General features: G+C 41.5%; 2 protein-coding genes across 2 annotated transcripts; both read left to right on the top strand.

Moving 5' to 3' along the window:
• The first annotated feature begins 1,029 nt into the window (after positions 1-1,029).
• abrab (actin binding Rho activating protein b) lies at positions 1,030-3,731 on the top strand. Its single transcript, XM_083926305.1, has 2 exons — positions 1,030-1,879; positions 3,111-3,731. The coding sequence occupies exons 1-2, from the start codon at positions 1,077-1,079 to the stop codon at positions 3,592-3,594; spliced, it is 1,287 nt and encodes a 428-aa protein (XP_083782431.1). The 5' UTR covers positions 1,030-1,076; the 3' UTR covers positions 3,595-3,731.
• Positions 3,732-7,011: 3,280 nt separating this feature from the next.
• Positions 7,012-112,936, top strand: samd12 (sterile alpha motif domain containing 12). The gene is made up of 5 exons (XM_083926231.1): positions 7,012-7,112; positions 27,611-27,819; positions 37,485-37,614; positions 51,102-51,242; positions 110,144-112,936. The coding sequence occupies exons 1-5, from the start codon at positions 7,052-7,054 to the stop codon at positions 110,173-110,175; spliced, it is 573 nt and encodes a 190-aa protein (XP_083782357.1). The 5' UTR covers positions 7,012-7,051; the 3' UTR covers positions 110,176-112,936.
• Positions 112,937-117,417: the final 4,481 nt, after the last annotated feature.

Below are 117,417 nucleotides of genomic sequence, written 5' to 3'. Positions count from 1 at the left end.
GTGCTCGTGCTTGTACACGTGCGCACGCTCGTGCACATACATGTGCTTTACAAAAGCCCACCTCTCCCAAACGGGCCGTGACCGGCAACTTGCACTCACACTGGTCAAACGAACTAGACTTTAGCCATGAAACGCGCTTGGGCACGGTACGGATGGACAGTGTGAGTGCACCCTGAGTTTGTGAACAAGTCAACTTTTCACATTGGACACAAACAGCGGTCCACTGGGTGAAAGTTCTGTACTTGTTTGACCTATCCATCCACCAGACCTCCTCTCTACACCTGACTTCCTCCCTTGCTCCCCTCATTATTACTATGGTCACTAGAGGCCACCACCACATATATATGGGTCGTATAAATTGAACAAGGGTGTGTCTCTTTTGACTTCAACTTAACTTTTATAAGAGGAAGAATGTGTCATTTCTTTTTTTTTCATGATTTATATAATATCACTTTAAGCAAAGCTTCTGAGTGCCTCCCCCACCATTAGGAAAGACAGTGCTAAGCAGAATATATGGACACAAGATCATCTAATTATCTCCAAGTGCAAGGTCATCTAAATTTGTGTTAGTGTTTTAATAATGGCCATAAAAACAGAGGAGGTGAATAGCAGTCAAAATTAAGAGGTTATGTGATTCATATACATTTTGCTCAGAGGGTTTTTTCTTACATTTAGTGAAGTTAAGTAAAGTTAATAAGGGATCATATCATATCAAGTTGTATGCCTTTAATGGTATTTGGCCTTTATATCAGTGCAGTTGCTAAGTTAGATTAGCACCCTGTGGTCTACTGCCCTGTTTACCTCTAGTTACGAGCTCCACAATCTGTGATGAAACATGAGTCCGTAGGGGTTACCGGTGTCAGGGAAAGACGATCAGCCTGGGATGGCTCGAATACTTTCCACCGTCATGTTAGGGTTTGCTCTCCCCCTTTTAGAGCTGTAGCTGGGAGCGTGAGGGTAGGAAGCAGCAGAGGGAGAAAAAGTTACAGAAAAGAAAGATTTAAACAGACAGGAGATGGATATGGTCAGGCTAATCTGACAGCTGTTAAAGAGGATCACTTAGCAGGATCATAATTATGTCTGACAAACAAAATGGCCAAAGGAAGCCATCCACCAACAAGAACATCAAGAAGCTGCGCGCTATTAGCATGGTGTGCAGTCTGACGGGCAGCTGGCAGCAGTGGGTGACGGAGAACGAGAACAAGCAGGCCAGTGAACCCAGCGGCTGGGCTCCATCTTTGCCAGGAGAACCATCAGAAACACCCAAAAAGACATGGGCTCCAAAAAAGAAGCCTCCTCCCACTCAGATTCAGCCAACAGAAGCTTCTCAAAATCATGATATCAGTTCTGGAGATGCTCAAAAGACATTTACTCCTCACAAGGAGACCAAAGATGCATCCAAGACCGAGGAGGTTAAAACCTCAGCCGAGCCACCATCTCGCATCAAGGTAAAGCAAGTGGTGAAAACCGTGACCAGCGGGGTACAGGAGAAAAGCGCTGGCATCGGGCTCCTGGCCGAGAAGATCAAGAAGGAGTCTCTGCCATCAGATGATGAGATTGACAGGCTTCTGAAGAAGAAAAGCTCTCCTACATGCCGCAGAAAATGCTCCAACATGGTATCGTCTCTGACTAAAAGCTGGAAGCAGGTGGAGAAAGAGCAGAAAGAGCAGAAGCTTGGAAACGAGGCAGGAGGACCAGGAGGGGGACGGACCTGTGGTGAAGATGAAGATGACAGTGGACATCCGGAGGCAGAGAAAGAGAGACTGGACATAGAGGGTGTTCAAACACACACCACAAGCTTTTTGAAAGGAGCAGAGCAAAACGTCTTTGAAGGAGACTCAGATTCAGCGCTGAGGATTAAAAGACCCTCAGTACCAACGTGAGTTTAATCAATCAGTGTGATTCATTTTTAAGTTTTTCAGTAGAGAGGAGAAGTTGTTTTACACAAAATGGGTTTTAGAATTCTAAACCTACTGTGATCTTCCTTATGAAACAGGATATTGACACAAGACATTTGACAGCCAGGGATCAATCTTAACCGTAAATCCATGATAGTTGTGGAGAGAAAGGAAACTTGATTTGGCAGGATGGACAGGGCGTCAGGACTGTTGAAACATTTGTGATGACTTTATTAGTTGAATGTAATTATGCTCCATGAGGTCACAGATTAAGATGGGGAGTCTTCCAGGAAGTACTGGTTTCCACAAAGATCAAGTTCCTATTCCATGACAACTTTAAAACACACAGTCGAAGTGTATCTAGAGAAGTTGATCTTACAGTATTTTGGTTTCAAACCGCAGCATATTTGAAAGACAGGACACATGGTCTCATAAGAGAACAGGGAGGTTTCCTTCTTAGAATAATGAACATTTACTTTACTTGAACTACATTTACTTTTTGATTCTTGTGTTTAAGCATTAAAACTACTTTTACGATACAGTCCAATATAACAGGCTACAGAATAATACTGTACTGATGCAACACAGCACCATACAATAGGATACATTGCAATGCAATGCACTGCGACACGATACAACAAATTATGATATGATACGATACGATACGATACAATACAGCATGATATGATACGATACGGCATGATACGACACAACACATCACACCACGCCACGATACGCCTTGATACGACACGATATGATACGATACAGCGTGATAAGACACGACACAAAATGACACAACACAACACCTCATGCCGCGTCACGACACGTCATGCCACGTCATGCCACGCCACGCCACGTCACGTCACGTCACGTCACGTCACGCCACGTCACGCCACGTCACGCCACGTCACGCCACGTCACGCCACGTCACGTCACGTCACATCACTTCACATCACGCCACGTCACGCCACGTCACGCCACGCCAAGATACGACACGATACGACACGACACGATATGACAAGATGCAATACAACACGACATGACGCGGCACGAAACAATAAAATACAAAATGACCCAATACGATATACTTTACTGTCCAAGTAAGGAAATTTTTCAAATGCTGCACACACCACAGATATCATAAGCTGCCTCCACAACGCTGCTTGTGTTGTATGTTTATTCTGTTGTCATATAATCTGACATCCCTCTCAGGTACAAAAAGGAAGCTGAGGATGCCAACAAGATCAACGCCCTCTCCAAGAAATACAGCGCTGTCGGAAACCTTAAGAGCCGCTGGCACAACTGGGCCTCAGAGCACACGGTTAACCAGAAACTGAACCCCTTCAGTGAATATTTCGACCATGATTACTCTATGTCCCTTCGTCTCCAAAAGGGCGAAGAGGGTTACGGACGCCCCAAGGAGGGTACTAAAACTGCAGAGAGAGCCAAACGCGCAGAGCAACACATCCACCGTGAGATAGCCGACATGTGTTATGTGATCAGGACTATGGCCGATCCGGATGCAGACGGAAAGACCCGCATCACCTTTGGACAGCTGTTTGACAGATACGTTCGGATCTCTGATAAGGTGGTGGGGATTCTGATGAGAGCCAGGAAACACGGGAAGGTGGCGTTTGAAGGGGAGATGCTGTGGCAAGGCCAGGATGATGGAGTGATAATAACGTTGCTGGTGTGATGTTAACACCTAGGTCAAAGATGTACAAATACTCTTACAGCTTCTTGTGAAATAACCTTAGTCATTATCAAGCAGGGCTAAGAGGAGGATTTAAAATACAGTTTTACCCGGGTCTGTTCAGGGGACACCAGCAGAACAACATGAAAGGAATATGGAGACTGATAAGTCATTGTGGAATATCCAAACAAACGTTTTGCTGCTATTTTTGAAGATACTTGAAGACTCTTTCTTTCTGTGTTGTGGACATTTGAGCTGTAGCTGTCGTGGAATATGTTTTGAGAAAGTTAGTAAAAGGAAGTTCTATTCATTTAGAGTTGATTCTCATACCAACACGTCCCTTTTGCACTTTCTTTATGGCGTACGTTCATGAGATACTTTATTAGCCTGTGTGTTAATGTAACAAATCTCCAGCAGCTTTGCAGTAATAGTGTAGCACAGTACCGGTAATTCAAACACGGGTTGGGTTTCACTGTCTGAATACCTGCAGTTCAGCAGTCATTCTACTGTACCTGGCACAATGCAGAGGAAGAGCAGACCACAGCACTTTAAATCTCAGGGCCTCTTAGACCGAGCCCGTAATGATTAATGTAAAGGGTGAGCGACTTGGGAAAAGGGAAAACTTGTCTTTTCACATCAAGTTATGGAGTGTTAGAATCTATTGCACAGCGTTGACAGATGATCCCCTTTTAAGTTGATATGGTGAACTTGCTTGCAAAGAGTTGCTTATTTACACATTTGGCAGATACGGAGCAACATTATTATTCAATTGGAGTGGCTTTTGTGGCCACCTGATGAATGTCAGTACAATAGCCACTCTCTTTGAGTTCTGTTTTTGGTCTCTACCCACCCCTATATGAAATATCTGGTTCTTTAACTACCAAAGAAATCTGTGCTTTCTTTCCATCCCACGTTGATCAAAACATTCAGATTTGATCTCATATGAGCAGTGTGATATGGTGATGTGATTATCTGGGAAACAAGATCATCAAGTAAATGTGATTTCACCCACGACAACATAAACGGGCTGTGGACATACATAGCTTCATTGTAGAGCGGAACGTTTTTTGGGTTGTTTTACTTACTTCCTTGACTTTAACACAAATTGCACAGTGTAATTGTACTTATTTAACAATTGGCATTCATTCATAAAATACAAATGTCTCTATTTTTAGTAAGCCTGAACTTATGACTCACATTTCCCTCTCATTATGACCAACAGGACACACACACACTTACTTTACATGATTTTTATCATCCAGAGTCAGAGAAACCCTTCAGACAGGCTGAGCAGACCTTAAAACAAAAGAGGTAACCAGGAAGAACACAGGTGTGCATACCAACAGACACACCTTTCACTCACCACACAAAAGAAATATGCTGAAAACAACAGAGAGACTTCCTCATACTGTCCTACAGTATCTGTCTATCACTCCAGGGTAGCAGTAACGATTATGTCACAATACCATGACACAGGCAGATAGGTAGACCGGCCCCCTTGGTGACACTTGGTTTTGTTTATTAGTGTAGTACCTGCAATGCAGTGTTTCATGTCTCCCCTTGGAGATATTTTATCCTTGACTAACTTGCAGAAAGTATGTTTACAGACAGGAAGAAAAGTTTTACGTTCAGAGCAGGTGTGTCATATCAGATCAGTAAACACACCAAAGAGGATTTATGGTCTTTATTGTAGCTGTCACTTTGACCAGAGGATTATGGTATGCACATTTAGACACAGCCATTGTAAAAAAAAAAAATCTATTGTTTGAGTGAATGAACAGAATGACGTTCAGACAGGTAAGTATGACAAACTCAAACAACAACATCAAAGTTACTATGGGTGCAACTTCACTGGTCAAATAACAATAATGGCCACACATCAAACAAGATTTATTCTCTCTCTCTCTCTCTCTCTCTCTCTCTCTCTCGTCAGCAAACATTGTGAAAACTACAAGAAAATTAAAAGATAAAAAGTAACAAATGTATACCTTTCAGCCATTTTAAAATCTCTCAAGCTAGTTCATAGGTAAATAGTGGCCATTGATAACATGCCCAAACACACACACAAATACACACACACACACACAAACACACACACACACACACACACACACACACACACACACACACACACACACACACACACACACACACACACACACACACACACACACACACACACACACACACATATACAGAATACAAATCACATTCTCCATGTATAGGCACATCAACAAACATTATACCCAAATATAAAACTACTGGAAGACAATATAGGCCTACATGTGGACCTCTTGAATGCAGAATTATGTCATTTTGGGGCGTATGTCTTGCCTCTGCATCAATGCTGGTTTGAACAAATAATGCCACAGTTGTGCCATTTAACCTGCCTTAAATAAACTCTGGTCAAGTGACCACATACACTTTACATTAAGCATTTCAATCAAACATGTCTCTGGCAGTTACAGTGGCTGTTTGGGCACTAAAACAGAGTCAAATAAAAGAAAGAGGTAGAGTGGTGAATCTGGCTTTTCAATCAGATCCCAGAAAGCATTGAGCCTACACTTCCCAGGATCCTTTGAGGCGCGGCAGCAGAAGCAGCAGCAGCTGTGCGCTCTCCGGCTTGCCCGCAGCCAAAGTGATGATAACACGCCAAACAAGGTACAATGAGAGAGCGTTGAGTTTTGACATCTCTGCCTGCTCCCCTGCGAGTGATGCCCACATCTGAGGAGTAGCGTTATGGCTCTCCAAGGTAAGACGCTGCACCTTGTGCTGTCCACGACGGCACTTCCGTCTTTTGTGTCCGTCTTTCAAAGATAAGCGACAATAGTTGGAGTTCTCGTGATGAGAGGAGCTGTGTGGTGTGTGCATGGCTCCGCACGGATACAGTCGGGTCACCTGTGATTGGATGCTGTTGCAGCCTCTGTTACCTCCGCGTTACGTGCACTGTCTGCTGCTGTTATTACACTGTACATGTGAAAGGGTATACTGCTGACATTCACTTTGATGGTACATGATCCCACAGCATAAAGGCTCGTGGTAACGCGCAGCCTCTTTGTTGACTGTAGACTGTTTTCTGTGTGTGCGCGCCTGGCTGACAGCTCGATGGGAGTCAAAGCGGTTAACAGGTCCACTTATTCTGCATGATCATCCCCGGCGTGTCGTGCACTTTGTGTTCTCTGGAGGATACTTCAGGGGCTCTCTATGAGAATTTGTCTTTTTTTTTAGATCATATTCCCCGGGTTTTTTTTTCCCTGTGTTGTGGCGCAACAGAGCGCCAGTGGTCTGCCGGTGCGTCCATAACACCAGTCCGGTTGAGCGTGCTCATCTGGCAGCAGGTGGTGTGACATGTGGACCGGTGGAAGTCACCCGCCTCTCCCCGTGATTGTCGGTACATTATAGGCGTGCTCGCTCCGGACATCAGAGGTGAGAGAACAAAAGTGACTGTCAGTGACTCGAGATGCTCGGCCAGTCTCCTCACCTTATCGGGGGCATCTTGTGGATCCAGAATCCAATGAGAGGTATGTTGGAGATGGAGGGGAGAAGGGGGTGTCACATGCATGTAATGGGATTAGCTCTCTGCCTTCAAAGGCTTTTCCAGTCCTGTGTGTGTGTGTTTGTGTGTGTGTGTGGCTCCATGCAGGTATGATTGGTATGATTGGTATGAGGCACTCCTGCATACCTGCCCTAGATCAGGTTCTCTGACAGCAATTACAGGCCATTTTATACACATTGTCCACACTTAATGCTGTTTGACCTGAACCCATCTCACCTGTTCTTGTGAGATGTCTAAAAGTGGGCTGTAGACTTGTCACGTTGTGTTTGTCAGTCGTTATTTATATGTGCTGGCATTGACAGCACAGATTGAAGCTGATTGTTGTTGTCCTGCTGCAGCATGACGCCTCACGTTTTAAGGCCCTAAAAATGGAAATGTGAAACTGCTTATCTCCTGTTTTGCAGTGTTTTATTCCAGGGTCTGCTGACATTTATAGGGTATAATTTTAATCCAATGTTTGTACTATGAACAGGGTTAGGTGTGCACTTGAGGACCAGCCTCTCAACCAATCTATTTGTGCCCTTCTTGCTCTGATGTTGTTGTAGCTTCTTTATGGTGCTGACCTACAGGTGTAAAGCTTGAAATGCGTCTTTAATGATACAGTAAGCACAGCAGCTATAACACTGCCATCCTTCCAGCAGCATATCCCTCTGACTGTATAGTTTCATTCATGCATCTCTTGAGATTCATCTTTTCAAAGCAGTAAAGAGGGAGGCGGGTGCTGAAGCTGCCTGCAGATGCACACTTTGTTCCAGAGCTGAATGGTTTATCTGTCATCCAGTTTTATCCATGCCTTCATCTCTTTTTGTTTTTTGGGGGGATGGGAATAAAAACAGTGGGTTAGTATTGTAACAGTATCTGCAACTTCATGATTTTCATCAGACTATTTCACACGCAGAATAATCTCACAATAACTCAGATACCAGAGGGCACAAATGCCTTTTTAGCAATAGGATGCAATTATTATTATTATTGTTTTTTTCCTTTGTTATTGCTGCGGAAATGCAAACACTAAGCGTGAAATACAGCGTCAATACAATTTGTGACTTGAGCAGCTCAAGGAGCGATAGGACAACTCGGTGCCCTCAAATGTGATTCACTGACTTGTGTCACTGAGGGGGATGAGTTATGAGTCACATCCCTATCCCCTCAAGCCACTATAACTAATATGTCTGCCAGAATTAGGGCGAAAAACTGCACTTCTAAACACACAAGGTCAGATTTTGCTAGAGCAGCCAAAACATCCCATACAGCCCTACAGCTGAAATACAACACTTTGAAATACTTTCTCCTTGAAGACAGTGATGATAGTGCTCTGCCTCACTGAGAAAAGTAAAGTCAGATAGGATTCAATGGTGGAAAGTTACCAAGAATATTTACTTAAGTATGTAGTTTCAGGTACTTGTCTTTGATTGCTTCTGTTTTTCTGATATTTGTACTTCGTTACATTTCAGATTTCTTTCCAGCTTTAAATGTTATATTGAAAATACACAACATACTTAGAAAACACACCACATTTGCATGGTCTTGGCTTGTGGCCTTCATAAAAAAACCTGTGTCCAGTTGGAGACCTTCAGATGTATAAGTTGTAAGAAGCTTCTCCAAAGAATATTTTTGGGGCTTTCAGAAGATCGGTGGTTCGATCCGTGGCTCATCCGCTCCACATTTCCAAGTGTCCTTGGGCAAGACACTCAACTGCAGATTGCTCCCTGTGCTGTGCATGGGTGTGTGTATGTGGTTTGAATGATTAGGTCAGAAGACTAGAAAGGTGCTATGTATGTAAAAATCCCTTTGCCATTTACAATTTACCAAAATTTCCCATCTAAACTTCTGAGATGGTTTCAGTTAGTTTGTAGCCTGAGAGGTCCAAATGTCCAATATTTCTAATTTCCTGCCTCATTCATCATCTCATGACCACTACAATTTATTCTGGGATACTGTGAGGAGGTCAGGAACATGTTGGCTTATTAACAGCCTGCTAATATAATGTTTCATTTTTGAATTGTTTAATTTCTGAATTCATTATTTGTATTTTGCTCTGCTCTGAACCCAGTAGTTCATTGATGGGGAATTCATATTTGGACAATCAGCTTCCTTTCATCAAGTAAAATCACATTTTTTGGTTACAGCTTGTAGATGCGTCACATTGCAGACATTTTAAATCATAGTTAACGTCATACATTGAATACCTGAGGGGTTAATAACAAGGCTATATTTTTACATTTTTCATTGATATATGTTAGAGATTGAATGGTTACTTGATTCGTCAAATAGATTAAGTGTAAATGGAAGTTACATCTCTGTCTCCTAGCATCTATGCCGTAGATTCTATGAGCATGTTAAGCATCATCCTGTTTTGTTCTGTTTCTCTCCTTCCCGCTGAGATAATAATACCTTTAGCGAAGATGACAATAACCGATTGGTTTGCACACTGATGATGGAAATTGTCCACAGTTAGATAAACAAGTCCTGCCTTCTTAGCTTGGCTCTGATTAAAACTGGTTGTCTTTATTTCTCTGCGATACAAGCAAAGCTCTCCCTGTGGATGGGAAACAGCTCCCTGCTGCACCATCACCTTTAAATTAAGAAGTGACGTTTGAGAGAAATCACAACAACTCTGCCGTGTCACTGTTTTCTGTTCCAGTGCTCCACCAACCCCTCTAAGACAAAAGAATATTCGTCAGGTATTTAATAATTTACAACACATGAGAAGACAATAAGCTATTTTAGGCAGTAGCACTTTGGAAAGTGCCTTTCACCATTTGAGCGTTACTTTTGGGGCACTGAGCTTCACTTCACTTAGCCGTTTGGAAAAATCAGTCCTGTCCTGTGCAAGATGACACAAAACTCCACAAATATTTCCTGATAATATTAAGTGCTTTCACGTGGTTTGATTTACACACCAGAGAATGCTTTAATCAGCTTCCTTTAGTTCAGACTCTACAACATGAATTGTGTATTGCTTTATTGTGCGAGCATCTTTTTCTGTATTTTAAATTGAATACCTCGTTGCATGTTCTTTTAAAGCCTTGCGTGGACATTAAATGCTTGAAGAATATGTTGTGCTGGTGGTGTGTCACTAAATGTGTGGCTCTGCCTGACACATTTATTATAATTGCAAGAGGTGTGAGTCAAGATTCCTCTTAAACATTCATGTGCACGTGCAGCTGCTTCGAAAACTCTTCTAATCACAGAGACAGATTCATTCACCTGACTCGACAGATGGTTTGTTTCACAGAACCATCTGAGAGGCCGTCATTTGAAACTGCTTGAAAAAAGGGAGGCCCTTTCAAAACATGCCTAGCAGGTGAGTGGATGGACCATTTGTCTATCATCGGCTGCTGGTCACTCAGAAGAAGAGGGGAAACATATTTTTCATCGAGAAAAGCATTCAGTGGCGTTCTTTGTTCTTCTTTCAATGAAAAAAAATACTCTTTAGTCCTGATACAACTGATGCTATTTCATCATCTATGCTAACCTCTTTAGGGGCCGCCATTGTTGAACGAACAGTCATCGTCATGTGTGATCTTGCATGATCGCGAAAATACCGAATGATATTGCTTTTAATTGTGCTAATTAGGCACAGCAGTTGCACTACATACTGACAGGCCTCAGCTCAGTTGGAGACATAGTGTCAAGTACTGTTGCCTCATAACAGCTAATATGGATGATTTAATGACTGATACTATCTTTAGCCTAAACCATATTGACTGAGGGCAGGGTTATACTAGAAAAGAACTGCTTTGTACAAAGTCAAGAGGGTTGAGTGAAAAGCCAGCCATTGTCATAGGGAACATTTTAAGACAGTCTATCCTGGAAGGCATTCGTAGTGTTGTACTCAAGTGACAAAAGTGACAAAATAAAAAATAAAAGAAAGCTAGAGAGACAAGTTAAAACGCCGGCTCTTTTCTCACCGGCACGCAGCGGGCTAATAACGGAGTGAAGTGGTTGTAAACGTCAGATTCCTTGTTTGTTTTGGAAAGTTACAGAAGTGGCCCTTCTGTCACACCCTCCTGTATTCCGACGTTGGAAATGTGTGAGGTAGGTTCAGATAGATGACGCTGATACTGTACTGGCACCTTAAGGCTGCGTTCAGACCAACAATAGCATTGTGTCAAAGAAGAAGTGGTGTCGTTAATTCTGATGAGACCACCACGTTTGCATAGAAGGGGTAACGGGGGAAGCGCGTGACCTTTTACGGCTGGATGATGTCCAAAATCTTCTACCCTGATATGTCATTTCATATACTTGTAATTCTATGTTTTGCTCCAGCTTTGCTCCCGTGTGCAAGGATCAAAATGCAAAGGTCCACTTGATGTAGACATGTTGTTGTACCGCAGTTCGGTCGCTGGTTTTCGACAAGAAATAAGGTAGACATTTGAATATCTTTTGGATGATTTATAACATCATATCGCCCTAGCCCTACCTTGTAGCATGAAATGTGTGGCATTATGTTAATTCTAGTGCTTACTTTGACAATGTCAGGACAGAGGAGAAAAATATTGCTGCTGTGATGTTGAACTTTCCAGGGTTGCCTCAAAGGCGTATCATTTTTTTCCCAGCTTCACCTGTAGCGGCCCCATTTTCATCACACGGTGCTAGCTGAGGTAATCCTTTTTGGATTTATTGGACACTTGGCTGCATAGAGACAAACAGGACAGAAAGAGGGGTATGATGACATGCAACAAAGGCCTCTTGTGGAATTAGACCATTAATATTGTGGTTTTATGGTGTGCATCTTAACCACACAGTCACCATTATTTTCAGTCTGAATGCATGCTGATGTCATATAAGGCTGGCTATAAAAAGGCTGCGTGACCTTAGGGCAGTAATGAAAAGCTAGTTTTATATTGGCATTCATAAGCCTGTGACAAAAGGATGTGTGTACTGTATGCATGCACAAACATAAAAAAGAGCCCATTTCCAACCACAGCAGTGTTTATGCCCTGTGGCAGAGGTTGTTCATTTCACTCCTTCTCTCTTGCCTCCATGCTTCCTTGATATGTCCTGCCCCCGCTCTGCCTGCCTGTGCACCCATTCATAAAACTCCTCTCAAATAAATCCTCAGAATCTGGCCCAGGAATGGAATTAGTTGGAGTAAACATGTTTATTCAAGTCGGTGGAATAGGATTACATTTTAGTCAGGCTAATCAGGAGTTGCTACGCTGAGGGAGCATCTTACCCAACCTTACTCAGCAGGAACGTTGTTAAGATGACAGAAGATGTAGCAAATGTCATCAGAGGGTGGTGTTGTATAATCGTCCCTTGGGTGGACCTACAACCATCTCTGATGCACCACACTAAAGTGCTGTTGCCTGGAAGTTAGTATGAGAGCTCAGCAGAATATAAAAATAGAAAATAAGAATAGAAAAAAAAAGTATGAGTGGGCACTCAGTTGTCCTGCAGCAATGTCAGCTTTCACATGTTAGACCTTCATCAACAGACTTCCAGACAGAGAGAGTTACATATCCTATCTTGTACCTGGAGAGAATCTGTCTGACAAATGTCAGGGGTTTACTCATTACAATTCTATCGGATTTGTCTCAGGCCTGAGTGCTTCGGCTGGCTCAGCCTGTATCCCTGTCTGTCCGCTGGAGCGAAAACAAGAGAAGGTTAAGCCAATTGAGTCTTGTGCTCTGGTGGATAAACCTGACAGACTCTTTGTTTTCAAGCAACTCTAGTTTATTTTCACTCAGTTAAACCAGAATATGTGGGAATGGACACGAGTAAAATACCAATAAGCTGACATCAAGGCAACAAATACAAACCTTAGAGGAAAGGGCTGTTAAATCTCAGGTTGAGCATATAACATGGGTAAACTTGTGTCACTAATGTTCTCTGTGTGTGTGTTTTCTTGTTTACCATGGTGAGGTATCAAAGACATAGCTGTCTACGAATTACTGTTGTTTTTTACCAGTGCTTTTCCTACTGTGACATGCAAAAACATCCTCTGTGAAAGAGGCATATCAGTTGATCAAATGTTTATTTAATTTACAGAAAGTTAATGGGGGACAAAAGTTTTTGTCAAAAATGCAAAAAAACTCTCTGGTTTTAGCTTTTCATGTGTCAATATTTGCTGGTTTTCCACTTCTTCTTGATCCTAAACTGAATATCTTTTGGTTTTGATCGGTTGGTGGGAAAAAGCAAAGTCATTTGAGGACATTACATTGGGCTCTGGGAAATTATAATAGACATTTTATTGCATTTCACCCATTAGATTGCACTTCATATCCTGTGCACCACCGTAGTTACAAACTGACTTATTTGAGCCCCCCCCCCCCCCAACTATGCTTTTTAACTGTCTTTCTGAGATGAGAAGAGGCTTAGCGTAGCGTGAAGACTGGAAACAGGGAAACTGCTAGCCCCCTCAAAACATGTTGTTTTTACACTTAAATACTTACGGATTAAACAAACCAGATATAAGATATTATGTCATCTATAGAGGTGCTCTAAGGTGGATTTTGATACCTTCAGACAAACAAGGCCAGCTGTTTCCTAGTTTCTAGTCTTTATGCTAAGCTACGCTAACTGGCTGCTGGCTTTAGAAGTTAACGTTAAATTAAATTTGAAAAATAAACGTCCCAAAATACCAGCTCCAAAACTATTCTCCATTCTTCAACAGAACAGTAGCGCTGATACTGCACCATAACTTAATCCAAGTAAGTTTGATATAACTGGTACTAGTTCTGGAAAAACTAACTCTTTTACTTTAGAGCAGAACGACATTCCTAAGATTTAAATAATTTTAGCTTAAATAACCACAGCCCAGAATACTGAATACAGCCAACTGGAAACGGTTTCTTTGACTTAAAAGCACCAGTGTTATTTTCATATTCATGTCACACCTGCACTAAGACTTCTCATTCATTTTGTCACATAGCCTCAGGATGCTTTGTGCTACAGCTCAATCAACTTGAGTTATAAGCCAATTTCCATATCAGCGCTTGACATACTTGAACATACCGAGGCAACTTCACAGTGATTAAAAAGGGGAAAGTGGCAGATTTTTGACATTTAGATCTGATGAATATGCAGGTGAGTGAAGACAAAATGATGAGAGTTGTGTAAGTTTGTTTTGTCTTTCTTTAATTCATATCCTCTACAGCGTCCGACCTCTATTTAGGACTTTTTTTTCAAAGCACTGTAACATTAACTTGATTGACAGTGTGGGTCCTTATGTGTCACCAAACAGAACAGAACCAAATCTTCTGTACACGGTATCTTTATTGACCTTCATGACGTAGAGCCATAGGCAAATTCAACTTGGGAGTAGATACATTTTACTGAAATTTGCAGTCGTTCGATCACTTCACCATGGTAAAGCACTTCCAGTCCTTTTGTACGCCTCTCTTCTCTCTCACAAACGTCGACCTTTGTGCTTTTTGTGAAATATTCGGCATCATTTGGCACCCTGTTGTTCCGAGGGCAGAAACTTGGCGGTGTGTCAGCTCCAGTCCCTGATGACCGTGAGTTTCTCGAGGCTCTTTTCTTGCTGACTGATTGAAGCTGCAGATCTGAGGCGGTTTGTGTGTCACTGAGCGGGCACAGATGGAGGGAGTCAATGTCAGGTGAAGACAGTCATTATGTGGCATGGTGTAGCAGGGCTGCAGCGTTGATTCCACTGACTTCTTTTAAGGTGGAACATTTTCTATGTAGTTTTAGACAACCATGCTGCTTATACATGGGGCTGCAACACAAAATATTGATTCATTAATCAGTTAGTTGTTGTTTGGTCTATAAAATGGTGAAAAATGTTGATCAGTGTTTCTCAAAGCCCAAGATGACGTCCTCAAATGTCTTGTTTTGTCCACAGCTCAAAGATAGGATAAGATAAGATACTGTACGATAAGATATTAGTCCCACAACGGGGAAATTTCTTTTTTACCACAGCAATGTGGGAAGCAAACATTGAAGACGCATTAATAAGAAACAATAACTTGTAGAAATATAAAAAAATCAGAGAATTTGGATTTTTTTTCTTTAAAAATTACTAAAAAGGATTATCAGATTATCAGAATAGTTGCTGTTTCATTTAATAGTTAAAAACTTGTCAATTAATCATCAAGCTCCACTTATATTAGCTACATGAGGAAATGTTTGCATATGCTTGAGAGCTGTGAAGAAAGTCCATTAAAGTCAGACATTCTCTGGTTGTGTTATTCTCAGAAGTACTATGGCAAGTTGGGATGCAACAATCTGAAATCACGGTCGTGAAACAGCTGGATGGCTTTCTGAAAGTGCAGACCAAAACAGCTATATGTAATGTTCCCATGCAGCAGAGCTAATTACAACACTACGAAACGACTACTACTTAAATCAGGCACTTAAAGAAAACCATTGTGAAGGGGGTATGACTCGTTCTGAGCAGCTCACGTGAAATCTGCAGCAAAACAGCAGGAGATGTTTAGTTTTCCTACAAAAAAAACGAAACTGTCAGATTTGCGCTTTGAGCAGTGGTTATGTTCACAGATGGAGGTGGGCGCAGTAATCACTAGTGTCTGCATGCTAGCCATATATTGAGTATATTATCTGAGGTACTGAGAACACAGATACATAACTCAGAAGCCAAGATTTACGGCAAATGCAGAGTTGACTTTGTTGATGGTCCAAACAAAAACATGGTACAGCAGCAGTCAGGCAGCCAGAACAGAAAGGGCAAAGGCAGGCTGGAACGATTTCCATAAAAAAAAAAACATAAGGTCACGACAAGTCAGGCAGGAAGACGAGTGCTGGACTGTTGAGCATAACAGACGACCTGGCAGATAAATAGAGTCTGAATTTGAATTTCTGAACTTCACCTCACTTGCAGACTCGCCGATTGAATGGATATGCAAAAATTCAGTAATCAACAACAATGTACCATATTAAGTTTTGAAGAAATGCCTTTTTCTTTATTATTTGTAACTTTATTTATAAAGTGAGGTTTGATGATGAGAGTGCACATGCAGGATAAGCATTTGTGGGTAATCTGGATTTCCCTGTTATAATGCAAAGCTTCAGTCGAGAGGCAAAAGTTGCTTTTCATCCATGTACGATGTGAAAATAGGACCAATATAAGCATTGTTTAGCAACTTATGTAAAGTGAAATCTCTCTATTAACTACATGCTAATATCAACCTATTATTCAGAATAGAAAATGCCGATAGACTAAAAACCATCACACTGACATAAAGAATTGTTATCCCCTGGTAATTTTCAGATGGGAACATAAAGGAACATAGACATTTACCTGTATTTGTCCTGTTCCTTAATGCTGATACGGCAGTTATTTTTCGTCATACAGTGCTTACATTGAGATACTTTGGTCTGATCACATGTACTGAAAAATCGGGTGACATCTAAGCGAGCTAATAAAGACCATGCAATTGTTAAAAATAGGTATGTAGTTGTTGTTGCAGTTAAAGTTGTCAATGCAAACTTTGCAGCAGGTTCAAAGTATCCTCAACTTTCCCCTTCATCTACAGTAGTTTCCGCTGTGATTGCCAAACAGAGGAAGTTTGTGTCTCTTATCAAATATTAATAGATGTTTCTCGGCTCTAAATTAAGACAATCTATTTCTGTTATCCCTTTTACTGTCTGCCTTTCGAAGCAGAGCATGTTAAAAGCTTTATGCCTGGGAAACATGCTTCACAGTGTTCAGCAGTTATATTTAGCTTGTGTGTTTGAGCTGCAAAGTGGGTCATTTCTCTCACTGACTCATTTTTGTCCGTCTTTCTCATTCTCATTCTCTATCCCTCCCTACAACTTTTTCCTTCCATCCCCGCTCACTTCATCTCTCCTTCCTCACTCTCCGCAGCTGAGAAATGTTCAAAGCTGAGTACATCCATGTCTGCTTGACACAGGACCAACCAATCATGGCCGATCGAGCCCCGGGGTTGGAGAGGGCAGGCTGTGGAAGTTTCAGCACAGTTAACTTTTGATAGGATGTCAGGGTGAATTAAGAGCCCCACAGAGAGTCGAGCTGGCTTCACTTTGATAGTTAGCCATGCAGTCAATCCTCTTTGTCTCAACCGCAGACATATGAACATATAAGCTAAACTAATGAGCACATCAGAGGAGAAACTGACTACAAGACAATGCCAAAAGGACTTGTAAGTGAACACTGGCACTAGTGTGTTTTACTGTGTTGTAGTTTTGCAGGTTTTCCTGAATTCTCAGTCAGTTCAGGTAGTGGGATTATTCTGTAGGCTTTGTGTGCATTAATGAATGCACTCAAGCCAGAAATCCTTTAAAAGACTTTGACAAGAATTCCTCCAGATGTCATGTCTTGTTAGTAATGGCTCATTACATATCCATTACCAGGCTGTGCTTCTACAACAGTCTTTAATTTAACCCTTGTTGGACTGACTCAAGGCAATCATTAAAATATACATTGGGGGGACGCATCCAACTCTGAGGTTCAGAGCCTCGTCAGACGGTGTGATCATCACATGCTGGTGGATTATGTGTAAATGCAAGTTCCAAATATGGCATGGAAGCACATGAAGTCTGAATATTGCGATGAAGGCATACACTGAAAATGGTTGAAAATGTTAAATAGCAGTTAAATAAAAACTCCGAAAATGATCTTAAGCCCAATAAGTGGCATTTCACTTGGGCCTGTTTGAACTTTTCGCCCACTAACGAAGGATTTAGTGTGAACAAATTAATTCAAATTTTCTGCTTTTCAACCCAGCGACGACACAGTTGACCCACTTGATTCACTGCTTCGTTTGGCGAATATTACCTGAGATCACCTGTGCCTCTTGAATCAGACTGCAGAGCCGGCTCATGAATTTTAAGAGTCATAGACAGCGGGTCTATTACTCTCAGATCCGTCAGTGTATCTGACTGAAGCCCTACTTATTTCACCGTTTGAACTAGAGACACCTAAACATTGTAAGGCTTCAAGTGGAATACCAACTAGGCTTACATAACTATGCACTCTCGTTCCTTTTGAAAGCAGCGACACCCAGTCTGGAAACCCTTCATTTTTACATAGCCCTTTTCTCTAAACTGGGCATGAAATTACTTTTAATTCTCTTTTTGTGTCTGCAGCTCCACAATGGCATTTCTCCAGCGTAGAATTTTGCTGCAGGTGCCATTGAGCAGCACAATTAACTCTTTATTGCTCCAATGAAGCCGCTCATTAGCTGATACAAGAAGGGTGTAAATGGCAGTTTAAGGTGTGAATAAACAAAACTGCTTTTAATGCAGTGATGAAAAAGCAAACGGCACTAATAAGACCAGCATCTGCTCATTAAATCATGTATCTCTAATTGGCATTTGTGGCACAAAAAATGAATGAATCATGAGCCCGGTGGTGTGGTGGTTAGCACTGAGGGTTGCTGATTGCTGGGGCCCTTCTTTGTGGAGTTTGCATGTTCTCCGTGTGTCTGCGTGGGTTCTCTCCGCTTCCTCCCACAGTCCAAAGACATGCACGTGTTAGGTTAATTGATGACTCTAAATTTAGCCTGTAGGTGTGAATGTGAGTGTGAATGGTTGTCTGTCTCTGTTTGACTCTATGTGTCCTGCGATTGACTGGCATCCTGTCCAGAGTGTACCCCGCCTCACGCCTGATGTCAGCTAGGATTGGCCTCAGCCCCACGCGACCCCGATAGGGACAAGTGGTTGAAGATGGATGGATGGATGGATGGATGGATGGATGGATAAACATAAGCCAAACCCAAGCAGCCTTAGGGAACTGTGTATTACAAGGTTTTGATACTCATTGCTATGCACATACTGTGAGAAAATATCAAGATGATACCCAGCCTTAATGATGCGAGTGTTCTGCTGTCAATGGTCATCACCAAAGGGTGTGCTCTTTAGTGAATTAATCATTAGACTCAAACTAAGAGCCCAAGAGAGATAGAAAGAAGAGATCGTCTATTTACATCTTTCTCCTGAGTTTAATCTTAAACTCTTCCTACAGTCCAAACTGTTTACTGCAGGCGCTTCCCTCTTTGTCTCTTTCTACCCTTCAAAGATATCAAAATTAGTACTTTAGTATGTGTGTAACAAGGATCTGACTGTGTCTTCTGTCTCCCACTGATGACGACTCTTTCCAAGGTCTTCTCGCACGTTCACACACTCTTCTCACATTGTGTTTCTAATTTGGAGAGCAGGGGACAGACTCGATTGACACCTCATGTAGATTTGTTAGGTTTGCTTACTTTCTCAGAGCAGCCTGGATGAGAATCAACAACTCATGCAGTGTTAGGAAGGCCTTTTATACATGACTGTGTCTGAGTATACGCATGCATTGTTTTTTGCAAGTTTCATCGTAGATGCATGCATGGGTGTGTGTGTGAGCTGATTAGAGAGAGATGACAGATGGAGAAAACCGACCAGCTCAGTGAAAGAAAAAAAAGTGCCAATCTACACATTAGGTACTTTCAGTGTTGGGACTGATATCTGATTCAGCTCCAAGCCTCTGTGAACATATAAAAAGAGTAGCAGCTGCACAGATGACTGAAATGTCATTTTGCTGAGATCCTGCCAGTCTTGGTGCCAGACCACCTCGTCAAATTCAAAAAGAGCGTCTGTTGGCACAGTTTGGCTTTGGGAATGAATGTGCCCTTTTCCTTCCTGTGTAGGAAGTGTGCACATGCCCATTAACAGATTCAGCTTCACCTTTTTGCTGAACGTTCTGGAAGCGGGCAAAAGAGCATTAATCTCATGGCTGCAGTGCGGAGTTTGTACGGTAGCCACAGTCGTCTGGCCTGGCTTACCCTGCCTGCTTTCTCCAGGCTTTGTTGCTGGGTCATACAGTTGATTCTATTCACAAACAATTCATTCTGCTCCACTTTGAGAGTCAGCCAAAGAGAAAGAGATCACTATAAGCCTGAGCGCCCACACAGAGCAAACTTCACTTTTGATTATGGCCTGACTACTGGTTTCACTTTGAACCAGCTCGGGCTGTGAAACACAGGCTCTAAGCACAGGAAAAAAAGTGTTTCGCTTCTCACATTGCTCTGCTTTTTCATTTTCTTACTCTCTCTGCAGTTTAATGCGGAGGTAGGGAGATGTATCAGCCCAAATAATTGCATATATACAACCCCCCCCCCCCCCCCCCACCACCCCCCAATCTGTTAACTCTATTAAGGGTTCAGTTATGAGAATTAACTTGGCCCATTAGTCATCTCACTCACTGCAACTTCACAGTTGATAAGTAACAGAGCAAGCATAAATGTCAGGCTGCAACTGAGTTACACAACTGATGGATCTTCATGGTTGGTGGCACTTATTTTCTTTGGATAGAAGCATCAGCTAAATGACTCTAATGCATGTGTATATATACACTACTATTCAAAAGTTTTAGGCTACTGAGGTTAGGTTGTGGAAGACAGTTTCATGTCACAGGTCATACACCATGGCAAGACTGAGCACAGCAACAAGAGACAAGGTAGCTATACTGCATCAGCAAAGTCTCTCCAAACACAGATTTCAAAGCAGACTGGGGTTTCAAGATGTGCTGCTCAAACTTTTTTGAAGAAAAACAAAGAAACGGGCATCACTGAGGATCGTAGTCGCAGTGATCGGCCAAGGAAACTTACCGCAGCAGATGAAAGACACATCAAGCTTAATTCCCTTCAAAATTGGAAGATGTCCAGCAGAGCCATCAGCTCAGAAGTGGCAGAGAGAGGTGGGACCCAGGTACACCCATCTACTGACCTGAAGAGTCTGGACAGATGTGGTCTTCATGGAAGAGTTGTGGCCAAAAAGCCACCCCCTACGTGCAAACAAGGCCAAGTGACAATGCACGAAAACATAGGAATTGGGGCACAGAAAAATGGCTGCAGAGCGGTACTAAAATGAGTGTCTGCAGGAAACATCAAGAGTATGGTTGAGGTTACTTGCAAGTCTGGGGCTGCATTTCTGCAAATGGTGTGGGGGGTGTCCTCAGTGCTGAGAAATACAGGGAGATACTTATCCATCATGCAACACCATCAGGGAGGCGTGTGATTTGCCCCAAATGTATTCTGCAGCAAGACAACGACCCCAAACATACAGTCAATGTCATTAAGAACTATCTTCAGCATAAAGAAGAACAATACGTTCTGGAAGGGATGGTCTGGCCCCACAGAGCCCTGATCTTAACATCATCCAGTCTGTCTGGGATTACATGTAAAGACAGAAGGATTTGAGGAAGCTTGCATCCACAGAAGATCTGTGGTTTGTTCTCCAAGATGCTTGGAACAACCTACAAGCCGAGTTCCTTCAAAAACTGTGTGCAAGTGTACCTAGAAGAACTGATGCTGTTTTCAAGGCAAAGGGTGGTCACACCAAATCTTGATCTGATTTAGGTTTCTCTTCTGTTCAGTCACTGCATGTTGATAAATGATGAAAATAAGCTATTAACACTTCCATTCTTGAAAGCATTCTTTGTATGCAGCATTGTTTCACGCCTGCCTAAAACTTTTACAACAGTAGTGTATGTATCTCAATACAAAATAAACAAATAAAATGGATTAAAATAGCTCAATGCAAGACTCTTTTCATGTGAAATACTGTATAAATATGTATTTAAAGAATACACAATATAACAATAGATTAGAATACACTATGAATATAAAACTAACATTACTTAAATATAAAAAATTAGCACGACTTACTTAAATTCTCAGTGTAATCACATTAAACCAGTACTTAAATCATCATTACTCCAGTACTGTACTTAAGTACGCGACCCGACCCCGGATAAGCGGTTGAAGATGAGATGAGATGTACTTTTGTACAATTGTGAGGCACTTGAGTATTTTGTTAGTTTGAACAGGACTTTTCTCAAATATAGACTTACATATATTTTTTTTTAATTAGAAAGCCCTCAAGTATCAAAATACTCAATTCAAAGAGAAATGCACACAGCCCTTAATCAAAAACTGCCTTTTTAAATGAACCGTCAGGACTTTTGTACAGTTGTGATGTCACAACTATACTATTAGAGGCAGAAAGTGCTGCTATAGTGTACTGTAAGAGTCATTCCCCAGCTGCAGTAATGGTGCAGAGATGCCGAAAAATAGATGCAAAAGACTGGAAACGTTGACGAATCAGAGGAGACTGAGCTTTTTTGGGAGGGCTTAAAAAAAAGCGTAAATACATTTATATTCAGATAGACGGATGAGATTATGAGAAAAATAATGTGTTTTTTGAATATTAAAGCACGTAAACATGTTCTAGTAGAAACCCAAAATACGAGTATGAAATTGAAAATTTGCACAATCTGGAACCTTTAACACCCCCTCAGAGCTAAACACAGGTTAAAACATCATCTCCATAGACAGTACTCCTATAGTTGAGAGCTGACGTAGCACAGACTGTCCTGATAGCTGGTTGAGCCGCACTCGTCTGCCCCTGAAACCCCAGTGTAATATTGCAAGATTAAAATGATTAAGCAGTATATCCTGATTACATGCTCCTCTTACACGGACACACCGATGTTCTCGTCAGCTGGTATTTTACAAATTTGACTGGTCGGTAATGGCTCCGTGTTCAAAACCATGTACAGTAATTGTGAGATTAATCCAATTCTTCATTAATCTTCTGCTCAGTAATGAGACTGCATTTGGCCGTGCGGAGATGGCGCTATTTTTTAACACGGCCATTCATTTTCTCCCCTCATTTCCCTCCTGTTTTACTGAATCTCATTGAGAGAAAAAAAGGGAGGCAGACATCCTCCCTCATCTATCTCTCTTCCCTCGCGATGCTTGCTTGCGCATGTCATGGAGGAGAGAGGGAAGAATGTAATGGTGCTATTTATAGTAACTGTTGCTGTTTGAAAATGAAAAGGCACTTCTGTATCCCATAGCCCCCTATACACCCACCCCTCCGCACTTTAAAGGATTGAGAGAAACGTCCTTCCTTCCCTTAAATCGTAAAATCATCTTGTCATCAATCTATCAATCTATCCCTTTAGTTTCCCGGTGTCATTGTTTAGACGCTCTCGGCAGAGGATGTATAATTCATTTCTCCTTCAGAGTTGCTTCACACCAGTCATGAATCGAGTCAGGGCGAGGAGGAGAGGCGGAAAGAGCGAGCTGAGAGAAAGGAGGAATAAAGAGGCAGTGCAAGGGAGCAGCGCTTCGTGCTACGCATCTCAAGTTGGCTTTGTTTAAAACATGGTCCGCTCATGTAGATTCTCTCTATGGCTTCAATATGGGCATCTCAAGGCCTCGGTTTCTCTTCAGGGATCAGGGCAGAGCAGCAATCTGATCTGCAGCTATGTCATGTTTGTGTTATTGCTTATAATAGTACGATGTGATCCACAATTAAACCTGTTAGTGAGTGTTAACCTGCTGCATAATATTTAACGCAGAGCAAACGAACGCCGGTGTGCCGTGCTGTATATTCTTTCCACCGCAGAGAAAAGTGCACAAGTAATAATGTTTTTGTACAGTGAGTGTTCAGATCTTGTACTTGAGTAAAAGTACAGCTACAAGTAGAAATCCTTTAAAACCTTACTGAAGTAAAAATGTAATCTCAGCAAAATGTGTTCAATGTATAGTCAAAGTACTCATTGTACATAAACATAATCCATTACATTGTTAGATTGTTAATGTTAATGGAAGCCGGTTGAGGTGGAGCTAGTTTTACGGTAACTACTTTATGTACAGTTTGGTAAATGGGTCCTTTAGGCCAGTGGTTCCCAACCTAAGGGTCGAGTCCCCTTCAATAGGTCAGAAAAGGTTCCCCCAAAAATCTCTGTATCATATATAAGATTATCATGTCTTTTAAGTCGAACCTCAATCTGAAAAGTATCATGTAACGAATATCTGTCAGATAAAGTGCACGACATTTATTTTAAAAAGTATGAGAGAAGTATGATGCAACTCGACCCACTTTCCAAAATTGTTCTTGTACTTCTGGTAATATTTCTATTTTCTGGCATCCTCACAGTGTTTGACTTCAGAGGCATCACTTCCATCCTTTCCGAGTAAACCCCGCAACAGAAACCTGGCGGGGCTCAGTGCTCTCTGACAGGATGTTTAACAAACACTCGTGTCTCCAGAATAATCACTGAAAAATGGAGAGAAGTGAAACATTTTCGATAGGACTGTGTGATTCAAGGTCATCATGTGCTGGGACGTTTCTCAGAGGTTTTGCTTTGCATAAATGTGGCTTGCAGCGCTTTATTCATTCATTTTCAACCGCTTATCCCGGGTTCGGGGTCCGGGGGGGGCTGGAGGCGATCCCAGCTGACATCGGGCGTGAGGCGGGGTACACCCTGGACAGGACGCCAGTCTATCGCAGGGCACATAGAGACGAACAGAGACAGACAACCGTTCACACCTAAGGGCAATTTTAGAGTCATCAATTCACCTAACACGTGCATGTCTTTGGATGGTGGGAGGAAACCGGAGAACCCGGAGAAAACCAAACGCAGGCATGGGGAGAACATGCAAACTCCACTCAGAAGGGCCCCGGCCGGGATGCAAACCTGGAACCTTCTCACTGTGAGGCGACAGTGCTAACCACTACACCACCGTGCAGCCTTGCAGTGCGTTAGTTCACTGAAAACCATAGAGGAGGATGGGACCGAGTACTCCTACTGCTCCTGTTAGATAGGATGACAGCACTGAGGTAGTGGCTGTTGTTGTCCTTGTCTTCTTCCAATCATTCTGAACTGCATCAGAATTGTCGTAATTGCTCAGTGACGGTGCCCTGACAGAAATCCCTAATTGTCTGTTCTCCTGGAACAGACAGAATTGACTTGTTTGTCCTATAAATACCTTTCATCTTTATAATCCCACCCACTGCCAATTTGTCCATTAGGTACTTATAAAACATTTGTAGACATGTATACAATTGAATGGGCCTTTAACTTCACTTGCTACGGACCTTTAATGTCTTTCCGTGTGTCTTTATCGGTGTTTGCATTGATGCATTTTAATTGTAGATCTTCACTTATGTTTTCAACTTTATTCCTACTCTCTTTGGACCATTTAGAGAAGCAGGATCCTTTAAAAATCTTTGCTCTGACCTTTAGTCTGCAGCTGCAGCAGAAGCCGCAGCATCCTTCAGGGGTGATGAAAAAGGGGTCACTCTCATTCCACGTGAATGTGCCGTCTGTGCTTTTAGAGCAGGAGGGCAGATTGCATGATGACAAACGGCCTATTTCAGTGACACCTCACAACTCACTCAGCTAGCTGTTGCTCCTGCGTCTGCATCAATGGCTGATAAGACTAAAATAGTGCCAGAGCCTGATGCTTCCTATGAAAAACAAAAGCTAGGAATAATCACTTTCATGGAGTAAATCGTAAAGTAGTGCGATACGAGTTTATATGAGGGAATTGAAGCCGTCCGCTGAGATGTCACTTTTGTCTTTCAACTCCTGAAAGCTCGCGTAATAGACAGCCTCCACTGAAACACAAACACCCTCACTTGGATAGGAACTGATTCTGCAGATTTAAAGCCTGTCCTTATTTTTAAGTCGTCTGCCTGAGATTTGAACCTGAATCCCAATTTGTCGAAACAAGTAGCTTAAGCGTTTTACATGGATTTAGAGCTGTAAACGGTTGATCCCTCACCAAGGCCCAGTTTTTTTCTTTTCTGCTGCATTTTTTTTAATTCTAAGGAGACATAACAGCAATCACTTACAGGGGGGGGAGTGGGTCGTCCTCCATTTGAGAGATCGGCGGTTTGATCCCCAGCTCCCCCGGTCCACATGTCGAAGTGTCCTTGGGCAAGACACTGAACCCCGAATTGCTCCCTGTACTGTGAATGTGGTGTGAATGGTTAGATTAGATGGTATGAAGATGTCCACCGCCATCAGTGTGAATGTCAGTGTGAATGGGTGAATGTGACAAGTATTGTTAAAGTGCCTTGAGTAGTCAGAGACTAGAAAGGCACTATATAAGTACACAAGTCCATTCCCATTCCACTGCTTCTTTCATGTATGTGTCATGTAACATAAAGATGTGTCCCAATTCCATACTGCATGCTAAGGTTGTCACAACAGCAGAAAGTTGGATATAATACTCGTATAAAACAATGACGACACGTCTTTCAATACCATGGCAGTAATAAAAACTTGGACTTGCCGTAGCTAAGTCTGTCTGCTTCTTGAATAACAGTGACAGGACTCATGCTGGCTGTTCTGACAACCTCTCCTGTAGTTCTGCATAATTGTGCCTCTGCAAACAGCCATGGGTTGAGAGCCGTTTGATTTTTTTTTTGTCAGCTTTTTTTTTATAGCTTTGGTACGTTTGATATTGTCGAATGTATAATTAATCGTGGGATTTTTTTTCTAACCGCGTGGTATCAAAACTGCATGCTAATTCTGGATTTTGAGCAAATATGATACGTGACAAATGACTCAAAGAGGATAGTATGGACACTATTGTCTCACATTGCAATGCATACAGTTAGGTCTGATGTTCCCGCTTTTCCCAAAAAAGGTTCTATGTTCTCCGCTTTCTTTCTGACAAGGGAAAAGCAGACTTCTTTTTAAAAAAAGGGTATGATGTTCCCCACTTTTCACAGAAAGGGTCCTATGTTCCCCAGTCTGTTATTTTTTCCCACAATACGTGCCGAATTCCATGGCAAATGGGCCTATGTAGACCCTAACACTACCCCCTGACCCTAACCGTAACCTCTAGCCCTAAGAAAATGCTGACTTAAATCTGTGAAGGAGGCTTATGCGACCGGGGAACATTGGGCCCGGGTAGCTTTTGCTAAAGAGTAGCAATTTTGGCCACAGGTCATGATGGCAGTATAGTGATAATTGGTAAAATGAGGCTTCATAGCAGCACATGTAGGAGAGTCATGAAGCCAGCAGACTGACTCATTAATGATACATCTATCTCAAGTTTGCTAACAATAGCTAGCATTAGCCACCGACAACTACAGCCGGGTGTATTGAACCAAGGGTACTTTTATTTTTTAATTGTTCAAGAATTCAACTTTTCACATGTAACAGCAAGAATGTCAAACACACATTTTGTTTAAGTATTTGAAATTGACATTCTGTTTCCAAAAGTCCCATTTTTAATGAGTTCATCTGTTTTTGTTATTTTTAACTGGCATCATTTGACGGTAATATACAGTGAGTTCTTGTATATTATCTGCAAAGACAGTATACTGTATCACAGGCTGTAAGGGGTGTAGTATTGAATTTGGCTTCAAAGGCTACTCATCCACCATATATCATTATCTGCCACCATCTAGTGGAGTGTTAGCGATATAGCATCCAGTGTGGGAGGACCTGGAACATGCTTACAGATGGAAATATCATCAGTAGATATAGTAACATGAAATTATAAAGCAGCTGGAAATCATCTTAAATAAGAAATCCTCTTACACTTTATTTTGGGTGCTATTAAACCGGTTATACAGTGTTATTTTGGTAAAGTACTGACAAACATTTATATTTAAGCACCTTTGCAGTAAAGTATAATGCAATTTTAGCACAATAATTCTGGATACATTAAGGTTTTTCCACCCTCCTCCATCGCTCATTCAGTCATTTATGTGCCCACACAGCTGTTCACTGCAACCTGAGCCAAAATGGCATCGACCACCAGATGTGCCCGGAGGACATGACGTCCCAGCTGGAGGAAGAGGAGGAGTCGGTGGACGCGGGCGCTGTGCTGCTGGACGACGACAGCCCGAGCTACCAGGACGTCAGCCCCCCCATGTACCAGCGCCGCTTGCCGCCACACCGCTCCGTCTCTGAATCTGAGCTGTCGCGGGTAAGAGATGTTCCGAGAGCACCGCACGTGTTGGTGTCAGTTTTAGTTTAATCCAGAGAGCTTTACGCTAGTGCAGTCCAGTCCAGACTCATCACAACAGCACATCATTAAATACCTTTTAGATTGCCAGTGTAGTCTGCTCAACTCAAAATAATTGTAAATAATCAGCACTTTCCTTAACTTTGGGGAAATTGCCATCTAAGACCATGCAATGTCAAATTTTATTTTATCATAGCATCTTTCAGATCATGTTGATTTCAGTGTTAGTGAAAAACACCCTAGTGTGCCTCTGCAATAGTGTCTTTTGTGATGCAGATTAAACAACCCAGCAGTCTGCCTACTATCTTGCACAGCAGCTGAATTCACGAGATCACATGAGATCATGCGAGAATCAGGTTGACGTGTCACACAGAGAACCCCCTTGTCAGGCTCCAAGTCATGCTTTTGTGCTTTGGCCTGAAGTCCGCTGACCTATCATCGTCATGTGATGAACTACTGGCAGTTGAGGGGGGGGGGGGGGGGTCTGAACCTCCTATCCTCAAGAGGTTTGCTTCGAGGTTAGCTTAGATGCTGCAATAGCATCTGTTTTATCAGTTTTAATGGCGCTGAAGGCTTTTCTTGATGGAAAAGATGCTTTCTCTCTTCTCCTGATTGACAAAAGTTTGATAGACAGATGGTTCATCCAATCAGCCGCCAGATATGTTTTGACGGTGCCTGCCGTTTCCCAGTCAGTTTCTAATAACGTCCTCTCAGATGGTTCTGTGAAACAAACCATCTGTCGAAATCCACCTCTACCAGCTGCAACATTAATGTGATGTACACATTGATGCATCAACAAGTAAAATCCAATTATATATCTAATCCTGTATGCAATTATATATGTATTTACTGTGCACTGCAGTGGTTTCATTGCGTTTATAACACATTTACTTGGTACTAAATTGAGAATATCATCAAAATGTCTCCTCCAAGAGGGTCTGGCTGCAGACGCACGTAATAATGTTCTGCGCATCTACCTCTTCAGTACAAACAAATAATTAACAGGGAAACGACAAGGAAAGACACGCTGTTTAAGCTCTTCTGCTGTGTTTCTGATAATAGATCAAAGAGTCCATCAGCGGTCCACAATACATTCCTTACTTCATCTCCAGAAATAAACTGTGTGGTGTTGATGATCGCTCCCACACACACACACACACACACACACACACACACACACACACACACACACAAACACTCTCACTGTCTCTCATATTCTGTGTAAAATCTGTGGTAATCAGCTGTCAATCAAAACAAGTGCAAGAACTTTGAGCCACATTTCGTCTGTGTAAACCTTGAATATCAGACAGACAGTCTGGCCTTGGTTCAATTAATGCAAGCACGCGCGCACAAACACACACACACACACACTTGGAGAGAGTGGAGATGCTCTGTATTGTGCTGTAAGTTAATATGTGGTGATTCTGCGGTAACAAACGCAGTATCTATGACATACTAACTCTGCGGTGTGTGGTTTTTTGCAGGTATCATCTTGTAATTGAATATCACTGCATCTTTCCGTTTGGAGCTGAATTGCATTAGAGACCTGGAGGAAGTGCTGCATTAGCTGAAATAACTCCACTGACTAAGCTTTCAGTCCCAGTGTCTCTGGATTGCAGTTAAGAATGAGTTTTTCTCGTTGCGGGAAATTCAATAGATCAAGTGCATAAAGACTATAATTACGTAGAATGACAATCTATTCTACTGTATTATGCAACACAGCCAAGGGCCAGATAGTATTTAATACTTATAGGGTTAGAGCTTAATTAAGAGCTAGATGGGAGGTTTGCAGCACTGGACATTAACTTCACTGTTAATAATTAAAGTCGCAGCATACAATGTCTACAGCTTCCGTAAAGTGTAGTTCTTCGAATGAAAAGGAATATGTGGGCGGTTATTATTCTCAAATCCTAACACACAACGTAATGTTCATATGACTTACTATAGACTATCTTATGTAAGGCCAATCCTGTCACAGTTGATTGGATACATTTATGTATAGGCTACTGAAGAATCAAGATGAATCTTCAGTAGAGAGGAATTGCATGTACCAAGAGCAACAATTAACACAGATACACATATTTTCTGTTTTCTAAAATCTTGTTACTATGTCAAAGGGTTGTTTTGTTATTGAGAAATCAAAGATGTTAAACCTCATTTGTCTGGGTTTCACGTAGAGCAAGTATCCATGATACCTCAGTTACACTTCCTACCTTGGATCAACTTTATTATCCCACACCGGGAAATTCATTTGCTCCAGTCGTGCAGACACCAATCCACGGTAAATAACAACCACAAAAGACAACAACATAGACATAATAAAACACATCTGATCTCAGATAAAGCAATAAAGTCAATAAGACGGTTAACAAGAGAACTACTTTTGGCTTCATTGTTTTCTGTCAACATTCAGGCCACTAACAACCGTTCAATATGGGATGAAATCAACTCTGAACCACTTTAAAACAGTACAACAAGACAAAACAACCAAACAAACGAGGCGTGCGCAGGTGCCTCCGTTGTGTAGCTCTGCATAAATCTAAAGGTGTAATAACTCCAGAGCTTTATATCTGTAGAAAAGCAAACTAATAGGTCATTTCAGTTCATCACATCGGCACTGTTAACGTTTAAATATTCGATTAAAGCTGAATCTTGCACCCAGCTGGATTTGTAATCGAGCCAAGGCTCAGCCATAGATTAAACATGAGGCATAAAACAGCTATTTAGACTCCGTGGATGGCTGTAACATCCATAGCAAATCATCTCGTCTCAGTCCTAATCGATATCAAGCCCAAGGTGAATATATCTTGTTTGGTGTTAACGCACCCTGCAATGTTTTATGGACCCTGCCGAATCCCAAGGTCGGGGACTGTGATGGGGTCTTGTGCACTTTCTTTGATGTGTGTTATGAAGGCTTCTTAATTTATCGAGCATTGTGTACTATACTTTCAGCCATTCACAGCACTCTAGACCCACACACACTGTCGTGTCTAATTTTCATCCCTATTCCTGTATGTATGTATGTAACAGATTAATTAATACAGGGAATTTTTAAATCTCCAGCCAGCTCTGGATGAGAGAAATAGAGCGAGGCAGGGAGAGAAGTAAGTGAGAGAGGGCATGCCAGAGCTGTTAATTAGCTGTGCAGTGGAGATAGGGCAGACGACACTGGGCTCCATGTCTCAAACAGCCATTCACTCAGTCAACATGACACTAATGGCAGTGGCCCCTTCTCTCAGCGCATTTTCTGTCCAGTCACACTCAAAAAAGAGGACTGCAGGGTTTCGTTTAGACACTAGAGGGTAGTGTGTAACAGTGAATGTTACTGGCGTTATGTAAGAAAGTTTGCTAAGGAAAGGATCAAAGGCTAATGCGACCTCACAGTGTCTCTGGTATTCTTTAAAAATATTTAAATAAATGTAAAAGTGTAAACAGAATCAGAATATAATTAATATGCAATACATGTACATACTGACCAGTCAGAGCAAAATGTAATAAAGCAAACAGTGATAAAACCATATTCTTGCATTTATCCACAGCACATAAACATTTTATATATATATATATATATATATATATATATATATATATATATATATATATATATATACATATATATATAAGACCATGATGCATTTGTTTATTCATTGTTTTTAATTGTTTATTAATGTAGCTGTCAACAACTTTAACTTTATCTTATGTTCTGTGACACATTCATAACAAGTTTGAGTTTATAATCAGATGATAAATGACAAAATAACAATTAAATAAAATATATCTTCATAGTAGCAAATAAAATGTGTGTTCCTTTATATACGTTAAAATGTAAGAACAATGTATTGCATCTTTATAAATGGGTTTAAAGTAAACTCCTCTGCATGCTACATGCTTCATTACATATCTGTCTATATGACTTACTGAATCACAGTGATATGCTTTATGTTTAAAGCTGTAGAGTTACATTTTGTGTGTATGTATATATATATATTCTCTCTGTATCACAAGCAGAACTACATTTCCAGTTTAACTCTGTTTTGATGCAGACTTTTACAACCGTTTATTGTTCAGGAAGCATTCCCCCTCCCAGCATGTATTTAAAATAAAAACTTCTTATTGGTAGAGGTTGTAAGAATACAGTTATCACGGTTGGAAATGAGCAACAGCCACCAGCCAAATGCTGGTAAAATATGCAAGTGGCCGCTTGATTTGTTTCACTCGCCAGCCAAAAAAACAACTGTGATCTATTGAGATTTTGGAATCCACCAGCCACAGTGTTTCCAGCCGTGTTAGTTCAGCTTCATACATTTAATGAATGTATTGTCCCTGCTATTTCCCAATGCAATGAATAAAGAAAATGTCTGTCGAATGACTAAAATGACCTCATCACTTTTTAACATTGCCTCATAAAAGATACATTGCAGCTGTATAAACTGAGCTAACTTTGTTCTTACAGAAACTCATGTTGTCCTCCTGTCCTGATGCACTCGAGCAGCATGACGTCTCATGTTTTTGAAAACATGACCTGATTGGACAATGAACTGGGATTGTGTTGTTTTTAACACAGCCACGTTTCTTTCATCAAACAATATCTCTCCTAATGAATGCTGCTGGGCAGCTGTAATGGTTGTGAACAACAGTGACCGCTCTTGTGCTGTCATACAACTATTGAGTATTTGTTCTCGCCTCGTATGCGTTTGTTCAATAAATGAAACGCTGCCCCTTCTTTTGTCTGGGGAAATATCCAGGGTTGAGGTACAGTGGTAGTTATTTCAGGGGAGTAAACAACACTATGAAATCTGTGTAACATTAGAAATTCTTTGTGGCCGGTCTGAAACTAAAAAAACTGTCAATTTCCGACAAAACAATGGCATTGTGTGTGCTAATTGCTGCTGTAGTTAACATTTTTAATTGCGTGTGAAGCCATTTGACCCTGTAATCCAAAATGAAGGGGCACTGCTGTTCTTCTTAGAAACTGTCAGTGTGTTCAACACAACTGTCAAATTCACTCTGTCAAGTCAAGTCAAAGTTTATTTTAGCCCAGTATACCAAAGCAGGCCCCCGTGGGCTAAACATAATAATAAAAACAACACTGAGCGACACACCAAAACAAACAGGAAGTGAGATAAACTACACACATTCCAAACAGAATATTTGATGCATGCAATACTAAAAGGGAACTTGAATTACTGTATATTTCTAAAACGACTAAAATGATAGAATATTGATGTGATTTGCTGAAGCCTTATCATCTCATGTGCATTTGATTTTTACTCATAAATTGGAAATATTTCACAAGTATTTATGAAAACCAGAAACACTTACATTACTGTACATGTACAAATAACAATGGACTGAAAAAAAGTTGTTACAAAAAAAACACTCACAAGGAAGACATTTTAATTGAGTTAAATTTCCATCAATCATCCACCATTTTCAACAGCTTGTCCCTGACAGGGTCACGGGGGGGGGGCTGCTGGAGCCGATCACAGCTGACATTAGGCGTGAGGCGGGGTCCTGTCCGGCAACAGGATGCCAGTCTGTCGTAGGGCACATAGAGACAAACAGAGACAGGACCAGGCACCCTCTTGCTGTGAGGCGACAGTGCTAACCACCACACCATTGTGCCGCTGCGTTAGATTTGCATTTAGAAAAACAAGTTGCAAAGAGATAGCTATGAACCCACAGCCACACACAGTGGAAAAGTCATGCCACTGCATTGTTACTTATGCCCGTGAAAAACAATTTGTGTATCTGCCTTGTGATTCAAATGTAGTTCTTCCTTGGCTGATGCTACACCCTTCCACCAAGTTTTTCGATAATCAGCCAGTAGTTTTTCCATAATCCTCCTGACTGGCTGCCAAATAGACAAACTGGGCCGAAATCATGACCTCCTTGGTGTAGATTTTTTAAAAAAAGAAAGAAAAACCAAACCTTAATGAGCAACATTAACAAAATGTACCGAAGTGAGACAGCCCATATATGAAATCGTGCATGGAAGGATTATGATTGTGAAGAAGAGGGGCTCTGTAAGAGAAGGCCCTAGCATTTAATAATATTCATTAGTAAGGAGACTGGCATTTTGAGATCGTAGCAACCCAGCAGGTATGAGGAGTGACTTGTGGTAATAATTAGGATGGTGCAAGTCCGTGTAATATTTTGTAACTTTAAAAGTAGAATCTTCTAGAAGTCAGATCCAGCATGAAGAGGGAACCACTGTAATGAAATATGAACAGATCACACTTTCTATGGGCTTTTTCACATGGTGTTTGTCGCTGGAGTGCTCTTCTGAGCTTTTAATTCCCAGCTCTTTGTGTATTCCAACACTGTCTCCACAAAGGGGCCATGTGATTGCCTCTTGATTAATTTAGCTGAGTTCATTCATATTGGATCTTTAAATGCTTATCAGTGTTAGCACAATTACATGCTTCATTATGTAAGTAATAGTTTTCCACTGTGGTGGTTAATGTGTGGATGTTTATTCCAGACTCTGGTTCATGTTTGGGTTTGTGCGTTTTTTCCCCCAAAGGCTGAATTCCTCGTCTTTAATTTCTGAGGTTGTCCTTGCTCTGTTGCTAAGGTAACGTGAAGAATACTGGGGAGCTGTACTGGGCTTTCAGTTATCAATTAAAGCCAAGGACAGCGACACACTGAATGCATGTTGGCAAACACATGGCAATTGAATGAATACGTGTGTGTACCTTGCATTCATGTATTTCACTTTCTGTGCCTGGGCATGCACATGTGGATAAATGTATGTGTGTCTGTTCCCAGACGTATCCCACTTAGAAATAAAGCAGGCTTCTCCTCTCACCCCTGTGCTGTCACTCAAATCTCTAATTGGCTCGGAGTCTCTTGAACACAGCTCTTTGAGCATCATTGTGCGCCTGTTTTCTTCTCTCTGCTGTTTTCTCTCCGCCCTTTGGCTCTGTTGGCTGGCAGGCAGGAAAGCTCAGCCTTACCTATTGTACCCGGCCCCAGGACCACAGCTATGGGCTTAATCAGTGCAGAATGTAAAACATAGATGGCCGTTGACTCACAAATGGGTTGACGGAAAATGAGTCTCCTGTGTCAAATTCTGCCGCAGCCCTTCTAGAGCACTTTTTTTTCTGCTCTCCCTCTTTCTGTCAGTCCAGCCATCCTCAACACCTCCAGCATCCCCTCCTTTCCACTATGCTACATCTACTCTCCCAAACTCTCCTTTCCTCATGCTTTCAACACACCTCCTCACACTTCTTCACCCAGGCCTACCTCTCTCTGCTGCCGCCTCAGGCCCTAGTCAGGGTTAATTAGATTTGAGGTGAGATGTGTTTAATGGTTAATGATGTTTCTTCTTGCGTTACCACCCCCACCCCGTCAAGTCACCTATCAATGCACGCTACCAAGCAATCGTGTTGAGAGCGATGGCCTCAACTACCTGCTTAGCGGCTTGCTTTGATCGTATGTTGCTTCGCCGACCAGTAGGGGATTTAGACCACATGCCAAAACCAGCATGTACATCTCCCCCAATTTTAAGGGATGCTGGATATAGAGTGAGTGGGAAGGAGCTGTGGAGAGACACAGAGGAGAAAGAGAGGAAGATAATAAGAACAGGTGAGAGAGAGGGAGACGGGCGAGATGAGAGCTACAGTATGTGGGGAGAGGACGTGAGAAAGACAATGTGATACATCTGACAGGGACTGAGCGAGATCGAATACGGGGGGAGAGATGAGAGGTGGGAGCGAGGAGCAGAGGAAATGCTGCCAGTACCTGTTATTCTGCTGTCTTCTGGGTGGAGAAGAGCAGGGCTTCCATTGCTATGCCACACCACACGGCAGCCAGAGAGCAGGCTGAAGTGGAAGGGAGTGGATGTGAAATTTTAATGGCCTCTCTCTGTTTGTAATTTTAGTAGCCCCTCAATCAAAATCAAAAGCATTGCCAACACTTTCAAGAGCGATCCTTTGGCAGGCTAGTGGCTACTACGCCGCCTACTATTGAAGTATATAAACTAGACTTTTATAACCAGTGGGCAGTACAGACATGTGCTTCTACATATGTGTATGGTTATAAAAATACATACTTTTGTGCAGAGTGGATTAAAGCTACACTTTCTGTCCACTGTGGTGACCACTACATGAGTGGAGGTTTTACCACTAGGGGGTGCATTTGTCTGATGTACAGCTGCAGAAATTTGGTGCCATTTTTTCGATCTTTAATCGATTTAGGAAAAAAAAATCTGGTTCTAGCTTCTTCAATGTGAGGACTTAGAGCTTTTCTCTGTTTTATATCATTTTAAACTAAATCTTGTTGTTTTTCTTTTTACTGTTGGTCAGACAAAACCTTGACATTTGAAGGTGTCACGTAAGGCTCTGGAAAACTGTGATGCATGTTTCACCATTTTGTGTTTTAATTATTTAAAAAAAATAAAGCAAGCATCTACTGCCTCTATAGGCAGAGCTCTGGTCTTGTCTTAGTATCAGCCACGACAGTGACACTGAAGTTGTTTTTGCCTTGTGAGTTTGTGTGTGTATGTCATCATGGCAAAATGTGGTCCTGGAAACACCTACTATAGCTGGAACTACAACAGAGGTGGTTTTGAGTGTGTTGCCAGGTGTTTAAATGTTGCTACCATGCAAGATGCAGTCACAAAACATGGTCTAGTTGCCATCAAAAAAGGCACAGTTCGAAGATGAGTGTGGTCTGAGCAAGGACAGCTGAAGTTGGGGTGTAGAAAGTAACAAGGGGGCCATTGGCCATTTACGCCCCTGGCCCCGATTGGCTGTCATGGCTGGTGTAATCCCATGGCAAGATGTTCTCTGATGTTGTTTTGTTATGCAGTCAGTTTAGAAAAAAATACATGTTGGTGGTAACTGGTTGTGTGAGGATGCAATCTGTCAATAAAAGCTGCTATGCTTGGCCTATAGGCCTATAGGTTACAATGCAATTTGGGGAGAAGGACTAAATGTAAACAGAAACATTAATTTATAAACAAGACTTCCAAGGGTACTTAAATTCTGGGCAAACGCTGTTTGGATTACACCCCTTATTAACCCCCGACAAACTGTTTAATCGAGCCAAACAGACAAGCCATATATACATGTTGCCATGTCCATATTCTTCTTTTGTCCTCCTCGCTTTAAATTTCTCAGTTGACATAGTTTTGACAGAAAAGGTGACTCATTGTTTTTGTGTGAATTAACACAGCATACACGATTGATATAACCGCACAGTGTCTGTCCAGGGCGAGATTGAGTTGTGTCTCTTCTTTTTTACTTTCAAAGTTATCGATCTCTGAGGGAAAATGTCACACAGCAGCCAGTAAATATTATATGACTAAGTCAGTCAGCTGGAAGGTGTCACATGACTGCTCTGTGACCCATCAGTGGAAAACAACGACAGTGAACTAGTATTTTATGAGACAGTTAGTGCAGTTCTGACATCTCTACTCTCACCAAAATGTGAAGGTGGCGGTCCAGCAACGGCGCTTCGCCCAGGCTTTAATAATACATGAGGGAAACAAGAACAGCGGAGCCACAGTTCGGCAAGCTTGTAAAAAAATTGGACTGCACGTGTGACGATTCTTAAATCAAAATAAGAGAAGTATAACAGATCATGAAAAGCTTCTTAATTATTCTTTTTTCTAATCTCAGCCAGGATATGTGAAGCTGTCCAAGCCAGTGGCCCTGTGGACCCAACAGGACGTGTGCAAATGGCTGAAGAAGCACTGTCCCAATCAGCACCAGATCTACAGCGACTCCTTCAAACAGCACGACATCACAGGTACCATTTCACAATTGCACTGACCCGTACAGTGGAAGATTGTCTTCCACCATCCATTTAAACTGCAGGGTTTTTTTTCAGGCATTCAAAAACAACCTTGTAGCTGTTGCTAGGTGATAAGTGGTGCTTGCATATACGTTGTTGGACCTGATCCAAACACTTCAATCCACAACCATTTCCGATTACTTTCTTTTTATCAGGTGTTGTTCGCTCAGTCATTGTAGGAGAGTTCATATCTAAGACATCGGTACAGACACATCGGCAACTTGAAAACGGTAAAACCGAAGCATTTCAGGAGACAACAATATTTTCAAAATAAGTTTATACTGAAAACTTGCTCGTTTCTGTCGTAGAACTCTGCTGTTATGGATTGATATTGATTTCTCATCTGGATGAAGCCAGATCTCGTCCATAACATCCCAGGTGTGCTCTGCAGCACTCACTGTCTGCCACCTGCAGCTCTGCCACCCGGCCTACCCGTCTGTCCATCCCTGCTTAGTCACTGTTGGCGTCGCCGCTGACAACAGTCGCCACGTCAATCATTTCCCTAACGAGGCTCCTCAAGGTCACCCCGGCACTAACGACACTCCGGTCCGCATAGTAACAGACGACTGTTAATTGCCATGCACTCTACCACCTCTCAGAGCACGACTGATCACATTAATATGTTTATTTGTTGCTTTCAAGGACCTCCTCGACTCCGTGAACCGGCTGGTGGGATAAATTGCTTGACGGTCATAATGACTCACTCTCCCATTTTTGCTCTTTGATGCATTTTGACTTTAAAACCTTTGCATGGAGGGTTTTGAGATTCAGCATCCTCTTGTTAATGGTCTGAAAATATGAATCCTGCTGCTTTTCAAGTTGCACATATATCTCATCAGTAGCACGGAGGTCCAGCAGATAACCCACAGTTCATTACATGCTTGCTGAGCCGCTGCTTCATTTTCGATCCATCTTCAAGTGGAAACATTTTGGCAAATTCTTATTTGTCTTCTTTCGCCTCAAGGTATAGTGGAAGTGTAGCCGTGATGAACATAATCGCTTGTGACAGACACGTTTTTTTTCACTGTTGATTTATTAATTTGGGTCTGGTGCAAAAGGAATTATTGCAGTAATAATTCAGATTAAATACCAGGCACATACGCGGAGACTTACACAAGCTACCACTGAAAACACTCCTCTTATCACATCTGTTCAGTGTTTGTTGCATGAAAGAGAAATCATGTCAAGTGCAGTCATCCAGTCATTCTGTTGGTAGAAAATTTCTCAAGAGGTCCATATCTAAAGGAAAATTAATCGAACTTTAAGATTAAATGCCGCAGTGTTCCTGACGAGCCTAATAAATTCCGTCATCATCGGTAAATAAATTAGATTTTCTCGTGTTAGTCTTTCAGTGATTAAAACATTAGAACTCAGCCTCTTAATGACGCATTAACTTAATGACCTGTGTTTGTTATTAAGGTGTTATGGTTTTTTACAGGAGAAGAAAGGGTTAACCAAATATGCATGCAGATACAGTACAGACACACACACACACACACACACACACACACACACACACACACACACACACACACACACACACTTTCCTACTGGCACAATTAGGAGATAATGACATGCACAAAACCTGCAAGTAATTCAGTTTGTCTTCACATCTAGCATTAATTAACAGAACCCAATTAAAACAGGCCAAGCCACACCAATTGGGCTCACAAGGCAATTTGCATCCCAATCAATCTTTGAAATATTATGCTGATATTCTGTTCCTACACACTATTAGAATAAACAAGGGGAAACAAATGATAAATGGAATATTGTTGTGGAAAACAATCATGCGTAGTCAAACAAACAGTGAGTATGAATACATTTATGAGGGCATGCAGTCGTGCATCGGAGAGTATCCATTTGTTCAGTGCGCCTGTCACACACTAGCTGTAACCCTTAAACCCTAGAATTCTGATTGCATACGTGTTAGTGTGTGTCGCTGCATGCATAGGCCTGATTTGGGGTTTTGCAGAACATTAGATAATCCAGATCATCTTTACTGTATTTAATGTATCTAACCACAGAATACTCAACCCCCCTTTCAGCTGCCAGCGGTACTCAAATCTCACTTGTCTTGGCAAAGTAGTCACCCCTTCATAAAGTACTAAATCAATAAACCGTCTCAATTCCAGATCATAATTCAAACAGGCATTTGTGTCCTCCCTCCTTTGACATAAAACAGCGGCGAGGGAAATGCATTTTACTGCGCATCAGGTCTGGGGCAACATTTTAATGTCAAATGACTTCAGTATGCAGCAGCTGCCTCCCTGCTGGGCTCCTGTAACCTCAGCCAAGGAAATCAATGTTTCCCATCCTCCCTCCAGCCTATACTGCCAAGAAACCTTTTCTTTCCCTCTCTCAATCTTCACCTCCCAGCCCCAACGGAGACGGCGGCGAATTTGACTTTAACACCCAGCTGTCATTAAAAATGCATTAAAGCATATTAAGGCATAATTAGATATTAGTCCCTAATCCGTTGTAATTACAAGGACGAAGCTCTTTTGGAGAGTGGCTTGGCATGAAAAATTAGTTAAACACACAATTTCCAATACCTTAGATGTAATCAGTGCAAAAGGTGTGATGACATAGGTATTCAAAAGCAAGAGGATGGAAGAGGGAAACAAGGGTCAGGCACTATTATGTTATATTTTCTTTCAGAGAAGACCATGGCATGATATAGTGGTCATTCAGAGCCTCTCTACAGGCATAAAAAGACACAATTAGATGCAGCCGTAGGGAGGTGGTGGGTGGGGGGCACTTTTGTAAAATGAGTACAAATGTGTTGGGGCTCACATTTAAAGCATTGGCAATAAACTATACATTGTTAATAATTGCATTGTACATTCATTATTCAGTGTAATAAATGAATGCCCAATTAACAACTTTACATTTTTTAATGTGAAACAAGTAAACCGCTGCTTTTTGTTTCTCAAAATAGCTCACAGCCATAGATAGAGTATGACGGGTCCCTGGAGGCACTAGAACCCTGCACGCACCAACAACTATAGCCATAGCTCAGCCCCAGCCTGTGGTGTTCAGGCCCTAGCCTGGCCCCAGCCCGACAAAGTATAAAAATTTTCACCCAATCCTAAAGAAAAAAAACCCTATTTACTGGTGGTTAACAGCAAATGTGGTTTAATACTAGTCCCAGAATACTGGGGGCAGCAAAACAAACTATTGTTGTTTCAATAAGGAAGCCAGACCTGATTTTATGCTGCACGTGGCATAAAATGCAAAATGCAAAAGTGACAAAATATGGTGACAGACAGACTGACTGACAGGCGGACTGACAGATCTGTTGATGCCTGGCAAAGTACTCAAAACCCACGGCTGGGTTGTAGTAGGACTACAGTAGTGTTCCCCAGGACCACATTTGGCTATGATGACACACACACTGACACACACACACACACACACACACACACACACACACACACACACACACACACACACACACACACACACACACACAGAATCACAAGGATCACAAGGATAACACAATACTAATGTTGCTCTTGCAGCTGCTAATTTGAATTGAATACTGTATATAGGCCCCATTGTCACGGATACCTGATCCAGCTCTTTGAGTCAGTATTGCCCGATTTCAGTGTCTGTATCATTGCATCCCTCTTACAAACAACCCAGAGCATTTCTCCCCTATCCCAGAACGATAAGCAGGTGTAGTCAGACCATACTCCAACACTCACACACACACACACACACACTCACAAAATAGGTCTGGCTATGTGTGGCTACTCTTCCTCCAAAGGTTCAAAGGCTGCTCCTTCTTGATCCATTACTCCCATTACAATATTACAAATGATCCAGTGTCAAAAATGTAGGAAATGTCCATTTTTGTCTACGCATTTTTTATGAACGATAGCCGTCCGTGTCAAGCTCACTGATGAACACATTGCATTTCCTGTGCAGACCCCGGTCCAGGTCAGGTCCTTGCAGACCTCTTCCCCCACACCCCTCCTTACATTGGAGCAAGACAGCTTGACTGAAAGAGACACATAACATTTTGAAATTCTGTAGCTTTGATAAAAACAGAGACAGCAGTGCAGTGTGAATTGGGAATACTCCTTCTACTATCCTTTGGTAAAACAGTTTTTCCTCAGACTGGAACACTCAGATAAATGAATAACCAGCTTCATAATACTCCTTGTTGTAATATGTCTTGACTTTGAATAATTAATAGCCTGTAATATCAATGGTTTAATGAACAGTGGGCTGCATTCAGCAGCTCACACTATACCACTTTAGCTCTTCTAAAGGTCTCTGTTCAATCTTCTCTGGTTGGCGGATCCCTCATCGTCTACTTTGAAGAAAAAACAGCTGTGTGGCTCTGACCGTGAGCTGCCCATCCACTGTAAGGTCTCACGCTGGGTACAAAATGTATATTTGATGAGCTGCGGAACAAGATGAAAGGTAAAAAAAACAATATTTAAAAGAAAGAATAACAGGATGAGGACAACCAGCAACAAAGGCCTAAGCAGCTCTTGAGTGATGACACAATGAACGGCAGGCGCCACAGACTGCTGTCATAAAAGCGCTGCTGTGTAATAGAGGAAGAGGCATATAGTAAGTGAGTGAAAGGGACTAAAATGGCTGCATATCAGCTGAAGAGCCACAAAACAGCTCCACTGGTGGCCATTGTTTTCCAAAAGGGAAATTTGAACAGCTCGCTGCTGATGAGCTGTTTGGGGGACAATTTGATTCGCAGACAGAAGGAATCGTGGTTAATGATGCCATTGGCAAGGCGATTATGTAGCAATGTGTAATATAAAATTAATTACCGCTCTGCCAGTTGCATGTTTTTAAATTTCGTCCCTGCTTTTCCATATGGATAGCTTGGAAATTGATCTTCAGAGACTGTGAATGACATATAGTAGAGCAGTTTCATAAACAAAGTGTAGTTAGGCTCATTATTTAGAACACTTTCACTGCTACACTGATACTGCTGGTGAACAAAAACACACAAAAGATACTGCAATACATTTTTGTCTTTATAACTGTTTCCCAACCACATGCCATAAAGAAATAAGATAAACCTTGGCCTGCAGAGAAGAATGGACTCCTGACATTCAAGTTATTACAGCTCACTAGTGTATTGCCTGTTAAAAATGTACCTGTTCAGAACGGGCTGATTGCTTGGCCTCCAGTACTGCGCTTCCTTTGGTCCTGAGCAAAATACACCTGCCGTAACATAACAACTTGCAAGGTTATTTTCTAAAGTTTCACAGATGCTTGAAATATTTGAGTTTGCCGCAATGTCACATTTACGGTCTCTCTCTCATCATCTGTGATGAAGAGTGAGCTGTAACAGTTAATAAGGGTCCCCTCTCAATAAATACCGTGTACTAAACACACTACTAATAAATACAGCATGACCTGTAGATGTCAAGCTCACTCCTGACTCTGCAATACACCCGACTCATTCCATTTAAGTTAAATTATCTCATGACTTTTCGTGTCTGCAAAAAGGTCTTATTTAAGTGAGTTATGTTTGATCGATAGGTATTTTGCGGCAAGTATGGTCTAACAAAATATGTTACTAGTTTTCTGGAGCTTGAAGGGACTAAAAGTTGATCATCATCATTTATCTTCATCTGCTTGTCCCTGTCGGGGTCGCGGGGGGCTGGAGCCGATCCCAGCTGACATCGGGCGTGAGGCGGGGTCCACCCTGGACAGGACGCCAGTTTATCGCAGGGCACATAGAGACAAACAGAGACAGACAACCATTCACACCTACGGGCAATTTAGAGTCATCAATTGTGGGAGGAAACCGGAGAACCCGGTGAAAACCCATGCAGACAAAGTCTAAAGTCTAAAATATTTCATTGACTTTAACCGTTGTCATTTGAAAGAAGTTCAATTTAGAAGTCTTCCTGGTTTCCGGCCGGGTCCGGCTGGGTCCGGGTCCCAACTTCCCAATAGAAGAAGGGGCCTGTTTGGTTCCGGGTAGTACATTTCCTGTTCCTTTGGGGTTTGAAGTGCAATAGGTCATCTTTGCAGGGTCCTTTTTTAATAAGGATATTTTCCAATATTAACATGTATGTCTTATGATATGGCTAATGTGTGCAAAATCATAAATACTCAAATGATGTTGTGTTCCACTGTTATCTCATCTTTTACATGAGACCAATCCTCATGTACACACAAACACTTTGAGAGCTTATTTCTCAGTTCTCAATAACAATGTCCTTGGAAATATATTAGGCCAAGAATGTATTAGAATTTAAAAACACTATAAAATGGAAATAGATTCAATTAAAATAGAATAAAAAGAGAAATGGGTAAAATTGCAGTCAGTAATGAGAAGCCCCTGTTTCAATATAGGAAATAAAGTGCAGTACAGAGAAACCCATCAATCAAAGAAGTTTAACGATAACATGAACGATAACACAATTATAATTATGCTGACAGTTGATTAAAGATGATCTTGAGTTATCTTTCAGCCATACTTATTTCAAAAGTGAGGGCCATGTTATGCGACGTGTCAGACGACGGCAGACACAGTTGAAGATGACAGGATCACGACATGCTGCTCCAATCACCCGGGTCCTCAGAATGTTTGCGGTACACAACAAGTATATATGAATTGTGCTTTGACAGGGCGTTAGTGCTGTGAAATCACAGCCAGCAGTCCTTCCATAATGACCTCGGAAATTCAAGATGGTGTGTTTAACGCAGGACATCTAGTTGGCTCCGCAGTAAGCCTTACAGTGATTTCAGTAATATATACCGACTCCACGGCGATAGAGTCCCAGCGAGCTGCAGGCTATTAGCTAACCAACAGAGGTGCAGACGCTATAATGATCCCCAAACTGAAATGGATCAGTAGTGGTGAAATCAGCATGAGGCTACTGCTGCTGTGACAAGTGGAGGACTGAGGTGCCTTATTATCTGTGTGCAGATGTGTATTTGTGTCTCTTTCTCTCCCTTTTCTGAATGGCTGGACTAGTTTCATTACTTATAACTTACCCTCTCCTCTCTAGAATCATAACTGGCCTCCTCTACCACAGTCAGGAATAGGATTAGCATTGGATCACAGGTGCTCAGTGGCTGCAGTAGCTCTTTAGCTGCAGGGCTAAAAGCGACTCTGTGACTGAGACAGTCAGTCACCATTTACTTTAAAGACTGCAAGCTGCTCCATATCAAAGTGAATACCAGTTAAGAATCTGCCCAGTGTTGCCACAGTCTGTTTTTTCTTTAATGTCAATGTCAGTTTGTGCAATCCAAACTTATATTTATTTAGAAAGAAGAAAGAAGAAATGTACATATATACAGTGCTCACTCCACTTGTTATTCTGTGCTTGACAAAGTGTAGTGCAGGTAAGAGTGCAGTTTGCCATATGCTGCCCGGTGACATTCATCCCTGGAGGACACACATATGGGCACACAGCTGCGCGGTAGATTTGAGAAATAAGTGTGACTGGTGTGGAAAATTTACCTGAGAAAAAGTAGTCATAAAATACATTTTTTGCACGGTATCACTGGCTCCAAAACATGTCAGGGCTGAAGAGTGATTTTTGAAAGCTAGAGGGAGAGGAGGGTTCATTTTCTGCCTTTATATCCCTCTCCTGACCCTGGGCAGCCCCCACACACAACTTTAAAGTATATGTATGTGTATATGTATGTGTATGTGTATGTGTATGTGTATGTATATGTGTCTGTACAGATGCACTTAAAGCTCCCATTCATCAAAGCTGTGGCTGAATGTGCCAGGCTATAGCTGTAGATTAATCTGCTTCAGCCCAACACTGCGGCTTACCCACCACTCATTAATCTAACTCCCAGGACAATGTGTTTGCGTGTGTACTCACATCAGTGTGATTCTGTAAAGTATGTGTATGTACATGTGTGCCCATATTTGGTTTGGGTGTGAAAATACACTGAGTACAATACAATACTGAAGATGAATTGTTTCATAGTGTTACAGTTTAGCTTCTTGGATATGAATCGGAGGGATGTGCTACAGGTAAGCGCCAGGATCTAGGAAATGGGCGGAGGAGAGACATTTTTTAGAGTTCAGTCAGTGAAAGCAGTAGCAGCTCAGCTTTTTGTTTGGATAGAACAACCCCCTTGTACTGTAGAAAGAGGGGAAGAATAGATTTACCTCATTCCAGGGGGAGCAGAAAAATATAGTAGTCAAGATGGTAACTGAATAGGTAAGTGACAGTGAGGAAGACGGAAGTTGGGAAGGCTTGAGAAAAGGAAGGAGGATGGCGAGGAACACTATTTTGTTATGTGTATGTATGTTAGTTTGTGCGTAGGACAGTAGTTTTCCAAGCACCTGTTTTTATGCACATTTTCAATTCAAGATGTTATGAATTCAAACACATTTTCCTTATACACCATGACATTGTGAGATTCTTCTACTGTTGGAAAATGTGCAGCTCGTTCTGTTACATGGCACCAGAAAGCCCCCAAAATACAGCATGCATTGTTTTTGCAATATTCTCAGTAGGGTTGGGTGATAAGGCCAACATCCTCTATTCAGATATAGTTCATATCTCTGCAACAATAACACAATATAGAATGTTTCCTGGAAACTTCATAAATAAATAATCCATTTGAAATAACACATATTGTGTGTACTCTTGTGTGAATTAAATACTTGACAAATAAAAAGCACTGGGTATTTTCTTTCTATTTTCATTTTAATCAAGAACTTTAAAGCAAAATGACGGTTTCAAGTGATATTATAGGAAAAAAATGTATTTCTAGCTATACAATGACTTTGTTTATATACATGCACACAAATAGTGTTGTGTAAAAATAAAACTGCAGTCTTCAAATGATATTCTCTCAAAATATGTCACCTAAGATCTGAGAAATATGAGTTAGTATATGATTTTTATTATCAATTTAGAAAATGTGATGAGTGTCACAATATCTCAATACATGATTTCATCACAGTACGATTCCATTGATATATGATAAATTATCATATTGAATTATCAGCTCTAATCCCCACTTTGAGTCCAGATGGAGAGGGTCTCCATCTGGACTCAAAGTAGGTATACAAGTAGGTATACAAGGTATACAATGGACAGGAGCTTTGAATTAAATCATTTTAGCAGCAATGAAATACCATGATGTATCAGAGCTACTGGTGCTCAGTTAACAAGAAAAGTTCAAAGTAAAGCTTTAATGTCCCTACAGCCAAATTGGAGTACAGATGGTAGTCTACATGTGGGGGACACCCTGTTGCCTCAACATCTGTGAATGGGCCAATTGTTTTCTAATGGAAAGAAAGACCTCATATATCTGTTTGGGCCACATCTGGTAAACCTCTGACGTGGTGGAAGCAAATTAAACGCTGAAATTAAAGCGGGAACAGTGGCCCTCATTTATCAAACGAAGTAAGGCAGAAAAACGTGCGTACGACCATTTCCACGCAAACTCCGGCATTTATCAATTTGGACGTGAGCGGGATCTACGATCAAATCTCACGTCAGGTCTGAGATCGTGTACGCAAAATTGAGCCTGTGCATTTGCGGTGCAGCAAAACCTGGCTGAAAAAAATGAACAAACCTCAGCTGTCGTTAAGCATAACCAGTCAAATATTAAGAACAGATCAAAACGGATTCTTAAAACGAATTTAAAAAAAAATTATGGTTGGAGCAATTGATTGTACTCATGTGTGTCTGAAGGCACCATCCATGAATGATTACACATTCATCAATCGCCAAAACTACCACTCGATAAATGTACAGGTGATTTGTGATGCCAAGCTATCGCTTTTAAACGGGGTGGCCAGGTGACCGGGGGGAGGGGACAGACGCGGACAGACGCGATTCTATTATATTCTTATATATGTAGCAGCAAAGATAAAGACTGTGAGAAAAGTATACAATTTCCCCCACAATTTTACTTTTCGGACTCAGTTTAACCCTGAACCCCTGAATAAAATCAGTTGGGTCCACAATAAGCCTGTGGATGTTCTCATTTGTCCAGGTCACCGTTATCCCCAAAGCAATTTCAGTCAAAAGCAACTGGACTTGGTTATTTGTCTAGGAAGTGTACGCAACTGAAGTGTAAAGGAAGTGTACACAAATGACCAGGCTGGGACAGAGCCTCTTGGATGAGAGGTGAAACGTCTTCCTAGACAAATAACCAAGTCCAGTTGCTTTGGACTGAAATTGCTTTGGGGATTGGGTCCACAATGGGTCCCAATATTCATTCTGTTAGACTGCAGTCACAGGATCCCCTTCAATCATGGTAGAAGAAAGATGTAATCTTGGTTTGCCCAAATTTCTGCAGAGCATTTCAATGGAAACAGTGCGAGAGAAGGCGAGATAAGAGATTCTGTCTGAATCCTATCAATACTAAACCTAGCTGTAGTGAAAAGTCCACAGAGGAAGTGGAGGAAGTTAAAAAAAAAAAAAGTCAAGTGCACAGTGCAGTGATTAAACACATGTTCAGATCTAGAGGCCTGCCTTAACTTCCCTGCTGTTAAGTGAGGAGTGGACGACAGTGTCACAGTGTCAGCGTAAAATATATGCTTTGGGTCAAGAGTTAATGATTTTCTGCCATATCTTCTTTTCGCCATCGTCTTTTTTTGTGTTGACCTGCCAAATGAACTGAGGCCCACGCTCTATCACGGAGCTGTAGTCCCGTAGAATTAACCATGCAGCAAGCTGACATGATCATGGTCCTTTTCCGATGCCTTTTACAGCTGATTCACTATTTTTCTATTACTACCAGACATTTAACTTCAAGAATCTCTTCCTCTCTTACCCCATTAATTTCCTCTTGACCAATTTCCCCCTCTGTCCTCGTCTCCTCCATTCTCCTCATGGCCATGCTACACTGCTCAGTGTATTAATTGCGGTTTGAAAAATTCCCAGCTGATGCTTGGCGGGATGTCGAAGCCAATGGCTCAGAACTGCAGGGCAAAGAGAGTGAAAGCTTGGACTTCTTACAGAAGCTGTTCCACCCTGCTGACACCGCCTCGCCGACTGGAGGGAGCTGCGCATTGGCACCCACCGCCCTGGACCCGCAGTTTGTACGCCATCATCTTCGAGTTTCTCATATTCCAGTCATCCGCTGTACTCCACCTGCCCACATCAATACACTTCTTGTTTTAAGCTTTTAGGGGATATTGGGCCTGAAGTATTAAAACCTCTACAAGAAAACCTATTTAGTGAATAAAACGTGCAAAATGCTTTTAATAACCAATTCTGAGTCATAACTGGAGGGTTTCATTAGCCCTAATATTCTGTTTGGGTCTCCCGGAGGTCCAGGTCCTGTCTAATGACTCCAAAAAAGAACTTGACAGTGTTGAGTGACTTCTGTACAAAATGGATTTAAATCGTCCCTCAACTGTTGCCATGATGCAGAAGTCCGCTACATAAAATATCTGAAAACTTAGCTTAGCATACAGGCTGTTAACAGAGGTACAAATTGACAATTTGCATGAGATCATGTACCAGACTATTTCCTGAGGTCTCTGGTGGTTGCCTGGTAACTGCTCCTGTTTAATAGTGAAGTTTAGAGGAGCTGATAGATCTTTGGTAGTGCCAGACTTGTCTTCAGTATGTTCAAGTTCTGGTATAGGGGAATATATGTTCTGGGTTGTTTGTATTTTCTTTAAACCAATCACAATCAAATGTCTTTGGCTGCGCTAAGCAGCGATGGCATCCTTGCAAAACAGATAGCGTAATACGGTAAGCCAGACTACCTTTGGATAGAGCCAGGCTAGCTGTTTCCCCCTGTGAACAATCTTTATGCTAAGCTAAGGTAGCTTCGTATTGAATGGACAAGGTCAATCTTCTCGATTAAGTTTCTAATTGACTGCAAACATGAGTAACACCCCCGTGGAGTAAAACATACCTGCACCTTTCTTTTTCTGTGAATGACTTTTTGCAATCACATAATTATTTTTACACAAAGGGCACCAATGAAGTAAAGCCAATGGCAACAAAACATAGGGTGATAAGGAACACTGTTTCAATATCAACATGTGTTTGAATGCTTGTGCTTCAATAAACAATCCCAAGAGCTTTTCTTTCGTCTTATGTTTTGCTTATACAAGTATTAGCAAAGATGATGTGTGAACCATGAACCATTCTATCTCTTGTATCTGCTGTTATTTAAGACATGACTAAAGCAAAGCAAAAGTGAACCTCTGTTGCCATGCCGATCTATCTTTGGTTACAGGAGGAGGTGGTTGGTCAATATTTATAGACTCATAATACAATGTACATGTCAATTTGCACATCTCCCTCTTCTCCCCAACTTCATTAGATTCATCAGTCCTCTTTCCACCTCACTAATCTTTTTCGTAGCATCTCCATTTAATGCTACGAAGGAACTCTCACTTCTGAGCCCTTATGACTACTTTGCTCCCTAGTGTTTATGTAATAGGTACTTTCAGCGACATTTTGCATTGACGCCTCTTAACTGTGTTTGACATTTTACCCCCATTTGGCCGCAGCGCTGAAGAGCGAAGAGCTGCTTTTGTTAAGGCATAAAATTGGCCCAACACAGTCAACGCTATACCGCTAACACTTAAGGGTACCTAGCTTTCCCAACTACTCCCCTCTGTGATGTGGTTGCATAGTGGCAGCGCTGGGCTCACCACGTCCTAACGATTTAAAAAAGATTGTCTAAACAAGTCAAGACACATGAAAGTCTGCCTTTTCTCTCTGCTGTTGTTTTTTTTGTTTTTTTTAAAAGGGGAACTGGATAAGAGCAATAATTTAAAACTGTCAATCTCGCATTAATTGAAAAAATGAAGCTTAATATTTGTTAACTTGTAAAGAGGAGGATAAGAAGGACAGACTACCATGAGCTTATCGGAACTGAGGTTTCCCCTCGGCTTCCAACCAATCAAAGCCAGCTTCTTGCCCGGGGAGTCATCAGGGTGAAGGACCAACCTAACGTCTAGTAATTACCCTGAATTATCATCCTATCTGCTAACTATCACACTGCTTACAAAGAGACTCGTAACAAGCGTTAATAATTCCGACATACTCGACTTGTGTTTTACCAGCAGCCCAAATCCCCCTCATTGGCACTGATTGGATGATTAAATCATGGATTTTAAACAAGGTTTTGTAATTAAGGAAGGAGCTGTGAGGGATTCTTGCTCATGGGACATATAGCACTGATATTTGTGTAAAGCCTGTGCTACGTTTTTTAAGGAATGTGCTTAACATTTAGCTGTGCATAAGAGACAAAAATTTGTTTTTAAAGTCAGAAACGTGTTGCAACCTTGAAAATCTCCCTTGTCATCGCACAATGAACAATTAGTGCGGCTGTAATCTTCTGACCATATTTGTTTGTGTGTGTGTTTCCTCCATGGACATTAATGCTTTATTTATGCATCCTTTTGGAGTGTCTCCAGCTGTGCTTATTAAATCCCCACTGGCGTCCCACTCCTTCTGTCCCTGAACCATTGTGTATTTTTTCCTTTTTCTTCTTAGGGCGGGCTCTGATGAGATTGACAGACAGAAAGCTGGAAAGAATGGGCATCATGCAGGAAGCCCAAAGGCAGCACATCCTGCAGCAGGTCTTGCAGCTGCGTGTCCGGGAGGAAGTCAGGACCCTTCAACTTCTCACACAAGGTAGTACTTTTCAGCGTCCGTTTGAAACTTTAGTCCACCATCAAATATACAAAACTCTGCACACATTTCACCAGGACACGATTCGTCTCATCCGGCCTAATATTTTGCACACACAAGCTTCAAAACACTACAAGAGCACATACTGTATCGGTGTCTCTCCTTAGTAACGATTATTCACAGGGACACTGACTTCTCACATTCTGATAAATATTCAAATCATTTACTGTGCAGTATTTATGTGGATGCCATCTGTAGTCATGGTAATCATTGCATCTTTTAAAGCTAGCAGGAAGTGATGAATCAGAAATGATTATGCAACTTACAGAGTCATGCAGAGATATGCTCCTTCGGAATCTTTTGGTGTAAAGTGATCACAGATGGGTTATTATATATGCTGACTTCTCGATGCAAAAGTCTGTAGTTATGTCTTGCGTTCATTTAGAGCTATCCTGATACTTATATACCTGGTGCACTCTAAAGATCGAGACACACCAGGATTTAAAACTCATTATGCATCTCTTAGTGTTATATGATTATGCATCATTGGTTCATTCATCATTATTATAATGCATTAACATATAAGCAATATTTAAATGCTATTTTAACTTCTTTCTACTCCAGTAGTCTGTGTTTATCTTTAACCATGCATCAGACTTAAGAAATTTCTTATATGTTTTATTTTTTAACTCTTTGTAAAGTAATATCCATTCCTGTTAACGGCGGCATGCACAGGTAAACACTGGGTGGTGCTATAGCACCTGCTCTTTGCCCTCGGGCCAAGCAAGTGCCCTTTTGAAAGTTCGTTTTTTTTTGGGGGGGGGGGGCGGGGTTAAACAGTGTATGTGGCCTTTGCTGACATGATCATCTATAAATGCTCGACGAAAAGCGTGTGATAATAATGCCCCAATTTATATGCCCCCCCCCCCCCCCCCCCCCCTTCCTCCTCCTCCTCTGCACACACCTCTCTTCCTTTGTCAACGTGAACGCGCAGAGCGGACACAAGCGGGGGCGCGTTGCAGCAGCAGTGCACAGCTGCAGCCCACACACACCTCCTCCCCTGTCCCACCAGCCACGCAACACATAGATGAATTGAGTTGAGTGTATGGTTTGCCTCCCAAGCCTCAGTCGTCAAGCTATAACTTGCATTTTTTTTGTCTCTGTTGTTAAGTAGCCTGTCTCATACAGCGCCACCCAGATGAGGATAAATTAGCCCACTGCCCACCTTCTTAACAAGCTAGACGCTGGCCCATATCATTAATAGATATGATGTGATGAACACCACACAACTAATGTCGGTAGAGTTTGTAATTGATAGAGCATATAAATCTATCAAGTTAACATTAGGCTACTTAATTGAAACTTGCAGTATTTTATTTGCTAAATGACAAACAGGCTATTCCCAATACACTACAGAAAAAGTAGCCTTGTGCCTTGTTGTAATATGACCAAGCAGACTTATTTGTACTGTTGGTCTCTTTTTATTTGCAGCATAATGCCTAGAAAGGAGAGGATAGAAAAGGGAAAAGAAAGGGAGCTACAGCAGGCAGCACAGGGGGGAGCAGCTCTATGCTCTCCTGGATAAAAACATCCACCAGCAACAAGGAGGAAGAGGAAGACTAAGATGAAAGGTCAGAGTCAAGTCCAGAGTCATGCTAACTGTTTAGGGCCTTTAAAAGATCCGATTTTAAAGTTGAACTGTTCCTCTAATCTTACTGAAGTACTTTGCAACCAGTACACTGGTCGATCATTTACAGAGAATGATTCATCAATGCCATAGTCTAATTAAAAGATCAAGTAATTTTATTAAGATATTGACAAATAAATATGCTATTACATTCAACATGTGTCCGTAATGTTTTTTTTTTTTTTTCTTTTTAAATCTTTCACTGCTATGATAAGGCAGCCAGCAGTTCCACATGGTGCACAAAGTGCCCTCCTTTTTCACTGAGCACCTGTCCCTCAAAATGTCTGTGCACGGCACTGCCTATTAAATAAATGAAGTAGAGGAAGAAGTACAATATTTCCCTATAAAATGTAGTGGAGTAGAAGAAAATATGGTATAAAATGGAAACATCCAAGTACCTCAAACTTTACTGAAGTGTTGTACGTGAGTAAATCTAGCCTGTGAATATTCTCATTCATCCAGGTCGTCGTTATCCTCAAAGCATTTTCAGTCTACAGCAACTGGACTTGGTTATTTGTCTAGGAAGACGTTTCACCTCTCATCCAAGAGGCTTCATCAGTTCATGTACACATCTGACCAGGACCAGTCCAAGCCTGGTAACTTGGATTATTTTGATGCTTTCCACCGCTTTCAAGAAGTAAACATCCATACAAGACATTTTTCTTTATATTCACACAATTACCATATACTCATCAAACTGATTAACATAAGTACCTCTGTTGAATTTGACCTTTATCAAAAGACACATGTAATGGGCTCCAACATCATTAACATTTCCTCTATTAACTTTGCGGTATATCATTTACATCATTTGCATCAACACATTTGTTGTTTGTTGCACAAAGGATCACCATCACCCTTCCTTTATCATATTTTCCTATATGCACAGTATAACCCTGCAGTTTATCACTTTAACCTCATGCTATTGATGTATACTCAACACAATTGTCACTTTGCACAATGCATCCTCTGTAGCATGTTTCATAACAACTGCCATGCCGCTGTTGTTTTCCATCCTCTCCACGCTCTCTCCATTTCACCCTGTGATTCTCAGCTTCCCATGTCTCTTCCTTAGCAATTCTAGCACCCGCCTTCCTTCATCAATGCTACCAACAGCACCCTTCTGCCCATAGACTCTCAAGCAGGGCTTTGCCGCAGGGGCTGAGAAACAAATTCTAGGGATCTTTGTCACTCTGCGAAATTCTTTGAAAACATTTGGAGTGTAATAAAGCAGCTTCCATCCCCTGCTGCTGTTTTGGTCCCCGAGCAAAGTGGAAAATAGAAAGAGAAGGAGAATTCAAGGAAGAGTTTAGCTGAGTGATGACACTTTGCTAAGGGCTACTCTCAGCCTCCCATCCCCTCCCTCCTCATGCTTTCTCTCTCATCTTCGCTACACTTTTCCTCCTCTCCTCTCTACTTCTCTCCTCTGTATTGATGTTATGGAAAGCGACAGCCCACCTTGCCTTGGCAGGGATAGGCCGCTGTCCTCAGCAGGAAGCAGAAAGGACAGAGAAGACTGAAATAATGGTGGAAGTAGAGGATGTGTAAATGTAAATGAGAAGGAGGAAAGTCTATTTTTTATGTTTTTAATTGAGAAAATTGATATATGCTGTTTTACATGACATCAAATATATTTAACTCCCAAGAACCATCACATGAAGTAATAACAAATTAGTATAAGTGAGGATACGGTGTTAAAAGGAATTGTATTCATAAAAACTAATTGTTGTATGTTTTTTCTAGTATTTATTTGGGCTCAGGAGGAAGAGTCTTCCACTCATCTGAATAAAATGATAAATACTGAGCATTTTCTGATTTTATTAAGAACACAATCTGCAAGGATCAGAAGACTATAAAGCCTTGGCTAAATGGCGTAAATATTGCCATAACGCAGTTCGGCAGCTGGTTTTTCAACATTTTTATATCCTTTTGGTGATATATATAATGTCATATCTCCAAGTGTCACGTCCAGCTGATGGAATGGTGAGATTGTGGAACAGTGAGAAAAAGAGGAGAAGGAAACAGAAGTATTTTAAGTCTCCTAAGCTGTCGCTTCTAGAGATGCTTTTGGCTCAGGGTGAAAAATTGGGAGGTAGAGAAGATTGGGGAAGTATTTCCAGGGCCATGGCACACTTCCCGGAGCTGTTGCTAGAGGCAAATGCAGTTGTAACCAGCAGGAAGCCGAGCTAGAGAGGGAAAGAGAAATGAAGTGAGAAGGTGCCAGGGAGTGGTGATGAGATGATGAAGAGAAAAGGACGAAGGAGGAATGTTGAGAAGAGTGGGAAGAGAGGGAGACAGTACTGTAGGTGTCAAGAAGGTAAGATGAGAAAGAAAAGTAGAGAGAGGTGTTGAGAAGATGGAGAACATGGAAAGTGGAGTGTGAGAAAGAGAGGAGGTGAGAAAAGGAAACCCTCTGAGATCTGATGGAAGACAAATGCAGCCACAAAATATTTGGAGATTAATTATTTATATGTGTAAATATCTCTAAACCCAACACTTCCTGTAGATATCTCACACTAAAAGGCTCTCATGCTTTTATGCCATTGGAGCTGCTGGAAGACGTTAAATGTGAAACTTATGGACAGGAAGTGTTCAGTTTCATTGACTCTTTGTCTTTTAACAGTGTTCGAAAAAATGGCGACATATAAATGACTGGAAATAATCTGAAAGAGAACCTCAGAGCAGCGAAGTGGTGAATATGATAGAAATATGTTGTGACACTGATGTAAGTAGTGTTGTGAAAATGTAGATTATTCTTAATGTATCAACACAGCAAGTAAATATTAGCTTGCAGTGAGCAAGGTAAAGGCCCCAGGTACTATTTTAAATCAACGGCAGAGCAGAGAGAGAGGTGTAACATCTAGATAGAAAAAAAACAAGAGGTGAGGGTTAAAAAAAAAGTTACCCTTGTTCAAACTGGATGTGCATCGGGTGTGGAAATTTAAAATTGTAAATGATATGTACAAATGATGTATTGCACTTAAGGTTGGGTTAAAAAGTTCTATGTCCTCTGGTAAGAATGACCTCCTGAGCGGAGTCTTTGCCTGGAGATGCTCCTCTTCTCAACCAGCGTTTCACGGAGAGGGTGGGTGGGTGCGGTGGGTGGTGTCTGTATCGAAAGACAAACCTAATACAGCTCGAGAGACAGAGAGACATCCACTATCTATAAAGAGAGAGGGTGCAGGAGCGAGCAGGGTACATAATAGAGGAAAAGGCAAGAGAGCGAGAGAGGTGCTGTAATTACTGCAGTGTACCCAGACAGAATTAGCTAGACGGACAGTGATTAACCTTTAAGGCTTGCTGGGCCATGGGAGGGAAATAATTAGATTTCCCCCCCCTCTCTCTCTCTCTCTTTCTCTGGGGGACGGCCAAGAGTAGAGGCTCATCGCTTATTGCTTACAGTCAACAGAGACGGAGTGGGGTACTCCAAATAGAAAGTGATATCCAAACAACAGTAGCCTCGGAGTGTTGAGTGGACATCCTGATAGTGTCACTTTGGACTCAGTGCAGGGTGCAAAGTGGGGGTACTTAGTTCCATCATTCCTGTCACTACTTAGTGGTGACAGAAGTACCCCACCTGTCTTGCTTACTTTCTCAACTATGCACACTTTGGCTAATGTCTGCATATAGTGTGCATGCTTCTTAAACTGACAGAAGATACAAAAAGTATTCAATGCAGTCCCGTCCCGCGTATGGTGCATTTGAACATTTCTGCAGACTGGGGTCCCTAAACAGGTCCAACTGGAATATGACTGGAGAGCTGAAACTGAGGGGATGTTAGTCCCGGCAGTTTTTTCTCTCTGTAGAAAATGAGCTGTTGTGACCTCTGAGATAATGGCAGCCTCATGAACCTTTACGACGACAAACTAGAGCTCTAGGGCATTCAACAAACATCTTCATTCTAGATTTACAACGGAGCCGACCACAGCCTCTGACAGACACTCAGCAGGCAGAACGTTGAGAGGTTAAGGTTAACGGGCGGCCGTGGCTCAGGAGCTAGAGCGAGTCATTCACTCCGCTGAAGATCAGCAGTTCAATCTCCTCCAGTACGCATGTTGAGGGCAGTCCTGTCTAAATGATTATATAAGATCCTGATTGATACCGAGTGTATGACTGTGTGGCAAGTACTGTTAAAGCCTCTTGAGTGGTTGGAAGATTAGAAAAGTGCTATAGAAGTACAAATTTACCATCCACTATTTATTCAGACCTGCTCCATTCCCCCCCTGATTACATCAGTGTCCCACATGGGCCACCCAGTCAAAAGAGTCTGGCTAGCCAACTGCAGAGTGTTGTTGTCTTTGTTTGAAGCCTACTGACCTGTTAAGAAGATGTTATATATTATAACTGGACCAGATTTCACCACATCAATAGTGCTGTTACTGCACGTAGTATCTTCATAATCATGGGCTTCGTAAATGTACCAAGCAAAACACAAAGCCTAACTTGCCTGCTAGTGCTTAGAAGCTTAAAGATCCCATATTGTGCTCATTTCAAGATGCATACTTCTATCTTTGATTGACATGCTTTAATGTTAAAAAAATATATATTTTTTCTCATCCTTTCTGTCTGAATGTACCTGTGTTCACCCTCTGTCTAAAAATGCCTTGTTTTAGCTCCTGTCTCTTTATGACCCCCCACCTGGAAGAGCCCAGTCTGCACTGATTGGTCAGCATTTCTGGGTCTTCCCTGTCTGTCTCTTGGCATTTCTGCACCATTATTGCAGCACGGGAATGACTGTAACGGCACTGTAGAGACACTTTTTACACATGTTTTATTATATGAAATACACGTGAGACATGCACTAAATTCATATTGCATTTACACACACACACATTCAATGGAGGTATTATTTTACTCTGCTTGGTACATAGAGAAACATCATAGCTGTCAGGTGAAAACAGTTTTCAGACATCAAATGAAAATACAATCGAATGTAAAATTGTTCTCTACAATGGTGAAATGTGTTTTTCCATCTTTAATTTTCCACTTTCTGTGGAAATGAAAAAACAAATAGCATTGTGTTATTGTCCGATTATCACTTGTATGTCAAACTGACATCCTAAAAGTTTCCTAAAGTCATCAGAAAAGAAGCACGTCCTCCTTTTGCTGACGTTAAAATGTGACAATGGACAAAACTGGAGTGCTGCAGCTTTCCGTCTAAAATATCGTACTGTATTAAAAGCCTTAAAACATCATATGAGGCTTAATAAAACCTTTTCTTCACAGTAAATGGTAAGAAGGTTTTTTTTTATTTAAAAGCTCTTTTCAAGTATACAGCCGTGCTTCAAAAGGAAGGAAATGAAAAGAAAAGATAATCAACAGAAAAAAAAAAGCTTTCATAAAATGTCAACACGTTAAAAAAAACACAATTGAAATATGAAAAGGCAGGACATTTAATAAAAGATCACCACAAAGAAGAAATAGATGATTTATAACATGTTACAGGTTTAAGTCTCTTGTCTTGTTTTGTCTTGTAAATGTCTGTGTCTGAGACAGATATGCTCATTGTACAGTTTATATTTATATAACTTTAATATGTGTATCCATAGAAACAAAGGAATATCTTTCTGCACCTGACACAATCTTCAGACGGCCGGATGCTAAGCATTATTCTCTCTTGTGGTGAATTAAAGTGAGTTATGGCTTCATATTAACCCCTCTGATGGCTCAGAAAGTCAGACTTTGAGACGATGGAGGAGAGGAAATGCGAACGTTGTGACTAATTAGGTTGTTTTCCTGATAATGGCATTTAACCATTCAAATAATAATCACCTCAAATACAAAGATTGGAAGCTTTTAAGCCTTCGTTCACACAACAAAAATGTCATTTTACTCTTCTTCTGTATTCAATTTCATGCCTATATAAATATTTCGGAGTTTTCAATAACAGTCCTATGCCAGTAAACATGCTATTACTGGCTTGTGAAATCATCAGTCTTAAAAGAAACTTGAATTACACAGCTGACAGAACTCTATGAAAGTGGTTTTCTGAGTACACAGCACTAATCTGTGACTGTAGACACAGGCTCGCTGTTTATGCTCCATTTACTGTAACAGAGTCTCATTTAAAGGAGAAAACGGAGACAACTTTGAAAGAAATTAGACACAGATGCTTTACAGTTTCCCTTCATTTTGTACATTAGTGCCTGTTATTTTGTACCAGAATTATAACATTTGTTTAAAGTTTGTTCGCTTCTTTCCATGTATTACTTTTATTATATTTTCTAAATCTTTAAGAGGTACCTTTCATCTAAATTCTTAATTAATTATTCATGCTGCCACCAATCAATCATAGAAACTATAAAATCAAACATTAAAACATGTAACAAATAATTCCAGTCTACTTTGAGCTCCTACTGTGTTTTTCATTGTGTAGGTGTTGTTCAAGATTAAAATATGCCTCCAAATAACAAGCGCTGCAGTCATTTTTCTAAGCATAAGTCTCAGACACAATAGTCTAAATTTCTTAGTCAGGTCCCAGGGTGAAAAAGTTCAAAACTGCTTTTGTAGAGAACTGTGGCCCTGAGGCTGTAAGTGAAAGAAGCTTTCCTGTTGTGCTTTAGTAGACCTCGCTTCCTTTGCTCCGGGCTCCTTAATGAATTATCTCTCTCCGCTTCATGGCTTCATAAAGGAAATCTCTTCAGTCAGAGAGCTTCACTGAACAGGATGTCCTCCTCTGTCTTTTTTCCATGGTTCTAAACTACTTCAACATGTGTCAGTTCGCAGACATGAAGATCTCGAGTGACTATAGAGAAACTTGACCCAGCTTAGTACAAATAAAGGCAAGAATCCACCAATCCGTAAAATACGTGGTGAATACGGCAGCAACTGTGGACTTACAACAGCATCAAATGTTCTAAATAACAGGTGAAAATTACAACAACAAATCTTTACTAAGTAGTTCATAGAGGTCAGGGGTAAAAATCTATAATGTCAATACTCCACAAAGACATCATAACCAATAAATAACAGAGGCATTTATGCGTTTTCCCTCATTAAGAAAATTAAGCTAAATCACCATAACAACGTTTAACGAGGTGTTACATTCAAGACCGATGGCCCACTGTGCTCGTAAGGACCAGAGTTATCGATATGTCGACTGATGGAGAGAGACACCCATTAGTTCATGAGCAAGCCTTCCGTGAACAGTGGGCCTGGCAGGGGTTAAACTATTGAAACACACTGTATTGTTTATGAGCTGTTGAATTCAGCTGAAAGCAGAATTAATGCTCTTTAACCAGTGTGGAAGTCCAACAGCAAACGTTTTCTGAGCAAAAAGTGTGTCCTGTCAGCCGTCATTGGTGAAAAGCGTATCTTTAAGACTTCATTGAATCCATTCACTAAAGACCTGAGGAGCCGAGGGTGACTCCTGTCCTTCCTTTGGGCTTTTTCAGTGAATTAGATGTCTTGCCCCAGTGTGGTGGGGAGCTGAGAGCTCTCATTATCCAAGCTCCCTCCTCAGGACCCTGCCCTCTGTGGAGGCACTTCCTCCTTAAACCTCCCTTGACTCCATACATCCACCCTCCCCTCTATCTCCTCTCTTTCTCTCCCTCTCTTTCCCTTGCTGCAAGCGAAGGTCAAATTAATTCTTTTTCATAATTTCCTGTCAGCGAGATTCCTCCCTCAGAGTCTCCATCTATGGCTCAGTGCCTGAACGATGTGATTAAGGTGAAGATGAAGTGAATACCTGTGTCTGAAAAAGTGAATTATGTTTTTTTTTCCTTATCCATATAGATAGATAAGGGGTATGGTAATATCACATTTAATAAAGTTTCCCACAGTTTCACTTTTGCTCTTCTTTAATAAATGAATACAATGTGGATGCCGTGGGTGACACGCCACATTAGGCGCTAATATGGGCCCAGACTTACAAAGGAAAGGGCTTCACTGCTGACGACACAGTGTGCCCTAACCTGCTCATTAATGCCGTAGATCAATGAGGGGCTGAAAGCTTAGACGCAGACATCCACAACTGCACACCTTAGATGGCGATAATGTTATGAAATACAGAGTAATTGCATCCCCTGTTGTGAAAGCAAAGGTTCCTTTCATTAAGGCATGAATCGAAACTGGCCCTGATAATGGAGTAGAGCAGACACCCCATAGCTGGTATGGCATTCATGCAATCAGTAAATGGAGTCCAGTTGTATTTTGAATGAGATGTGAGGGAGAAAGGAAGGAAGGAAGGAGAAAGAAAATGAGCATAACTAATGCGGCATATTGAAAATAATCCCCCCCTTCCCTAAAAAATACTTTTTTTTATAACCTCAAGCTATAATTCTCCTTGACATGTAGTGAAGGCTCCCTGCTCAGAGCCCCCAATTACAGACTTTCACTCCCGAGCATTTCACACTGGACTGCCATTCGTCGGCCATTTTCTTTTTTCTGCGGGGAAAAAAAAAAGCAGAGAGGGAGTTGAGCTACGTCAAGGTTAGGCGAAGCACATTTCATCTAGTTTTATCCAGGGAGAAGCAGAGAGATGCATGAATACAGCAAACCCACCCCTACCTCCTACTCTGGCTCTCAAGGACACTAGAGCAGAATGCAGCAGAGTATGAACAATATGTGCAGATCTCTTAATGAAGCTGGAGGAAAGAGGGCACCGCCAGAATTAAATATATATATATACAGTATATATATATATATATATATATATATATATATATATATTTGAGGGAACCGAAAGATGGGGAGAAAATAGAAGATAGATAAACAGAGAGGCTGAGGAAGAAAATGTGCACAGGTGAAATAGCTCGAGGCACCGCACCGCCATTTGAGCCATATGTGATATGTTGTGTGCGCTCAGTGTTCTGGCCTCTGACCCATGGCAGGGGAAAACAGATTGCTTTGACAGGTCCACTGACATCACATGAGATGTTCTGCTCTTTTGCCAGTGGCTCCGGAGAGTCCTTGGTTGCCAGATGCACAGTAGGGTTTAAGGCATTACTGTAGCTTGTGCCCTGTAATGTGAAATAATAAAGGGAAATTTGCAGAAGGCTTAGCCGTCAATACACTGTTTGTATAGATGTGATCTTGCGCCACAAAGGGCAAGTCTCAGCAGAGCCTGAGTCCCGTCAGTCATGTAAACTTAATGAAGTTCATACATCTTGCAGAAATGAACCGTGAATGGTGTGTTGGTGGGAAGTCACAACCTGAACTCTATATAACCAAATTGACCCCGCTGGTCGATGAAACCCCATCGCTCAGTAGTTCTCTCTTTTATGCCTTTTTAAACCAGAAGCTGCGGGTAAGGTTTCACTGCGCAGAGCCGCATTCATTAGTTTCTAGTGATATGAGAAGCCATTAAAAAGTCATTGTATCGGTCGCCTGGCAGCGCGGCTGGTTCCACTCAGTCTGCTGCTGTCTCCAGCCTCCCTGACCACCTCCGGACATCCAGGAGCCCAGACAGCGTGGACAGAGCAGACTCCTGAGCACACGCCTTCAGCTTCCCAGCATTCGCTCATGATCTTACCAACCTGAATCAATAACTATAGGACACTTACTGTACTGTACTCTGAGACCAGCCATTACCCCATAAACATTCCTGGGCACTGGCTCCAGAAGTGCTCTACGTACATGTAATGGAGAACAGAAAAAATGGCACTCATGGAGTTGTTTTGCCCACCTATCATTGTCAGGACAACCATTCTGCAGTTTTTGAGGAAATATGGTGGTAGACTTATTAGTTGATGCATTACAGCAGAATCCATTTTATTAGATAATATTGTTGTCTGGTACTTCACTTGAGATAACTTATTAATAAGATAGTGCCACAGTTGCCACGAAGGTTGCCAGCTTACTCTGTGCTTCGAACACAATTGCATTACAGTTTAATTTGTTTGAGTCAATTAGGGATTTTGCAAATACAAACTGAGAAAGAGTGTTGCGTTAAATTACTCAAATGGGGCTTTCATGGAGGAGCAGAATTACAAAGATTAAATGTATTAATTGGCCTGAATTTATAGTTTGCACAAAATAGTTATGGCATTTACGCAGCAGTGGCAAAGGCACGATACATCGGCTTCCTGTCTTGTCAGTCCCCTTTTCTGTTGACATTTATAATAGCCTTTAAACTAGCCTATAAATAAAAACGCAAACATACAGGTTTCAGTTTATCTCGAGTGTAAACACATAGAGTATTTGAACTTCAGTGCAGCAGTGCTTGAAGGAGAGCACTTCTTTACATCTGAAATTTTGTAACTGCACTGAAAATGTTTCTGCAGGTATAATCACAATCTAATTAAAGTTCAATATTCGAGTGCTTAAGACTCATTCCTGTGCGAGTTATTGCTGTATGTCCGTGGGCATAGAGCAGACCTATCCAGCTAAACCAGGAGGAAGAGTGACAGATATAAACAGAATATGTCTTCACTGAATCCAAAGACGAACATAAAGGAGAGCAAGAGAAAAGCATTGAGTGAAAAAGAGAGAGGGATACCAAGGACATTTTGAGAGAAATGGGGTGCAACGAGTAGGTACATAAAAGGAAATGATGTATATTATACCAGTACGGGATCATGGTTTGTGTATCGAGGATTTATGGTGTACTTAGCAACAGCACAGCACCACACCTGATCATCCATTATTATTGTAACATCTCTCACTTTGGGGGCAGACATGATTGATGGGAAGCTTTTAATGACTTTGGCTTGAAATTGGTATGACCACAAAAGTGACACGCAGTATTTAAAAAAGGCTGTGTTTGCCAGTGGGCATTGTCTGAAAAGCACACAGTCATTTGTCAACTGATTACAGATCAAAATTGATTAAGTGTACACATGAAGAATTCTAAGTATTTAACAATTGGAATACAATCATAAGAAAATAAGAAAGTTTCTTGTTTTCCCTGTTTAAGTCTTCTTAAATGTACATTTTCTGTCCAAATATACATTATGTCCAACTTTACCTAGTGTAATGTACATGTTTTTGGACAAAAGCTTCAAAGTACTCCGTGCCCTAATTACTTTCTAAAAGGTCAAATTCTAAGCAAACGGTCCATTGCTGTTGCACCCATGGAGTACTTCTACTCTGATTAATGTGATTGTTCTCTTGTACTCTCTAATAGTCCTCCCCTCTCACAAACACCGAAAAGGCATACAGTACATGTCAGCGATTCAAAACACAATTTGAAAAAAGAAGAAAGAAAAGAAAATCCTATTCAAGGCTTGTATAAAACCACTGATTAACCCACCCCACATCACTTGTAATTGGTCCCATTAGTCTTTTTATGCCTGATTGCCTGCCAAAATGTCAGCCTATCTATTTCCCTCCTGTCATATATTTCTTTTTCCCCCTGAACTGTCAGTAATTAAAAGTGATTGTGTCGGTGGCAATTGGGAGACTTTAGAAACATAAAAACTTTGTGGTGTTTGTTTTGAACTAGTGATGAAGTTCTGGGGGGGGGTGGTGCTTGTTATCGTAAAGCACACCCTCAGCGCAGGTACTCATTCCTGCACTTTGGGCAGCACTGTGCCCGCTGTGTGTTGGGTCATGATGGAAGCAATTAAACATGACAGAAAAATAACACCATCTCCGGAATGACTCAACATTTTATTGACCCAGGTGGAATTGGCCTCTCAGTAAAGCATACTGAGTCTGCAACTAAATATACAGCAGTATACACAACAAGTTATAATTACAAATCAAAAAAAGCTAAATTTGATAAGGCAAAGAGGATGGTATCCGTTGCAGGTTGTAAACTAAAATTTCATGCACACTTAGCATAACTACATTAGCATTTAGCTCAAAACACCACTGTGCTTAGTTACAGCCTCACAGAGCAGCTAGCATGGCTGTAGACTCTTGCTTATAATTCTTAGATATACATAATGTTTTGCCTAATTTATACCCTGACAGGTGCGTGGCGTACTGTATATTAATAAAGACATGGCAGCAACATTTGCTATCTACTTCACAGGTTGTGCTTTTATCGGTTATTCATGAGGGTAAGCTAAGGTGGCTTCTAGTAGCAGTCTTAGCAGCTAGTAAAGCATCCCCTGTGAAAGTTAGCTGTTTTTAAAAAAAAGCTTTATTCCCCAAATGCATTTGAGACAGCATTAGTTTAAGCTTTGGGTTTTAAACAGAATTAATTGTAACTGAGCTTAGCTTTTTATCCACAACACCACCACAGGACCTCGAGCTTCAGAGGCTTTCTAACTTTTATTTTAATTACTTAATAAATATTTAGAGGCAAGGAGCTGCCAGAAGGATGAAATATAAATGAGGCTTTTTTTTGTAAATAGCTTGTGATATAATTCTCTGAACATAGCCATTTTTTTTGCTCTGTGTTTATGATTCTTGTTAGTGTCTGCATGTGTATGAGGTGCCGTCCATGTGCTGTACACACACTTGCACACAATCAGCGTCTACCCGCTAAGCTCCCTTTAGAACAGGTACCATTTTTTCTTTTAACGTTCCCATGCCTCTTACCCATGTGTGCATGCTTCAGGAGAGGAGCTTTTGGCTGGACTTGCCCTCCATTAAAGATTTAGCTTGTTCACAGAGGGGAGTTATTAGAGGCAGGGGCCCCAGCTCCTCAGGAAGAAGTTTCACATCAGGACCAGTTTGTTGCATTGTCAGAAGATGAAAGCCAGTTTGTTGAAAGGTCTTTTTGCTGTTCCACATGATTGATCTTCCTCCACCCCTTCACCCCCACCCCTCTTTCATACGCCAGCTATGAATGCCTAGCTGGTCTCCTTGTCTCTCCTTCTCTCTCCGGATTCTCTTTTCACTGCTAGTTTGTGCCTGTGTTGTCTATTTACATGTCAATGTCTCATGTATTTCATTGTCTCTCAACAATCGTCACTTTAATCCTCCCACATTGTGCTCTTTCATTATTACAACAGCGGTGCGTCTCTCCAGCAGCAGCTCGAGGATCTGTGATTTCTTGAAACTTTCTTTAATATTTACTTTCTTCCATTTCTTCCATCTTTCTTTCTTCTGTTTCCCATTGTCTCTATCTGTACGTCTTCCATGTTTTGTGTCTGATACTGGTCAGCTATCCCGTGGCCCTGCCAGTCGCTGTGCGCTGGGGACATTCCTGATATAATTACAGCTTTTGATTATCCTCCAGACTGACCCCAGGATGCTCTGGCCCTGATGCAGCACCAGTCTGCCAGCCGCTACAACTGCTGCAGCTAATGAGGGACAACTAGTGTTTCCCACTGCTGGCTGACTCCTTGATTTATTGTTTTACTCAGTCCATACCTGTGGCTGGATTCCTCTATATTAGGAAACAGTAAATAATGAAGTTTACTCTGCGACTGATGTACCTATCCTGTGGTCTTTTGCGGACCGAAGCACGCTGATGCTAAATACCAGCGCGCATCTAGCAGTGATGTAGTGAAAGGTGTGTAATCCCTCATGTGGAAATTGGTTTTACCGTAGCCTCACATCACGCTGCATAACTCTGACGTGACATTAACACATGACATATAGCACATTCTGGAAATAAAAATGCACACATGGTTACAGTAAATCTGAGTTAAGCTTAATGATGAGATGTACAGATGGCAACATACATTTACAGCCTTCTTAGCTTCAAAGCCTGTCACTAAGAAGGGGTTTTGTATATGAATGATCTTCTGCATCACACGTCTTCAGGTTTCTATCCCGTAACCATGGAACTTTGTTATTTTTTCTGTCACTTTGGGCTATTTTAAGAAAGGCTGCAAGTTTTTGATATTTTTTTTAGATAAGATCTCATTTGAAATATTGAAACCATAACATGGGCCATTTTACTAGTAATTTTATTTTGACTCTTCAAGGATGTGTTGATACGGCTACACGGTGGTGTAGTTGTTAGCACTGTTGCCTCACAGCAAGAAGGTTCCTGGTTCGCATCCCGGTCTGGGCCTTTCTGTGTGGAGTTTGCATGTTCTCCCCGTGTATGCGTGGGTTTTCTCCAGGTTGTCTCTGTCCGTCCCTATGTGCCCTGCGATAGACTGGCATCCTATCCAGGGTGTACCCCGCCCTATCCCCGCGACCCCAACCCCGGGATAAAGCAGTTGAAGATGAATGAATGAATGAAAGTATACTTTGATGCCAATACTGTACTGTACTTTTACTCAAGTCAAATTGTGAATGAAGTCGCCGGTAACCCGCTGGTCATGACACTATCGACTATATATTACATAATACTGAACATCCCGCGTGTCTAAACTGCAAGCCGGTGGGTCCCCAACAATATGCCTGCCAAGTGTGAAGTAAATTGACTCACAATGTTCTCACAATATTGAAATGACACAGAAACAAAGCAGAGGATCCTTGCTCTATAGTTTTAGTTGGATATTATTGCATGTGACCATACTAACATCGGTACACTGGATTTTACCTATTAGGGAACGGTCTTTGGAGTGTTGTGTGGAGGCAATCTCAGCCCTCTTTTTTCAGTATTTCAGCTCCTTTAACCCTATGGAGGTGAGATGATTTCCTAATCCTATTCACATTCCACTAAATTCGCTGTCCGGCTATCCTATTAAGGGCTCTGATTATCCAACTAAAAGGTCAGTAGGCCCTTACAGGGTTAATAAATGATTTTGCACGTTCAAAAAGCTGAATTTTAACCCACCTCAAACTATACAACCCTCAGTCAGCAGAGCCAAAGGCCGCCTGATGGACCAATCCTTTGCTTTCAGTCAAAAGTTTTCTCACTGGAATGATTGACGTTAGGCGTCAAACCGTTGGGCCATAAAGTTGTCGGTGCAGCGGATGCAAGGAAAAATATGCTCCTACCAATGTAGAGTAGTACATGATATACAGTATCCCCCTCTTTTCCCTCCTTATTTCCACCTCTAGGGGCCCTCAATATGCTACAGATTTGACTGAACTCCATATTTTTGCCTAATTTATATCCTTTTTTCAATTAGAAAAGGTCTACTGCACCTCCCCCTCGTGCCTTTCATCTCACAGTTGAACCAGGTGTATATGCATTATTCTTCACATTCCCTATAGAAAACAGATGCATAGATCTACAAGATGCTGTTACTTACAGCATATGTTTCGCATTGAATTCAGCTTCACAATATCAAACATAAACAGATGAGTCAGTAACATCAAAGCATGTAGTGTCTTTTGTATCTGTATCTCATCTAGGTTACGAAAGTACCAGAGGTCAATTTGAGAGCCAAAACAAGAGAGAAATGAATTTAACGTTGATTAAAATCACCACTCTAATGCACAAACACATGGACCCAGTGATCCTTTAATGAGCCACCGTCCAATGATACTGCCACCTGCAACAGTTTTACTTCAGTTGTAATTTCCAACTTAAATACGGTCACTGCTTTTAGTTCTGTGGCTCTGCGTCTGCGTGAGTGTGTTGATGAACAAGGTACTTAAACAGTATGAGCTGTCTCATGTAGACATACTGTACCAGCTCCCCTGCTTTGCTCATCTCTCATGTACACAAGCTAATTAAAACAGCCCGTTGTGTCTATGTTGATTATGGTGGGAAACATGGTTGCTGTTTATAACCTTGGCAAATCAAAGGGAACCTCTGCGACCTCTGATATTCAGTCGGTTGTATACACACAAACACACACACACACAGACACACAGACACACACACACACACACACACACACACACACACAAAACTAACCGTAATTATGCAGATGGAGAGAAAGTAATTGGCTGGCGAGCAACACTTTAATTTGAATTCCTCCTTTCACCCTCAGAGTTTCACTAATAGTTCCATTTACAGTAATTTGTTCCGCCTCAGGCAGTGACTCATAACAACGGCATTTGGATGTAAAACAAATGCACAACACACATGTATGTATGCGCGCACACACCCTTTTGGTCCCCTCTTTGATTCTTTACACATTTTACCTCCCCTCCTTACACTTCTCTCAGTTCCATCTCCACCTCCACCTTTTCTACACTACCAATGTTACGGCTTCTGGCTGCAGAAAGTGTAGAATTATGGCACGTCAGTGTTTTAAGTGCTGCCACTATAAAATGGGCACAGAGAAACCATAAGAAGTAGAATGAGGCAGGCAGGCCATGCTCTGCTATGCCAGCCATTTACTACCCTGACACGGCAATATCATGATACAGTGCACACTTGGGGCACATGACGCTAGATCTACCCAGAAGATATTTATGAGGGATATATTATTTTTCATTATGCACACATTAAATCATCAGCTGAAATATTAGGCTAGCGTTAGCTCTTTTGTTTTTTTTTTCCATGTGAATGATTCCACCCCAGAGCCTTAAAACATTTGCAAGAACTCCTGCTTTTGCTTTAAAGTTTTATTTGACCATTACCACAGTGGCTTGGAAGTAGTTCACTTTTGAGTGCCTTTAACTCTAACACTGTCTGTTTGTCTCTGACAGACACAGTACAGATTGCTACTTACCCGGTTCCCAGTAGAGAGTAGGCTGCTCTTTTGAGGATACAGCCGCTATGTGATCTTTTATGGGGCATTCTGGTTCTTTTGTTTGACTACAGTAGTAATAGCTGAGAGGGCAACAGGAACAAGCACAACGTCAGCATCATCATTATGGGAGTCCCCATTATCAGGGTAAAGAACATCCAAAGGATATCATGGCTTTTATCCATCAGTCACCACATCACACTCTAGCTTCCTGGTTCACACAGATGTCATAGAGATGTTTTATGGTAATTAACAGCATAGAGTGTTCCTCTGCAGGTCTGATTGCATAAATATCTCAGAACAGTTTGACCTGTGCAAGTTTCATATTGATTTGGATAGGAGAAGCTGCTGTTTGCTAAATGCTCTACACAATCCTCCCTCCTTCATCTCCTCTGTTTTACGCCCACGTCACACCTGGTAACCCTTCTGGAGTTAAAGGTTGTTCTGGAGCAACAGTACCTTGCTTCCCTGTCACACATGACCGTTTCACAACCAAGGTAACTGACAAGTAGGCGTGAGTGCGTCACTGTTTTCTCTGTTGAGCACAATATTGATCCGTGCAAATTTAGATTTTAGACCCACAGGACCATTCTTTCAGTTTCCCAGAATAAGAATGTTAATCTTGGATCACTGGCCTGATTTCCTTCAGCATCTAATTCATGTAATATGAAGTCTCTCAGAGGGGGGATAAGGATTTAACTTTTGGCTAAATTTAGCTTTTGTTTAAAGGCCCCTAAAGTGTTTTTGGCTATTTAAATAACACCTACAGATTATTCTCAATCCAATACCCGTTTTGTGTGCTTCTCATCCATAATGTATACATAGGCCTGTTTTACTCAGTTGTTTATAAACTACACGATTACAGAAACCATGAATGAGTCCAATCTAGCAGCCTCTAAGCTAACCTCTTTAGGAGCCGCCATTTTTGTTTTGAATGAGCAGTCGCCTCTCGTGTCGCCGTGATCCCCAACTCCGCCTTCCCCCCTCAACGGCTCATTTTCGATCCGAACACATTATTTGGAGACTGACGAGATGAATTTTCGTGTAACGTTTGTTTCGTGAGAGTTTGACTGCTGTGCAAGTTAAGAGCCCTCTCACAGTACAGATCATTTGATACACTGTTCATTTAAAAAGTAATTGATAAGGACCTTCTGGTCCAGAATAGCCAGGGCTCAATTTGATCGTGCGTGTATATATATACATGTCACAGGCATGATTAGCCGAGTGCTCCCTTTTTACAATCATTGAAAAAATGTTAAAACATACGTACAAAAATAACAGAACCCAGGGTGTTCTGAAAGGATTGGATTTTTTGTCTGTGACAGATAAAACTTATTGGGATGTAAAGGTTCAGAGAAACATTGTGTGGGTCTCATTTCTCATGCATTGCTAAATGGAGACGTTTTAAGATTTAAATCAGCACCACCTCCAGTTTGCCTCTGCGATGCTGACGCTTCCTCCTCTGAGAATTCCTCGTGACTTGTATGTTCCTGACAGTAGGCTGTAAATGTGTGTACATGAATACTTTAATGTAATTCACGTTTGATAAACAGGGGGCCTTCCAATCCGCCATATTTTACATCCCCACTGCTATTCTTAGACACACACTTCAAACTCACCAGCTGAGTCTTGTCTAGTCATAGGCTTCATTTTGCCTCCAGTGTGTGTGTGTGTCCTCTGGGAGTTTCTAACAGATGATGGAAAAGCAAGGCTTGTGTAATTAAGGTATTGGACCGAGGAGCTGGTTATGATTCTCTCAGTCATAATTTGCCAGGTTATTAAAAGGTGAGACTTACAGGCAGGTTTATTGTTATTCAGAATTAAAGTGTGCAGTGCAATTGCTTATATAATGACAGCATTGGCAGGGAATATTATCATTTCCCTGCTGTACACACCTTAACTGGTCTGCTAATATACTGCAGCTCATGAAGGTGCATAATAAAAGAGCATGTTGATGTTAAAGGAAAACACGATATGGGAAGCATGTCTCTGGAAAAAACAATGTACTGTATAGGCTATTGATGCAAGCAGCACTAGCTTCTTAGCGCTTTTCAAATGAACACGTTAAATAGAAATCATTTGTAGTAAACACAGAAAGTAGTCAGCTGGATTAGCTTTTGACAATCCTGAGCATACAGATTGTTTAAATCAATTGTTAAGAGAGAAGAAAAAACCCTTAACAATATCGGTTGCAAGAATCAATTTCAAGAATGATCACTGTCCAAATGTTCATATTTTTAACAAAATGGATACTTTTTTTCATATTTAGTTGTCATCCGTGCAAGTGAATGGACTTGTTCTTTATAATCCAATCACTGGTTAAATTGCATTTGTAGCTGTCATCTTGATTATTCCTATGTCCAAATAAATATTTTTATTATCTCTGAGTATTTATTGATATCCCCTTACTTCAAATTTTGATAAAGTTTCAACTGTAGACAGACTTTTATTTATTTATTTATTTTTGAGGTGGGTTTTTTTCATTATTGATTAGTTTGACTGAACTCTTTTCACTGCTTTTCCCCTGAAAGAGAAATAATAGTCTGACAAATAACACAAAAGGAAGACACATCCTCCACACAACACCAAGAAAGATGAAAGTCATCAGCTGTTATTATGTTCAGCTCTGGATGCTATCAATTCTTGTTTACCATCACATGGGAACGCTGGGTAAATGTCAGACAGATGCTTCAAAGTTCATCACAATGGACCATTTTATGACAAGAGGTCATCATTTATACGTGCATGTACACACACAGCCCTGTGTGCAAAGACCTCAACCATCACAACTTTTTATAGTAAAGATTCATTAGCTAGATTTCCCTTACTGGCTGCCTCTTGTAAATTAGCCCTTTGTCAATTGAAACCAGAGTTCCATCAACAAGTGACCTTTTCAAATATCCGGCTTCTGTCAAAATGAAAGTATGCAGCTGCATAGTTTAATTCTGACAAGCAGCGCTGACTTATTCATCACCTCCATATTTACAGCCCGGGCCGTATACAGAGAAAGGCACTTAAAGCCAATCTGTCTGACTTTCCTATCTTTGCACAACGTTTTTCACCTTCTGGAAAAGGACATGAGATGACGCGTCAGACTCCTTCCCACACATTCCATCTCTTTTTCATAATCCCCTTTTCTGTGCTTTCTCCCTCTCGCTGTCACTCGCTGTCTTATTCCTCTCCTGTACTTTTGAACTTTTCCCCCCTTAATCCTATTTCCTAAAATGGCCCTGTGTCTCCAGCCAGCTCATCCGGGCTGCAGTTGCAGCCTTAAGGCCCAGCCGTTCGGGTTTCCAGCCAAGTGTAAATGAACAGACAGGCGGAGAAAGAGAGAAGGGAACAGTAGGAAGAGAAGAGAAGAGAACCACCAGCAGGCAAAGAAAATGAGATAGAAAGGTGTGAGAAGGGACTGATTAAAGTGGTGACATTATCATCCCTGAACCAGATTACCACGGCCCGCTTCATAACCTTCACACATTGAACATCTCACCCTTTTCTTCTTGTGACCATGTTCTTTGTGCCTATGTCTCTCCTCTTTCCATATATGTTGCCATAGTGCCTAATTTACTGGTTTAATCATTATAGGCCTGTAATAAGGGGGCATTTGTCTAACATGTGTAATGCAAGCCTGTCCTCAGCGTAGCTCATTTGTTCAAATATTTACATTTTTCTGACAAGCAACCACTGCCTGCCGTATGAATAATAGCGGTTCTCACAACGGGGAAAGTAGAGTCACATAGTTATAACACCACGAAACCAGGTGAGTGGTTGGGTGTTCGGAGTCTTTGATAGTGGAGGCAGGAGTCAACATTGGTTTGTTTTAACAATGAACACAATCTATTTGGAAATACGCTAATATACTTTTTTCTCTATGGATGAAAATAACTATACCACTCCCGTATCTGCAAGGTAGATATAAAGCTACCAGCAGACGGTTAGCTAAGCATAGCATTAAGACTGGAAACAGGGGAAACAGCTGTAACAAAATCCAGCTGCCAGCACATCAGGTAAACTCACTAATTGACATGTTGTAGCCCTTTATTTAATCAGTACATGAACCTAAGTAAAAAAACAAAGTTGTGGTTTTACGGGGGGTAATGTATCGGACAACTTCTTGGTCTTACTCCATGAACTTGACCCTGATGTCGCTGTGAGGTTGCTCGACAACTTTGTAGTTCCTGTACAGATTAAACAAACAAGACTTATGTATTAGTATCAGAGACGCTGCTGGATGGATTTTGTTATCTGCTTTATATAGAGCCAGGCTAAGAGTTTCCATCTGTTTCCAGTCTTAATGCTAAGCTATGCTAACCATCTGCTGTCTGTAACTTCATATTCAGCATACAGGCGTGGTAGTGGTATCAATCTCCTCCTCAACAGTCGACATACATGGGGAATGGACATGTAGGTAGGTCAGGGAGCAGCAGGGTGTTTTACCTGCTGCGCAAATCCGTCATGTGCATGTTGAGTTTTGCTAAGTGTTAATGCAGTTCATTATGCAGGGTTTTGGAAGCCTCACATTGACCTCTGGTATAATAAGGTATGTATTTTCATCCCTTTTAAACAGATTGCACTCAGTTCTATGTCGTTTTTACCTGTTGGAGGGCCGTGTAGCCGCAGGTAGAGAGTTGAGTCCGTGGTCCAGCAGCTTCAATTGGATTTAATGGATGCCCTCTGCTGTCTGCATCCCTTGACAGCCGTGTCACGCTGCGTATGCACACCATGTATTTTCGCTGTAACTCTTGACAGGAACAACACTTTTATGTTGAACTAGAGTTTTAACTTTAACCAAGGTATTTACTTAACCTTGTTGGAAGGCTATCTATTTTGTTGTTGTGGAATGACTGTTTAGTGTCGTGTGTTAGAGTACAAATTTGTAAATGTGTTGCCTGTATGCGCCTCTTCAGCAGTGTGTGCATCAACACATTCATTTTCTTGTGTTAAAATGCTCCATCTGATGTGTGAGAGAGGGAGGCAGGACTTGTTTTTTTCTGCAACAGTGCAGAAGGTGAGACAGCAAGAAAGAGTCATTGAGATAGGTGTAGAGCAAGGAGGGGATAGACCAATGTATGTGAGAGATAGAGAGACCTAGAGAGAGTACTTACACTGCATCAAGCTCAAGGGAAATCTAACCAGGCAATATCCAAACCAAGGCGCTCTGCTCCTGCCACCTTAGCCCCACACAATTATAATACTATCTGACAAAGATATTGAGCGTAGATCCCTTGTTATTTCTGTGGATGTGTGTACACAGCTGGAGCCTGATTTTATATAAAAGTTCCAAAAATGGTATAACATAACACTGACTTATTGAAAAGTGAGGCCATGGAGCCAGGCAGAGTGGGCAAACACACTTAAGAATATGTTGACTCTCCAGAGTCCAGCAGAGACAACATACGAGCGTGACTGAAACGCTCATCCTCTTATTGGAGGTGGAAGGTGTGTTTTTTGAAAAGGTGACCTTAACCTTCACACCACCGTTTGAAAGGCTTATTGGTGACCTTATACGGGGTGGAGTCTGTGAAGAGAAAAGAATAGCTTTTGTGAATGAGGCCTGAGGGGAGAGAGAAAAGACACTGACAAATTGCTGTCTTGTCTTTGCAATGAGAAACAAAAGTTCAAGAAAGGTTCAGGTTGACCTTTAGAGTCTGATGCCCTAAATGCAGGCAAGGAAATGTTTCTTTAGAGGATTGTGTTCATTTAGGGCGCACTCACACTGTCCATCCGTACCGCGGAGAGGTGGGCTTTTGTAAAGCACGTTTGCACATGTACTAGCACAAGTGTGCACACCTTTTTTTAAAGTTAAGAGACCCTAAAAATAAAATGACAAACAGACTCCTTGTGGTAGCAAGCATCAAAACAATCTTAGTGGCCCAGGTTGTTTTTCTAGAGATCGACTATTGAGCAGGAAAAAAAGCCCCTATTTTAATATTTTCTTTTGTTGGGTTGGATTTTAATTTTTAATGAACATAACAGGCTTATAGGTGCAATATTACTGTACTAAGATAAGTTAAACCTGATGCATGCAGCCCAAATCATTTACTGCTGTAGTGCTTCACCTTAAAATACCCAACATTTTTGTGCTTTCCAAAGAGGAAGTTCAATTTCCTTATTTTATTACTGTTAAAAAAAAAAACAAGGAGACAAAAAAAGTTAAATGTAATATGTTATTTTAGCTGAAATGAAGTTTTTCTCTTGCCGTTGAAGAATCTGTGGATTATTTCACAATCTCTTTTGGGAAATAGCAAGGCTTACGAGGTACTTTTGTGCACCTTAAGGGGTTGCACCAGAACACAGATAGAAGAAGGTAGTGAAGAAGATGAATTAGGCTCATGAAGCACTGGGGAAAATACCTGCTGAATTAAGCTGGTGTCAGCGTTCTTGGTGGCAGAAAGTAAGAATAAAAGCCTCCATATTGGGAGTTCAGTCTTTTTGAAATACCATGCCATTCATCTGAGACTCTTGTTTTCCTCTCTTATGTACAGTCTGTGTTTGAGCCAAACACCTTTTGTTTTTGTTAGAGAGGGGCGGCACAGTAGTGTAGTGGTTAGCGTTGTTGGTTCCTGGTTAGAATCCCGGCCTTCTGTGTGGAGTTTGCATGTTCCCCCCGTGTCTGCGTGGGTTCTCTCCGGGTTTTCCGGTTTCCTCCCACAGTCCAAAGACATGCACGTGTTAGGTTCATTGATGACTCTAAAATCGCCCGTAGGTGTGAATGGTTGGCTGTCTCTGTTCGTCTCTATGTGTCCTGTGGTAGACTGGCGTCCTGTCCAGGGTGTACCCCGCCTCACGCCTGATGTCAGCTGGGATCGGCTCCAGCCCCCCTCGACCCCGACAGGGACAAGAGGTTGAAGATGAATGAATGATGTTGAAGAGAAAGGAGAGGGATACATTTTTTTCCAATGCAATATAGTATGATTTTTTTTCTTGAATATTTAGTTGGTTAGACCTTTTCAATCAACCTTTTTTCTAAATATCATTTTCTTGGTAGACAGCCAGATGCTTTGAAAACAACCTTTTTCTGCCTGTGAGTCATCAGTTACCTTGACATTGCTCTCATTCTAATGAATGTTCACAGCCCATGTTTAATTAAAGAGTTTTACTATTCACTCGTATTCTCCTGAAGGCCTCTCGGGGATGTGTACTCTACTATCTACTCCACGCTCCGGGTAGAGGGTGAAGCGGGAGGGACATGGCGTGGATTACACTGTGCCTTACACTACTTTGAATTTGTGTGATGAATGCGGTGTCTGCCCGTCCTGACAAAAGTTCCCAAATTTCGTCGTCTCTCCTGGGAGAACATTTTTCTTGCTGTCTTTTTTTGGGGGCATCCCCCTTCTTCTTCACCATCGGAGGTTTGTTTTGCTCTGCTGTTGGCCGAAGCATGACATCCTCAACACCACTCGCGCTCTATGGGTGACCAAAGAATATGCGGCTGTTTTCTCGCAGTCCACTCGAACGTTCTCGGCCTTCGTACTAGGGAGCTGGCAGGATGAACTCCATTTGATGTCCGGTCCAACTGAATCGGACGTTTGCATTTTCACATACAGCCCTGCTGGGTGATGTTCAGATATTTTCAGGTTTGCAGTGCATGTGTAAAAGAGGCTCTAGAGAATTCACTCTTTTTCTCAAGCACACTTGAGCACTTCACAGTTCAGAGAATGCTTGCAAACATTGGGGCCTGAATCTTGGTCCCCCATTGAAGAGCGGTACTTACACCTGCTGTGTAACCTTCCTCCCCACATGCACTGACGATGGATTTGAAAGAGTCATGACATTTCCTCTTCTCTACCACTTACTTTAAATGAAAGACCTTCAGGGTAATGAGAAATGGGATGACATTCACAAGCAAATCTTTGATAAAAAATACAAATTTGTATTTTTTTAATTTGTTCTCGGGGGACAGGACACATTCAAAATTAATGTTGGGTATAAAAAATATAAATAGCTTGAGATTTCTAATTACTGTTATCCTGCCTTACTTTTAACGGTGCAATAAAATTTGAGCTAAGCGGCTTATATTCTAATGATACTTTATAATGCTCCCATCATTACTACATTAAAGAGACCAGAAAACGTGAGCACACTGTCTGTTAAAATGCCATAGGAGTTTAGTACGATGGCATCAACAACAGCACTGGAACTTCGTGTTCTCTCATACAGTATATTCTCTTCCTGGGCCTAATGGCTGTACTGCAAGCCTCAGGTCAGATCTTTTCCCACTGGATGAATACATAATGTAAAGGTACTGCATGATCAGTAAATGGAATGTGTAAATGTAAGACTAATATATGATCTAGGGCGAGGATGTTCTCTAAATTCAGATTCAATAATTTACTAATGTAGATGCAGTACCGCAGTGCTTCATTTAAATATGTCTTTATGTTATATAATTTATGCCTGTGAGTAATGTTTACATGCTTTATATTTAAGTGTAGCCTTTTTTACAGAAAATAGTGCATTATTGATTTAAATTATGTCACTTTAAATGTACTTTCTCTGCATGGTATAATGCAGATTAGGTGAATTAAAAAAACTCTTGTAGTGTGAGTATGTGACTATGGATGGATGAATGGGAAACCATCAAGCACATGTGAGAAGAACTAATTAGATCCTCTACTTAAGTAAAAGTAGCAATAACACAATGTAGAAATACTCTGTTACAAGTAAAGGTCAGATAATCATCAGCCACTTTACGCTCAAGTCAAGTAAAACAAAAAAACGTAACAAGCAAATCTAACGTTACTAAGCTGAACATTTTAAACTCGGCCAGGATGATTACACAGTATTTTTCTCTGTTGACTTTCTTGCAGGAATATGTAGTAGTTATTGGGATGTTACCTCAGTTCTGTGAGTATGTGTGCAACCCTTTATTTTCAAAATAAAGCAGGCTGACATGTTTTATGTGCACAACCAAAGAATGCGTGCGTGTCTTGTTCCCTCCATAGTATCGACTTATACATTCCCTGATTAATAATCGTGAAAACTGTGATATTTCCCCTGACAAAATATTATATATAAGATAATGGTGATATCAAAATCTTATGTTGTGACGTCCCTGGGTAGTTTTAAATACTGTAGAAATACAAGTACTTGAAATGAAATGAAAATAAGGCAGACATGGCATTTCATCTGATCTGAAAACACCGTGTCTGAATAGATTTTGGGCACAAATTGGTTCGAGGAAGCGAACAATCATAGTTTGGGTTAAACGACATTGGTCAAGGGTAAAAGAAACCAACTGTTCATGGGAAACAGTAAATGAACAGCGGTCCATTGTTTTGTTGAGCCATCCATCCACCTGCCGACTTTGTGTCTACATCAGTGTCACAATACTTCCTCCTTTGCCCCGGCTGGACAAGAGACAAATCACCTGGAGGACTTTTCACTCGAGTGTAAACACCTGTAGTTTAGGGCCATTTGCTGAAACGCCTGGCGCTGTTGTTTACTTGAGAAGAAAGACTCACTTAAGTATTGCACTTGGGTATCATCTTGTGACACTTGTGCTTTGAGGTAATATAAGTACTTTCCACCACTGCAGTTGAGTTACAGTGTTTATGCAAGTGTGTCCGTATGTGCGTCTGCGTAGGGGTGTCTATATCCTCTGTTGTCTTTTGTCATGCACTCAATTATATGGCTAAGCATGATGACACATGCCCTTTCGCCACGGCTGCAACTTCACTCACCGTCATCTTCACTCCGCCCCTCCTCCACCCACCTTCATAGCCCCATCAGAAAGCCGAGGCAGTCTCGGGTGAGCAGATCGATGGAGGGGTTTGTATCTGGAGGCGCACCTTCCTCTGGCCTCTAAGAAACTCACTGCAAGCAGGGAGCTCAGGGTGTGTTAAAGTGAAAGTCCTGTTAACCCCCATTACCCTCTGAAGCACTGTACTGGAGGATTAGCAGAATACAAATAGCCCCTCATGCTCGCCCTTTCCTCCACACCGCAACTCCCACACCATCCTCTGGAAGAGTTGCTGACAACGAGAAAGAGTGAAATATGATTTGGGGCCAAAGCAGGTGTTTACTGCATGCTAAACAGTGTCCTGCTGCTCATTATGCAAGCCTTAATGGGGGGAATACATTAGTGAACCATGTGAATGTTTTTAATTGGGGTGGGAGGTGGGGGGTGAAGCACACTATCGAAATATTACTACAGCTTGGTAACATGTGACCTTGGCTTGCAGGAGCTCTGATCGCATTGTGGAATAAGGAAAATGCCAGGGGTTCTGGAGGCTAATTAAAAATTAATAATTTCATGTTTCTTTGTGTTGCATGTGGCAGTGTGAAGTCTAAAGGCATTACAAATCATCTGAGCTACCATCGGCCAAAAACTGCCCACACTCTTAAACCTGCTGAAACCTTTCTAGATATTAGTTGATATCAGTAGGTAGCAATGAAGTTGGCTCTGTTTTGTTGAACAAAGGGAACTTCTTTTTTTTTTTTAATCCATCATTCATCCACAGTGTCTTCATTAAATCAAGGGATGTGAATATGATTCAGGGCAACAGCTAACATTTCCTCTGTTTTTGAATAATTGGATCAATTCCTCATTTCGTCTAGATGTCAGAAAATTGTTTAAATAGCTTATCACAATTTCCCAGAGCCCAATATGACTTGACTTAAATAATCAGTAATCAGAATTGTGTCTAATTAAAGGTCCAATATTGTAAAAAGTGAGTCTTTTTGCTTTATTAAGCAGGTCAATGTGCTATAGCAATACTGTGGAAGCATCAAAACGCTAAATTTACAGAGAAATGCACACAGCCCATATTCAGAAAATGTGCTTTTAAACAAGACGCCAGGACTTCCTGTACAGTTGTGATGTCATTACAATAGTATATATGGGTAGAAAATGCTGGTGCGTTGAAATGGTGCAGAGATGACGAGAGCAGAGATGACCCAGAAACACTGACCCATCAGAGCAGACTTGGCTTTTTCGAATGGGGGGCTTAAAGATATAATCTGTAAGATTCTAGTTAATTGTCTGTTAAGTTACTATGCATCAAAGAGTAGGTTAAAACAATAGGGATTGATCATAAGACTCACTGATGAAAGCATTTCTGCTTGCCCTTTTTGCTGAGTATTCAAATCTGTGTGTCAGTGGTAACATTCCCTCCCTAAATGTAAATAAGCCGCCAGGTTAGTGACGCTTCTGACAGCGGTTGGTCTGACGGCCAAGATCGTCACCGCTGGTTATGTTGCATTCATTAGTAATCCGAAATCGTGACCTTCCAACTTCTGAGTCAGGCTTGTAGTAAGGGCAGAAGTATAATAGGCACATGTGTGTGTGTGTGTGTGTGGATTCAAGAGGGTAACATAGAGGATGGACTGGAAGTTGAGAGGTGAATGTGTGTCCATAACGTTTACAAAAGAAAAAAGAACTTAATACTAAAAAGTAAGCGACTGCAAATATGACAAGAAAGAGGGCTCTGAAAGAACAGGCTCACCTGCAATTACATCCTACCGCCAAAGATGCCGCTAGAAACAAGATGTCTCAAATCTTACAGATTATGACTTTAAAGAGACAGACGCTAAAACGCATTTTAGACATTTCAGAATACAGGTATATTCAGACAGACTGTACATATACATTAAAGCATGTAAACATTCATTCATCTTCAACCGCTTATCCCTGTCGGGGGCCCCTGGAGCCGATCCCAGCTGACATCGGGCGTGAGGCGGGATACACCCTGGACAGGACGCCAGTCTATCGCAGGGCACATAGAGACGAACAGAGACAGACAACCATTCACACCTAAGGGCAATTTAAGAGTCATCAATTAACCTAACACGTCCATGTCTTTGGATTGTGGGAGGAAACCGGAAAATTAACATAATATGGGTCCTTTAACCACGAATCCTGTTGACTCGGCCGCATTCGAGCACCTGAATATCTTTACTGCATAGCTGTGTAACACATGCATGTTGAGGGCACAAGTCTCATGGTGAGAATCTGATTGAGAAATAAGGTTTCCTGCTTTCACAGGAAATCACAGATCCGGTTTAGGCTTAAGCTCAAAATGGGCTGGTTTATTTATTCAGTCATTTCCACTGTGTATGAAATCATCATGCTTTAAACAATGATTAGCTCTTAACCTTCAGCCTTAACCCGGTTTGAACACGGAGGTAGAGTAAAAACCACAAAGAGGGTGACTATTAATTTTCTGTCCACACACCCGCCCTCTGCTCCTTTTCTCTTCATCTCCACCTTCCTCGACATGCCTCTCCTTGTCTCTCCTCTGTTCCTGCTCTCCTCTCCCATTCTCATCACTCACTCTCCCTCCATTGATCCTCCCATTTTCCATCATCTCCTTCTCTCACCCCCTCTCTATCTTTTCTCTCCTCTCGCAGTATCTTAGGCCAATATCAAGCGGACCAATATGAGATTTCTGGGTTGATGGAGAGCCACAGCCACTCTATCACACTATCTGTGTGTGTATGTGTGCTACCACTCTTGTCTCTACTACTGTGTGTGTGCTGTTTTGTGTGTGCCTCTGTGTGTATTTATTTGTTTGGGGGGGAAAAAGCGTTTTTTATAAGCTTGTGTGTGTGTGTGTGCAGCTATTTCCTTTATGTGTTTGTCACTGCAGTTCTGCAGGCCGGTGGCTGTCAGTCTAATTCCCTTTTTATGGGAGAGAGAGATACTGGAGATAACACTGTTGTGTGAGCTACTGTACTGCCCAGGCTTGTGTTTCAGTGGAGCTTCAATTAAAGTGAACTGGCTCCTGAGAGAGGAGTGGTGGCTGTCCGCCATTCTGCAGACACACTCTATTCCCTGTGACTGATCGAATGGTTCCACGCTATACAACACCGCATGACGGCACACTGGCTGATGGAAAATAGGGAAGGAGGCAGGCGCACACACACATAAACATGCACACTCAACGGCCTGCAAATAGATGCACACACAAACTCTGGCCCACATACACACTTTTCTGAATCCTACCCTGATTGCAGTTGTGTTTTGCAAGAAGGTCTGCGTGATTACTGAGACTCCAGGAATACCTATACACTGAAAATTACATTTCATATAAAATGGCTACACCTTTGGAACAGAAATTACTACACTTTGTTTGCTTCACAGCATCCATAAGTCGAATATGTACATATATCTTTATGGTTATTAATCATAGTGGCATCTCATTTTTACTGCGGTATTCCTCCGAGGGTTTACAGAATGTTGCTGTCATGCGGCATCAGCTCACCACCTCCTGGGGAATAAATGTGCTTAAGCGGAGAGCTTGTATGACTCTTGCATGGCAGCAGCGCTCAGTCTGTTTCCCTCCTGAGGTCATAAACTGAATCTAAATGTTTACAGCCGTGCACAAAGACATAAGTTTAAGTCTCAGTGGACTGCGGTTTTAGAGGGTTTTCTTTAAAGGGAAAGTGATCATCAGCTGTTGTCATATGATTTACATACATATTTCATGCTCAATAATGTATTTTCAGTTGTAATATAATGTTACGTAAACAGACAATACAAGAACGACAGTGCAGGGGCATACATCTTCAATAATATTAAGGTGAAAAAGGAAATTCCCATGTTCTTTTTTTATAATAAAGCCTGTCAAGGTTCTATATAAATACAGCAAAAGTATCAAAATGCTCATTCCACAGAGAAACGCACACAGGCCGTATTCAGAAACTGTGTCTTTAAATAAGCCATCAGGACTTTGTACGGTTGTGATGTCACAACTAAACTGTCTATAAGTAGAAAGTGCACCTACAGTGCTGTTACAGTCATTACCCAGCAGCAATAACAATGTCGCAATGTAGAGAGCGCATGCAGAAGACTCGCAAAATGCTGACCGATCAGTTTTTACGGGAGAGGGTCTTAAAGAGACAAGGAAAGCGTTTCAGACAGGGGGTTAATGAAGATATATTCAGACAGGCAGAGTGAGAAAAATAATGTTTTTTTTTACTTTAAAGCATGTAAATACTGTATGTTGCAGTAGAACGCAAAAATACAATAATGAATTTGAAAATTAACATAATATGGGGCCTTTAAGGAAGCTGTGGTCAATGTTTTTTATCGTTATGGGTCGAATGACTGTCGCTCGTAATGTTGAACCCAGCTCTGCAGATGCCCTCACCTGGATGGAGCTTTTTTGCATCTTTACCGTTTTGTTTTAACTTTTTCTGCCACAGTAGGAAGCTATTTTCCGTGGAAAAGCAATTAAAAAACAGCACTGTAGACTTCCTGCTCAGCACCAAACGGCAGACGGGCATAGATAGTGACTAACTGGTGAACATAGTCGAGCATTAGGCAGTTATACAGTCAGATATTTCCCTCAGGAGTTATTGAAGGTTGAAAGAGAGTAAATATTGGACTTACTTTCATTCAGGTGGCCAGAGGCAAAGCTCCAAATGAATTTTGATGTTGCTCCCTATCTCTTGGATGTGTAAATAGGCAACTGTTTGCTAATATCAACTTGTGACAGTGTGATTATATGTCAATGTTGTGTTCACAGCTTGTTTCCACCTCGAACTGGCATCAGCTATTGCAGGTCAAGAGGCCTTGTTGTTGGTTTCAGAACAACAATTACTGGGCACTTTACGAAGCATGAAGTGAGAGAAATGGACAGAAAAGCGACAATAATTACCAATAAATGTTTGCAAATTGTTCTCACACTCACCTCTAGTGTCACGGTCATGTGATGGAGTAATAGATGTTCAAATTTCCATTTGTTTTCCAGACACTTACGATACTCTAGCCCATGTTGGCTTCAAAGTGCTCGGAAACAATTTTCATCATCTACAACGTAATGTAACAACTAAGCAAACGCCACCTGCTGCAGAATAGCTCCAGCGCACACTTTGAGGCGAGATTGTTTTTGTCAACTGATGTTTCCAAGGTCAAGAATGAACTCAAAGAAAGTAGGAGAGGCAGGCACACTAATCACTGCGTCGTGCTTTCAGTAAACCTGCACTATTTGCTACTAGTTATACAACACACACAGCTGGCTGGCAGTTCTAAATAAAACGGGGGTGGTGACAGTCCAGTACGGTGAAACACGCTCTTTGAGTTTTTCGGTGCTGAGAGGGATGAAAAGCAAGACAAAAATTCAAAGCATTGTTCAGTCAACTGCAGTTTAATGGCCTCATTCATTGCAACTAAGCGGAAAGCATTTGTATAGCACGGCCTTGATGTCTGTGGCAGTGTTGTTTGTAGTGCCTCTCAGGTGATGTACAGCCGAACATACACTAATCCGCAATTTGTCTCGTCTCATTTTCCACATGCTGCACGGAGAAGAAGTCGCTAACTTACTTTTCTCTCTATTCTCTCTTTGCTGAGCTGTGAAGTAAAACAAAGCGAGTCCTGTAGCCTCTTCCTTGTAGCGTACGGCAGCTTGAGTATTCCCCCACTTCACTTGTTTACGCATAACGTGCCGTAAAGGGCTCCATCAGTATCACATGAAAAGACGTTGTTTACTCAAGTCAGCGTTCCTTAATCTTGACATGTAATGTGACGAACGACACTAATGTCCTCTCTTCTGTTCTCCTGTTTGTGCAGCATCGTTTTGATGATGTAAACACCTTAGTTTATCTCCGCTGCCTCCAAATTGCCTGAAGTGGCTGCTCCTGTAATTGCAGGTTTGAGGAAGAGCGCACATGATTTGTGTATGCCTTTTTTTGTGCAGACAGTTTGTAACACACACGTACATAATTTTACAAATGTTTACAGTTTATTGTGCTGCGGTGTAGTAAGAAATGTGCTGTAAACTATCCTTTAAACGGTCACAGAGTCTTGTGACTCTATCGCATCTACACCATGATTAAGATCTTAAGGCTGTGACAGTAATTACCTGCCAGCTACTCGTCTCAACCACAATGCAGACCCCAGAGAGGGAAGGGAAAAGCTTGAGGAGGAAACAAGAGGCAACAGAAGATAGGGGGGTGAGGAAGTATGATGAAGACATAGCAGTTGGAGTGCGAGTAAATACAAGAGCTTTGGGAAATAAGGAGAACTTTGTTTTGAAGTGTTTGTTGATGAGAAAACGGAGGATGTGCAAACACGATTTGAGGGATTTTTAGACAAAGAATCAAGGACTGAGAGGTTAAATTGCACTTGATGACATTGAACGGGGAGTTAGAAGCCAAACCAGAAGCCTCTGACAAGTTCATTTTAGGGTTTTGAAACTTTTATCTCCTTCAGCAGTGACACTTATTTGATCTGCAGCAGGAAAAAAGGCTCAGATAGTAGATAGTAAAGAAAGTATACAAAACTTAACTGGAGGGGGCACAAATGCAAACTATTCCTCCTCTCTTCTGTGCTATTCTTCTGGAGATACACGCTACAAATGAACATGGACTTTCAAAACCAGGCCAACATATCTGCATACTTGAATGTACACATGGAGACAGTACACGGAGGAGCTGTATATGAGAACGCAAATGTCCGAATCAGTGGGATCGGACATCAAACGCACGTTACCCTGTCTGCTCCCGAGTACAAAATCAGTGTAATCTGCGATTGAGCCCATGTGAGAGTTCACAGTGAGCGAGTTGGCCTGAAACTGTAAGAAAAAAAAAACCAAGGGTGAAGAAGATGGGTGATTTACACAAAGACTGCAAAAAAGAAGTCTAACTGAAGAGGCAACGAGATTCTGGAACTTCTGGCGGACAAATTCAAGGAACGACATGGTTGTTTGTTTGACCAAATTACAAACTGGCTACATGTCTGCGACGTAATCCACGCCATGTCCTGCCTCCTGCACGCTTTATGCTGGCGTGCTGTTGTGTTCCACCTGTGAGAAAGGGTAACTTCAGACAACGTCTGCACCTGATTCTTCGGACGCCATCCAGAGTTCATATGAGAAAACGGCTTTAGAGTAAAGACAGCAAGTCAAGAAGCCCAGAAGATATCTTGAACAATAAAAGGCAGCATCTGAATCCAGGTTTTCACATTGATCAATATGGCAACAAATTAAGCTTAAAAGCATCTGAGCAGTTGGGCATCAGCTGCTCTCGACAGACTGTAAAATGGTAAAAATTAGTAACTTTGCGTTGGAAGAAAGCCACTCAGCACACTGTACAAACACCATATATGTACTGTTGTATTCAACCACGCATCAGTGTTCTGCTGCACCAACAAATGTCAGCCTATCTCTGCTGAGGATTAACAATAGATGGTAACATCTCCTCCTGTCTTCCATCTGTGTCTCCTCTTTCTTTGTTCCTGTTTTGTCAGGCATTGTAACTCCCGTCTTTTCACCTCCTACAAATTAATGCCCGCGTTCAGCCATCAATCACACTAGCGCAGTCTTAAACAGAACAAGAGATCAAGAGACAAGGACTGTAATGCTAATTTGTCCGTCAACTCCCTCTGACTGACTAACCAGTTGAGTTCCAGTTAGCTTGCCAGCGATGGCCTTGTGCTGTGTGGGATCGGTGTGTTATTTGGTTTGATTTCTGACGCCGTTCTGGTTTACTTGGTTGTCAGAGTGAGGTGTGAAGGTGGTTTGTGAGCTACCTTCTCGCCTTGCTCGGGACCACTGATCCATGAAGACATTCTCATTTTCTCCTCCGCCGGTAATGAAGAATGAAATCCTTTTGTGTAACGGCGGCGGGTTTAGCACACAATTGTCTTTACTTCTGTCTGCGCCTAGAGCAGGCCAAGTGGATTTTGCTTAAGTGCCTTGTGCTCTCGCGCTGAGACAGATGATTCATTTAAAGAGGCATTCAAGCATATGTTGTTAGCTCGCTGCCTTTCATACACTGCCTCATGGCTCCCAGTCACAGACGCATACACACTCAGGTTTACAAGTGCATACAAACACAAACATGCACATGGATAGGTGCATGAATGTATGTGCATAGAGCTCCTTCTTAAACGCAAAACACTTCAACTTTTCTGTTTCTGCTAATCACCAATGCAAATAACAAACAGTGACTGTATACAGCCACAGCATTAAAGCACCCTACATTCAAATTAGATTTGCTTGCTTATGCTTTTTGAATTTAAGCGTATTTCCTCAACCAACAAATTAAAATTCTCGAGATAATTTATTCTGTTTATTTACTTTCCCATTCACCTCAGTGGAATTCCTACAGGCATTAACTCACATTTGTTTTATTCTGTGTTTGAGATATGTTGATTAAGATACTGTATGTTTAATTCCCAAACACCTTTGCAGCTCGTTATTGTACATTTTCATTTTTCCATCTTAACATAATTCAAAATAGAAAAATAAATATATATCGAAGTTGCACTAAGCGATTTATTAGCTATGGGTCACATGACAGGTTTATGGAGTCAGAGGAGTGCTATAAAAAATAATACATCTGTAAAAGAAAATACATTTAAATGGGAAGACAAATAAATAAAATAATAGAAAAATATAAAGAGAAATAAATAAAAGAATATTTGGTAATATAAAGACCAATAACAAAATCTAAGATAATATTGCATTAGTTATCAGTTATGATTGTAAATACTTTTTTTATGAATTAAACTATTTGTCTGTATATTTAAAAAAATATTTATTTTTATATTATCTCATTTATTTAAGGATGAATGGTTGCTGCTCTTGTCGCCATCTCAGGAGAGCATTTAAACATCTTTCACCTCATTGTTCTTCATCTTGTGTCTTCGTTTGCTTCTTACTCGGCACCAAAGAGCAGAAATGCAAAGTTGGCAACTAGCTGATGAACATAGTGAAGCTTTTAGCGTCTTGAGAGCTATATAGCTTTCTCAGGAGGTGGTGGAGACCAAAAAAGAGTTACAAGAAGAGCCAATGTGCAACAGCTGCTGATTATATCTCAGTGTTGTGTTAACGAGTTAATGCTGTAAAAAGCATACTGTAGGATTAAAATAGAATAACCAGTTTGTCTGTAATCCATGTCTCTTCACACAATTATGCTCCTTGTCACTTTAATTTAGTTACCTTCCTCCCCAGGATAGCAATTAAGCGTCCTCAGGTTTTCTGAAATCACCTCATTTCTTGTCCAGAGAGTGATTATCATACAGTTGGTGCTTGAGAAAAAGTAGATTTGCATTTCTGTCTGTACTTCATTCAGCTTTTCCCAGACTCACCCTTACACTTGGAGAAGCAGAGAAGCCGGGGTTGTTAACAGATGGGTATATAACAGCCCTTCATTAAAGTACTGGCTCATATCCTGCGTACCCGAGTTTCATTCGATCCAATTGATACAGCTTACTCTCCCGGAAACCTGGGTCAAGTAGCACTTGGCAAATATTCCGTGTTAATTTTAACCTAGAGTCCTTGATGGGTGTGGTGTTACTGCAACGCAATACAAAAAAATGCACTAAATAGAAGCTGAAACACTTTGATTCTCTTGACTTTCTTTTGTGCTGTTTGTTTTTTAATGTTACCCTTACCATCGCGTACACACATTTGCTAATTAACTAATTTCCAAATGCTATTCTGCTTTCTTCTTCTAATGCTTTGTATGCCTCCCACTTTGCCTCAGTCCTTTAATATTTTCTTCCGTACTCCGTCTCTAGGTCATTCTTTCCTCCATTGCTTCCATCTGTAGTAATGTTTTGCACTGTTTCTTTGTCCTGATGTTGTTTTTCCCTTTATTCCTCCTCCTCTTTCTACTTGGCAAACAGTGAGTACATTATTTGTGCCCATAGCACAGGTGTTTCTGTATGGCTGGAAGGGCTTATACCTAACATGTTACAACAATAACATTCACAGCCAAGGCAAGAATACTATTTGGGGTAATGTTGCTCATCTTTCCTCTTAATTCAGTGAATTAAAGAAGCATTAAGCACTGATATTACAAAAACCACCTGCTAGGACACTATACAATTGCTCAATTGTTGACAAAAACAGCTTTTGTCAACATCTGATGCTTCCCATGGTGTCACAGGGGTCACTCCTGATCCCTCGGTACTTCCTGTGGCAGAGTTTCCCACCTTCCAATTGGCTGGGGTAGCTGTAGGAGGCCTCGCTGCCATCCAGTAACATGGCAGATGTCTCTCACTGTGTGATTACTCAGTGTCAAGTAGGCGGTGAAAACAGGTGACACGTTTATTTGCGGGGCGTTTGGGAAGAAAGCTTTGACGATTAGTCATCATTTGTGCAAATGTTCCCTCTCTTCACTTTCATTTTTCCGAAGAGACCGTTCTTGGTTTAAAATTTTAAAAAAAAAAGGTTGCCACACATTGCATTCGAGTACTCTGGCAAAAGCAGTGTGTTTTACTCCTACACCAGTAGACTTCCCCATAGAACCATAGACTGCAGTTATCTATTTAGATAAAAAGCCTACCTGACACCTGGAGGACCGATGAATATGATGACTACCTCACTGCACGCCTGGCAGCAAGAAAATGCTTGAGCACTACAGTCCAGTTTGTGTCTAGTGTACTCATGTAACACTTACTACTCACTACAGTGATCTGCTCCACTACCGTCCTGCATTCATCTGTAGGGGACAACTTCTGCAGCCTCCCACTAACCCAGTTTAACAGGAACTTGTCTCTCCCTAATAGGTCAAATGTATTTTTATGTCAGGCCATCTGTCCATGCGTGCAGGATATGTGAACATGATGTGCAGCTATTTACTGAGGCTGAATAGCTCATTTTACTAAACTGCTCCTGCAGCAATGCATACAGTTATCTGCCCCAGTGAGACTTCTGTATTCTGTATTTCTGACAGAAGCACCCTCTGCAAATATAATTTTCAGTTGTTATTACTACCATTAATAGTTAGATGTTCTCATCTATTGGTAAACCGGATTACGCAGCGTCTGCGTCAATTTTAGATGCTAGGACCGACTGCTCGACCACGCCGACAATATACGGGAGTAGACCAAAAAAAACCAGCAAAGGACTTTTACCTGGGAGACAGTTGTTAGTATCCCATATTAAACTAAAAGACAACGTTCTTAACTAACAACACAAATGTCAGTAGTTTAACCCAAACCACAATCTAAGCCAAGTCACTTTGTTGCCCAAACCTAACCAAGCAAAGTTTGTTTTATTTGAATTCTCAACAGGACTCCCAGAGCGTTAAAAAGAGACGCCAAGGGGTCTCGACCAAAGTAACAGGGGCCGTTACCATGTGAATATACGATAACAGCCTTCTGAACCCACTGGTAGGTGTAGCATGCCCCTTTCTGACCCATAGCTGTGAGGCTGATAATAACGCCCTATCCTTGGGTCCGGGACTGTTGGTTGGACAAAACAGACATTTGGAGATGTCTGAGAAAACGTGATGGGCTTTTGTTCACAATTTTCTTGATTTTTTTAGACTAAAGAATTAACAAATATATAATACAATGCTTTATTTTTATTTCATGTGAACAACATAGCTACTAACAAAATTGCTAAAAAAAAAAAAAGAAACACTTATTTCAAACTGTATCCTTGTGTTGATCTCATCCACTTTGTGTTGATGTTTTTTTCCGTTGCAATCTAAATTGAGTCAACACTAGTCAATTGGTGTAACATCAGGCCCTTTTTTAAGTAGACAGACACTCAAAGGTTTGAAACCAGGCTAAGGATAATGAGAGAAGGAAGAACTGCTCTGTGATCTGAAAAAAGACGAGTGCTTGATTATAAGAGGCACTCCCAATCTTGAGGTTATTCAAGTGTCAGGCAATCCAAACAGATCACATCTCAAGTGTCAGATGTCTGAAAACATTCTCCAAATGCATATATTTCTGCAGATCTTTCAACTAACGTGTGTCTAATGCATCTAGCAAATAAAGTTGATCCTTAACAACATTGAGGCAGATACACTATCAGCTTCACATTAACCTCCCTCTGCGTTCCCAATGTATGTTGACCCAGACATATTATGAACCTACAGGTAGGCACCGGAGAGCTTGTTATCGTGAGACGAGTGTTCCCCCGCAATGACGCACAGCAGCGAGCATCGCTATCCTGTCGCACAGTAGGAACACTGTTGTCACAAGCGGTGTAATGTGCGTATAATTTGAACACACTTGCACACACATAAAGCTCTGACGGCTGCGCTCTGACTGGAGGGCATGCTGGGACACGCGGCCCTGCTGCAGCAGCAGATATGGCAGTATTGATGGCTAATGAATGTGCACCGTAGATTCCCCGAGGTAATACTTGGCTACGATCTCAAGAGTCTCACCCCAGATGTACAGCACATACGATGATTAATATTCATCATATGATTCCTCCATTGCCTTCAGATGCCCCCTCTGTATCTGCTGGGAACTACACACCATGACACTAACAATATATCCATTTTCACACAGCCGGCTTGATGCAGTGCATACTCGACTGTGTGCTGTGCTAAGGTTAAGGTGTCTAGCTCAAGGGCGATGTGGTGTAGCGATGGCAGGTACGGTCCCGTTGGGAATCCTGGAGCCTCGTCATGTATTCAGACCCCCAGCTGGTAAATACACGTTTAATGCTACAGAGTCGGCAGGGGCGAGCGATGTGCACAGAATACACTATCACGTCAAGTGATTTACTTTGAAGCAGCAAGGGTGTGAGGGACTGGAAGGAAGATTTTCAGTGTCAGCAGATGAAGACTGCCCTACACTATATGAAAGCTAACTCTTAACTGCAGCGAAGTGTAAAGTCTTTCAGATTTTGCAGGAGTTTCTTGGCAGACGTTACAGAAATAATATGCTGAAACCTGTATTTTACCACGGTTTTTCTACTTGTTTATTAAGAATCTTTATGTATTCTTATGTTTTAATCGTAAGTTTAAATATCATTATACTCTGTAGTATAATAGTATTCTGAAATAAATATACATTCATTCATTTATTCATTCATCTTCAACCGCTTGTCCCTGTTGGGGTCGCGGGGGGCTGGAGCCGATCCCAGGTGACATCTGGCGTGAGGCGGGGTACACCCTGGACAGGAGGGCAGTCTATCACAGGGCACATAGAGACGAACTGAGACAGACAACCAATTTCACCTACGGGGCAATTTTAAGAGTCATCAATTAACCGAACACCTGCACGTCTTTGGACTGTGGGAGGAAACTGGAGAACCCGGAGAAAACCCACGCAGACACGGAGAGAACATGCAAACTCCACACAGAAGGGCCCCACCCGGGATTCAAACCAGGAACCCTCTTGCTGTGAGGCGACAGTGCTAACCAACAGCACCACCAAAGTAACTCACATTAAAGTAAATTGAAGTGTTGTTTTGGGACTCATGTAAATCTGATTTTCCCTTTCCTTATAGCTCCGTTTTGGTCTCCACCAACTTCTAAGAAAAATATCTGGCTCTTCAGCTGTTAAATACTCCACTATGTTAAACAGATAGTCACTGACTGTGTTTGTCTGAGAGTGAACCAAAACAGTGAAGTTTTGAGCTGTAAAATCAAAACAATGAGCTGAAAGATGCTAAGACGTTTCTTTGAGCTGAGGGAAAATGCGGAGTCAGATGATACATCTCTGTGGGGTTGTCACCACAAATGGCCCCTTTCATAGTACACATGCTCATTTTTCATTATTCATATAAAAAAATATTGATCCGTGCAGCTTTAAGAGCAAGAGCTCTTTTGTAGACTCAGCATTTGGAACTTAGATACAAATTTCTGCACCGGCAATAAACAACATGTCTTGTGGCACTGCAGCCACAAAACATCATGTCTATTGAGTGAGGGTAATAATGTTCCCCATTTGTGCCTGCAGATACTCACTCTATTGCAGTTACTATGCTGTTGCTATCATTGTCTGTATTGCACTGGCCTCCCACACAAATTGAATGCAACAAGTTCACTGCTGTTCTCTGGGGGTTGTTCAAATGCATTGTGGGAAATCTATGGAAAAGCCAAATCAATCTGAGTGAGAGTGGGTGCGCCAGAATGTACTTTTCACACAACAGCCCACAGAGAGCATTGAACATCTCAGACAGTACGGCTGCCCAAGGTAAGACTTTCTGTTAACCCCAAATATTTGAGATTCTACATTCTATGAGTTTCATGTTTCAAATTGTCAAATGAACTTTCATCTCTAGAAAAAAATAACTGAATTTCCTCCCTGCACTTTTAGCATACTCTTCAATATTTAACTTACAGGGCAACGTAACACTGTCTGCCTGATGACACTTTGTGAGATGTGTCTTGCTTGTAAATACGTAAGTTTCAGCAGCAGCAGAAAGTGCGAGTAACAAGAAATTTGAAACTGAGTGGTGATCAACAGCTTTAGGTTTATCTTCAGCAGCTCAGCATCTCAATTAAGCTCATAAATGTCATTTCCAATGCACACGCCTGCGTTAGTCCTAATTTATGTGAGACATAACGTTAGTTGTAATTATGCCCTGTAATGGCTCTAAATGTGGAGCACAATGTCGCTTATTCAGGTGTGCCTGCATTTCCTGCTTTTCCGATTGCTGGAAAACAAATAAAAAAAACTTGGCAATCAACGTCCGAGAAGGCGATCCTTCCCACTACACCCACGCACACTCTCGAACACTTGAACGAGAAGCTTTCATGCACCAGCGGAAGCAATTGTTTGTGGAATTGATTACTTGGTTAATTACCAGACAAGCAAATTGTTTTAAACTTGAAATCCCAGAGCCACTCTAGGGGAATTAAAGTGTTTTGAAAAGTTTTCAGTAGAGAGGAAAATGAAATTGTCTTTTTATGGTGATTGTTTATGCTGCTGAAAGTAAAGCTTTGCACTTCCACCTAGGTTTATCAGCTGAGTATACAGAGCACCTCCCCAAAGAGGAGAACTGTGGAAGATTCATCACTTATTTAATTCATCCTCTACACCGAGAGAATATATATATTCAATGTTGCACCTTTGGAAACTGCATCCAAAAGCTGAAAGCTGCTTCTTTAAGTTGTCGCTGTTTGAAAGAGGATAATGATGCCATCAGTGGCAATGGTGCCTTCAGGGACAGAACGGGTGCGTGAGTCAGATTAAATGGAAATTGAGGAAAACAAAGAAAATGGCTTGGGTTTTCTTTTTTATGATAATTTGCGCAGTCATTTTATTATTTTGTAATAGTGACACAGTGCTTTCAATTGTAAAGGTTTGCAATCCCATTAAATAAAGATTGTTTAACATTTTAAAGTTGCAGTAAGGGATTGTTCCAGGCACTTTTTGCCCTTGCTTCAAAACAAGTCTTCTCTCAAGATTGTAAGTAAGTTCCTACCAGCATAGGGATGAAATACATCATAATTAGTTTACAATGAGTCATTATGTTATCCAACAAAAATGAAGAGCTTTCCCACCCCCATGTCCAGCCATTCTTGTTCTCCAACTTAAAAATGTACTTAATTACTCATCTATGGCAGTACAACTGGTCCAACTGGCCTATGACACGCAGCCGGCCTGTCAAGCTTTGAATTGCACAAGTTGTCGGTGCATGTAGGTTCATGTCTTTACAAAACTAACAGCACAAGTCACAGCAATACTGTAAAGAATGGACTGTGTGTTTGTCTGCTCTATAAGCTACAGTTGCTCACAAGTTGACAACAGTACTGTCTATACTCTAGGCCGAAGAACATATGATCAGCTACATTAGTCCGTGGGGTCTCAGTTTAAGTAAAAAGTGTGGTATTTGAATGCTATCACTTCAAAAACACACCAAGCAGTCGTGATGTGCAGTCTGAGGCATACGATGTCTATTGAAAGCTGCGGCGGTTTGATTCTGCATAAGATAGAAGGCCAGACGTGGCCAGTCAGTATTGTTGACCTATGTTACAAAGAATGTCTTCCCGCCTGAAAGGCCTAATCGTGCCTTCTGGCCACAGAAATACTGTATGTAAATGATTGCGGCAAGCCACACTTCACCACTGCTTGTTGTGGTTTTTGGCATCAGTTCAGTCAGCAGCTATCTGACCTGGTCTTTATTGGATTCAAGGAAGTTATAATCAACAACGAAAAATCCAAACGAAAGTATGTAAGCTGAGCAGCATATTGTGAAGCTAATACCATTTTCTCCACCATACAATAAAATGACAAGCTCAACACTGCAATAAAAGAGCAATTCTTTAGCATTACATGCCTTCTAAGTAGATGATCAACTAGTGAGATACGTACCCATCACGTGCATAATAACAGTAATGGAGAAAGTACTCAAACACTGTACTTGGGTACAAATAAACAGACAAAAGACAAGTAAAAGTAGAAGTCCCACATTAAAGAAAGAAAGTAGTTGCTTTAAAAAAATATTTAAAAAAGTAAAAGTAAAAGTACTTGTGTGTGTATTACCTAATGCAATGGAATGTGACCACTGTTTGTATATGTTGGAAATACAAAAATAGTACCGGTTGTGCCATTTAAAATAAGAATGCTGCAGATGATAATACTGATACCGTGGCAAACAATCTCATATCAATTATTTCAAAGGTTATTTTCCCATTTGTGTTTTTCCTCTGACAACTCACACTTGGACTTATGATTATGTGTCTCAGAATTAGTTGTTTTGAGATGAATGTCTGTCAATAAAGAGAAAAAAAAAACGAATAAGTCAACACACATAGTGACCGGGCTCGGAAAGAACAGGCTTGCATGCAATTACATCTTACTGCCAAAGAGGCCGCTAGAAACAAGGTATCGCAGTTCTTACGGAGTACATCTTTAATGACAAAGTACTTGTACTTTCCACCACTGAATATCAGACCCTTTAAACAAGATTCTCCTTTTAAAACAAGTCCACTGGAAACTTTGAAGTCTATCACGGTGTTTTCAAGCTTTGGAGTTAACTTTAGCCTCATTAGCTAGCTACAGCTGGTAAAATCACAGGGCAACTTCAAATCAGTATGTTGCTGGCTAGAAATGAAAAGCCTGCCTTTGTTTGACCTCTATCTGAAAGCAAGGACCCGTCTGTTATGAAAATGACTAAGAAGTTTAAGTGGTAAATCTGCTACAGTTATCATTGTAAACTGAATTATGTGCCGTGCGAGAATGGAACGCTTGACAGCCTTAACAACGGTTGCTAAGGGGTGGCTGGGCCAAACCGCGCAGAGAAACATGCTGTTTCAAAAATACCTGTGTTCGTGTGGACGGCCCCTTAGTAAACAGTCAATTTTAAATAAAACATGAGTGAACATTTTTTAAAACATATTGAGATAATACGTAACTCTGTTGAAAGCACCTCCTCTGTTTCTCTGCCTCTAACTTTGTGATGAATAGTTTCGGAGTTTGAACAGAAGGCGACACGCAGCGCCACCTTACCAGCACAGTACTGCTCACAGTTGGCGGAAGAGCAGAAATCTCATATGAGAGAGAGAAATGTGGTCTCGTTACTTCACTCAAAAAGGCAAATAAGAGTTGCCAGTGTTTCTGAGCCAATGGCACCATGTGAGGTCATCATTATTCACCGACAGAGACACAGAAAGTGAGACAGGGAGACAGACAGAAAAGGGAGAATACACCGCACTCCCTTTCTTATTGTGCGCCCCACTTCCCTGCTACATCACTGCTGTCCTCCCCGCTGTCGAGTCATCACATTTCTGCGGAAAATGAGATTGGCTGTGCCACGAAGACTGATGATCCCCTTTAACCTCAGCTACTGAAGCACTCCGCTCCCAAATAGCAACCAAGCCTTTTTGTCTCTGCTCTTTGAAGACCTCTCATATCTTATGTTTAAGTGCTGTTGACTTTGAACATGCCCTGTTCGAGTCTTGATAGGCCGGCGTATCAGCTGAGCGATTTGAGAGGGATAATTTCCTTCAAGTATGCTCGAAGTAGTACCCTCAACAAGCATATCCCAAGGGCAAATTGGATACCACGGTGGTAATAGACTTGCTTTCTGCACTTGAGCGGTATATCATTGGCTTAGGAGCTTGTCCTAGAATCGGGAATGTTGTGGTAACGCTAATTTCACTCATGCCTGGTGGCTTTGGTTACAATGAATGGAGAATTTACAAGTGACTACACACATCTAAATGCGATAACATGGTTGGAGTTAGTGGGTTAAACAAAAAGGCTACTGTGATACTGAGAAACAAGGGGCTAAATGTATTTCATAACAACACAGACCATTGTAAAGACATTATTTCTTTAAGCCTGTGAATGTTCTCATTTGTCCAGGTCATTGTTATCCTCAAAGCAATTTCAGTCAAAAACAACTGGACTGGTTGTTTGTCTAGGAAGACGTTTCACCTCTCATCCAAGAGGCTTCATCAGTTCATGTACGCATCTGACCAGGCTGGGACTGGTGCCAACTTATTTCTTTAGGCTATTAGCTAATGTAACTCACTGTACTCTGCAACCAGTAGCTCTTTAGCACGATCTGTCAGCAGATTGATTGGTTGGTTGGTAGGTTGTTCCACAAAAATGGCCACCGTTTTTGTCCTGGGAGGCTGAAATTTTCCGATCACAAGTCTGTTCTGTTCTATAAACTATTGCGACAATTGTTAATGACATCTGAGATATTTCTGTTGATTGTGGTTTACAGGTGCATGCATTGAATTCATGATAATAAAGGAGCTAAAATAGCCACAGCCATGTATAATGACAGCCGCTCTGGCATTGTTTGAGGGCTTTGGTAATACAACGGACAAACATGGTGCTTCCTCTTTACTTTTCTTTTCACTGACGAGTCTGAAGACTGGTGCAGCACAGAGAGGTATCAATAAGAAACCAGGTTGTTATTGTCATATCAATGGTTAAGTACGTCATACTAGAAACGTGATCGTTGCTGTACTCAGACAGGTGTGCAGGAGAATAAGTGATGGCTTCAAAGAAATAAAATCAGCTCCCACACACCATCAAAGTTTAAAGCACCTATTGAATGGGTTGTTTAAGCAACCTTCAACATGCTTATCATACAGATGCATATATACTGTAGATATGTATATGTCTGATGAAGGTTGAGCCAAGAACCAAGCAAAGTACATGCATTTTTTTCTTTGTGCATTTAGTTCGACTTGTGAACACACACACACACACACACACACACACACACACACACAGTTTAATGCCCCAGATTGTAAAGACTGGTTTATTTTAATAAGAAGTTAAGTATTTCACGTCGACAACATTGCTATTCAAACTCCCACATCCCTATGCATTCGACCTAATATCAAAATTACAAAAGAATACTTAAGTTATGGACTATTTTTTCTATTTCGAGAGCGGTACGACAGAGTCGAAGAGCATCAGAGGTTCATGTAACCAGTTTCACAGCAAAAATGAGATTATGACAGGAATACAAGCCAGTATAGCCAGGTTTGTGCAGGAAAACTTGTTTATTTGTTTATGTTTTTTTGGGGGAAGGCAAGTTTCTTAGGCAGTAAAAGATTAAGAGAAAGAGATATGAAGAGAGAATACCACGGATAAAATACAGGGAGAGAAAAGGAGAGAGTGGAAGAATCTCATAGTGACTCAAGACAGGGAAAAAACCTATTCTCTGGGAACACAATGCCGGATGGCGTGCTCCAGCTAAATAAATTATCACGGGGGCTATTTTTAAGCTGAAGTGTAAATGCAGTAATCCTTGGAGCTGGAGCTGTGAAGAGCCAACACACAGAAGCCACATCAGGGAATACAGCTCTGCCTTTATCTCTCCCTCCCGCCCGCCCAGTCTCTCTTCCCTCTCTCTCACACACATATCCTTCATTCCAGCACCTCTATCTTTTCTCGCTTTATCCGTTTCCCTTTCCCCTCTTCGTTTTTCTTTTTCTTTTCTCCCCTGCCTTTCATATGTTAAAAGCCTTCTTTCTGTGTGAGAGTATTTTGCTTATCACGGAGCCCTCTACGGGGACTCCACTGAGTTCTATTGTAATAAACAATAACAGACTTTTGAACCAGACAGGGAGGGGAAACATGTAAGTGGCATGCTGAGAGGCAGCAGTCAGAGGATATTAGGCCACAGTGGGTCATTCTGCGATTTGCAAACAAATATTTCATAGTGGATGTTATAATGTTATGGATTTTTTTTAAATTATTCTGTTCCCTGAGGGAGAGTGTTGTCAGGCCGAGGGAAAGTTTCTCTTAGAAGTCATAGTTCCTTGGTTGTTTTGGTGTTGGAGAGGAGAAGCTCCTCTGCTGCTGTTTAATAGCACATAATGGGATGTCGTTAATCAGCAGCACAGGCTGAGGTTTCACAAGGTTAATGACAACGTAGCCAAGCTCTCGACTGGGTCCCATTCCTCAGGTATTTATCCGTGTCAGCAGGAACCTGAGAGCTGGGGGCAGGTCATGGTTCTCTCACTCGCCGTGTCCACGTCTCAACCTCTTCTTCTATTACCCGTCTCTCCTACCTCTGTATCAATCTACCCCTCTCCCTTTCTCACTCTTTTCCTCAGAGTGTAATACACGTAAAGGAATTACTTTGAAGATTTCCATTTAAATAAATGTCTCTCAAGTCACTTTCACCAAATCTGGTAACACAATGATGATTGAGCCTATGGCCCGCTGATGAAAGCCCTTGCAATTGCAGTATTATAAACTTAATGTCAGTGGGGACCTTCGTGAGAAAACTCTCATCCCTTTTTGGATCTCTGGGAAGTGAGATTCAAAATAACACCCAATTAGCACATGTAGCCATAGGTGCCACCACCTATGGTGATTCGATTCAATTTTCAATTTAGTTTGTTTCAGCACTGAAGGCTTTGTCACAAAGCAGAGCGGCTAGAAAGACATAGAACTGTTTGAGTTTCTGAAAGTTTACAAGGCGTACCTAAATGCACCATGATTTTACAAGGTGCACATGGAAGAACCTTGACGTTTGGTCAGAGTCAGTGTTTTTTATTTTTACAAATGTGCGCAAGTAGGCCTTGGGGGGAGGGGAAAAAACACTGGTAAAATCGCCGATCCTGCCATTTATTTGGATGATCAGAATTGAAAGGTCATTTTGATCGATTATTCGATTTAGATTTGAAATCATAACACCCCGAGGTATACAGCATAGTGATGAATTGAAGATTATTTTTTTATTGATTAATCTGCAGATTATATTCTTGATTGATCAATTATCCATTGGGTTTATAAAATGTCATAAAGTTGTGAAAAATGTCAAACCTAATGTCTCTTCTTTTGCATGACCAATAGTACAAAGATATTTGTATAAATACAGTTTCCAACAACATAAAACAGAGAAAAGAAGCAAATCCAACCGAAATCACAGCTGAGAAACAGTTAGAAATAGATTTCCACCACAGCTCTTGGCCTTTAACAACAAATACAGTTTGTTCAGTTCAGATGGAGATACTTCAGTTGTAATCACATGACCAACCAAGGAAATTGACTAAATCCATCCGGTAATGAAGCTATGGGTAGAAATTACAGTTTACAAGTGAATTTAATTTACTAGTGGATTGTGCTGGGAATATTTTTACCGAGGTCAATAATGACTGTTCAAGCTCAGTTGAGAAACAGTTGTAGTGAAATGGAAAATTATAGTTTTCTTCCATTCAGAGAATTCTAATTTTCATATTTGTGGTTGCGTTAATCTTTATTCTTTTGATTATTAAGTATTAAGTTAATTGTTTGACTTCCTTCTGGGTCTTTTGACCGACTGTTACTGTTTAACTGTTGCGAGTGTTATTATTATAAACAAAGACAGCTTCTCTTTTATGAACCTTTTTCTCATTTTCACCACACAGTTTACAAATAAATAACCAGATGAGAAGGATGGACACATTTATTACCTGATTCCTGTAAACCAAATATTGCCATAATTAAATCCTGCACATTGCAACATAGCCTGCAGTGCCCTATTACAACTACAGATATAAAGGGGAAAGATACCCGAGTAGGTGTAAGGCAGTTTTCTCACTGTATATATCATCATATTGCCCAAAGCTAGCATAGTCTGTTGCAAGTACAATCGATGATGGAGCACCCACCAATCTAAAGCAAAAGTACAACATTTAGGGAAATATGTTTATTTACTCCCTTTACGAGGAACAGATGAGAAAATCGACACCACTCTCAAATCTGTGCCGTAGGTATGAAGCTAAAGTCTGACTAGCTTAGCACAAAGACTGGAAATCTCTCTCTAAAGGCAACAAAATCCACCTACCAGCACCTTTCAAACTCACTGTTAACACTTGGGTGTTTGTTCAATCCCTACAAAAATCCAATAATAAAAATGACATGTTGTTGTTTTTTATGTGCTGGACTTTCTTGGCCAGGCACAGTGACATCCTGATGTAATATCGAACATCTAGACTCTTGCCAAGAAAGTGTATTCACAAAATGTTGACCTATTGGACTCAATTAGTATTTCTACAGCAAGTAACAGCTCTTCCAACCTAATTGTTCAAAACCAGTAACCACTAAAGATGTCACTAAAGCTCTTGGCTAAACCCACCAGGAATATCAGCAAGGTAAAAGTAGGGCTTTCCCGTTTAACACCATGAATCATCTAAAGGCATATCTGCAGAAATTTTCCCAGACGTAGCGCCATCCTTTCACCCGCATAGACGTGTATACAAATATAGATGCGAGCTAACATCAGCATACATGCACTGGAATAAATGAGGGGCTTGTTTTTACTGTTCCACTTTTTGCTCCTTTCCCATCGCCATCTTTACGCCCTGAAGGCCGTGACAGCTCTGTGTCAGGAGAGATATCCTGCATGATAGAGCAGCAGAGTAAAGAAATGGTAGCAAGCTCAGTTTGACAGTCCCCTGCTGAGCAACTAAAGGAAGCGTGGAGGCAAGGTCTGCGTGTGCGTGTCAGTAAATGTGTTGGCAGGTGGCACTGGAAAAGGCACAGTCGCAAACAAATCCTGACACACAACTAGAATACCAAAATACGAACACTTTGAGAACTACCATTTGTCTGTCTCTTGCTCTGCATAAAATAGACTTATTTACTTAACCTCACTGGGTTAGGTTGATGAGGAGCGATGCTTTAAAGAGATAGATGGGGAGAGGGGGAAAACTTCCCGTCAGTTGTTTATGTTGTTGAAATCAGGGCAGGAAAAGAAGCAGGCGTGCTCGCTCGGAGACGCTGAATGAGATGACCTATTTTGAACACACGCTGGGAGACGAGGCTCTCTAAACCTTATCTGAGCACCACAGAGGCTCAAAACTCAAATATATATTGGCATGTATGCTTGTTTGTGCATATATGCATTAGTTGTCTGAACTTACTGTGGAAGATATGATGTGGCTGGACTCATTGACCAACTGTAACTTCTGCCGGAAACCTTTGAGTCAGACAAACTGTAGACCAACATAAATCCATATATAAATTAATAACAAGCAGTCTCCATTAGGAGTTTATCTTCTTCTCCTTTGGCCTGTTGGTGAGTCGTCATAGTCACCGTCACCGTCTAAAAACTAAACTAAATCATAAACCACATAAGCACTGCTGTTGCAAATGTTGAGGTTCATGCTAAATACTTTTAACATTGGCTGCCATTGCATATTCACATCCTGCCCAGTATTTCTTTTTGTATATTGGATGATTCCACATCTCACAAATTGCATCCAATGCCCTGTTTGTAGTTTAGTTTATCGGTACCCCCACCTTAAGAATATGTTTTGCCATAGCCTAAATCTTTTCCTACTATTAACCAGTGTGTGTGGTTGTCTTGTAGAAAGAAATACAATGCAATGCCAGCAGTCTTGTTTGACAAAAGGGTTATTACATCATTGGGACAACAGTAGTATGTCAATATGTAAATAAACACAACTGTGACAACATCAAAGATATTAAATGTGTCAACGGGAATCAACCATTAAATTTTTTTTTCTCTTGTGAAATCTTTTACCACTTCAGGCCTCTGAAAATCCTTAAAAATGAAATCTGAGAAGTAAAAAAATCAATCGTTCTTTGAACTCCTCACAACTCATGTCCTCACTGAGGCCATAACCCATGATGAGCGATCTTACGCCTAGTTATAAAGGGTCACAAGCCAAAAAAGTTTGGGAACTTCTGCTCTAAAGGAGGAGTGCTGTGCTGAGTTACTTTTTGTTCTGATCATCTCTTTTGTACATTTCTGATTTGTTGGTGGTGATTAATGGTAGTGAGGCTTGTCAGATTCTTGCCGACAGACTCCATTTTTCACAGGGTATCGCTTTTTCTGTATAAAAAGGACTTGCTACCTCACAAACAAGAGTGAATGTTGTCCAGCCAGATCCATGTTTGATAACTGATCAAGATCAGGATGACTTAACCCTCCTGTCATCTTCCAGTTTTCACAAAGGCCCGGGTTTTTATTTGTTACATGTGTTCCTTAAAAGCTCCTCTAATATAAGGTGAATTTTCCATGTTCCATGTCCACTTTTACTCTGAAGCAGGTCCAGGTGCTATCAATATACTGTGAAAGTATCAAACCACTCAATCCACAGAGAAATACACACAGCCTGTGTTCAGAAACTGAGTGATGTCACAACTATACTATATATAACTTGAAAGTGCTTCTACAGTGCAGTTACAGTCATTCCCCAGCAGCTGTATACTGTATTCAAGTGTTACTTTAATTCAACATTAAAGTATGTAAACATGTTCTAGTAGAAACCCAAAATACAGGTATGATCCTAAAAATGAGAATAAGGATGCATCCACATCCTGTGATTAGCCGCAGGGTTATGCAGTGTGTGTGTGTGTGTGGGGGGGGGGGGGTTGTCAGTTAAATGGCTTGTTTATGTCACGTCCTGTTGTGTTCTTCAACCCCCTAATGTAACACAAGTAGACCTTATAATACATTATTGTATTCCGTCAGATCGTTTTTCTGATCTCGACATTTTCGACTGCACTTGAACGCAGCTTCATTTCACAGAGAAGGAAAAGAGATGGAGGGACTGAGCTTTGTGCTGGAGCTTGTTGCAGGAAACCATCAACTGTTACACGAACATTGAAAGTTTTTTTGCAGCATGACGTTGCGTTTCTCCAAAAGCTGAGTCCGTCTCAACTGTTTGCTGCAGGTAGCCCCGCGTGACCCCTACCGCCACAGCTTAAACGTACTACCTCCATTCCAAATGAATGGAAAGTTGCCTGAGGACCGCCTGAGGCAATGTGAATGCGGACTAATGGGTCTCCTTTAATACAATACTTGGAAGTATTCAATCCAAGTTCGATTTCTCACTGTCAAAGACTGAAAAGACCGAAACGAACAATGTGTTAGCCCATCTCAACACTTTCCAACCACATCACCTTGTCTGTAGCTCTCAGGTCATTTTTTTTCTAATGCAGAAGTAAATCTTTAGGTCAAAAACCTTCTGCTGAAAACATGAAAACATGTGTTGTTCTGATGAGTATTACACATATATTATAATGACCCACATCAAGTGCAAATGGCACAGAGAAATAAAGCTCGCAGGCTTTGGCTGCACAAGCAGTACTTGTTAGTAAGATGTTGGTTTGGCATTTGTTAATAATAAAAAGAACTCAGCATATTGCTTTCCTCATCCTTTTAAGAACACATCTGAAAGTATCCAGCAGCCAACCTGTCAGGGATCCCCTGGCCTGCATCCAGCCTACTGTATAGAACATGTGCTTCAAAGCTGGATGGATAGAATCAGTGCAAAAACATCTTCGTTCACGTTTTCACTACGAGACATGGCGTGCAGCAGAGAGGTGGCAGATGCGGCCGCACGCTGAGGTGTGCTCTGATTAAACAAGTGAGACAGGTCTGATTACAAATGCATGGAAAAGAAAGAAGGGGAAGAAAGAGGAATGGAGAAAGGAGTGAAGCATGGCAGGAGATATTTTGATGATCCAGACTACCTGTCTCTGAAAAGCTGCTCATCTTTTAATACTGGCAAATCACATTCATCATTTGTAACGGTGGCACAGGAGACTGAGCTACCGTAGGCTGCAGGAGCCTCGCTTGTGTGTGTGTATGTGTGTGTGTGTGTGTGTGTACGATGTGCGTGCAAGCATTCATGTGTGAACGTAAGGGTATGAGACCGAATCCGTGTGTGAATTACACTGCGGAAGAAGTACATTAATAATAGATCAACTCTCCCTTTGTTGGGACGTAAACGTGATGAGTGGGCCTTGTAATTGGTTGGTTTAATAACTGGAGACAAACCCGAGTGTTCTCTGCCTCTCATTCACACACACACACACACACACGCGCATGCAATTACACACCACAAAAACATGCCGAAATTGTAATTCTCTGTCAGACGCTGGAACACACACACTCCACACTCGTGTCAGGGAGGCATTCACACACTGGTCAGTTTAATTTAGGTTTGGCAGATTATAGTAATTATGTTAAAGAAAAGATTTTCCAGAGTAATTTGCCCTTTTCTGTCCTTGAAGACTGAAACAGTGCTGGATGAAGGGTGATCATATCCTTTTTTTTTCCCACTGCTACTCAAGTGTTCAACCAGACTGTGAAATATGTTCACATAAAGGTTGTGAAAGCATCCAACCTTTTATTGTTTTGTGTGGTTTTATGACAACAATAATCTCTTTGATCATCCGAAAATGTCTTCCTGTCGTTGTGACCAGAGCTGTAACTGCAGTCTGTCCTTTATATTAAGGTGCAGAGCATGTGTATTATGTGTCTTTATGAGTCAGAGAAAGGTTTTGGGTGTGTGCGTGCGTGCGTGCATGTGTGTGTGTGCGTGTGTGTGTGTATGTGTGTGTGTGTGTGTGTGTACCGGCAGCCAAGAGAAGTGTAGTGAAGCAACATAAATTCGAAATACAGAGTATGTCATTGAACTGCACCTCTAGGCCTGCTCTACCTCAGAATAATGTGTGTGTGTGTGTGTGTGTGTGTGTGTGTGTGTGTGTGTGTGTGTGTGTGTGTGTGTGTGTGTGTGTGTGTGTGTGTGTGTGTGTGTGTGTGTGTGTGTGTGTGTGTGTGTGTGTGTGTGTGTGTGTGTGTGTGTGTGTGTGTGTGTGTGTGTGTGTGTGTGTGTGTGTGTGTGTGTGTGTGTGTGTGTGTAATGGAGAGAGTCACTGTAAACTACCCATGAAATTAAGATTCAGAACAGAGTTTTCTGAGTTTGTACGACGGTGCAAATGTAGTCGTTTGCATCTGCATGTGACAATGCAAACTGTCCTTGAAATTAAGATGTAGACCTTCGTGTGTGTGTGTGTGTGTGTGTGTGTGTGTGCGTGTGTGTGTGTGTGTGTGTGTGTGTGTGTGTGTGTGTGTGTGTGTGTGTGTGTGTGTGTGTGTGTGTGTGTGTGTGTGTGTGTGTGTGTGTGTGTGTGTGTGTGTGTGTGTGTGTGTGTGTGTGTGTGTGTGTGTGTGTGTGTGTGTGTGTGTGTGTGTGTGTGTGTGTGTGTGTGTGTGTGGAGCAGATAACTCTGAGTATTCTCACTGTTCTCCAGAGACAGAGGGGAGGGGGATTTGAAGAATCTTTCGAAGATGCTGACAGCTTGTCAAGGCCCTCCTACGTCTGTAATGAATTTCAGCCTTTTGTGATGTGTGTGGTCCCGCTTTACTGATAAGTCCTGGCACTAATACAGTTAAGTGTGTGTGTGCATGCGTGCATGCGTGCGTGTGCATGCGTGCGTGTGTGTGTGTGTGTGTGTGTGCGTGTGCGCTGACATGGTGTTTACATGCTTTTGAAATAGCTTGATGCAATGCCATATTTGTCAATAACGCTGATGGATATCACATGGTTGAATTTGCGTGAAAGTTTGCGTGTGTAAATGTGTTATAATAGCCATGGTGTTTAAGTACCACTTAAGTACAGTTCTGAGGTACTTGAGATTTCCCATTTGATGATACTTTATACTTCAACACAACTACATTTCAGAGGATTTCTTTTAAACTTTACCCCACTAAGTTTATCTGAAAGTTACTTGATTTTGATGAGTCACTCCAGAAAGTGGCCAAAGACAACATATGTTTACGTTCAAGTAAAAAAACACTTTAGCTAACTTATTAATTGGGACTGGGGTTAGAAGGAAGTGAGGTGACGGTATAACAGAGTGACAAAGTCAGCGTAGAGAGGAGGATGCCACCCCATCCAGGTGGCATCCCATCAATCACATCTACATAAACACTCATGTATCCAACAGGCAAATGAGAACATCAAGGGAAGGAAACAAACATACACCAGTACAAGAAGACAAAAAAAACACTTGGACAAAGGAACTCAGACTTAACTGTGTTGATCGTTGCGGAGCTAACACCAATATTCTGGACCACCGGTATAAGAAACAGGTCCCAACAGCCAGAACACGCGCATTGAGGAGTCTATTTATTATTAATGAATAAATACAGGAAGTCAGGCAAAAGGCAGGTTCCTGATATTATGAATTGTGACCAGGTTCTGTAATACTCGTCCTCCAACCCGTTTACTGCATACCTGTTTTTTCCTGTTTTTTTCCAACATTACCTCTCTAATCCAGTGAACATAGGCAGGAGGGCTCTTCCCCTTCCCGCTCAGTAGTATCAAACGGCGGGCATGTAATGACGCAAAGGCAATTGCATTTTTATGGAGGTGGGACAGCCTTAACTCACCACTAACTACACCGAAGATAGCTATCAAAGGGTCAGGCTGCAGTGTTTTGCCAGGTATGGCTGAAAGCGACTGGAAGATTGAAGACCAGAAACCATACAAAGATGGACATGACCAAAACATGTGTCCCAGAGAGGCCGGAGAATATTGACATCTAGGACAATTTGGTTTAACATTTGGGTATAATTTTGCCAGTCTGTCATTAGAACAATGCAACCTGTGAACAATCTTAAATTGAATCAGGCCATCTCGAATACTAAAGGAAGATGTGTGTATACGCTGTATAGTACTTTTCCAGGTGTCCACTGGTATTATTCCTACAACTGTCTTGATTTTGTCCCATGTATAAGGACAGCTATCCAGAATTCATGTATATATTTTTGATACTGCTCTTTTGTTGAATGGATTTACATAGAGGACTAAGTACAGTAGGTCTTTAGGGGGTGGAGATAAAGCCCGGAGGCAAAACTCCGGGCTTGAAGATGTCTGAAGTAATGAGACTTGGGTAAACTATGCTTTTTACATAAAAATGTAAATGAGACAAAGCCTCATCATCGGCGAAGAGGTCTTGAAAGTAAACCAGGCCGCTTCTGTGCCAGGTTGCAAATGCCTGATCTGGTTGAGATGGAGCAAAAAGATGATTCAACATTATTGGAGAGAAACTCCACATATTTGTCCATTAAATTGTTTTCTAAACTGACCCCAGATCTTGATCGAATTTTGGACCACCAGATTTGAGTTTAGATCAGGTGTTCTGATATTTAGTGGGAGAGGGGCAGTAAGATATGAGATTGGGGAGACTAGGAGTGTAGCTCTCAGTTCCATATCAGCCCAGGTCGGACCCTCCTTATCTGCAAACATGGTGATCCAATATGTCAGCTTGACAATATTAGCTGCCCAGTAGTAGAATAGAAAATTGGGTAAACACAAACCACCATCAGGCTTAGCTCTCTCCTAGCTTGCCTTCTTTATATGTGCAGGTTTTTTATTCCATGTGATTCCCTTTCTCTTCTTAAAGCATGACAACGATCGTTGCTCCAACTTTGTGTTGCAGCCCTGACAAAAAAGCTCCTCTAAACTCAGTGAAGTAGTCATTTTAACTGAAACCAACAACAACTCAAAAAAGAAAATAAAACATATTGTATTCTTTAGTGATTTGTGACAGTTTTGGAGGCGTTGAGAATGATTTGCACCAGATCAGAAAATGCTAGCAAAGTTTTGTGTCGACCTAGAGGGCATGAACAAAAGACGTATTTAGTTGTTCAATGTGGTGGACATATTGGCATGTGATAAACGTATAAAATGGCATACATTTTGATCCCTCACAAAAAAAGGAGTGTCTTGTTGCGGCCTCTTGTCTGTCTGAGATGTGCAAGTTGTTAGCGGTAGATCAAAGACTAAACTGCTCGCATGGTTTCATTTAACAGTTTGAAGCACAAAGTTTTTACTCTTCCACCTCTGTGCAGGACTTTTACTTGTAAAGAGTATTTTCACATCATGATATTGGTACTTTTACTTAAGCGAAGGATCTAAATACTTCTACCATGACGAGTTTATCCTCAGACTTTTTCTTCCTACACTACTTACTGAACTTTCAAAAATGTTAACACGAATCCTCAGCTCTGTTTTGGCTCTCTACCCTCAGTGTCACCTCCCGCATTTGAATAGAGTAATATATAAAATCACAAATCAGTTTCCTTCCTACTGAGCTCTGCATCCACACAGACACACACACACACACACACACACACACACACACACACACACACACACACACACACACACACACACACAAGCTGTTGTCATAGTCAGGGCTGGCATGTATCTTTGTGCCTTGTCATCCCATGCTCCGACTGAGCTCTAAATGTCACTTGTCTCTCTCCGCTTCATCTGTCTGACTCATCCTCCTTGTCTTCACTCTGCATTTCAAATGCTTCTATGTATGTGTGTGTGTGTGTGTGTGTGTGACACTGACGTGCTGCTGTTCACGCGTTTGATGGACACGCTGCTGCTCTCCACCTCCCTTTGTACGGCGCCTGCAAGCACAATGACGCTCCCTGCATTGATTTTCTCGTTCTATTTTATAATTATGTCTCCTCTCTTTTTATTCGTCCTCCCCCTCTCTCCCTCCTTCTCTCTTTTATCCTGTCTCTCCTGTCTCTCCTATCTACCCCCCCTCCATCCCTCCACCCCTCCACCCCTCCTCACTCTCTTCTATTTTTCTAATTCCATCCCCCAGATCCATTTTTATGCCTCACTGTGCCCATGCTTGTTATCTCGGCCCTTTCTCTTTCTTTCCCTGTTTGATCTCAACTTCTTAATTTCCTCTCTCATCTACGTCACTCCGCTCGGTTCGGTTTTGTATCCACCCCCCTCTCTTCCCCACTCTCTCTGTGATGATCATCATTGTTTCTCTTTTTGCTCTTCTGTTTCTTGTCTTGCTTTTCTCTTTCTTGCCATCTCTGATTTTGCTCGACGTCTTCCTTTTTCTAACTAGAGTGGGTTTTTTCTCTCCCTACCCTCTTTTCTGTTATTTTGTTTCATTCAATTTCTGTTTTGTTTTTTTGTCTCTGCAGCCTCTCTGGAGTGCACTCCATCTTCACCATAGCCTGACAGAGGAGGACTACCCAGTCACAAAAGGATGCAGACTCCCACCGCCTTGCCAACATCCACCCTATAACCTCTTCATGGAACAATCTCAGCTTTCCATCTCACACCTTTGGTCTCCGTCCAATCTGGAAAAAACTCATGCCTTCTTCCCAGCCACTCCTGAAAAGCTCCCGCGAGTTCTGACTTGCTCTTTCCTCGCAGTACAAACAATTCCTCACACCTTCCTGGAACCTAACCATCGTTTCCATTACAGCAGTCCCATCTCCAGTTATTTCTGACCTTTGCAGCCAAACCTCTACCAGACCTCTCACGCTATAACTCCTACACACCTCTCAGAACCACTTCACTCCCTCTCCCTCAAGATCCATGTCCACAACCAAGCCCTTCCAACAATTAATCTAACCACAATTCAACAATTGCCTTGGCTGGATTTCCTTAAAACCATTTAAACACAAAGATAATCTCGGCTGCACCATTGCCTTGTAATTGGACGTTCATTTCTAGTGTATGTGCTGATATACTTTTAGGGAAATTTACCCTTCCTAGTAAAAAGTGACACCTGTAATCCACGTCTTCATTCAAATTCATATGCAGTTTGTTAGTGGCATGTTAGCTCCTTCATCTTAGCACTTAAATGTGTATTTTCTTCCATGACTTCTCTTGTGGTCTAAGGACTTTCAGTAGTGGCAACATAAAGACTAACCACAAGACCACAACTGTAATACACCTCTCCTCCCCTTAGAGCCCAGACACACCAAGTCCACATCAAAGACCTAGTGGCTACAAAGGCCGACTGTTGCGCCTCACGTAGCCTATGTATCAAAAAGTTGCACTTGAACACACCGTAAAATAGGGTTGGGCCCGAGTAATGTTTTCTCAGATCGAGCAGTCACATGGATTACTGGAGGGAGGCTCGATTCCTTAAATCTATTTAAGCAACCGATAGGCTGTCCCATCACATCAATGCTCTCTGTCTACACTGAAACCGTAAAATATGCGCTGAATGTGTGGAACAAGCTGTAAAATATGCTCCTGGAAAACAGCTACAATCCCCGTGCACCAGCTTCCTCCCAAAGTGTTCAATAAATAAGGAGGCAACGCATTTACTTCTCTTGTCGTCTGCCACACACATACGCACCTACAAGACTCCCATGGTCTTACTTTATCTGGCCCTGTTTAGCTCCAACAACACATGTATTTAGGTTTTTGTAGTGAAATCACAAAGTGTATAAATAGGCTAAATCTGACAAAAGTTCTGCTCAAAACAGCCACAACGCTACACAGCTCTGTGCTGTAAAAAGAGCTCATTAACCCTTCGAGTTCCCTCATTTCTAAAGGAGAAATCGAGGAATCAAGGAATCTAGGAACCGATTACTCCTGCCCATCCCTACCACAAAAACTAAAGCCCCTGACCAACTAGCACATACTCTCTGCACCTGCGTCAGAGTAGAAATAACTCTTCATACCAACAGGTGGCGGTGGTCTGTATTTGAACGACGGACAGGTGGATTAAAGGCACTAGTTATCCAGTTAGCACATTAACAACACAACTAAATGTTGAAAGAACATACTATATTTACCCAGCGCTAGCAAACGACAAACACAAACTATTACAGTCTGTTTCTGTATAAGATGTCAATGGCTAAAAAAAATCATCTTATGTGATATAACCAGTTTATTTTCAATCTGACAACCTCTTTAGTCATTTGTTTAGCTTCTACTGCAAAACTAGGGCTCATCATAGTTGACCAGTTGCCCACAGTCAGCCTATTGTGTCCGCCTTCTTTATCACCTCACAGATTATTCCCACAACTGCAAAAGGGTCATACATTTTACACAACCGTGCATGTTTTTGTGCTCTCATAGATCCTGTTAATGGTGTTCGACAATGCCTGGTGAAGTATTACAAGTATTACTAGTATACTCCTCTCTTTTCACCCTCTCTCTATCGTGGATCACTCTATTAGGGTAGACAGTAAGCCTGAGAGAACTCCACTGTGAAAACAACCAATAGTTGGTAGAGGAATAAACACTGAACCTGGCATCACACTAGTTACGGTTAAGTTGGCTCCTCCGAAATGAGCGACATCGTTGCTAAAAAAAAGCAATTTGAAGGAGATGAAGCAAAACCTGCGGGGGAAAAAAGGGATAAACTGCGAGAAGGAAATTCCCTCGGTGTTCCTAAAAGCAGTGCGCTCGTAGGTAAACCGTGAAAAAAGGGAAAGGGAGTGGCTGAAAGGAAAAAAAGGAGAAGGCACAGCAAAAGGGCTTCGTGAACCAAGAGACGCTTGACTTGAAACTCTTTACCACTAATGAGGAGAGAGAAAGAAGAAAAGACATCACAGATAACAAAAGAAGATACTTTTTCATATCCTCCCCACTGTATCTCCGACTTTTTTATTGCTTTGTCTGCTTTCCATCTCACAGCTTGAAACTATTTTTAGATGAGATGTATTGGAAATAGTGTAGAAAGGAGACGTGCTGTGCGCTAAAGCTCATCACAGAAATGTCGTCTGTCAGTCTATTAGGAACATACACTGTATTCTATTTATCTCTGATACTTCAAATCTCTGCTGTCAATGTGAATAATGGCCACTCACTGTTGATATTACGGATCTTTTAACTGCACTTAAAAGCACATGTGTCTGTCATAAAAAAAAACAGCTGTTACTCGGATCATCGCCATCTTCTCCACTACTGTATGTTTGTGCGTGTAAATACATTATAAAACCCTGTAGCCGTTATAATGACCTGTCAATGTCAGATTCTGATTTCAGTGCACTGAAGTGATATTTACCAAAAGCTCGAATCCACGCCTGTGTAGCATGAGCTGTTGTCATGGTAACAACATCTTTTCTCTTCCTGGATGGGGAGCTGTCAGTCAGAGGAACATAAAATAGCTGCTGTGGTTGGAGCGGGGGAGAAAAAAAAGGGGGTCAGAGTCAGCCCCTGAGAGCCATTGCGTTTTAATAGGATTCCATTTGTACACGGGTTCCTCTGTGTCCAGACATTCATTGTTTGGATAGCAGCTGTAGCCTAATGCGCACAGACCCGTGAGCAGATTGAATAGTATTGATCAGTTCTTCAGGACATACAGTCGGTCCTTCAGGACTACAAAAGCCTCAAGTAGTGTGTGTGTGTGTGTGTGTGTGTGTGTGTGTGTGTGTGTGTGTGTGTGTGTGTGTGTGTGTGTGTGTGTGTGTGTGTGTGTGTGTGTGTGTGTGTGTGTGTGTGTGTGTGTGTGTGTGTGTGTGTGTGTGTGTGTGTGTGTGTGTGTGTGTGTGTGTGTGTGTGTGTGTGTGTGTGTGTGTGTGTGTGTGTGTGTGCGTGCGTGCGTGCGCGCTCTGACAGTCACATAGGAATGGAGTTGTTCAGGCTAAAACACAAGTGGCTATTTCACGGTCGGGTGGAGATGCCGTGTCCGTGTCTGTCAAGGCCACAGGAGGAAAGGGAGGGGCCGAAGCTTCCGTTAACTTTGGAATATCTCCCCTTTTTGAATTTCAGATTAGAAGCTTGTCAATACGTGAACTGGGAGAAATGGCTCGCAGGGGGAAAAGTTTGGTGAGCACGAGATCCGGCCTAATGTATGCAAACAACTCTATGATATATCTGTTTTCATCTATTTAATGAATTGACTCTTACTGGCATTAAAGGACAAGTGTGTCAAATGTGCTTATTCATTGAGATGATTGAGCTAGCAGCTTAATATAAAGACTAGAAACAGAAGGCATCAGCTAGCCTAGCTCTGTACAAAGGCAACAAAATCTGCCTAACTGTCCCTCTGTAGGTCACTATTAAGAATTTATGTCTAGTTTGTTTTGTTGTCACTTTTGCAGTTCAGTTTTTGTATGACATTGGATTTGTCAGGCTCCTGTGTGTCTGACGAAATCCAAGACAATGTTAAAATTGAACCTTTTTGATGATCGGATCTTTACCACTCCCTACATTTTGATATACAGCCATATCCAGCAGTCAGTGAAGATTCAAGAAACGGTTTAATCAAGGGTAACTGGACTTGGTTGAAGATACTCAAAGCCCGTTGGATGAGAGGCAAAATTTCTTCTTTATTTATCCTGCAAGGGAAAAATTGTTTTTTTCACTCTTATTATTAATCATGTTACACACACACAGGCCCGAAATACACACATGCACAAACAGGACCTATACACGCAATTGAGGAGAGATGTTAGGGCAAGGGGGCTGCCAGTGACCGGCACCCCAAGCAGTTGGGGGTTCGGTGCCTTGCTCAACAGCACCTCGGCAGTGCCCAGGAGATGAACTGGCACCTCTCAAGCCACCAGTCCACGCTCCATACATGGTCCTCACAGGGACTTGAACCAGCGACCCTACAGTTCCCAGCCAAATCACCTATGGACTAAGCTACTGCCACCCAAGTTAAAACAAGTCTAGTTGCCCTTGATTCAACCCTTTCTTGGATAACCAGCAGTCAGTTAGCTTAGCCTAACATACAGTCTGGCTCTTTCCAAAGGTAACACATCCACCTACTAAAGCCGTTAATCTGTTCAAACACCGAAGTGAAGGGGCATTTTGATACCGTTAGACAGAAGCAGGCTAGTTGTTTCTCTGTTTCCAGTCTGAGCTGTATCGATCTTCATCCTCATCTAAGTCGTGGCGAGAGAAAATATTCACAGAATGCCAAACTATTTCAAACTCAAAGTTCTGCTCAGATATGGTCGGACGTCTTCTGATTTGCAAATAACAGGCTAACAAAACCAAGGTCCATGCATTCCCCAAAAATCTCCGGGGGTGAAAGAACAGCAGGCTGACGTGATCTTACAATGTATCAACCACTTGCATTGAATTTCATCATATTTTTTTATTGTGGCCCCGGAAAGAAAGTGCTGTCTGTGTTCTAACACAATTGCAATTCTACACTTCAATGTGCTTGTTTGGGATTATTAAAAGCGTGTCTAAATGTATCCTCTCAAAGCGTCTTTGAAATACATTTTCACAAATTTCATGCGGATGGTCTAAACTGAGGGTCAGGACCTAAATTTGCTTGTAGCTTCTTCACTGCATAACAAATAAAGCAGTGTGTTGTAGTGATTTCTATCCCAGGCACTATAATAACCCTGGGTGTATGCAGCGAAATATTGATTGTTTGTTGTTACTCTCCAGAGTGTGTGCTGGGGAGTGTGGGAATAGATTTTCCTCCAGAGGCACCAGGAAATAACTTTCTACAGTGTTTCTGACTCTGATTTCCAGGTATAACCAGCTCTAGATCTGGCAACTGTGCCAAGGTAAGGAAGGGCACAAGGAACTTGCCTGAACTGGCTCAGCCCATAGTCTCACCTGTAAGAGGTTTGGCACACACTCATAGACACTGATACACAGTGCACTGTTACACAAGGGAACGCCACACTAAACCTCACACAACGTTATTGCACAACAACCTTCGAACATGCTGGCATGCACGTAAAATGCACACAGGCCCCAGTCTTACATACACAAGCACATACACACATGGTGGAACTATATACATGCATATTTCTGAATAAATTCACAGTAAGAAACAGTCACAGCCGCTCACAGGTTTCACATGCATAAACAACTGAAGAAGCAAACATGTCAGCGACTCCTCAGACACAGTCTAAACAGAAAACAAGAAATCTAAGGTTTTCTTTTCTGCCGTGGTGACAGCATGTTTTCCATTCTGTTCTGAGTGTTTTGTAACCAACAGGCATGCAGACTACATCCCTTCTCTCAGTCTATCAACATACTGTATAAGGTGCCTAATGATGGATATTAATGATGAAATTGATATCATGATGAGTATATATAATAAACAGATTAATCTTCATGTATAATGTGTTCTCTGTTTATTCTGTGTGTGTGTGTGCGTGCGCGTGTGCATGCGTGTGATTGGCCGACTAGGATGTGACGTGTGTGTGTGTGTGTGTGTGCGTGGGCATGTGTGTGTGTGTGTGTGTGTGTGTGTGTGTGTGTGTGTGTAGTTGCTCACACGGCAGATGTAGTCTGAGTTTGTAAAAAAGATTACCTGACAGATGTTCAGGCCGGGGAGGTGCGTCGTTGCAGGGTGGGCAGCCTCCATCGCGCCTCCAGACCCTGCAGGAAACACTGTAGATCACAACTGGAAATGACTGTGAGTATAGTGACCAGAATGTGCACCCTCATGTCAATCTTAAAGTCTTCTACAATACCTAAAGACAATGCTCTTCTCTGAATGGCTGCAAGATGTGTTTATCAAAGATTCTCTATACTAAAGAAAGATAAAATGGTTTATCCTTTTGGCCTCCTAAGTGGGCGTGGTCTCGTTTTAAAGTGTAGTTAGCATCAAGTGGATGGATGAAAAGTTATATGTTCGTAATTCATTTATATTTTCTTTGGCTAACATAAGATATTAACACAGCTAACAGCTATATATATTTAACATGACACAATTTATTTTTCTGAGGTGAACGTTAGTTGATGTTAGCTGTGTTCCCAGATCTTGTGAGACTTTGTTGCTGAGACAGAAAAAGGTCTCAAAGTTCCTTTTCTCCTGATCTGTCTGTCAGAATAATGCCATTTTGGTGTCAGAATGTTAAGGAGGTATGTGGCTTTTGAAAAAGAGAGCTAATAAGACTACGGGTCAAAGGGAAAGGTCATAATCTGTGTTCACGTTCACTTCTTCCATTGGACCTGGTTCCTGTCATGCTAAACTAAGATAACCACCCACTGGCTGTAGCTTTATATTGAACGCAGACGTGAGAGAGACATCAGTGTTCTCATCCAAGCCCAGGCAAGGGAGCAAATAACCGAATTTCCCAAAGTGTTGACTTGTCAATAATAACTTTATTAACAGACCCATAATGAGACAAGCTCTAGCTAAAAAGGCAAGTTATGCTAGAGGTGGATGTACACTAGTCAAAAAGGGAAACTGTTGTTTCAAAACTGATTTGAGCTTTAATAAATGATTAACAATTAATACAGCCATTACATAAAACTCTTTTACTCGCTTTATATAGTGTGACTGTACTACTCAGGCTACCTCTTTTGGGGGAAATTTGCTTGTTTGCTTTTTGTGGGGGAAAAAACAGAATCATGTTTTTTGCAATAACAGAGGAGACAGTGCTCTGCTGACAGGAAGGAAGATGTTGCATGAGAAACAAGTTCTTAATTTGGAGAAACAAATTATGCCCGGCTATCAGGATTAATCCCATAATGTAATTGATGCCTACAAACGCTCCACACGCTGTAGTATTTTCTGGTACATGTG

This window comes from Echiichthys vipera (genome assembly GCF_963691815.1).
Source record: "Echiichthys vipera genome assembly, chromosome: 13".
Lineage (NCBI taxonomy): Eukaryota > Metazoa > Chordata > Actinopteri > Perciformes > Trachinidae > Echiichthys > Echiichthys vipera.
Note: the sequence above shows the minus strand (reverse complement) of the source record. Positions and strands in the feature narration are given on the sequence as shown.

Excerpts from the sequence above, each read along its gene's own strand:
- abrab (XM_083926305.1), top strand. The coding sequence starts at position 1,077 with ATGTCTGACAAACAAAATGGCCAAAGGAAGCCATCCACCAACAAGAAC. Across the intron at positions 1,880-3,110 it reads AAAAGACCCTCAGTACCAAC|GTACAAAAAGGAAGCTGAGG; the intron begins GTGAGTTTAATC and ends CATCCCTCTCAG.
- samd12 (XM_083926231.1), top strand. The coding sequence starts at position 7,052 with ATGCTCGGCCAGTCTCCTCACCTTATCGGGGGCATCTTGTGGATCCAG. Across the intron at positions 7,113-27,610 it reads GATCCAGAATCCAATGAGAG|CTGTTCACTGCAACCTGAGC; the intron begins GTATGTTGGAGA and ends GTGCCCACACAG. Across the intron at positions 51,243-110,143 it reads CCTTCAACTTCTCACACAAG|CCTCTCTGGAGTGCACTCCA; the intron begins GTAGTACTTTTC and ends TTGTCTCTGCAG.